General features: G+C 43.7%; 4 protein-coding genes and 1 long non-coding RNA gene across 8 annotated transcripts; 3 read left to right on the forward strand and 2 right to left on the reverse strand.

The window, feature by feature from the left end:
• The first annotated feature begins 4,290 nt into the window (after window positions 1-4,290).
• LOC308676668 (type 1 phosphatidylinositol 4,5-bisphosphate 4-phosphatase-like) lies at window positions 4,291-20,363 on the forward strand. 3 transcript variants are annotated; one of them, XR_014028341.1, is made up of 8 exons: window positions 4,291-4,456; window positions 6,386-6,588; window positions 10,126-10,232; window positions 15,501-15,606; window positions 17,603-17,655; window positions 17,928-18,018; window positions 18,558-19,421; window positions 19,901-20,363. XR_014028341.1 is itself a non-coding variant. In XM_081342656.1 (7 exons), the coding sequence occupies exons 1-7, from the start codon at window positions 4,321-4,323 to the stop codon at window positions 18,699-18,701; spliced, it is 840 nt and encodes a 279-aa protein (XP_081198782.1). In that variant the 5' UTR covers window positions 4,291-4,320; the 3' UTR covers window positions 18,702-20,363. The 3 variants fall into 3 exon arrangements, 1 of the variants encoding a protein (XP_081198782.1); XR_014028342.1 differs by having other exon boundaries at window positions 20,300-20,363; XM_081342656.1 differs by having other exon boundaries at window positions 18,558-20,363.
• On the forward strand, window positions 11,346-14,177 carry LOC308676670. The gene is made up of 3 exons (XR_014028343.1): window positions 11,346-11,740; window positions 12,368-12,407; window positions 13,946-14,177. It is a non-coding gene; the product is annotated as an uncharacterized lncRNA (long non-coding RNA).
• A 1,086-nt stretch (window positions 20,364-21,449) lies between the features above and the next one.
• Window positions 21,450-34,974, reverse strand: LOC308676709 (DNA repair nuclease APEX1-like). The gene is made up of 5 exons (XM_081342702.1): window positions 34,867-34,974; window positions 31,609-31,750; window positions 28,728-28,909; window positions 25,949-26,141; window positions 21,450-23,303 (listed from the first exon to the last, which is right to left on the reverse strand). Exons 2-5 carry the CDS (start codon window positions 31,667-31,669, stop codon window positions 22,789-22,791), a joined length of 951 nt encoding a protein of 316 aa, XP_081198828.1. The 5' UTR covers window positions 31,670-31,750; window positions 34,867-34,974; the 3' UTR covers window positions 21,450-22,788.
• A 2,118-nt stretch (window positions 34,975-37,092) lies between these two features.
• LOC308676753 (tRNA N6-adenosine threonylcarbamoyltransferase) lies at window positions 37,093-55,784 on the forward strand. 2 transcript variants are annotated; one of them, XM_081342771.1, is made up of 12 exons: window positions 37,093-37,235; window positions 37,417-37,531; window positions 38,872-38,991; window positions 39,741-39,916; window positions 42,061-42,156; window positions 43,023-43,072; window positions 46,533-46,611; window positions 48,480-48,545; window positions 49,606-49,696; window positions 51,680-51,755; window positions 52,972-53,070; window positions 55,612-55,784. In XM_081342771.1, exons 2-12 carry the CDS (start codon window positions 37,417-37,419, stop codon window positions 55,649-55,651), a joined length of 1,008 nt encoding a protein of 335 aa, XP_081198897.1. In that variant the 5' UTR covers window positions 37,093-37,235; the 3' UTR covers window positions 55,652-55,784. The 2 variants fall into 2 exon arrangements, with proteins under 2 accessions (XP_081198897.1, XP_081198896.1); XM_081342770.1 differs by having other exon boundaries at window positions 37,093-37,228; window positions 37,411-37,531.
• Window positions 55,785-58,125: 2,341 nt separating this feature from the next.
• LOC308676122 (solute carrier family 12 member 3-like) lies at window positions 58,126-101,269 on the reverse strand (the record flags this gene model as incomplete). Its single annotated transcript, XM_081341858.1, has 26 exons — window positions 58,126-58,385; window positions 60,562-60,629; window positions 61,327-61,462; window positions 64,495-64,581; window positions 65,102-65,213; window positions 67,231-67,332; window positions 68,215-68,268; window positions 68,934-69,016; window positions 69,912-70,018; window positions 71,687-71,809; window positions 72,353-72,464; window positions 75,491-75,590; window positions 76,824-76,979; window positions 79,458-79,559; window positions 81,860-81,983; window positions 83,337-83,444; window positions 83,566-83,726; window positions 83,820-83,904; window positions 87,162-87,292; window positions 88,349-88,460; window positions 90,180-90,290; window positions 90,886-91,025; window positions 95,667-95,762; window positions 97,855-97,930; window positions 99,203-99,346; window positions 100,985-101,269. 26 exons carry the CDS (start codon window positions 101,267-101,269, stop codon window positions 58,244-58,246), a joined length of 3,057 nt encoding a protein of 1,018 aa, XP_081197984.1. The 3' UTR covers window positions 58,126-58,243.
• Between the last annotated feature and the right edge of the window lie 7,862 nt (window positions 101,270-109,131).

Below are 109,131 nucleotides of genomic sequence, written 5' to 3' on the forward strand. Positions count from 1 at the left end.
GTCGATCAGAAGGTCGGCAGTTTGGCGGGTAGAATCCCAAGTGCCGCGTAGCAGAGTGAGCGCCTGTTACTCGTCCCAGCTTCTGCCAACCTAGCAGTTTGAAAGCACGTAAAAAAAATGCAAGTAGAAAAATAGGGACCATTACGGTGGGAAGGTAAACAGCGTTCCGTGCGCCTTTGGCATCTAGTCATGCCGGCCACATGACCACGGAGACGTCCTCGGACAAGCGCTGGCTCTTCGGCTTTGAAACGGAGATGAGCACCGGCCCCTAAATTTGGAAACGACTAGCACGCACATGTGGGGGAACCTTTACCTTTACCTTTACCAGTCCATAGTTTCTCATGTCGTCCCTTGGGAAAATTAACTGCTCACCCCTGATATAATGGATATAACAAAACAATTGTTGAGAAGCAAAATCTACCAGCATCTTCCAAATCTTGCTGGAGGTGGAGAAACAATATGGAAAGAGAACCTGAATTTTATTTATATAAAACAGTTGCCTCATAGAGGTATCTCACATTATTGCTCCCAGAATTCCCAGCAAAGAGACCCCAACTTTTTAATCCAATTTAACTAGAGAGCAACAAAGGTTTAAACCATTTGGCTTCTGTGGCTTCTAAGCTTAATAAATCAAGAATGGCTTTTCGGTACACAGTACAGACAGTACTCCAAAAAGTAGGTAAGGTCAGGGATTTTTTTTTAAAAAAATAAAGATTTAATTTTCATTGAAATCTAATTCAATTTAAATTAAATTAAATTATGCCCAGCTGATATTATTATTCCTGATGAATGTAGTTTTTCTTCCATCATATAAAAAATACAACTTGGCATTTTTTAGATAGGCACCTTTGTGGGGTCATGTGCTCCCTCTTCTCTCTGGAACATAGTTATATAATTAGTTTCCATAAATCTCAAGGCAAAGAACATTTCAAACTGTTCTCTAAACAAGGGGCCTATTTAAGGATTAGAACCATTCCTCCTTCATGACTTACAGGAACTATGCATATACAGTATGACTTGCATTTCCCCAGTAATGTAATTAATGATTTGTGGGGATTATCCCTTTCAAGTCCTTCCCTTGGAGATCTAACTCACAGAAACTGGTGGATTAGCACTGATCCTGACTGCATTTTGCTCACCATTAAGGCAAATGGGTGACATGAGCAAATAGGTCCTTGACTTACAACCACAATTTTAACCCCAAAATTTCTGTGGCTAAGCGAGACATTTGTTAAGTGAGTTTTGCCCCATTTTACCACTTTTCTTGCCATCGTTATTAAATGAATCACGGCAGTTGTCAGGTTAGTAACACAAGTTAGTGAAGTGAATCTGGATTCCTCATTGATTTTGCTTGTCAGTAGGTCGCAAAAAGGGGATCACATGACCCCGAGACACTGCAACCATCATGCATAAGAGCCAGTTGCCCAGCATCTGAATTTTGATTACAATGGTCGTAAGTGTGAAAAAATAGTCATGTCACTTTTTTCAGTGCCGTTGTAACTTTGAATGGTCACTAAGCGAACTTTTAAGTCAAGGACTACCTGTACGACAATTTGTAACAAAAACGTGCGACATTTAATGCATCATGAGCATTCTGCATAGGGCTAATGAGAAATATGGAGAGATAATTTTCTGGGATTATTTGATAAACCTCAAACTGATCCAACATTAGGACTAAGTTTAATGAGTCATACTTACTTCCTCAGCCTGGTTGGGGATGATGGGAACTGTCATCTAGTACATTAAGAGATCACCAGTTATGGATAGTTAGTCTAATCTCTCTTTCCGTGATCAAAGAAAGCCCTTCTCTTAAGTAAAATGTGGGGTTTTCCTTTCCAATCCTTCCGGCATGTTCTGACGAACATTTTAATGTTACAAATTTCTCTCTTGAGGATACATGACACAAATAAACAAGCAAGTCAGAACTGGTGACAGCTTCTCTGCAAATTAGTGTCACATGCTTGTCAATTTATGAATGTGCCATTACTGAATACCACATAATGGAGTAAAGCCTCTGGTATGTGGACAAAGTTTAAGCACAATAGCACCTGCTGAAATACAAAGGGATCGTGCTATTTTCCAATCAATATTACTATGGCTTGGGAAAAACCCTTTCTACCAGAGATAAGAATACAGTACCATTATCTATTACTACACAGTCAGTATAATGGCTGTTAAGAGGTCAACAGATCCAGGCAAACAATCTACTGTACATTGGGTACATATATTTGGGAAAATATTATTTAATTCTTGTTTCTTAGGGGGGGGGGGAAATAAGAGGCAGTGCCTTTTTAAAAATTTGTAATGTGTGAAATTCCGTAAGCCAAAATTAACAAAAATTAGCAGTTATAAAAACTGTTTTCTTCTAGTTTTGCACACTGTCCAAGTCCAGTGGAGTTGGGCCCCTCATCAATTTAAATAAATAAAAGGCTGTTCAGGAGGTGAGAAATACATGGTGTTGCGTTCAAGAACAAATACAAAACTGGAAGTACCTGGCTTAGTCAAGGTACTGGCCAAAAGGAAATGGATGATCTGCAAAACCACAGATTAAGCATGAGCCAGGCTGCAGCAGCCAAAACCATTAACGCAGTCTTGGCCTGCATCAAGAGAAATGCAGCATCAACATCACAGGAAGTGATAGTCCAGCTCTATGCTGTGCTGGTCAGCTCAAACCTATAATACAGGTAGTCCTCAATTTACAACAGTTCATTCATAGGTTCTCCTGCTTTAGCAGGGGCCTGGAGCTCCAAGGTCCTTTCCTGTTCTGTTCTATTCGTTTAGTGACAGTTCAAAGTACAGCACTGAAAAATGTGACTTATGACCATATTTCAGTTATGACCTTTGCAGCATCCCCATGATAAATACTGGGCTCAGTTGTGGTTGTAAATCGAGGACTACCTGTATTGCGGTAGTTTTGATTGCCCCAGTGCAAAAGGATAGATAAGGAAGGAACTAGAAGGCACCCAAAGAAGAGGAGAAAGGATGCTAAAGGGCTTGCAGTTCAACCCTACCCATCTAATTACAATTTAACCAATTTCAGTTCAATCCTATCCATCTAATTAATTGCAATTTCCTTTTTCATCAGGCTGACCTGGACTGATGACAGGGTTTTTAAAAAATGTTTTTTTTTATTTTTAATTGTTTAGTTTAACTGATTTATTGGGGCTGTTTATTTAATTTCTTTTAACTTTTGTATTGTTGTTTTTATTGTTGTTAGCCGCCCTGAGTCCTTCGGGGGATAGGGCGACATATAAGTCCCAAAAATAAATAAATAAATAAAAATAAATTTAACCAACTGCAGTTAAATCCTACCAATCCTCCTTTAACCCCAGTATTTTTTTAAAAAAAACTTGGCCACTTTCAGATGTGTGGGTTTCAATTCCCAGAATTCCCCAGCTATTTCTCCCTCCTTTTCCCCCCAATGGTTGGGGAATTCTGGGAGCCGAAGTCCACACATCTTAAAAAAGTGGCCACGTTTGAAAAGCCCTGGGTTAAAGAAGCTTCGTAGGCTTATCCTGGAGAAGACAAGACACAAAGGGCGGAAGTTTTTTTCCTGGCTTCGTGTTTTTTTTTTTAAACTAAGCCCCGCGTGGCTTCCCACGAAACGGAGCACGTGCCGGTCACGAGCGGACGGCTTCCTCTTCCTTTCTCTTTAATGGAAGTCTAGTGTGGAATCTTCACGGGGACGTCAATCATTGCTCAGGGGGCGGGGCATTCTCTAGAAAAGGCGGGGCGGTCGTAAGAGACGCCATGGGGAACTTCGGCCCCCCCCGCCCCCAGCCAATGGGAGAGCAGTTCTTCCATCACGTAAGGCCCACGGTGGCTCCTAGGAGCGTACTATGGACGCGCTAAGCCAATGAGGATCCGCGGTCCTTTGTCACGTGAGTTAGAACTCTTTTTAAACCCCCCCCCCCGGGGCCACCTTGAGAGGGAATGGCCAATAGCCAAGCAGAGAAGAAACGATGATTCGGGACAACCTGGGAGCCGCCTGAGGGAGGCAGCCAATCAAGAAGCGTAGACGAGAGTCACGAGACGGAGGAAAGGGCACAAGAAGGCGCGCGATTCGCCGTCCAATGGAAGGAAGCGGACGACAGGCCGTCACATACGCTCCTGACCAATCAGGAGCGCAACGTCCGCTATCGCCACCAGTTTCTGGTCACGTGACAGGGAGCTCGCCGCTTGCTCGCAGCCGATAGGAGGAGGAGGCCGTCGGTCATCGTGTGACGAGAGTATCCGGGGTGTTGAGGGGGCGGGGACGTGCGCTACGGAAGCCGAAAGAGAGGCGGGGCGGGGACGGGTGCAGTAGCGGCCGCTGCAGCGATGGCTGCGGATGGTGAGCGCTCCCCGCTGCTGCCAGCCGAGTCTGGCGATGGAGGCGGCCTCGGCTCGCTGGGGCCGGCGAGTCTGGCGTCAGGGTCCGCCTCCATTGCTCCGGGGAAACCGAACCCGCCACAGGGTGAGCCGCATTTCCTCATTTATATTCATGGGAGGCCCCTTGGGAAAGGCAAGTGGGAGGGGGACCCAGAGAGGAGAGGTCGTCAAGTCAGGAGGCGTGGCTTGTGCATGGGGGCGTGGCTCGGTAGGGGGTTAAAATTAGAATGGGTATCCATCATAAGGACAGCCCTTCATCTCTGGTCGTTTTGGGGAGGTTTTTTTTTTTTGCTGTATTACAGTAATAAAATAATAAACAGATTTTATTTTCCTGGGCTCCAAGATCACTGCAGATGGGGACTGTAGCCAGGAAATTAAACGTTGCTTGCTCCTGGGGAGGAAAGCCATGGCAAATCTAGACAGCACACTAAAAAGCAGAGACATCACCCTGCCAACAAAAGTGCATATAGTCAAGGCTATGGTCTTCCCAGTTGCAATGTATGGCAGTGAAAGCTGGACCATAAGAAAGGCTGAGCGCCAAAGAATTGAAGCCTTTGAACTATGGTGCTGGAGAAGACTCCTGCGAGTCCCTTGGACTGCAAGGCGATCAAGTCGGTCAGTCCTAGAGGAGATCAACCCTGACTGCTCTTTAGAAGGCCAGATCCTGAAGCTAAAACTCAAATACTTTGGCCACCTAATGAGAAGGAAGGACTCACTGGAGAAGAGCCTCATGCTGGGAAAGATTGAGGGCAATAGAAGAAGGGGATGACAGAGAATGAGATGGAGTCACTGAAGCAGTAAGTGTGAGCTTAAATGGACTCCAGAAGATGGTAGAGGACAGGAAGGCCTGGAGGAACATTGTCCATAGGGTCGCGATGGGTCGGACACGACTTCGCAACTAACAACCACAACAACAGTAATAAGTTTACTGTAATACAATACAGCAACACGTATTGCCAGTCTGGTTCCAGCAAAATGCTTTTCTCAAAGAAAGCTAATCAGAATTGCTAAGAGCTATCAGTCACGAGATGTAGGTCAAACCAAGAAATCAATTCCACACAAAGACCAAAACTGCTTAAAAATAAAAAAAAAAGATTGTAGTAACAAATCCTAACAAAATAGGAATGTTCTTTATTGGACAAGTGTGATGGGACAGGCAAGTAATTTGTCTCCAGTGCATAAGCTCTCGATGTAAATACAAATAGCAAAGTGATAAGTCATAGATCATAAATCCAAATACAAACAAGTGATAAGTCATGAGATACAATGTGCTAAGCACATTGATTTGTGCTTAGATTGTAAGCCGCCCTGAGTCTTCGGAGAAGGGTGGGATATAAATGGGATTAAAATAAAAATAATAAATAAATACTAATAGGAGAAGATGACGATGAAAAAGGATAATAGCAATAGAGCCCTATTACAGGGATGAATATATTTAGGCATAAGACAGTGCTGTGGAAATTAGGTGTTTAGCAGAGTGATGGCATGGGGGGAAAACTTTGTGTCTAGTTTTGGTATGCAATGACCTATAGCGGCATCCTGAGTGGAGAAGTTGAAACAGTATGTCCAGGATGTGAGGGGCTTTATCGATATTTGTAGATAAAAGTAGATAAGTCTAATTGTGGCTCACCTTCTCACTCTCTTATACTAATGTGAATTATGGAGGTGGCTTCAAATGTTTCCTCCTCTCCTTCTTCATTGTTTGGACTGAAGTAGTTTTTCTCTCTCTTGGTTGCTTTGGTACGGATCTCCCCTCTCTCCATCAAGTCCATCCTCTACTTTCTACAGGGCTTTGCAGGTTGAAGATGAACAACTGTAGAGGCAGGAGCCAAAGGGTGGTGGTGGTGGAGGAGGAGGTGGAGGAGGAGGAGGAGATATTTGAGGAAAATGAAATGTAGGTGAGAGAACAGAAAGAAAGATCAAGTGGGTGGCATGTAAACTTGACAGCAGCACCGCAGAACAGTGGTCGAATGCTCCCTTTTGATCATGATTCTTTCTCCCCTTCCCTTCCCAGGATTTTCCTCCTTCAGCAGTCTCAATGATGGGAGCCAAGCAGCCATACTGCCTGCAGAAGATCCCCCGCCGTATTCCCCGATGGCATCGCCGGAGAGTGGCAGCGCCCCTATGATCACCTGCCGAGTCTGCCAGAGCCCCATCAACGTGGAGGGAAAGATGCATCAGCACGTAGTGAAATGTAGTGTTTGCAATGAGGCCACGGTGAGCACTGTCGGACAGACAAGTGGGACGTGGGAGGCACAGGGGAAAGATGTAAAGGCAGAGAAGACAGCTGGCCGGAATATAAGATATGTATTATCTGCCTTGCCATAGAAGACCTGCATATTGTGCAGGTCAAAAGGAGGGCTGAGAAGATGTCTGCAGACCCCTCCCATCCTGGACATAAATTGTTTCAATTCCTCCCCTTGAGATGGCACTGTAGGGCGTTGTATAGCAAGACAACTCAACACAGGGACATTTTCTTCCCTTGTGCTATCTGCTGAACACCTAATTCTTATGTGTGTGTGTGTGTGTGTGTGTGTGTGTGTGTATGTATGTATGTGTATGTATATGTATGTATATGTATATGTACACACGCACACAGTGTGGCTGCAATATTGTTTATCCCCTTTATTATTTCTTACTTTCCCCTTTTCTTGGTTGTACACTTTAATATTGTTACATCCCACTGTTTTGCAAGTACATTGAGTGCTCCTGAACCAGAGACAAATTCCTTTTGTGTGTCTAACCACACTTCGCCAAATAAAGCACAATTGCATATAAAGGAAGATGAACTGACCCATGAAACAGATAGAAAGTTGGAGACAAGCAGTGCTTCTCAGGGTCACTTCCCTTGCTTGATTATCTTCAGCACAATTCCACAATAGCAAAACTCTGGCGGCTTGCCAGATGCTATGATCATACAATAAAACTAGCCAAGGAGAAAGGGAGGCTTATATTCTCACAGTTCTCACCAGATGTTACAAATATGTAGGTTTTTTTAATTTTTTAATATGAGGATGATTTCCTTAAAAACACACCCTGGATAGCAAAAGAGTAAGCCAAAACTGTAGATCTGCTAAAAATGGACGGAGTACTTGTGTTTCCTTTCAGGCACAATCTTTAGTCCCTTGAGAGCTATTGGGTCTCAAGTCAGCATAGTCAATACTGAGCTAGCTAGATCTGTGGTCTAACTGCACAGGGCCGTTCCTTAAAAGGATTCCTTTTTTTCCCTTTGTTTTTGCTTCCTCCTAAGGATTATATTGGTGTTCACCTTCAGCTCGGATTATGTATTGTAATGTACTGTTTATTGGGTTGATACGGTTGTGGTGAAGATATAGCTCATCTGAACTCATTTGAACTACACTCATATGAAAGTTTTTATGATGCCTTTCTTTACATTAGAAGCTCGTTTGGAAGAGGGTTTTTTTTTTAACCCTGAAATTTGTCCTGTACATTATCTCAGTGAATAATGTATAAGTTCTTGTTTATTTAGCTGAGGAAAAATAACTCTGCTCTTTTTTTCTTTTTTCTTTTTTTTTGCCTTTGCCTTAATTCCACTCCCTGGTTTTATTAAAAGCTGAAGTCTTTCGGTGAAATTGGCAGATAGGGAGATTTTGAAATGGATGTAATGCAGTTTTTGCACCCTGCACAATTAATTTATGCCCCTGGATGGAATATGCTTATTATTTAAATAGTTACAAATAAATACACCAATTGTGAAGGAGGAATTTACCCATGAGGAGAGGTGTATTTGAGGAAGAAGGGCTGGGTAGAGCCAACAATAGGAAGCCAATAGTATCGTTACAGGTTTTTTTTAAAAAAATTCCATTTATATCCCGCCCTTCTCCGAAGACTCAGGGCGGCTTACAAGTTTAGCAGTAGCCTTCATTCTATGTATATGCCTGCTTATTAGGGCTTTCACACACACCCCAAGCGGCATTATTACAAAGCTTAATTGCCCCCAACAATCTGGGTCCTCATTTTACCTACCTCGGAAGGATGGAAGGCTGAGTCAACCTTGAGCCTGGTGGGATGCGAATCTGCACTAATTGCAGGCAGCTGGTATTACTTAAGGAGGCATTAGCCCACTGCTCCACCAAGGCTCTTCCTTGACTTAGAAGTCAAGCCGCAATCAGAATCGGAATCTAGTCACTAAGTGAGGCGGTGGTTATGCAAGTCATGCCCAATTTTACAACTTTTGTTACTGTGGTCATTAAGTGAATCACTTAGTTGTTGAGTGAATCCAGCTTGGACGAACTATGGGGAGATTTTCTATCCTTACGGGTAAAGAAGGATCAAGACTCCTACTACTACCCATGAAGTTGTTAAGGCATCCAGGAGTTACAACACCTTAAAGCAGCACTCTGTTTTGCCTTTCACCGCCCATAGAAGCTTGTTTGGAAGCCTTTTTATCTCTGCCTCTTGGAGTAAGGCGTCATGGACAGATAGAAGCTTAAAAAAATGAATCTCTTTTGGACTTCAAGATGTGGCTTTAGATTTGCTAGGTGTTGAATGAGCAGTTGTCAGTTGTACTTTATCTTTGCCCCAGTCCCATCCCGAGTTATCTTTGGCATAAGGAACTGCTTGTTAAGATTGCAATGAAAATCTACATTTGAGAAGGGCCCTGCCCTTTCCACGTTCCTTGTCTTTCTTCCTTGCTTTTATGTATTGTACTGGAAGCCCTCTGACTGAAGAAAACCTACTTTTTGTCTTGGTGTAAAATAGGTGTCAGAATCCATTTATATCACATTCATAAATGTATGTTTAAAACATTATCCCCCCCCCCCCCCGGATTCTGCCATCTCCCGAGGAAGGAGGAGCAGATGTGGATTCAGCCTGCCTTAGGTTATTTCAAAGACCAAGGGAAACCTTTTGAACTGGGGGAATAAAGGGGAGGGTGAGGGAAGAAGGCATCTGGCCTGTGTCTCCATTTGAATCTGTAAAGGAAGAAGGCAATAACCATAAAGATTCAAAGTTCCCTTTTTCCCAGGAAAGGGATGACACGAAGTAAAATGATGGGGGGCTGACCAAATGGGGTTGAGGGAAGGGGGGGTTGAACCGGGAACTCTTTATAAAGTTTCAGTTTGTAAAACAATACCAAGTCCTGTCTTGTATTTCCACAACCAAGCATGTCCTAGTAAAAATTCCTTTTGGACTAGAACTGACTCCAAGAGTTTTTGTTTTCCTAAGACGTGGATTGGGGTGGGTCCCAACAATAGGTGTCTTCGGAATGCCACATTTTTATTACCCTGTTTTCTGAAATGTACACTTCATACCAGGTTAGATTTATCTAGCCCAGCTTTCCTTATTCAGATTAGCAGTAGCTCAGCTTCTTGAGCGTGATTCTAGTTCAACACTTAATACCTAACTTTAAGCTATGAAAAATGAGGATAACACAAAACCTCCCATGTAGAAAAATACACATTTCTTACTTGCTTGAGATTCAGTTTTGATAGGATGTCCTATGCTTTGTTCAGGGGGAAAAAATCACAAATAAGTTTCTAGACTTTTTCCCAGTTCAGCTAAAAATAAAACCTGTTGTCCATTGTGCCTGTTGGCTGTTTTTTTAAAACATACATATTAATTCAGTTTGAATATTTATAGATACACTGTGACGAATGAGAGTGTTATCAGTAAACTTGGTCCAATGCCTGGCAGAAGGGTTAGATTCTTTGCCCTGTTATGACCTTCTTTCTTCTTAAACCAAGAAACATGTTCAACCTGTTTAACTTTTATATATGTTATTTTGTCCTACAGCCAATTAAAAATGCCCCACCTGGTAAGAAGTATGTGAGATGCCCTTGCAACTGTCTTTTGATCTGCAAAGTGACCTCACAACGCATCGCCTGTCCACGGATATATTGGTAAGGGGTGGGGAAGGGAAATATGTAGTTATGTTCTTCAGGATGTTTTAATATTGGATCAAAAATAGCTTTCTAAACATTCTCTATATAACATTTTATGGGAAAACAGAAGCACGAAAAGGAAAAATAAAATCACAAAAAGAAATGAGATATTTATTTGTATTTGTTAATTCAACATATCTGTATGCTGTCATAATCACAAATTAGCTACAGATAGTTATTAAAATGAAGTAAATGTATTCATATCAACAACAGCCATGACATAAAATATAAGCTAAAATGAAAAATTTACTCTTACCTAATCACTAAGAAATCTATCCTTATTTAACAATCACGACTTAAATGTTAAAAGTTATAAAACCCTAATTTCAGATGTAGAATAAGACCGTGGGTAGAATTATAGTCTAAAAATTATAAGCTGCCAAGAGTCATTGAATACAGAAGAACAGAATTGGAAGGGCCCTTGGAGGTCTTCTAGTCTAACACCCTGTCCTGTCACGAGACCCTATACCCGTGGTGGTGAACCTATGGCATGCGGGCCACAGGTGGCATGCAGAGCCCTCTCTGTGGGCACACGGGCCATCGGCCCTGTCCTAGGCCTTCAGCTGGGTTTTATAAAACCTTTTTGCTTTCGGCCTCTACCGCCGTGTGCAAAAAAAAAAGGTTCAATCAATCAATCAATTTCAACTTCTCGCCGAAAAAAAAAAGATCTCACAAAGTTGGAATTGATTGATTGAACTTTTTAGTCCCACCCAGGCTGCCGTTACGACCACAGCCACACCCAGCCAATGGGCCACACCCACCCAGCACCCGATGATACATACAGTCATGCTCGAAATTGTTGGCACCCCAGAAATTTTTCAAGAAAATCAAGTATTTCTCAGAAAAGTATTGCAGGAACACATGTTTTGCTATACACAGGTTTATTCCCTTTGTGTGTATTGAAACACAACCAAAAAAGGGAGGAAAAAAAGCAAATTGGACATAATGTCAAACAAAACTCCAAAAATTGGCCGGACAAAATTATTGGCACCCTTAACTTAATATTTGGTTGCACACCCTTTGGAAAAAATAACTGAAATCAGTCGCTTCAATAAACTTCTTACACCTCTCACCTGGAATTTTGGACCACTCTTCCTTTGCAAACTGCTCCAGGTCTCTCTTATTGGAAGGGCGCCTTTTCCCAACAGCAATTTTAAGATCTCTCCACAGGTGTTCAATGGGATTCAGATCTGGACTCATTGCTGGCCACTTCAGAACTCTCCAGCGCTTTCTTGCCATCCATTTCTGGGTGCTTTTTGACGTATGTTTGGGGTCATTGTCCTGCTGGAAGACCCAAGATCTCGGACGCAAACCCAGCTTTCTGACACTGGGCTCTACAGTGCGACCCAAAATCCTTTGGTAATCCTCAGATTTCATGATGCCTTGCACACATTCAAGGCACCCAGTGCCAGAGGCAGCAAAACAACCCCAAAACATCATTGAACCTCCACCACATTTCACTGTAGGTACTGTGTTCTTTTCTTTGTAGGCCTCATTTCATTTTTGGTAAACAGTAGAATGATGTGCTTTACCAAAAAGCTCTATCTTGGTCTCATCTGTCCACAAGACGTTTTCCCAGAAGGATTTTGGCTTACTCAAGTACATTTTAGCAAACTGTAATTTTGCTTTTTTATGTCTCTGTGTCAGCAGTGGGGTCCTCCTGGGTCTCCTGCCATAGCGTTTCATTTCATTTAAATGTCGACGGATAGTTTGCGCCGATACTGATGCTCCCTGAGCCTGCAGGACAGCTTGCATTCCTTTGGAACTTGTTTGGGGCTGCTTATCCACTATCCGGACTATCCTGCGTTGCAACCTTTCATCAATTTTTCCCTTCTGTCCACGACCAGGGAGATTCGCTACAGTGCCATGGGTTGCAAACTTCTTGATAATGTTGCGCACTGTGGACAAAGGCAAATCTAGATCTCTGGAGATGGACTTGTAACCTTGAGATTGTTGATATTTGTCCACAATTTTGGTTCTCAAGTCCTCAGACAGTTCTCTTCTCCTCTTTCTGTTGTCCATGCTTAGCGTGGCACACACAGACACACAATGCAAAGACTAAGTGAACTTCTCTCCTTTTTATCTGCTTTCAGGTGTGATTTTTATATTGCCCACACCTGTTACTTGCCCAAGGTGAGTTTAAGGGAGCATCACATGCTTGAAACAATTTTGTTTACCCACAGTTTTGAAAGGGTGCCAATAATTTTGTCCGGCCCATTTTTGGAGTTTTGTTTGACATTATGTCCAATTTGCTTTTTTTCCTCCCTTTTTTGTTGTGTTCCAATACACACAAAGGGAATAAACCTGTGTATAGCAAAACATGTGTTCCTGCAATACTTTTCTGTGAGAAATTCTTGATTTTCTGGAAAAAATTCTGGGGTGCCAACAATTTCGAGCATGACTGTAAGTGGGTTTTGGGTTGCATTTTGGGCACTCGGTCTCTAAAAGGTTCGCCATCACTGCCCTACACCATTTTAGACAAATGTGTGCAGGGCATTGTTTTTCAACCTTGGCAACTTGATGCTGGACTTCTACTCCCAGAATACCCCAGCTGGGATTCTGGGGGTTGAAGTCCACACATCCTCAAGTTGCCAAGGTTGAAAAACACTGCTCCAAGGACTGCAATTGGGCACCTTTAGAATACAGAATAACAGAGCTGAAAGGGACCTTGGAGGTCTTCTAGTCCAGCTCCCTGCTCAAGCACGAGACCATTGAGATGAGCATCCTATAGAAATTGAATAAATACAAATAAATAAATACATGGTTGCCATAGAAAATTGTAAGCTAGATTTATTTTCCAAATGCAAAGTAATTGTGTACATTCTTCTACTGAAGGAATCATACATTACTTTCCAACTTCCAGTGCACAGCATCCTAGCAGGTGTGAGGAGGTATAAAGATAATTTAGGAAATATTGTAAAAATAAGACCTTTAACAATATTCAGTAGAAAGTAGGCAGGTTGGGGAAACACCCCCCCCACCCCACTTTTTGACTTGGTTGTACACCATTGTAAATACGGTAGTTTTGCAAAAACTTTTGGGCTCAACAATCCATGCTGCCAAATATGGAAAAATGATCAGACCTGGGCTTATTTCTTCATGAGTGCAAAACCTAGATGTGTTTGGAGAAAAATAATGTGTGTGTGTGGTGTGTGTGTGTGTGTGTGTTGGTGGTGGTGGGATATTTAGCTCTCTTGAATCCTGAAATCTTTTTAGGACAGTGGGGAGGAATAGCTTGCTTGCTTGCTTGCTTGCTTGCTTATTTTTAACCTACTTTTTTAATGTGTTTTAACTTATTGTAAGAGTTGTGGGCATTTTGTTTAATCTTTTTTAATTTTTGTATTTTGTCTTTTAACATGTACTGCCCTGTTCACCGCCCTGAGTCCTTCGGGAGAAGGGCGGTATACAAATAAAATTAATAAATAATAAATTTATTTATTTATTTATTTATTTATTTATTATTTATTTATTTATTTATTTATTTAATTTAATTTAATTTATTAATGGGATTTATATCCCGCCCTATCTCCCGAGGGACTCAGGGCGGCTAACAACAACAAAACTTAAAGGTCTCTGTACAGTAAATTAAAAATAAAAATTTGAAATAAATTAAAATAAATTAAAGAATAGAGTTAGAATTGTAAATATAATTAAAATCCCTGTCAGTCTAGGTCAGCCAAATGGAAAAGGAGTGTTTTGAGGCCACGGCGAAAGGACGAGATCTTGGGCCATCCGAAGCTCAGGGGGGAGCTGGTTCCACAGGGCTGGCACTCCCACAGAGAAGGCTCTTCCCCTGGGGGTCGCAAGGCGACATTGTCTAGCCGACGGTACCCTGAGGAGGCCTTCTCTGTGTGAGCGTACTGGGCGATGGGAATTCGTTCCCGGCAGCAGATGGTCCTGCAAGTATCCCGGGCCTAAGCCATGTAGGGCTTTAAAGGTAAGAACCAGCACCTTAAATCTCACCCGGAGGGCAGCCGGTAGCCAATGCAGCTCACGCAGGAGGGGTGTAATATGGGAGTATCGGGGTGCTCCCATCACTACCCGTGCAGCTGCACTCTGCACCAGTTGAAGCCTCCGGGTGGTCTTCAAGGGCAGCCCCATGTAGAGAGCATTACAGTAGTCTATACGGGAGGTAACGAGTGCGTGGGTGACTGTACGGAGGGCATCTCGGTCTAGAAAGGGGCGCAACTGGTGTACCAGGCGAATCTGGGCAAATGCCCCCCTAGCCACGACTCCAATATGATCTTCAAAACTGAATCGTGAATCCAGGAGGACGCCCAGGTTGTGTGCTCTATCAACGGGAGGTAATATCTCTCCTCCTATAATCAAAGATGGAACCTCTTGAACTAAACGAGATGTCGGTACGTAAAGCCATTCAGTTTTGGCCGGGTTGAGCCGGAGCCTGTTCTTTCCCATCCAAATCTGTACCGCTTCCAGGCAACGGGACATCACATCGAGGGCATCACTGGGTTGGTTTGGGGTGGAGATGAACAACTGGGTATCATCCGCATATTGGTGATACCTCACCCCAAAACCACGAATGATTTCACCCAGCGGCTTCATATAGATGTTGAACAGGAGGGGCGAGAGCACCGATCCCTGAGGCACCCCACAACTAAGGGGCCTTGGGGTTGACCTCTGCCCTCCTGCCAACACCGTCTGCGAATGGCCTGAGAGGTAGGAGGAGAACCATCGTAGAACGGTGCCTCCCACTCCCAACCCCTCAAGACGACATTGATGGTGTGATCCAATAATGTGGGTGGGTTTCTGTTATTTGAAGAACTAGAAAGCAAAAATATGGATTGGATTAATCAAGCTAAAAATGTGACATTTTTATAGGAAAAAGCGTGCACAGAGAGAGAAGGAAAGGGAGATTCTCCCTCTTGTCTTCATCTTTTGAACCTGTTTTTTTTCCCCTTGAAGAAGGTGTTTATGTTTAGATAATAAAAACAGTGGTTGCCCTGATGAAACCAGAAAGACTAGTTGATAAAACGCAGACGTTGGCATGTTGACTGGCCTTAATTGAATGTGAGAAGTTAGTTGTGCCTGCCAGGTTTGGACCTGAGTTTCGTTTTTGTTTTTTTTTTTTTTAAAAAGGGGAAATATTTAAATCCAAAATCAACTTCATTCCTCCACCCTGGCTTGAAAATAGGAGATGTTTGGTGGGGACAGATGATTGACAAGATAATAACCTAAACCTCTTTTCTTCCTTTGTTTTCTACCCAGTAAAAGGGTCATAAACCTAGGCCCCGTTCACCCTGGTCCTCCGAGTCCCGAGCCTCAGCCCGTGGGTGTGCGTGTCAATTGCGGTCATTGTGAAAATAATTTCCTGGTAAGGGTGCTGGGGAAGAAGGAATTGGGGGAAAAAATGAAGCTTCTTTGTTCCACGCTCAGCTTTGGAGACCTGTTATCGGAAGAAAAATATAAACTTACAAAATCTGATTTGAGTCCAAGCAAGGCAGTCTCGTTGGGAACTGACCTTGGAATGCAAAGTGGATAGAAAAACATATATATATTTTTTTGAATTGGCTGAGGTTGCTTGCGTCTTTTGAAATGGACACAGATTGGGTTCTCACCTGCAAATATCTCCACCTGTGGATTTTATTCATAAATCTGCTACAGGAAGTCCTCGACTTTATTTATTTATTTATTTTTATTTTAATCCCATTTATATCCCGCCCTTCTCCGAAGACTCAGGGCGGCTTACAATCTAAAGCACAATGTGCTTAGCAATAGCCTTCATTCTGTGTATATGCCTGCTTATTAGGGCTTTTGCCCCCCCCCAAGCGGCATTATTACAAAGTCAGCTTATTGCCCCCAACAATCTGACCACAATTGACCCCCCCCCAAAAAAAATTTTTGTTGCGAAGTGAGAAACCCGTTAAGTGAGTTTTGCCCCATTTTGCGACTTTGGTTGTCCCATTTGTTAAGTGACTCACCACAGTTGTTCAATTAGTAACCCTGTTGTAAAGCGAATCTGGCTTCCCCATTGACTCTGCTGGTCACAAGTTCTCAAAAGGTCATCACGTGACGGCGGGACACTGCAACCGTCATAAATACGAACCAGTTGTCAAAGCATCCGGATGTAAGTCACGTGACCATGGTTGAGGCTGCAGTGGTCGCCAGTGTGAAAAACGGTCATTAAGTCACTTTTTTTTCAGCGCCGTTGTATCTCTGAACGGTCACTAAATGAACGGCTGTAAATCGAGGGCTACCTTGGAGGAGCAGCTGAGCGTGACTCCTTAAAAAAAACAAAAAACGAAGAGCCTGTTTGGTCTGCAGCCTTGAAATTGCCCTTGGTTGAGTTGTACTCTGGGCATATTGGGTTTGCAAAGAGTATATAACTGAGGAAGCCGAGGCAGGAGTGTTAAAAAAAAAAAAAGCAGCAGCAGCTCCATGTGCAATATTCCTCTGACATATTTTACACACTTTTTTTTAAAAAAATCCCATTTATATCCCGCCCTTCTCCGAAGACTCAGGGCGGCTTACAATCTAAGAAGCACAAATCAATGTGCTTATAGCAATAGCCTTCATTCTATGTATAGGCCTGCTTATTAGGGCTTTCACGCCCCCCCCCCCCCCCAGCGGCATTTTTACAAAGTCAGCTTATTGCCCCCAACAATCTGGGTCCTCATTTTACCTACCTCGGAAGGATGGAAGGCTGAGTCAACTCTTAACCACGGAGATGATGATTGTCCTTGTATCGTTATCCATCAGCAGTAAGAGTAAAGGAAGTAGGAAGGTTGGAGGGAAAGAGGAGGAGAAGTGGGGAGGAACGGGAGGGCAGTGGCGAGGGAAAGAGGAGAGGAGAGGAAGAAGAGGGAAGTAGGAAAGAAAGGAGAAAGAAAGTAGAGAAGAGGGAAGAGAGAGAGAGAGACGGAGGGTGGATCCAGTGAAAGGGGAAATGGACGAGCAGCACCCAAACTTACGTGTATGTATTTATGTAGGGCGATATATAACACCTACAGCATTACTGATATAACAAATGTTAAATACTTGAAAAAATGTTTACATTTCATTGGGTAGTTTGTGGTATATTAAGGGAACTGTGAAAAAATAAATAAAATAAATTAAAAAAAATAAATAAGAGTAAAGTTGCAAAGTGATATTGGTCAGCAAACAAAGAATTTCTGCTCCATTAAGAAAAAAAGAGCCTATTTGTGGCAGCAAAGTGTGACTTGAGTCAGGTTCTCCTTCTAAGCCCTTCTCTCTCTCTCTCTCTCTCTCTCTCTCTCTCTCTCTCTCCTCTCTCTCTCTCTCTCTCTCTCTCTCTCTCTCTCTCTCCCTCTCTCTCTCTTTCTCTCTCTTTCTTTCTTTTGTCTCTCCAGTGGACAGAATTCACTGATCGCACTTTAGCCCGGTGCCCGCACTGCCGCAAAGTGTGAGTTACTCTGGGGAAGGAATTGGACCTGGGATGCCCTCCAAGTTTGCGTTGAACGTTACCTGATATTAGTAACTGGAGTGGGGGAGGAAACACCCTGTTTGGGGGCTCAGCTTCAAAGAGACCAAAGGAGCAGAGGTCGGCTGCCTGTCTTTGGTAGCCAAGGCCTCTTTCTCTGCCAGAGCTCTGAATTCTGGGCAGACAGGAACATTGTGGGAATGATTCTCAGGTTGCTTGACGTGCTGCTTCCTTGTCCTTGTTTGTACCCCCAGCTCCTCCATCGGGCGCCGCTATCCGAGGAAAAGGTGTTTCTGTTGTCTTCTGCTGGGTGTGCTGATGGCCGTGACAGCAACGGGATTGGCGGTGAGTCTGGAGTGAGGGGCATCTAGCTTGGGGGGGGGGCTCCCAAAAGAGCGAGGTTAAGATGAGATCCTTAAAGATGGTCCTGTCTGGTGGATACCTGGAAATCCCAGGGCTTTGGGTTAGAATGAGAAGATTTAAAAAGTGGACGAACGTAAGAGACAAAACTCCCATCAATTTGGCTGCTGAGAAGCCTACAGGGATGTGTCTTGAAAGCAAGGGAAGTAGTAAAGTTTGGAAGGAACAACTTCTCTCCCTATTCAAAATCCAATTTCAGGAGGCTGAATCTTAAAAACAATCCTTCTCGGTATGGGTCCATTCTGATTTTTTTTTAAAAAGGGGGGGTTATGCATCTAAGATGGAGAGAAACCTCACCACCCCGTCTCCACAACCTTCAGCACTTGGGGTCAAAATTTGAGATGACTGATAGTTCAAAAGGTTTATCGAAGCCAAAGGTTTATCGAACGCACACTTTCAGAGTAAAACCTGTCCAGCTCTTTTGTTGTGAAGCTGATTTCTGATTCTTCTTTTGATTTCTCTAGTTTGGTACCTGGAAACAAGCCCAGCAGTACAGGGGGGTCTATGCTGCCTGGGCGGTGGTGATTTTCCTGGCGCTGGTTTTCCTCGGCCGAGCTATGTACTGGGCTTGCATGAGGGTCAGCCACCCCATCCAGAACTTCTCGTGAGCCTCTCCAAGCTCCTCTTGGTTTCCCACTGCTGCTCCACCACCTCATCTCCAGGGGACCCAGCTCCATCTTCTCCCCTCCGCTTCCATTTGAAGTTGAGTCTGCCGTGCCACCACCTAACTGTGCCCGCTCCCAGTGTCATCATCTGAATAACTGTGGGACAACCCTGATATCTACGAGCCTTCTTCCGTCTCTGTTGCTCTGAGCCAGGATTGGTGGCAAAAAGAAAGTACAGTTGACTCCAAAGGAGCTGAAGCCCAGCTCTGTAGGGTTCTGCCATCGGAGGCAAAAGTTCCTATCGGTCCTCAAGTAGCACAACGCTAATCGTTCCTAAAAGAAACTTGAATGCAGCTGGATGGTTTGGGATCAAACCGGTGGCGGCTGTTCCAGTGACATTTGGAGATGGCCCAGCCCAAAAGAGCGGAATCCCTTGAGATACACTACAGGTCTTCAGCGAGGGCAGTTCAGAAGATGGTGTTTCAAGATTCTGTTCTTGGCTCCCATCGGAGGCCGTTTAAATCTTTCCTGGTCGAGAAGGAGGAGGCAAAAGAGGCGTCGAGGCATCGCTGCTCTATCGATTTGTCCTGTTTTTTGTCATCCCGTGTCCTGTAATGTGGGGTAGCTGAAGCTGCAAGGGTTGAGCCCGTTTCCACAATCCTTACATGTGAATGGAATGAGAGAATGGGCCCTGAGGAATGAGGGAAGGCCCGACCCATAAAGGTTAGTACTAAAAAGGCCCGGGATTGGGAGCTGTCAGATGTTCATTGAACAAATTTCAGCCCCCACCTCCCCCTTTCTGTGATCTACAGTGGTGAGATCCAGAGGTCTCCCACTAAAGTTTAGGTTCGTTCCCTGTGGGACTCATTTTTGTGTTGATTTTTTTCTTTATCTTTGCACATTCCTGTTTCTTCTCCAAAAATCCAAACTCTTCGTTTTCAGGGGGACGAGAGGAGAGCAGCCTTAGAGACCCATCACGTCTCTTAAAGAGCCCTTTCAACCACTGCTATGGTGTTTTTATGTTGTTTTTGTTCTGAAATGTTGAAGGGGGGAACTGCTGGTCAACACCATCTGCAGTTGAGCGATGGGGGCTTCACTTCAACTGTGATTTCTGCCTCCTAGGCAGAGATTCTCCCTCGCAAGGCCTACCTTCTTCCAGAGCCTTCTAAATTAGACTTTCATCCCTTCTTTTGTCTTACTAGTTCATGACATAGACCGAAGGGGGAGGAAATGGTGCATGTACTCTGTTGTACAGAGGAAAGGATGGATGCCCTCAGTCATGCAGCAAACAAGATATTCCGCTTAGGGAAACGTCTCAATTCTGCTACGAACCTGGCTTGACTTTTTCTCAGCGTGACTCCTCTACCCCGTCTTCTCTCGTGGCCTCAGATTTTAATTCTCCCACCTCCACGGCATAAAGCTTATAGCCCCAAGCCTGTCACAGCTTGTATATAAGAAGTAAAATGTACATAGAACTATTTAAGATAACTTTCCTCCATGTTGGCTGCCTTCCTGCCTGCGTGCTTGCACCGTATGTCTGTCTCTTTTTTTTCCAGCCATGATTGAACATGCCCGTTTGTCTTTTTCCTTCTCTTCCACAGGCACAGGAGGAATGAATTGGATGGTTGTAAATAAATAAAAGTAGCTATTCCATATCTGACTTAATTGGACGGGAAGCTGTCGTCTTGTGGTTTTTCAGAATCAGCCACCTTAAGGGGAACGGGGTGATTATTTCCTCCAATTTAAGGAAGGAAATTTCTTCAATTAAGAGTTGATTTCGATTGAATGTCCCTTCAATTAAGGAAGGAAATTCTTTCGATTTAAGAGTTGGTTTGATGGAATGCACTTCAGTTGGAGGAAATTCCTTAAGAGTTGCTTAAAATGGGCCGCCATACAATTCTTTCACATAATTTAATTAGAAAACGGCAAAACGGGTTTCTCTTTGTGACTTAAATCCAATGTTCTGTTCTTGTCTCAGCAAGGCTCATTGACACGAATGACTTGTAGCTCTGATACCCTCTTCTTGATCCACCAGCCTTCCACTAGTCCTTGTTTCACCTTGGATGTACATGCGAGAGTGATTATCTTGCAAAGGGTAATCCCATCCTTGCTGCAAGATATGTCGAAGAGGTTAAAAAGATTGGAAACGAGGCCTGGACAACCCAAATCATTTCGGTTGGCTGGGATGGGGTTGATTTGTTTCACATCTTGTATCCCCGGATTCTTGCTGAAGTTTAAATATTCATTTCAGGTGGGCTTGGGCTACAAAGGACCCTTCGCAGTTTGAAATCTATAAACACCTCTTTTGCCTTCCCTGCCAAAGTGATCCCTAAGAAGACACTTAGTGGGCTTGGGGAGTTTTCAGACAATGAGTGGAAAAAGACTTGGTTAGAAGAGAAGGTAGATCAGCTTAACTTGGAAGGGGGCAACATTTAAGTATAGCCCCGGGTGGTTTGGGAATGCTGTTGGGGCATGTTTTAGAGGTGGCTTCCAACATTTCCAAATTACTCATATGTACAGTGTTGGAACAAATAAGTGCTTTAGCCAAAATTTAGCAAATGGATAAGGAGGCACGATCACTCAGTGGTTGAAGATGCTGAGCTTGTCAGCTGGAAATCCAGTTGGAGACCTGAACACCGCGTGATGGGTTTTGCTCCCGTTCCTTGGCTCCTGCCCACCTAGCAGTTTGAAAGCATGCAAACGTGAGTAGGTAAGTAGGTATCACTTTGGTGGGAAGGTAACAGGGTCCCATGCACCTTTGGTGTACAGCCATGCTGGTCACGTGGCCAACGAAATGATTTGTACTCGGTTTACAATCATGCTGGTTACATGGACCACGGAAACTGTCTTCGGGCAACGCTGGCTTCCCTTGGCTAAGAAATGAGAGATGAGGCCCATCCCCAGAGTTGGACACGACCAGACAGGGGAGACCTTTACCTTCAAGCAAATGGATGCAGAGGAATGTACACTTAGCTTAAGGGGAAATAAATGATCTGCCAACTTTCCATGATTGGAAATAAAAAAGATGGCTGCGCTGTTGTAAAGAGCAAAATATGTAAGTTACCAAAGCCGTTGTGAAAACCAACTTGGGGAGGGAAATTCTTCCGTACCACTTCGAACGTCAAGTTGGGGATAAAGTTGAAGCTTAAAAGGAAGTCGTTGCTTTAAAAGGCCACGCTGAAATTGTCAACGGATAGCATTCGGAATAGAGAATGAGACAAGCTCGATCGATGTATATTTTATGAAAGGGAAGTTTAATGTTTTCTAGGAAATTAAAATATGTCTTGGTGAATTACACCCATCTCAAAGCAGCGAGATAAGAAAAAAGGTGAAGGCAGGCTACGTTTTTAATGAGTAATAGTCAAAATAAGGAGGAAGACGAGCTGACAACTGGAGAACAACAGCAGTGGGGTAGCTTTTTTTTTTTTTTTTGCAAACACTAGAAAACAAAAGACTCCAATATGACCCTTGCTATCTCAGGAATCAATGGCTGCTTTTAACAGCTTGCACCCACTCCGCTACAGTCCCACCTTTTAAGCCAGAGGTGGGGAACTACGGCCCCTTTATGACTTGAGGACTTCAATTGAGTCAAGAATTCTGGGACTTGAAGTTCACAAGTCGTAAAAGGGCCACAGTCCTCAGCCCCACCCCCCATTTTAAGCTATCTTCTCTGGAGAACTTGTCCAGTCAGAGGAGCATCAAAGCAAGACCTTATTTCCAGCTAGCCCCAAAGTGGCCACACGTGCCTTTTGAAAGACAGACCTTTACATTGTGGAACTGTATTAAACAACCTGGGATGGACCTACCTTATGGGGGGGGGGGCGGGGGGAAATATTCAAATCCTGACTCTGGAGCAGTGTTTTATCAACCTTGGTGACTTTATGAAGTGTGGACTTCAACTCCCAGAATTCCCTAGCCAGCCTGGCTGGCTATGGGATTCTGGCAGTTGAAGTCCACAAGTCTGACAGCTGCCACGGTCGAAAAACACTGCTCTAAAAGGGTTGAGTAGTCCTAGACATACACATAATTTTAGCTCCGGTTTTCTTCTCCCGCTCAAGCTACAATAGGCTTGGGCCTTCGTCTGCATGTGTTACACGGCCACATAGAGGGTGATGGGACAGTGATCACTGCCCAAGGCTGTGGAGCGGATCTTGCTGTCACACAGCCCTTCCTGAAGCCCTTTGGAGACCACAAAGTAGTCAAGCCGCCAGCCCACGTTCTTAGCCCGGGCGTTCATCATATAAGTCCAGAAAGTGTAGGCATATTGGGTGTTGGGGTAAAGGTGGCGGAAAGTGTCGACAAAGCCAGCTTCCAGCAGTTGGGTGAAACCAGCCCTCTCTTCTGGAGTGAAGCCAGCATTTTTCTTATTGCCCTTGGGGTTCTTCAGATCAATCTCTTGGTGGGCTACGTTGAGGTCCCCGCACAGGATAAGGGGTTTGCGGGCAGCCAAACCTTTCAGGTAAGAGCGGAAGGCCTCATCCCAACGTTGGCGGTACTCCAGGCGCACCAGTCCCCGACCAGCGTTGGGCACATAAGTGGTCACCAGAAAGTAGGAGGAGAACTCTGCTGTGATCACCCGGCCTTCTTTGTCATGTTCTTCTTCACCTGTGGCAATAAGGGAGAAGACAGGTTTAAGAGCAACGTTGACTTTGAACAAACTTAAGTCAGAGGAGGTCATGTTAGCTTCAGTTCCCTGTCTAGTGTCATTCTACCTGAGAATATCTTGTATAAAGTATGTTTAAACGTGTGTTATGTATGTGCACACTTTGAGAGCAAGCAACTAAATTTCATTTTTAATGTGTGCCATTGTGCCCACAGTAAAAAAATGACAAAGGTTATCTCTCTCTATATATCAGATATGTCAAACTTGTGATGTCATGTGACATCACAACGTATCGGAGCCTTTTTGCCATTGCTGGCAATGGGGTGGGGGCGGCTTCCAGATGATGCGTCCAGCCCACGGGCCGACAGTTTGACACCCCTGGTCTCTATCTATCTATCTATCTATCTATCTATCTATCTATCTATCTATCTATCTATCTATCTATCTATCTATCTATCTATCTATCATCTATCTATCTATCTATCTATCTATCATCTATCTATCTATCTATCTATCTATCTATCTATCTATCTATCTATCTATCTATCTATCTGGATTTCCATTATTCATTTATATGCCACCTTTATTATGTTTACGAAAGAGTCAGGGCAGCGAGCATACAGGTAGTCCTTGACTTACAACAGTCCATTTAATGACCAACATTACAACGGCATTGAAAAAAGCGGCTTATGACCGTTTTTCACACCACCGTTGCAGCATCTTTCATAGTCTCGGGATCAAAATTCAGATGCTTGGCAACTGGTTCATATTTATGACGGTTGCAGTGTCCAGGGAGTCACGTTATCACTTTTTGCGACCCTCTGAGGGCAAAGTCAATGGGAAAGCCAGATTCACTTAACATCCGGTTTATACTAACTTATCAACGGCAATGATATGATTAACAACCGAGGCAAGAAAGGTCATAAAGTGGGGCAAAACTCGCTTAATATCTCACTTAACGAGAGAAATTTGGGGGTGTGTGTGTCAGTTTTGGTCGTAGGTTGAGGACTAACTATTCCATGCACCTTCCTCTTTTCTTCAGAAAGTAACTCTGGCAAGGTGAGTTGGGCTGAAAGAGAGGGACTGGCCCAAAGTCACCCAGCTGGCTTTCATGGCTGAGGTGGAACTTGAACTCACGATTCCCTGCTTTCTATCTTGGTGTCTTAACCATTAGACCAAACTGACTTTCAATATGGCTATTAGATGGGAATTCTGGGAGTTAAGAGTTTAACTGCATTATAGCAAGGAGGACTGCCTGCAGAAGAGTCAAATAGTAGTTGGAGGAAGAACAGACCAAGTTCTTGCATCCTGCAAACATCCAGGAATAGCTGGGCTCATTAATACTGAAGAGTGGACATTACTATATCAACAATATCTTGGGTTGGCCTTAGGACATATTATAACTAAGTCCCAAGAGGAAAGGTCCCCCGTTAGCTGGTGAGGTGAATTTGCACTTTAAGAGAGGAAACCAGGGTTTGTCAGGAGCCCTGGTGGAGCAGTGGTTAAAATGCAGTACTGCAGGCTACTTCTGTCTGCCAGCTGCCAGCAGTTCGATTCTCACCGGCTCAAGGTTGACTCAGCCTTCCACCTTTCCAAGGTCGGTAACATGAGGACCCAGACGGTTGGGGGCAATATGCTGACTCTGTAAACTGCTTAGAGAGGGCTGTAAAGCACTGTGAAGCGGTATATTTATTTATTTATTTATTTATTGATGGGATTTATATCCCGCCCTATCTCCCGAAGGACTCAGGGCGGCTGACAACAAAACATATAATAAGTACATAAATCAAGATAAAATGAAATTGAGAACATCAGTGCAATAAAAAATTAGAGAATTTAAAAAATGAATTAAAAATACTAAATATAAATTAATTTAAAATGCCTGTCAGTCTAGGTCAGCCTGGTGGAACAGGTGTGTTTTGAGGCCGCGGCGAAAGGATTGGAGGTTTTGGGCCATCCGAAGCTCAGGGGGGAGCTGATTCCATAGGGTTGGCGCTCCCACAGAGAAGGCCCTCCCCCTGGGGGTCGCCAGCCGACATTGCCTAGCTGACGGTACCCTGAGGAGGTATATAAGTGTCAATGCTATTGTGATGCTATATGGGAATTGCAGGGGTGGGGCCAAAGATGCTACCTGGGGAACAATCGCGTAAGGAGGGAGGGGGCGAACCGCAGCCACATAAGGGGCAGAGAACGAAACTTAGAAGGATTCTGCCTAATTTGCCACGCTGTTAAAAAAGAGACATTGGGAGATTTACATTTTCAGACATGCAAGATTCTGTTAATGTAGCCTTAGAATTAAAGGTAGAATTAGCTCATCTACCCTGTTTCATTTTCTGGGAAGTCTGATGGCAATTCAACCTTTTGAGAGAACATGGCACAGGCGTTCTTGCAAAAATGGTATCTACGATAGGCCCAGCCACCTACAAAACTCCTTTTATTGGAGACCTTCCTTTTTTCACCCAGACAGGCCTTAAAGAATGCTCACTTCTATCCCAGCTTGCCTCTATTCCCTCCCCCCCGCCCTCCAAGAACAGAGGGATGTATTTCCCAAGGCGACAAGGATTCACTGCTTTTGTTTTTGTAGAGGATAATTCACGAGTCTTAAGTGGAAGTTAAGATCCCAAAATAAGGATGGCGAAGTCCTTACCAATCCCATAGGTGACGTCCAGAGGCTTGTTCTTGGAGAGCAGGGCCACACCGCTGTAACCTTCCTTGTCATTAGAACAGGCCCAAAATTTATGGGGGTATTCGGCCAGATCCCGAATGTCAGCAGGCAGCTGTTTTTCTGCACACTTAGTTTCTTGTAAGCAGAGCACATCCGGGTCCTCTTTATTTACCCACTGGAGAGAATAAAATAAAATAAAAAAAATAAAATTTTGACATCTCTTGTTGACAGCTGTTACCTCTTAGTAAAAATGGGATTTGCAGATTAAAAGGGGTTAACAGAATCTCACAAAGGGTAAGGCTTGACCTACTAACCAATGTTACTAACTAATGTTACTAACTGGACGGAACGTAATGGGAGTGAGCTAATACAGTCACCGAAGTCCTCATTTTACACTTCTTACTATCCCACTGGCAGAGCGATACCGAGTAATAATTTTTAAACTGGCCTCCTTTACAAAGACGTGAGTAACACTGCAATTGTTATGACCCTTTTTTTTTTGCCAGTGCCCTCAAGACAACTTACAATCAAACCAAAGCCACGAAAGTGAAGCCGTACCAGAAGAGAAAAGGGATGGGAGAACCCATTGTGTTTTCAGAGAATCATCCATTCTGACAGTCTGAAATCCTTTTTACGAACGTTCTTCCCAACCTTTGGTTGACTTGGGAAGACTAAAATTCCTTTGCCAAGCCTAAAGACTTTCTAGTCTCAGGACAGATTTATTTATTTATTCGATTTATATACCGCCCTTCTCCCCTAGGACTCAGGGCGGTTCACAAGGTTATTAAAACAATACAACAGGTTAACCTTGAAATAAAAACCCCAATTAAAATACACTTAAAATCCCAATTAATATTCTCAGTCCAGGCCAGAGAGCTCGAAGAGCCAGGACTTCAGGTCCCGGTGGAATGAGCGAAGGTCAGGGGCAGTCCTAAGCTCTACAGGCAGCTGATTCCAAAGGGCAGGCGCACCCACAGAGAAGGCCCTCCCCCTGGGTATTGTCCGCCGGCAATCTTTTACCGGCGGTACCCTGAGAAGACCCTCCCTGTGGGAACGCACAGGACGAAGGGAACTTGATGCCAGCAGCAGGTGTTCCCTCAGATATCCTGGACCCAAGCCATTGGCATATGCAACCGTCATAAATACGAGGATATTAGATGGGTAAAAAAATCATATGCTCCTGGGTTTTCTAGTGAGGAAACATTAACTATGGGCCTCACTCTAAAAGAGGTACATTCTCTTGCTTATTTGAAGGGAAGAGGATATAAAAACAACACTGCCTTGATGCTTCAACCAAGCTGGCTGCTGGTAGCTCCAAGGGGACTGCCTGTTCTCTTCTCCACTGCTTACCATGCCACACTTTTTTTTCTAATTGTTTTTTTAATGGCCCTCCCTGCAACAATGCAGATATTGTTTTTATTCAAGATCCACAATGACTTACAACAGCCTTCCCCAGCACGAGTCCCCTCCAGATGTGTGAAATTCAGCTCCCAGGATCCTGGGATTGCGTGACCACGTGGAGGCCACAATGGTCGTTAAGTGTGAAAAATGGGCATCACTTTTGTTCAGTGCCACTGTTTGAATGGGCACTTAAACGAACTGTTGTTAAGTCAAGGACTACCTGTTTATTATTTCATTAAATAATAGAATTAGATGGCCTTAGGCAAAACTGTGCCATACAGCTTCCATACAGTACTGTTGCCAATATAGGTGGTCCTCGTTTAATTACTACTTGTTCAGTGGTAATTTGAACTTACAATGGTATTGAAAAGAGTGATACTAGCAACCAGTCCTTGAAGTTCCAGCCATTGTGGTGTCCCACGATGACAGGATCACAATTTGTGACATTCCTGCAAGCAAAATCAATGGGGAAGCTGGCAGGAAGTCGGAAATCACAGTCATGGGAGATCCTCACTTAACAACGGCACTCAGAATGGTTATTGCTAAACAGGGTGGGCATGTGGTTTTTTTTCGACTTAACGACCATGGCGCTGAACAGTGTCTTCAGTCCCAGTTAGCGTTATTAACCGAGTACAAGCTATACAATTACATGGAGTTGATCTCAGCTAGACAAATGTTTACAATTCCCCCTCCTAATTTATTCTGCTAGGGATGGTGTCATTCGGATGGTGACATTGTCTGGTGGGTGCTGTTGTTTTTTTTAAAATTTCTTTTCCTTCGAGAGCGGGCATCGGAATTTCATTCATTCATTTATTTATTTATTTTATTACATTTATATACCGCCCTTTCCCGAAGGACTCAGGGCGGTTTACAGGGTGATTAAAAACAAAAATACAAAAGTTAAAAACAATTTTTTTAAAAAAATTATATCCGTCCCTGAATAAATAAAACCCCAGTTAAAATTAAAATTAAAAATTAAAAAATTCTCAGCCTGGGCCAGAGAGCTCGAAGAGCCAGGTCTTCAGGTCCCGGCGGAATGAACGGAGGTTGGGGGCAGTCCTAAGCTCCACTGGCAGCTGGTTCCAGAGGGTAGGCGCACTGAGAAGGCCCTATCCCTGGGTGTCGTCCGCCGGCAATCTCTTACCGGTGCCACTGTGCACGCAGAAAATAAATAAATCAGAATAACGGTTATCTTATCTGATACGTGATGCCTAGATGCAGCCTCTCTTTTTATGACATTCTCCGTCCAACCTTTGGGTGAGGATAGAGGAAAACCACTGCAGGCACACACCCAACGTGGAAGGAACCAGTTACTGGTCACTGTAGGAAAAGAAAAGGCTGGGGTCGTCTTCTGGGTTACCTCCAGGCCCTTCTTTTTGATCCAGGCTCGGACACCATCTACGTTCCAGGAAGTGACCTTCAACGTGTATTTTTCGCCACTGGATGAAGTGAGCTTATCAGGAGGATCTTGGTACAAGATTGGACCGTCGGCCTCTTTCTCTGCTTTTGCTCCACCTTTTTTGGCCCTTTTAGGCTCTGGTTCTGAAGGAAAGAGAAACAAGAGGCAGCATGAAGGGCGGAGGGGGGCGGAAAACAAGTGTTTGCTTGTTTCATGAAAATCGGACTCCACTAGAAACAGTCCCTGACTTACGACAGTTCGTTTAGCGATCGTTCAAAGTTACAACGGCACTGAAAAAAAAGTGACTTATGACCTTTTTTCACAATTAACGATTGTTTTCAGCATCCCGATGGTCACATGATCAAAATTCAGATGCTTGGGCACTGGCTCCTATTTTTTTTGATGGCGGCAGAGTCCCTGGGTCAATGTGCGATCACCTTTTGCCACCTTCTGACAAGCAAAGTCAATGGGGGAGTCCAGATTCACTTAACCATGTGACTAACAGTGATTCATTTAACAACCGTGGCAAGAAAGGCCGTGAAATGGGGAAAAACTCACTCAGCAAATGCCTTACCTAGCAACAGAAAATTTGGGCTCGAATTTTGTGCTCGTAACTCCAGGACTACCTGTAATCAGGCAAGACTGATTTTTAAAATTTGTCTCCTCTTCTGCAGACTTGCACGAATTGGTTAATTCATTTGTAGAATGGGAGTCATGTTCTAACCAAGATTGAGAAAGGGCACTGGTCACATCTAAAAAGAGAGATTTTACAGGTAGCCCTCAATTTATGACCACAGCTGAGCCCAAAATTTATATTCAGCCTTGGTGGAGCAGTGGGCTAATGCCTCCTTAAGTAACACCAGCTGCCTGCAATTAGTGCAGGTTCGCATCCCACCAGGCTCAAGGTTGACTCAGCCTTCCATCCTTCCGAGGTAGGTAAAATGAGGACCCAGATTGTTGGGGGCAATTAAGCTGACTTTGTAATAATGCCGCTTGGGGTTTGTGTGAAAGCCCTAATAAGCAGGCATATACATAGAATGAAGGCTACTGCTAAGCTTGTAAGCCGCCCTGAGTCTTTGGAGAAGGGCGGGATATAAATGGAATTAAAATAAATAAATAAATAAATATTGCTAAGCGAGACAGTTGTTAAATGAGTTTTGCCCCATTTTACAACTTTTTTTGCCACAGTTAAGTGAACCACTGCAGTTGTTAAGCTAGTAACACGGTTGTTAAGTGAATCTGACTTCCCCATCGACTTTGTCAAACAGTCGCAAAAGGGGATCACATGACTCCAGGACACTTGCAACCGTCATAAATATGAGGCAATTGCCAAGCGTCCGAATTTTATTTATTTATTTATTTATTTATTTTATTTTATTTCCATTTATATCCCGCCCTTCTCCGAAGACTCAGGGCGGCTTACAAGCTTAGCAGTAGCCTTCATTCTATGTATATGCCTGCTTATTAGGGCTTTCGCCCCCCCCAAGCGGCATTATTACAAAGTCAGCTTAATTGCCCCCAACAATCTGGGTCCTCATTTTACCTACCTCGGAAGGATGGAAGGCTGAGTCAACCATTTTGATCATATGGCCATGGGGATGCTGCAAAAAGTGTAAAAACCAGTCATAAGTCACTTTTTTCAGTGTCGTTGTAACTTTGAATGGTCACTAAACGAACTGTTGTAAGTCGGGGACTACCTGTATCATCTCCAGTTGTCTGAGCTCTCTCATTCTCATTCCTACTTGCTCTACTCCAGTAGTTCTTACCCTCAGTTGCTTTAAGAGGTGGACTTCAACTCCCAGAATTCCTCTGCTTGCACGCTGGCTGGGGAATTCTGGGACCTGAAGTCCACACATCTTAAAGTGGCCCGGATGAGACAAACTGCTCTACGGTGATCTGCTGGATTTGAGCCCTGAACAAATTTAACTGATATAAACCCCATCCCTATGAAATGTCACAGCTTCCTTGATTCACCAGAGATTCCTTACATTTATTTCTCTCCCTTTCTCTACTCTGAACAGAAAGACAAAAGAAGCCAGCTGGCAGTTCATTGCACAGAGATCAAAAGCTCTAATTTCGTTGCAGCCAAGTGTGACAAACCTCAATGTGGGTCAGAGGAAGAGTGCTGAAGGATACATGGTGTCCCGCCCTGAGTCTTCGGAGAAGGGCGGGATATAAATGGAATTAAAATAAAATAAATAAAATAAATAAATTTAACCAACAAGAAGGACTTGGAAAGTCAAGGAGCACCAAGAAGGACCTCAGGTCAGAAAGACAACATGTGTCAGAATCCATTTATATCACATTTCATAAATGTATGGTTAGAATATTGTGCTTATTCTGGGGATTCTGCCATCTCTCCGAGGGGGTGGGGAGAGGATGGTTATTGAGATTGCAGTAGGCTGTTTTCAAAGACCAGGGAAGCTTTTGATCTGAAGGGAACAGGGGGAGAGAGAGATCTGGGTTGCATCTCCATTTGCAACTGAAAGGAAGAAGCAATAACAATAAACACAAGGAGAGTTCCCTTTCCCACGGAAGGGCCTGACACCTAAGTAAATCATGTGAGCCTGACCAAATGGATGAGGGGAGGGGGCTGAAATGGGAATGCTTTATATAGGATTGAAATGTAACTCCGTTAGATCCCGTCTTGTATTGCCAAAACCAATCTCATCCTAGTAAACTTTTTCCTTTTGGACAGCCCTGGCTCCAAGAGTTCTTATTTCCTAAGATGTGGATGGGGGTGGGTCCTGACAACATGCTACAATGCAGGACAGCATAAAATAAGGGGCACCTCCCTTTCGCAAATCAATCCCAATTCTAGTGCGAGGGCTCAGCTCCATACCTGCTGCCTCCTTCTCCACTGGAAGGACCTCATCTTCTTTCTTCTTTCCTCGTTTTGGCATTGCAGGTCCCCAAGTGGGTCTCGGATGAAGGATCCGCCTGCCTTGCTTTGCCAACGTTAGGCTTCTCAACAATAGCGTCTCCTGGAAAAGATGAACATTGGCATGTAGCAGTAGCAATAGCACTTATACACTTCCTCACAGTGCTTTACAGCGTTCTCTAGGTGGTTTACAGAGTCGGCCTATTGCCCCCCAACAATCCGGGTCCTCATTTTACTGACCTCGGAAGGATGGAAGGCCGAGTCAACCTTGGAGCAGGTCAGGATCGAACTGTTGGCAGTGTGCAGAGTTAGCCTGCAATACAGGTAGTCCTCACCGACCATAACTGAGCCCAAAGTTTGCTAAGTGAAACATTTGTTCAGTGAATTTTGCCCCATTTTACGACCTTTCCTGCCACAGTGGTTAAGTGAATCCTTGCAGTTGTTAAATTAATCACACGGTTGTTAAGTGAGTCTGGCTTTCCCGTTGACTTCGCCTGGCAGGAGGTCCCAAAAGGGGATCACACGAACCCAGGACGCTGCACTGTCATAAATATGTCAAGTAGCTGAATTTTAATCACATGACCCTGGGGATGCTGCAACGGTCGTAAGTTTAAAAAACAATCTCAAGTCACTTTTTTCAGTGCCATTGTAACTTTGAGTGGTCATTAAATGAACTGTTGTAAGTTGAGGGCGACCTGTAGTGCATTCTATCCCCCTATGTACACCCAAACAGGCTTTATTTTCCCTCGGAATGTCCTGAAAGCCGCCTTCTTCCTCCTCCAAATGCATCCACTGTTCCTCTCTCTTTTTTTTTAATCCCATTTATATCCCGCCCTTCTCTGAAGACTCAGGGCGGCTTACAATTTAAAGCACAAACCAATGTGCTTAGCAATAGCCTTCATTCTATGTATATGCCTGCTTATTAGGGCTTTCGGCCCCCCCAAAGCGGCATTATTACAAAGTCAGCTTAATTGCCCCCAACAATCTGGGTCCTCATTTTACCTACCTCGGAAGGATGGAAGGCTGAGTCAACCTTGAGCCTGGTGGGACTCGAACCTGCACTAATTGCAGGCAGCTGGTGTTACTTAAGGAGGCATTAGCCCACTGCTCCACCAAGGCTCTCTCTTCCATCAGCAACCCACCTTCCTGACCCCACAAAAATGACTCATTGGTCATCAATTCTGCCCATTTGCAAAGAATCCCTTCCAAATTAAAACTTCTGTTCTTAGGAAAATAAATTGGGTCTTGGAAGGCTACAGCCATTTAATTGGCCGACATATCACTTGGCCAACAGCAAGCCTACGAAGTCCTTGATGAGAACAAAAGACAAATGATTTGGATCGTTAAGATGCCAAAACACTGCACGAATATCATTTTCCTCAAAGCAAATGATATGATGAAGGCTGTCTTCCAAACACCCTCTCCTTAGCAGGAGAAACAGTGGATGAGCAGAGAGCATTTACTTTCCAAACAGGGTCAAACTACCTCAGCTGATCTAACACTGAACACAAGCCAACAATGCAACGCAGCTACTAAAAATATAATGAATGCTGCTTTATTCTGCAGTGCTAGAAGCACGCTGGGGAAAAAAAGCACATTTTGTACTGATGGGGACCTTTTTAATTGAGAGAGTACCAGCAGACCTCGGCTTACAACCACAATTGGGACCAGAGTTTCTGTCACAAAGAATTGGGACTGTCACAAAGAAGAGGAGGTCAAATTATTCTCCAAAGCACCCATAAGGGCAGGACAAGAAACAACCGATAGAAACTAAGCAAGGAGTGAATCAACCTGGAATTAAGGAGAAACTTTCTAACAGTGAGGACAAATAACCAGTGGAACTACTTTCCCACAGAAGTTGTGCTTGCTTCATCACTGGAGGCTTTTAAGAAAAGGCTAGTCATTTGTCTGAAATGGTATAGGGCAGGGGTAGGCAACCTCGGCTCTATGACTCATGGACTTCAACTCCCAGAATTCCTGAGTCAGCATAGCTGACTCAGGAATTCTGGGAGTTGAAGTCCATGAGTCATAAAAGAGCCAGGGTTGCCTACCCCTGGTATAGGGTCTCCTACTTGAGCAGGGGGTTGGACTAGAAGATCTCCAAGGTCCCTTCCAACTCTTGTTACTCTGCTATAACTTGCAGGATCTAAGCAGCCTAACAAAACCAGGGCGGGCTTCCTGTTGCTTGAATCCTGGTTGTAGGGTGTTCTGCTTGAGCAGGGGGGTCGGACTAGAAGACCTCCAAGGTCCCACCCAGCTCTATTCCGATTGACCGAACCTCTTTTCATTGTATCCTCAACAGCTTTGGCAGTATCAAAAGTTAATCCATCCCTAAAGTATCAGTGGCTGGGGAACATGGGTAGGCAGGATCGCTTTGCATTCGTAGCTTGGCTCAGGGGCATCGTTTCCGATCGGCCCGGCAAGAGGAGGCAGACGTCCTTTCGAAGCTACCCCTGTTGAATTTCTACCTGCCATCCCCCTTAAAAGCACCGGGGAACATGGGTAGGCAGGATCGCTTTGCATTCGTAACTTGGCTCAGGGGCATCGTTTCCGATCGGCCCGGCAAGAGGAGGCAGACGTCCTTTCGAAGCTACCCCTGTTGAATTTCTACCTGCCATCCCCCTTAAAAGCACCGGGGAACATGGGTAGGCAGGATCGCTTTGCATTCGTAACTTGGCTCAGGGGCATCGTTTCCGATCGGCCCGGCAAGAGGAGGCAGACGTCCTTTCGAAGCTACCCCTGTTGAATTTCTACCTGCCATCCCCCTCTTAAAAGCACCGGGGAACATGGGTAGGCAGGATCGCTTTGCATTCGTAACTTGGCTCAGGGGCATCGTTTCCGATCGGCCCGGGAAGAGGAGGCAGACGTCCTTTCGAAGCTACCCCTGTTGAATTTCTACCTGCCATCCCCCTCTTATAAGCACCGGGGAACATGGGTAGGCAGGATCGCTTTGCATTCGTAACTTGGCTCAGGGGCATCGTTTCCGATCGGCCCGGGAAGAGGAGGCAGACGTCCTTTTGAAGCTATCCCTGTTGAATTTCTACCTGCCATCCCCCCTCTTAAAAGCACCGGGAGTGGTGGTGGTGGGGAGGTCGGGTTAAAAAAAATGCAAAGAGGGAAGGCCGGACACCGACCCTTTTTGCTCGTTTGTAGATGAAACGCAATTAGGAAAAGCCGTATTAAAATAAGGATTTTATGTTAAGCCACGTCGGCTCTCACCACGCCGGACCGCGAGGCTTTCCTTCAGGCACCCCAAGGCGGCTGCAAAAATCCGCAGGAATCCCCGAATGGAGAGAGAGAGAGAGAAACACGTGGAGTGGAGACGGTCACGTGACAGAGGCTGTGGCGGGCAAGAGGCGGGGCTTCCTCTTAAAGGGAAAGGAAACGCCGCGGCAGAGGAAGAGATGGAGAAACGGCGCCGTTCGGTTCGGCCAAGAAGAGGTTAAGAAGAAGACTCGGCCAGAAAGCGCCCTCCACGTGCCGAGGGAGGAGGCGGGGTTTAATGACCTAGTGACGTCAGCCGTTCCCTCTCTGACCTTTCCCGGAAACATTGCCTGCAAACCCTGCAAAAGCGTCAACACTTTCGGTTCCCAATCGAACAACCGAGACGCGGGGAGGGGGGGGGTGACGGCGCCGAAGTCAAAGGTTCTGATCTAAAACGTAATGCGGTCTCCTTTCTAAGAAGAAGAAAAAAAAATTACATGCAAATATTTAATAAGTCTTTCTTTTTTTTTCTTTTTTTGCAAAAAAAATACCGAGGTTGGAATTTGCACTTTCTTGTCAATAATCGATATTGATTATTCAATGTGCAGGAACCAATAAAGGAGAATATCTGTAGGCCGGGGTTGAAATTTATTTTCCAAAGCACCAGAAGGCAGGACAAGGAACAATGATTGGAAACTGACCAAAGAGAGAAGCAACCTGGAATTAAAAGAGTGACAAGGGTGGACAATTAACCAATGGAACAGCTTGCCCCAAGAAATCGTTGGGCGCTCCATGACTGGAGATTTTTAAGAAGAGGCTAGAGCAGGGGTAGGCAAGCTCAGCTCTTTTATGACTCATGGACTTCAACTCCCAGAATTCCTGAGCCAGCTTGGCTGGCTCAGGAATTCTGGGAGTTGAAGTCCACGAGTCATAAAAGAGCTGAGGTTGCCTACCCCTGGGCTAGAGAATCACTTGTCTGAGATGGTATAGGTCAGGGGTAGGCAACCTTGGCTCTTTTATGACTCATGGACTTCGACTCCCAGCTGGCTCAGGAATTCTGGGAGTTGAAGTCCACGAGTCATAAAAGAGCCAAGGTTGCCTACCCCTGGTATAGGTTCTCCTGCTTGAGCAGGAGGCTGGACTAGAAGACCTCCAAGGTCCCTTCCAGCTTGATTCTGATTCTGAAATGAGGAGTCCTTGGTGTTTTCTGAGCTTGGTTGTTCTCTTGAAAGACATTTCATTACCCAACTAGATCATATTATCAGTTCTAGAAAGGAGTGGCATTTGCTGTCAATGTATATTCTACACCAGCCACTAGAATATAAATTGAGAGGAAACCCCACTACTTACTAGCACTCATGATGTTTCCTAGTTTGGACGGTTTTTTTATCCCCATGCCATCACTCTGCTAAACAACTACATTCCTACAATACTGTCAAACTGCCTAGTAAGGCTATATTACTATTCTTCTTCTCATCTTTCCTATTGCCTATCTCCTAATCAAATCATGACTAGAGCTTTGTTGCTTGTGTGTTATGATTTATAAGCAGAGTGAGCGCCTGTTACTCGTCCCAGCTTCTGCCAACCTAGCAGTTTGAAAGCACGTAAAAATGCAAGTAGAAAAATAGGGACCACTCCGGTGGGAAGGTAACAGCGTTCCGTGCGCCTTTGGCGTCTAGTCATGCCGGCCACATGACCACGGAGACGTCCTCGGACAAGTGTTGGCTCTTCGGCTTTGAAACGGAGATGAGCACCGGCCCCTAGAGTCGGAAACGACTAGCACGCATGTGCGGGGGAACCTTTACCTTTACCTTTATTTAGTATCTTAGTATGAATTATGTTGATTGCTTATTTAGTATCTTATGACTATCACAAAGTGTTGTACCTTATGATTTATGATGAATGTATTTTTTTACCATGACTATGATCGTGATTTATCACATATTGCTTGTATGTACACTGAGAGCTTATATATACACCGGAGGCAAATTCCTCGTGTGCCCAATCACACTTGGCCAATAAAAAAAAAATTCCATTCTGTAATGAAACGTCTTCTGGAAATTAACCAAGCTCAGAAAGCACCCAAGACCCCTCACACTCTCTAATCCTCACGTGGTGGCTGTCAATTGAAAGCCGCTGGTGTATGCTGTACGGTACACGAGGGTCTTTTGTCTATCTCTAGAGCTTTAAGAAAAGGGAAAGGGCGGGGAGGACTCGATACGATTTAACCCTTTCTTTGCTGCTGGGTTTTTCCTTCCAGGATACTTTTGTTGCACGCGTGGTTTTCTCTTGTGTACTGCTGCTGCGCTGAGCTTTTCGAAATAAAGCAACGTGGGGAAGGCGGACCTGGCAGCAAGAGGGGAAAAAAAACCCGGAGGTAAGACGTAAAAGATTCATTTTCCCCCAAATTTCCTGTTCCTTGTTAGCTAAATTGCTGCCCGGCTATAACAAGGAAATCGTGCTTGGCGATCCGCAGGATCTTCGGATCGCTGCAGATTCCCGGGTGTCCGTGGCTTCTGTTGCAAGAAATCAAATTTCACTTTCTTTCGGGTATTCCAGGAAGAGATGCCCGTAGTGATCGGCTTTGAGGGCAGCGCCAACAAGATCGGAATTGGGATTGTCAGGGATGGGGAAGTGCTGAGCAATCCTCGACGAACATATGTAACCCCTCCAGGACAGGGTAGGTATCTTGATGGACAGTGGTTAATATTTATACGTATTATGTAAGGGTGCAGGTATATACATATATTTATATGTGTGTTATGTGTGTGTACACTTTTGAGAGCAGGTAACAATTTCATTTTTAATGTGTGCCAGGGTGCCCACAGTAAAAAAAAAGAGACAATAAAGGTTATCTTACCTTGTGTTATTTCCTATGAATGGTCTTATCCAGCCTGGTGCTTTCTAGTTGCACGTCAACTCCCAGAATTCCTAGTCAATGTGGTGCCAAGGAAGGGATCGTGGGAGCTGAAGTCATTGGAGATCTCCAGCCTAAAAGGGCTATGAGAGAAGATGGACCGCTTGCTGAAAGAATTCAGCATTTTTCCTGGATTTAAAGAAGTGGAGCCAGATTAATTAAAAGAAAAAAATTAATTCACTCAGTCTTAAGTGTATTTACGTAGATCTGTCCTCATGTCCTCCCCCCCAAAAAAGAGAAAACAGTTTGATTGTCCAAAATAAGGGAACAGGGCCTTTTCTGTGATGGCCCCTCCATTCTGCAATAAAGTAGAATTAGTATTATTGACAGTTATCAATCTAGAATCATTCATTTGGTGACTGAAGTTACAACAGCATTGAAAAAAAGTGACTTATGATGGTTTCTCACGCTTAGGACTGTTGCAGCATCCACATGGTCAAACTTTGGGCATTTGGCAACTGGCATGTACGTATGACAGTTGCACTGTCCTGGGGTCATGTAATCACTATTTGTAACTTTCCAGTCACCTTCCAATGAGCGAAGTCAAAGAAGAGAAGCCAGAGTTGCTTAATAACTACACTATTTATTTAACCACCACAGTGATTCACTTAACAACTTTGGCAAAAAAAAAAACTTTGTAAAATGGGTGTAATACACTTAACTGGCTCCATTGTGGTCGTAAGTCAAGGACTATCTGCACTCATTACAAGCATCTGTCCAAGTTACAAAACAAAACACAATTACAATAGCTTATGTTATAGAAAATTATAAGCTTTAGTATTAGCAGTATTAGTATTAAAGGTGATACTAGCAATTTAGCATGGCTGGCCACTTTTTTTTCTTTTTGAAGTTTAAGAAACCATGTTTTTCCTTTAAACCAAAACCATTTCTTCTGATGTGCAAAAAGTAGGGTTTTTTTTCAGGGACAGTGATGAGAAACACCGAGGCTGTATTCTAAAGAAATTAACTAAAGTTGCAAGTGTTGAGAAAGAAAACATAATTACAAATTGATCCAACAACATTAGCTCGGGCTTAGATAGCACAGAATGTGGGTCCATCTCCTTTCAACCTTGACCTTTTCCCATTTTGGTCCCACTTTGTAGGTTTCCTTCCAGGGGACACAGCACGCCACCACCGTTCTTGCGTTCTTACTGTGTTGCGTGAAGCCCTAGAAGAGGCTGCATTGAAACCTCAGGACATTGATGCAGTGGCTTTCACCAAAGGTGAATCTCTTTTCTTAAGAGACACGTGGATTCTTTAAAGCATGAGGATATCCAACCTTGGCAACTTTTAAAACTTGTGGACATCAACTCCCAGAATTCCCCAGCCACCATGGCTGGCTGCAGTAGTGGGATTCAAATACCAGAACAACTGGTTCTCTTATTGAATGCAGGCCTGGGCCTCTGAGGCCTAGAATGGACTTATGGAAGTGGCATCCACGCACTTCCGGTGGGCCGTTCTAGGCTGGGGAGGCCTTGTCCAGACCTCCAAGGCCTAGAATGGACTTCCGGAAGCAGTGTGCATTCAACCGGTTCTCCGAACTCGGCAAAATTTAGCTACCAATTCCATCGAACCGGTGTGAACCAGTTCAATCCCCACCACTGGATGGCTGGGGAATTCTGGGAGTTGAAATCCACAAGTCTTGAAAGTCGCCAAGGTTGGACTTTTAAGGTATTCTGATTAAGGATCCTTGAAGAACCTATAGCTGTACTTCATCTTCTTGTACCCTTCTTGTTGGCCATGTTGGCTGGACTTGCAGAGAACTGAAGAACCAGCATCTGAAGAACCACAACTTCTCTACTCCTAGACAATCTTCCTAATTTAAGCTTGTTTTATATGCCACAGATTGGTAGAGTAAAATCGGTGAATGGTCTATAAGGCCTACCAAAACAAATAAATCAATGCAAAATAAAATCTGAGAGCTGTGCATCAATGCTATATTGGACTTAATGCATATTTTTCCATCTTTCAGGTCCAGGGATGGGGGCTCCACTGGTGACTGTCGCTGTTGTTGCCAGAACTGTGGCCCAGTTGTGGGGGAAGCCACTTCTGGGAGTAAATCATTGTGTTGGACACATTGAGATGGGGCGGCTTGTGACCGGTGCAAAGAACCCAACAGTGTTGTACGTCAGTGGTGGGAACACTCAGGTACTGAGGAAGAGAAGGGATTTCTGGATTTGCATGTTGTGCTAAACCATGGTTTGATATAAACCATAGTATCCCAAGTTCATACATATCACTTGAAACCCAAAATCATGATTTACAGAGCAGCAGTTGAGTTCATGCCCCACCAAAATAAAAACCAGGAAACCATATCATGGCTTAGTGAAAAGCATTGTCTCAGCTTGAAACTCAATTCACATTCTGTGCTAAATAATCTACAGTTGGTTCGCAGTGGCCAGGTTTACAAGACATATGAGAAACAAAGCAATCTATGTTATAGTTTAGTGCAGGGGTAGCCAACCTTGGCTCTTTTATGCTGGCCACAGTTGCCTTCCCCTGGTTTAGTGCACATAAGCACTTCTGAGCAGGCAGTGTTGTTAAGTTTCTTAATTCTGTCGTGGAAACACCCAATGGAAAAGACAAGAGACAGCAACACAAAACAATAATTCTTACTTTAAGATTCAGAGGTTTGTTTTTCTAATAATTTGGAACATAGCATAATAACATAGCATCACTTACAATTAACAAAACCATTGCAATGAGGACCATATGGCAATAGCAGATTCCGAAGGACAGCTATAGGCCAATGGCGTAAGCCAACATTTTTATAGTTTTCTTCCACTGACCACCCACTCATAACCTTTATTTTGCAAAAGCATTTCCCTGTTCCTTTGTGCTGACCAGCAGTTTCCAAATGCACCCGTTTACATCTGAAACCTCTATACATCTGCTACTTTCACATCCTCTTTTCCCACGGGTACTATACTGGTACAAGGCTGGAAGACACCAGCTGAGAATACCATGAGCGAGGCAAGAATAGAGAGTGGAGAGGACTGGAATTAATTAGGATAGGATAGGATAGGATAGGATAGGATAGAATCCTGCGAATTTACAAGACAGATGGCATAGGGAACAAAAGCTGTTACAGAATTTGGTAGTCCTGCTGGAAATACGTCAAAACGTCCTCCCAGAGGGGAGCAACAAAAACAGACCTTGAAGGGGGTATGTGGGGTCTCTAACAATGCTTCGACTCTAAGCACGAATAAGTGCTTATAAGCAGCATCCTGATAAAACGGGAGCAAGCTTCCTATAATCATCTCACCTGTCCTTCTATCTGAGGCACTGCTGCCACCAAACCAGACAGTGTTGCAGTTCGTTAAAATGCTCTCAATCGTGCAATCTGTAAAAAGTGGCCAGGACAGAAAGAGAAAGATGTGTTCTCCTCATCACACGCAGGAAATGCAGACGCAGGTTTGCACGCTTCCCTAAAGATGATGTATGAAGAAACCAAGTCAGATTTTTAGTCATCTGCACACCCCGACACTTAATACTGTTGACCGCCTCCACAGTTGCAGCCTTGATACAAAGTCCAGCACTGTCAAAAAGCTTGATGTGAAAAGAAGACAGTGTTGTTGTTGTTGTTGTTAGTTGCGAAGTCGTGTCCGACCCATCGCGACCCTATGGACAATGTTCCTCCAGGCCTTCCTGTCCTCTACCATCTTCTGGAGTCCATTTAAGCTCACGCCTACTGCTTCAGTAACTCCATCCAGCCACCTCATTCTCTGTCGTCCCCTTCTTCTCTTGCCCTCAATCTTTCCCAGCATTAGGCTCTTCTCCAGTGAGAAGACTCACTGGAGAAAGAAGACAGTAGTAACCTTGAAACTGCAGGAGACAGGTTTGCTCTGATAGCATCTGTCCAGCCAATAACATCTGGTCCAAACCATCATTTTCCAGTGCTCCTCAGTAGAGCAGGAACTCCAAGTTGGACTTTCTTTGTAGTCACCTGTGTCCTCTGGAACTCCATTCTCCTTGAAGTCCACATGACGCCGTTTCAGAAAGCTTTAAAGACTTGGCTTTTCCAGCAGGCCCTGGGACAGCGTGGCTTAGGACTCCACTTGTTGATTTACGTGTTGTAGTGCACAGTTCATTTTGTGTATTCCCCAGAGATAGGCCTCACCAAACACATTGCTGTTTTGCTTTAATTTATCTTGCCATGCTATTGTTTTGAACCTAATGATTTCCAACTAAGAAGGTGGGGGGAAAAACTTTGGTTGGCCCATCTGGATCTCAGGAACATCAAGTGTAAGTGAAGGGGGTTATAACTGTGTCTGCCTCTTCCTCCCATCCAGGTCATTGCATACTCTGAGCATCGCTATCGTATATTTGGGGAAACTATAGACATTGCTGTGGGAAACTGCCTGGATCGTTTTGCTCGAGTGTTGAAGGTAAATACGGCTCAGCAAAGATGAGAATGCAAGTTGGCTTCGTTAGATGGTATGTATTATGGGACTTTTTTCTGAATGTACACATTTGGAAGAGGTTCAGTAGGGCTGTGTGGTGTACCAGAGATCCTTTGAGGCTGAGAAAATAACTATGGCAGGGGTCTTCAGACCTGGCCCTTTTATGACTTGTGGACTTCAACTCCCAGAATTCCTCAGCCAGCATGCCGGGCCGATGAATTCTGGGAGTTGAAGTCAACAAGTCATAAAAGGATCAGGTTTGAAGACCCCTGAACTATGGGGTCTATTTTCTCCCTGATTATTTCATGAAGACACAGATGAAACTGGAGGAGGAGCATAACCTGGTACATGTCTATGGAGATTCTCAGTCATCCAGGTCGTGGGTGTATAAAAGGTGCTTTTCCTTGAGGAAGATGTTTTGGTTCTCATCCAAGAAGCATCATCTCCAATCAAGATGTGCTGACTTGTAGATCAGAGGAGTTGGACTCTTAACATCCAAAGTCTGCCAAGTTGGGTTATCCTAATACTTTGCAGTTTAGCCTCTGAATATGTACAGGAGAGTAAATTGCATGTACAAGAAGGAAATGTCAGCCAAAACAGTATTACAGATAGTCTTTGAAAGTCTTTGCTTTCTTTTGCTAGAGTCATTCTACTTCTATTTGCAGGTCTATATCTTTTTCTTATTTTATCCATTTTTTTTTGTCTTCTGCTGTCTCCAGGTACTGCAGTGTCCACTGTCCATGGACCTTGTGTCTGTCCTATTGATGATTGTTAAGTCAGGTCATTGATGATTGCCAAGCCAGTTATTATTATTGTCGAAATCTGATTCTTTCATTCACTTCTTGACTTAGATCTCAAATGATCCCAGTCCAGGCTACAACATCGAACAGATGGCCAAGAAGTAAGTCATAACAAGGGGAAAACTCTCACGCAATCATTTTCTTTGTTCTGTTAAATGTATTTTATAGATACTAGACGTGGGTTCCATATCCTTAGTTTGGACCAAAATTAAATAATTTTGACAAATAGACAAAATCTTCAGAAAGGATCTCAGAAGGCCATAGGAAAACGTTAGCAGGATCCATCTCTTTTCCATGGGTGTATTTAGTAGATTATGTTGACATTATCCATTTAATCGTGTCTGACTTGGCAATGCCATGGGCCAGATCTCTCCACATCTTCCAGTCTTGCACTATTCCTTTGAGTTGTTCTATGCTCTGCCTGGTGTCAGCTTTTATAGTGTCCAGCCATTGTGTTCTTTGACAGCCTGGTTTCCTTTTACTGCTAACTCTCCCCAACATGATTGCTTTCTCCAGTGAACTCCCCCACTTGACATGGCCAAAGTAAGCGAGGTGCGATTTTGTGATTCTATTTAGTAAGAAAATTACCCTAACTGGCCTCTTCTGAAGTCTGCATTTTCAACAAATGATGATCCAAATAAGATCCTCACATATTAAACTAAGTCAAGCAAAAGATATTGGTTGCAGTTCCTTTTCTGCTACATGCTGTAAAGATAAACCTGCAGGGCGATGGCATTTAAAGAGAAGGTAATGGTCCTTCTCTCATCTTTTGAGAAATAGAAGCCGGCTACATTGCTCTGTTTCTTGGGGTTTTTTTGCAAGGTGAGGGTTATTTGGGTTCCGCAGAGCTGGGTTTCTCCTCCTTAGCAACGTTAAGCTCTGTGGAGTTCATGGTGCCTGGGGAATTCTGGGAGTTGAAGTCCACACGGCTTGAAGTTGCTAAGGTTGAGAAACAAAGCTCTAGAGCAGTGATGGCAAACCTTTTAGAGACCGAGTGCCCAAACTGCAACCCAAAACCCACTTATGTATCGTCGGGTGCCGGGTGGGCGTGGCCCATTGGGTGGGCGTGGCCCATTGGGTGGGCGTGGCCCATTGGGTGGGCATGGCTGTGGTGGTAATGGCAGACTGGGTGGGACTAAAAACAGTGGCGTAGCGTGGGTTGTCAGCACCCGGGGCAAGGCAAGTAATTTGCGCCCCCTAACCTGTGGATTTTAGCACTCGAGTCTCTTCCACTAGCTCAGGAATTCTGGGAGTTGAAGTCCATGAGTCATAAAAGAGCCAAGGTTGCCTACCCCTGAGTTAGGTTCAAGGCAAAAAAGGGTCTCTGGAGAAGAGGGAAAATGCTAGTTTAAAACTGAAACAAGGCAACTTTAAGGTGCCTCAGCTGTGATTTAGGATGAGACAAAGAGAGGACATGGCGTTGAAAATGGTTAATGGGGCATGTTTGTTCCACTCTTAGTGGACGTCAGGATAAACCCCACGAGAGAATGACCTTACAACAGATGTGAATAGGCTTGGACTACGTTTGTAGATTGAGTGCATACATCACATGGAGCGATGATGGGCTTCATCAAGATTTATGATCCCACAATTGGCTAGTTTTCTCCATCTTGTCCTAAACCCTGGATACCAACCACGGTTTATGGCTTAGCATGTGGCGTGGGGTTGACCCAACATGTTAGGCGACAAACAATGACTTCCAACTTACAATGCCTCAGCTTCCCAAGGTTATTCCAAAGCCAGAAAAGCCAACCAACCCACCCTGCAGCTTTGCCTGCTTAGGCTGAACCCCAGGAATTCATACTTAAAGTTGGGAACTTTAACTGAGTTTCCGAGTGAGGTACTATCAATCCTTCTCTTTGTACCTTTATCCACATCCATAACAATAAGAGAGTTGGAAGGGACCTTGGAGGTCTTCTAGTCCAACCCCCTGCTCAAGCAGGAGACCCTATACAATTTGAGTAGTCTCCTCTTAAAAACTTCCAGTGATGGAGCAGCCACGATTTCTGGTGGCAAGCTGTTCCACTGGTTAATTAATTGTCCTCACTGTCAGGAAGTTTCTCCTTAATTCCAGGATGTTTCTCTCCTTGATTAGTTTCCATCTATTGTTTCTTGTCCTGCCTTCTGGTGCTTTGGATGTATAAGTTCACACACACACACACACACACACACACCATTCTTTGCTGTCATGTCACCCCAGTGATACGTTTGGTTTGCCATTAGGGTGCTGTGTGAATGTGGTCTTTAAATAAACCGCTGTTTATTAAATAAAACAGTTTTTTAAAAAAAAACAACAAACCCCCTTTAAATAAAAGGGAAAGTCTGTAGCTTGGGAGTTTGGAGAGAGAAATGTTTTGACACAGTTAATGTGTGTTTCTGTGACGTTCACGAAGCCCCGGTTGAATGACATGAAACGAATCCCAGTTTATGGCCAATTTGGGGAAGGCGGCATCTGAGCGCTCGTTTTCCCCGCACCGGGTCCGGTCAAATTCACACACTCTTGAGCCAATCGAACGCATCCTTGTCTTTTAATCCTGTTCGCGCTCCAGAAACTGAGATTGAAGGCAGAAGAAGAGTTCAAGCTTTTAATGGGGGGGGGCGAGGGCTGCTTTTCTGCATTCCAGCAGGACAGGATTTATTTATTTATTTATTTTTTATTTTTAAAAAAGCGCCTTTTGCAGAACAGAGACAGCACGGGCGCGCCCACAAACACACACACACACGCACACGCACCCGACCACGTCCTCTCGCCCCCAAAGTCTGCATGCACGGTTGGATCGGCAACCTGCCGACGCAGCTTTCGTTCCAGAGCAGGGACCCCCGGAGAGACGCTGCAGCGATCCTCCCCCCGCGGGAAATCCACCCTCTTTCAAGCCCCGCCGCGCCCCCCCCCGCCTTTGGCAACCCCGGGAGCGCCTTGGGAGAGCCTCCGCAGCGGAGCCCCGGGCTTGCAGGAGGGCCGCGCTCTGTGCACGCTCAGGAGCCGCCTTCTCCTTTGCGGGGGGGGGAGGAGGGAGAGAAGGCTTCCGTCCAGCGCCGGAGCGAAGGCGGAGCGGCCCGAAGGAGGAGTCACGCTGTGTGGTTGTGTGTTTGTGTGTGTGTGTGTGGCGCGCCGTGGGGCGTCAGGCCCTTCCCGGCTGGGGCTCCGGTGCCTCCGCCCTGCCGGATCCCGGCGCCGTCGAGCGCGCCCCCCCAGATGTTGCGCCCGGTGCGGCCGGCCCCCCCTGCACCCCCCACGCTACGCCACTGACTAAAAAGTTCAATCAATCAATTCCAACTTTGCAGGATTTTTTTTCCCCTGCGAAAAGTTGAAATTGATTGATTGATTGAACCTTTTTTTTTTTGCACACGGAGGTGGAGGCCTAAAGCGAAAAGGTTTTATAAAACCCAGCTGAAGGCCTGGGAGTGGGGTGACGGTGCACGTGCCCACAGAGAGGGCTATGCATGCCACCTGTGGCACCCGTGCCATAGGTTCGCCAGCACGACTCTAGAGACACCATATCTTAGATTACAGCTCAATACAGGAGAAGGACATTCAACGCTTCCCCCTTTCTTCTACAGGGGTCAAAGGTTGGTCGAGCTTCCCTATACAGTGAAAGGCATGGACGTGTCGTTCTCTGGGATTCTGTCCCACATAGAGGTAGGATTCTAATCCCACAAAGCAGCAGTTGGAAATTTAGTGGGGAACTTTTCTCTTTTTAAATGCTGTCTTTAAGAACGCAACCAAGTCAACTCCCAGCCAATCCAGTGGGTCTCCAAATTGCTCAGCAGGTTAACCCTTGGATGCAACACCACCAGGAAATGATACATTTGCTAGGAGCTGAGCTCAAATGAAAGGAGCTTGAAATGCTTGTCCTTTCTTCATGGCTGCCTGTTATGGCTATTTATATCTTTGCCCATTGTGGTGTTTTTGGGATGCTGCTATGCTCTTACCTCTGACTTGTGAGTCTCAAAGGGGTATGTGGTTGTCAATAGCAGGAACAGGATAGAGCAGTAGAGCACCTTTAGCCAGATTCAACCTGCCTTCAGGTTGCTCACCTGGCTTGCCCAGCTTGCAAAAATACTTGGTTCTATTTTCCTTCCATTGTTTTCCTCAGTTACGGTGAGCTGCCTAAGATCACCGTCTGAGGTAGGCAGCCCTGTCAGTCTTTAAACAAAATAAACATGACTGCTTCTAAAATAATAATCTTTTAACTAATATGTCCCACCCTCCTGTATAATGAGCCATTCTGGCCCTTAAAGACAAGCAGCTTCATTCTGTACCATTTTCAACACCCCAGAATTATTATAAGAGCTGTGGTGGCCCAGTGGTTAGAATGTAGTATAGCAGTCTAAATTTGCGTTCCCACTGTCAGGAGTTCGATCCTGACTGGCTCAAAGATTTTTATCCCAGAGCTGTAACCGTATTAAATACTACTCTATAGTGCAACATTGAAGTGCAATATTGGGGGCAGTGCAATGGTGAATAGAAGGGAAAGGATGTTTGTATATAAGGTATGTTCTTATTTGTGGTTTTTACTTTTGTGTAGTGTGCACTTTGGACAGCGCTTAATTTCGTTGTGAGATACACAGTGACAATAAAGATTATTCTGTTCTATTCTATTCTATTCTATTCTATTCTATTCTATTCTATTCTATTCTATTCTATTCTATTCTATTCTATCCGATCCGATCCTATCCTATCCTATCCTATCCTATCCTATCCTATCCTATCCTATCCTATCCTATCCTATTCTGTTTATTCTGTTTATTCTATCCTATCCTATCCTATTCTATCCTATTCTATCCTATTCTATCCTATCCAATATTTTTTATTCTATTTATTCTATCCTATCCTATCCTATCCTATCCTATTTATTCTATTCTATCCTGTCCTGTCCTGTCCTGTCCTGTTCTGTTCTATTCTGCCTTTCCATCCTTCCAAAGTTGGTAAAATGAGAACCCAAATTGTTGGGGGCAATATGCTGACTCTGTAAACTGCTTAGAGAGGGTTGTAAAGCACAATGAAGCGGTATATAAATCTACTCAAAGTGATATTGCTATTGTTATTTCCTCACTTTTGGTTCCAAAAATGATTTCTCTGATATACAATCCTTATTCTGAAAAGAGGGATACTCCCTTATTTTGTTAGCAAAATACTACTAAACGTTACCGAATATTATTATATTACTATTTTGTCAGCAAATATTAATATTACTAGGGGAAAAAAACCCCAAATGGTAGCATGTTCATGTCATCAGTACAGGTAGTCCTTGTTTAGTGACTGCCTTGTTAAGTGACCCTCCACATGACAGTGATGAAAAAGCCACTTTATGACCAATCCTCACTTTTATGATCTTCGCAGGTCCACAAGGCAAAAGAAAGCCGAAACAAGATTATAAGCACAGTTGCAGTTTCATTTAGTGTTCACTTAATGGCCAACTTGCTGGTCCCAGTCGTGGTTGCTAAATGAGGACTGTCTGTAATAGATAACAATCAATAACAAGGATTCACGCTGTTCTCTTGTAGGACGTGGCCCACAGAATGCTGTCTGCAGAAGAATGCACTCCAGAGGACCTCTGCTTCTCTCTACAGGTAAGGAACTAATTAGGTCTGGATCGAAGAGCATGTACTGTAGAGCAGGGGTCTCCAACCTTGGCAACTTTAAGACTTGTGGACTTGTGCAAAATCAGCACAATTTTGTACCTTTGCCTAGTATAGTGTTTCTCAACTTTGGCGCCTTGATGATGGGTGGACTACAGCTCCCAGAACTTCTCATTAAATCATGTAATTTTGATGCATCTGATATGACATCTACTGGATTCCCACTGTAGATGATGGGAATGCGATAGATATCATATAACTTTTTTAATAGATGGAAATGCGGTAGATGTAATAACTTTTTTGATAGATAGGAATGTGGTAGATGTAATACTACTTTATTGATAGATGGGAATGTGGTAGATGTAATATAACTTTTTTAATAGAAGGTGGGACCCAGAATTCCCCACCAGCATGCATATGCCGCAGCAGTGGGATTCAGCCGGTTCTCACCACTTCGGTAGAACCGGTAGCTAATTTTTTTTGTTGCCCAGGCCCAGAATGGACTTTCAGAAGCGGCATCCACACAGAGAACCGGTTGATCACATATTTGAATCCCACCACTGATGTGCTATATAGCTTTTGTGACAACTGTCTTGGTTGCTGTCATAATCCAAGACCGTGTAGAGGGCAGAAGGAGGACAGAAGGAAAAACCACCCACCAAGGCAATGATTGGATAACAGGGGATTGAGCCAGGGCCAAGAAAGTAACTTGAGGAAACAGCTCACTCAAGCCCCTCCTCGTTTCGTACAAAATAAGGTAGAAAAATGTCATTCGGTTATTAGCTGTTACACTAAAAATACTACTGATCTACAAGGCATTGGTTTCTTAGTCTGGTCAACCTTGTAGGGCTGACAGATTAAGCCCCCAGAATGGGAGGAATAGGCCTGTAGGTTCCTGTTATCAGCACCTAGAAAATATTTACTTCTTTGACATCAGGTGTAAAGGTTGATTTATATTGCATGCATAGATAGAGGAGGATGGGCACCCCTAGTTGAGAACTGAACAGAAAGCTTCTAAATTCTGATCCTATAATTTCTCCTTCTCCATCAGGAGACGCTCTTTGCAATGCTGGTGGAGATCACCGAACGGGCCATGGCACATACTGGCTCCAGTGAGGCCTTAATTGTGGGCGGCGTTGGCTGTAAGTGATTTGGGTGGATGCTGGATCAGGAATTCTGGGAGTTGAAGTCCATGAGTCATAAAAGAGCCACGGTTGCCTACCCCTGGGCTAGATGGAGAAGTTAAAAAATATCCCAAAGGTCAGAGAAGGCAAGCTGCACTGATGCCAAGCAAACTATCTAGGAAGGTCCATGAAATCCACAGACATGGAGTATCTGTTGAAGGAAAGTTTCTTTTTTTTGTTTGTTGTATAGGAAGCTGTAAAATGGCTAATAGGTAGTCCTTGGTTTGTGTCTACTTCTTCAGCAACCATTCAAAGTTATGGTGATGCTGAAAAAAAGGGATTTTTATAGCCACCTTATAGCAACCTTACAACAATCTGGGCGCACAGATGCCCACTTGCAGTTATGATGAAGCAGCGAGCTGCCTCATGTGATAGCCATTTGCGGGCTTCCCACAAAGCCAATGGGGAAGCCAGCAGGAAAGATTGCAAATCATTCCAGTAAGTAGCTCCTGCTTTTACTCCCGAGAAACCTACTACAGACCCAAGGACCTCGTACTCCATAGCACCCCTGTCGGTCCACACTTTGTAGAGCACATCTGCCTGCAGCAACTCACTCCTGCTCCTCCTAGCCCACCTGCACTGCACAGAACCATTTTTACCCTCGCTAGTCCTTACGCTCCCCAATATCCATCTGAGACCCTTGCTGGCCCACCAGCATTCCCCAGGGCCTGCTGTGAAGCTGCTTCCTTGTTCCACCACAATGTTCTCTCAGGACTGGGAAACTGACTTTGAACGTCTCCAGGCAGTGACGCCTTGAACAGATTTTTGCTCTACTTTTTGAAGATTGCCTTGTTCAGAATCGTGGTTTCTGAACCTTGGTTTCTGAATCGTGGTTTGTGAATGGTGGTTTCCTGCTTTAAGCCCCTTCCAATTCTTCCCTTTCTAGGTCTCTTTCACATTATGAGATTGGCTCCCAAATTTCCTCTCAGATGAACTCCCTTTTTACAACCCTGTAATCTCTTTATTCAGAGTAGAGTCGAGGTACCGGTAACTGAATAGAGCTGAGCGTTTACTGTCTGGATGCCCTTCCTGGCGCCTACGGGGAATTCACAGCAGATATTTTTTTCTTCGTGCCTTAAAAGTGAAACATCTGCCTCTACCTAGGATTGAACTCTTAACCTTCCAAGTGGGAGGGAGTGTCTTCTCCGCTAGGCCACCACGCTGCTCCCTTCTTGCCCTTAGATCATGGCCCACACGCCTGTGGCATCTTTGGGAAAAAGTGTCCCAAATTCCCTAATCCTTTTTATCAATTCCATTTCAAGGGTCAGATGGATTATCCCAGACCAGGGGTAGGCAACCTCGGCTCTTTTATGACTCATGGACTTCAACTCCCAGAATTCCTGAGTCAGCTGTGCTGACTCAGGAATTCTGGGAGTTGAAGTCCATGAGTCATAAAAGAGCCGAGGTTGCCTACCTCTGTCCCAGACTAATTAAGGCAGCTATGATCTCTCTTCTTTTTCTAGTCCATGGGTGGAGCCCAGTTAATGCTGTTTTTTCAGGATTCACTATGGTTTTTATTATTATTTTTTTGTTTTAATTCTTGGCCATCACCTTGACATACAGTTTTCCTGGCAACATTTTCAGAAATAGTTTGCCATTGCCTTGATCTTTCTAGGCCTGAGGGGAAAAAAGTCTGGCTCAAAGCCCCCGAGTGGGCTTTGTGCGTAAGGCTCATGGTCTTCTGGTTTCTGACCTGGTGCATTTAATAACCATTGGACAAACCGACAGAACCCCAAGAAAGATTGGTCTATTAGAGTCTTCTCCGCCTTAGCTACTTTAAGATGTGTAGACTTCAACTCCCAGAATTCCCTAGCCAACAAGGCTGGCTGAAGAATTCTGGGAGTTGAAGTCCACATATCTTAAAGCAGTCCAGATGGAGAAACGTTGATCTACTAGATGGGGTGTTTCTTTCAACAAGGGAGACTGCTCCTTTCTTTGTAGGTAACGAGCGACTTCAAGAGATGATGGGGATCATGTGCAGAGAGAGAGGGGCTCGACTCTTTGCAACTGATGAGAGGTGAGAATCCCCCCACCCTCCATCTTCTTCCCAAGATCCTCCTAGACCTAGACTTAGCTTCCTGGCATCTGTTAGGGGTATGTAAGTCCACCATTTCCTTCAGAGACTCAGTTGTGCATATTAGCAGCAAAAGCAGCCGGACAACTTTATAAAGCATTTGTAAGACCACACTTAGAATACTGCATCCAGTTTCGGCCACTGTATTATAAAAAAGATGTTGAGATTCTGGAAAGACTGCAGAAAAGAGCCACAGAGATGAATAGGAGGCTGGAGGCTAAAACATACAAAGAACAGTTGCAGGAACTCAGTATGGCTAATCTAGTGCAAAGAAGGACTAGGTGTGACATAATAGTAGTGTTCCAATGTCTAAGGCAGACATGTCAAACTCGCGACGTCACGTGATGCCGGGTGATGTTATCGGGACTGTTTTGCCATTGCCGGCAATGGAGTGGGAATGGCTTCCGCATGACGCGTCAGCAGTTTGACACCCCTGATCTAAGGGGCTGCCACAAAGATGGGGGGGAGGGTCAACCTATTCTCCGAAGCACCAGAAGTCAGGACAAGAAGCAATAGATGGAAACTGATCAAGGAGAGAAGCAACCTAGAACTAAGGAGAAACTTCCTAACAGTGAGAACAATTAACCAGTGGAACAACTTGTTTCCAGAATTTGTGGGTGCTCCATCACTGGAGGCTTTTAAGATGAGGCTGGACAGCCCTTTGTCTGAAATGGTATAGGATTTGCTGCTTGAGCAGTGGTTGGACTAGAAGATCTCCAAAGTCTCTTCCAATTCTATTATAACTTGTAGGATCTAAGCAGCCTAACAAAACCAGGGTGGGCCTTCTGTTGCTTGAATCCTGCTATAAGGTCTTCTGCTTCAGCAGAGGGGTTTGACTAGAAGACTTCCCAGGTCCCTTCCCACTCTATTCTGATTGATTGAACCTATTTCCGTTGTATCCTCAATAGTTTTGGCAATATCAAATGTTAGTCCATCCATAAATATCAGTGGCTTGAATCCAATTATTTGCCTGAGTCTCTCTTAGACTCAACTAAGCTGCAAGTAGCAAATTTGGAAAGTGATGCAGTTAACACCATGCTGTTGTAGAGCTTCCTTGAGTTTAGGCTTTGCAAGAGAACAGAAGAGGGCCTGTGCTCAGAAAGGCTCTCCTTTTTTAAAAAAAAATTCTCCAATTCCTCATGACCAATTTCGTACCCAGGTTCTGCATTGACAACGGCGCCATGATCGCACAAGCTGGTTGGGAAATGTTTCAGTCTGGTCAAGTCACAGCACTCGAAGATTCATGGATTACGCAAAGGTGATTGTCCTAATTTCCAATGTTGTTGTTAGTTGTGAAGTCGTGTCCGACCCATCGCGACCCCATGGACAACGTTCCTCCAGGCCTTCCTGTCCTCTACCATCTTCTGGAGTCCATTTAAGCTCACGCCTCCTGCTTCAGTGACTCCATCCAGCCACCTCATTCTCTGTCGTCCCCTTCTTCTCTTGCCCTTAATCTTTCCCAGCATTAGGCTCTTCTCCAGTGAGTCCTTCCTTCTCATTAGGTGGCCAAAGTATTTGAGTTCCGGCTTCAGGATCTGGCCTTCTGAAGAGCAGTCAGGGTTGATCTCCTCTAAGACTGACCGGTTTGATCGCCTTGCAATCCAGGGGACTCGCGGGAGTCTTCTCCAGCACCATAGTTCAAAGGCTTCAATTCTTTGGCACTCAGCCTTTCTTATGGTCCAACTTTCACAGCCATACATTGCAACTGGGAAGACCATAGCCTTGACTATATGTACTTTTGTTGGCAGGGTGATGTCTCTGCTTTTTAGTGTGCTGTCTAGATTTGCCATGGCTTTCCTCCCCAGGAGCGTCTTTTAATTTCTTGGCTGCAGTCCCCATCTGCAGTGATCTTGGAGCCCAGGAAAATAAAATCTGTCACTACCTCCATTTCTTCCCCATCTATTTGTCAGGAATTGAGAGGGCCGGATGCCATGATCTTGGTTTTCTTAATGTTTAGTTTCAACCCAACTTTTGCACTCTCCTTCTTTACTCGCAACAAGAGGCTCTTTAGTTCCTCTTCACTTTCTGCCATTAGAGTGGTATCATCTGCATATCTTAGGTTGTTGATATTTCTCCTGGCAATTTGAATTCCAAGTTTTGATTCATCTAGCCCTGCCTTTCTCATGATGTGCTCTGCATATAAGTTAAACAGGCAGGGTGACAGTATACAGCCTTGCCGGACTTGTACAAGGGAAAATACTGTAATTGTGGAATTAGTGGAAATGGGGCACGGAAGTACCGAGGCATTTAATTTATTTAGATCCTTACTAAATCAGACATCTTTGAAGCTGTGGCTTTACTCGGTCTTTTTAACTCCACCTTTTTAAAACTTCCTGCAATTGTGCACCTCTAAATACAGGGAATCCTCCAGTTAGGACCACAACTGAGCCCAGAATTTATGTGGCTAAGCGAGAAATTGGTTAAGGGAGTTTTGTCCCATTTTACGACTTTTCTTCCCACATTTGGTAAGTGAATCACCATAGTTGTTAAATCAGCAACATGGTGGTTCACTGAATCTGTCTTCCCCATTGACTTTGCTTGTCAGGTCGCAAAAGGGGATCACGGGACCCAGGGACTTTGCAACCGTCATAAATACGAACCAGTTGTCAAGCATCTGAATGTAAATCATACGACCATGGGGATGCTGCAACGTTCCTAAGTGTGAAAAATGGTCATAAGTCACTTTTTTCAATTGCCGTTGTAACTTCGAACGGCTACTAAATGGACTGTTGTAAGTCGAGGACCACCTGTGCAGATGCAGAAAATGCAGTGACTCTCTATGGCTGTGGAGATTCTCAGTCATCCAGGTCATGGTCGTCTCAAGGTCCTTTTTCAGGAGGCAACTGGACTTTCTTGTTTTTCTTTGAAGATGTTTCACTTCTTATCCTAGACGTTTCTTCCGTTCCGACTGGATGGTGGGGAATGGAAGGATTTATATTCCTTGCAGACAGCTGGTCATTTGCACACTTTTAGAGAGTTGTTGAGGCCATTTGGAGGTTTACCTGTATCCTCAGGGTCACCTGAGTAGTGCAAATGTGTGTGGAGCCTTCTTGGCTGCCTCAGTGACTCCCTAAAAGAATGCAAATGACCAGCTGTCTGCAAGGAATATAAATCCTTCCATTCCTCACCATCCAGTCGGAGCTGAAGAAACTTCTTGGATGAGAAGTAAAACGCCTTCAAAAGAAAAACAAGAAAGTCCAGTTGCCTCCTGGAAAAGTACCTTGAGACAGTAAACTCTCTAGTTAAGCAAACAGTTCCCTGCATGTTTGCAATTAAGAGGTTGGGAGTCCAAATTTGAGGGCAAATCAGCCTGATTATGGCTGCAGCTTTGTATCCCTTCCCATCCCCTCCACTTTTAAAGGCCTCTTAAAGCTATTTGATATGTGTTTAAGGTAAAGGTTCCCCCGCACATGCGTGCTAGTCGTTTCCAACTCTAGGGGCCAGTGCTCATCTCCATTTCAAAGCTTGTCCGAGGACGTCTGTGGTCATGTGGCCGCTATGACTAGACGCCAAAGGCGCACGGAATGCTGTTACCTTCCCACCGTAGTGGTCCCTATTTTTCTACTTGCATTTTTACGTGCTTTCGAACTGCTAGGTTGGCAGAAGCTGGGATGAGTAACAGGCGCTCACTCTGTTACGCGGCACTCGGGATTCGACTCGCCAAACTGCCGACCTTCTGATCGACAAGCTCAGCGTCCTTACCCACTGAGCCACTGCGTGTTTACTCAGAGGTAAATTGGATCCTTAGAGGAATGGATACCCACTCAAATGGATGCTTGTGTGCTTTCATTCTTTCCAGGTATCGTACAGACGAAGTGGAGGTAACGTGGCGAGACTAAGGGTTTCTCTTTGCCTGAAAATCTTCTTCAGTTTGGAAGCCGTGAAGAAAAGGCAGCTGCAAGGCTCATTAGATACACCTTTTTTAAAAATGTACTTTTTCACCTAAAATAAATGATTTGATTTTGTAGGAAAGGGCTCTACAGTGTGTCTGTGCTGGATCCGTTAGGATGAAAAGTGGCTTTTGAGAAAAAACAAAGGGCACATTAAGAAGAATGGTCCTAACAGTGAGGACAATTAACCAGTAGAACGGCTTGCCTTCAGAAATCATGGGCACTCCATCATTGGAGGTTTTTAAGAAGAGACTGGACAGTCACTTCTCTGAGATGATACAGGTTCTCCTGCTTGAGTGGGGGGCTGGACTAGAAGACCTCCAAGGTCCCTTCCAGCTCCTATTCTATTCTATTCTATTCTATTCTATTCTATTCTATTCTATTCTATTCTATTCTATTCTATTCTATTCTATTCTATTCTATTCTATTCTATTCTATTCTATTCTATTCTATTCTTATTCTACAATCTGTTTATTCTATTCTATTCTATTCTATTCTATTCTATTCTATTCTATTCTATTCTATTCTATTCTATTCTATTCTATTCTTATTCTATTCTATTCTATTCTATTCTATTCTATTCTATTCTTATTCTATTCTATTCTATTCTATTCTATTCTATTCTATTCTATTCTATTCTCCAATATTTATTCTATTCTATTCTATTCTATTCTATTCTATTCTATTCTATTCTATTCTATTCTATTCTATTCTATTCTTATTCTATTCTATTCTATTCTATTCTATTCTATTCTATTCTATTCTATTCTATTCTATTCTATTCTATTCTTATTCTATTCTATTCTATTCTATTCTCCAATATTTATTCTATTCTATTCTATTCTATTCTATTCTATTCTATTCTATTCTATTCTATTCTATTCTATTCTATTCTTATTCTATTCTATTCTATTCTATTCTATTCTATTCTATTCTATTCTATTCTATTCTATTCTATTCTATTCTATTCTATTCTATTCTTATTCTATTCTATTCTATTCTATTCTATTCTATTCTATTCTATTCTATTCTATTCTATTCTATTCTATTCTATTCTCCAATATTTATTCTATTCTATTCTATTCTATTCTATTCTATTCTATTCTATTCTATTCTATTCTATTCTATTCTATTCTATTCTATTCTATTCTATTCTATTCTATTCTCCAATATTTATTCTATTCTATTCTATTCTATTCTATTCTATTCTATTCTATTCTATTCTATTCTATTCTATTCTATTCTTATTCTATTCTATTCTATTCTATTCTATTCTATTCTATTCTATTCTATTCTATTCTATTCTCCAATATTTATTCTATTCTATTCTATTCTATTCTATTCTATTCTATTCTATTCTATTCTATTCTATTCTATTCTATTCTATTCTATTCTATTCTATTCTATTCTATTCTATTCTATTCTCCAATATTTATTCTATTCTATTCTATTCTATTCTATTCTATTCTATTCTATTCTATTCTATTCTATTCTATTCTATTCTATTCTATTCTATTCTATTCTATTCTATTCTATTCTATTCTATTCTATTCTATTCTATTCTATTCTATTCTATTCTATTCTATTCTTGTGGGTCTTCCTGTCTGCCAATTTCAATTATTTTTTTATTTTTTTTGCCAAAGCCACCTTCTCTTCCTTTTGCTGTGTGGGCAGAACCTTCCATCTCAACCATAATTGTATGCGTCATGAGCTCAGCTGACTGGGGAGGCTGAAATATTTGGGTTTCTTTTAGTTTACTGGGGAGCGAAGGGTTAAGAAGCAAAGTGGCTGTTCTTTTTTAGCAGGTTTTCAGTTGTTTTTAAGGGGTGTAGTGGAGGCCGAGGTAGCTGCAAAGCTCTAATACTGTCTCTGAGGCCCCTCAAAATGAATTCCCAAGTGATCTGAAACTCGGACCTGTCTGGGAATCTGCAAATGAGCTATATGCTGCTCTTAAAGTAGGAGTGGTCAACTATGGCTCTTTATCACCTGTGGACTTCAACTCCCAGAATTCCTGAGCCAACATGGCCGACTGGGACTCCAAGTCCATAGGTTGTAAAGGGGCCATAGCTGCCCACCCTTTTAACTCTGCCTTGTATTTGTCACGCGAGAGTTGCACCCCAGAGTTTGCAACTTGTTGAACTTTGCTGGAAAAGGAACCCCCGTTAGCGGAGGAGGAAGTACGACAGCCCTGGCTAAGAAGAACAAAGTAGGAGACACACCCAGGGTTATTAAATAACAATATTCAAAAAGTATCACTATTTACAGAGCATGGAGACACAAGCACATCCAGAATCAGTCCTTTGCATTCAAATGCAGCAACAAGCAGAGATTTAAAAAAAACCTCAGCAAAATCCCTTTGTTGTGCATGGGTGGTCCAGGCTTCTCGGCGATGCTGACCTGCTCAATGGCAATGTCCTTCTGCTTTCCGTGGGGGTGACTGTCAGACTTTGGAGTCTAGTGCCCCCCCTTGTGGCTGGGCTGGCATAACAGCAGCCCCTTATAGCCTGTTTGCGCAAGGCTTCTTGGTGATCCTGCTGCCCCCTATTGGCAGTAGAGTGTGAGTACATCCTCTTGGTTGCCCCGGATGAAGACCACTGGTGGATATAAGTTTTTGGAGACCATCTCAAGCCAGGCCATGTAGAGGGAGCTGGGGCAGGCTCCTTTTCGTACCACCGGAAGGCTTCTAGAGAATTGAGGAAAGGCAGAGAAGGAATTAGGGATCTGCTCGTAAGGAACTGAGAGACCCCACATTACAAAATCTGTGCGTACCCTACAACAAGGATGGGCATTGTGTACGATAGAAGTGACCTTCCCGAAGAAGACAGGGCAGACAATTTCTGCCATTACCTGATTAACTTGATCTCCTACACTAGATCAATGTTTGAACAAGCTCTGATACAAGGCCATGAGTTCTAAAAATGCTGCTGGCAAGCAAGCAAGCAACAATCTCACAACGAAAATGATAACTTAGAAGGACAGATGAATGGCCCTTCCATTTACTAAGGTTGGACACAGCATCTTCTAAGACTCCTCATTTGCATGGCTCATTGTTGGATCTTTGCACAACAACTCAATACATGGAAATACTTAATTGCTGAAAAATCTCGGTATTAACCTTTAAATCAATTGCCTTTTTCATTTGGTGAGAACTTTTGGGCTGAGTGCAGACTATTTGCATTGTTAACTACTGAATGCCAAGTAATTATTTGATTGCCTCGTCTTAGCCTCAAATATTCCTTAATAAACTCTTGTGTGGGCTGGTTATTAATTATAGTTTCATTTTGGACTGTTTGCTGTTTAACAACCGGTTTTACAACCTATGCTGTTTGCTATTGATAGAAGCAGCACTGGGGGATTGAGCTGTGTTTGGTACAGCCTATTTTTTAAAAAATAAAATTAGCTTGGTTGATTTTGTTTTTCTATAGTGAAAAAGAGCCAGTCTGGTCTAGTGGTTAAAGTACCAAGCTAGAAAGCCGGAGACTATGAGTTCTACTCCTGCCTTTTTTATCCTATTTTTATAAATAACTTAAGGCAGCAAATATATTCAACACACCACACCTTCCTCCTATTTTCCCCATAGCAACAATCCTCTGAGGTAAATTGGGCTGAGAAAAAGTGACCTGGGGCCAGTCACTCTGTCTCAGCCCAATTTACCTCAGAGGATTGCTGTGGGGAAAATAGGAGGAGAGAGGTATGGTGTGTGGAATATATTCGCTGCTTTGAGTTATTTATAAAAATAATAAAGATGAGATATAAATAATTAAAAATAAAACATTTTGCTTATTTTCCCCAAACCTGCTGTCAATTTTTTTGGACAAGATGAGGGGGGAAATTGTTTATTTTCTAGCAGGTGGGGGTATATGTCCAGGGGCAATTGCACAATAGGTATACAATTTCCTAAATAATTAAATTTAAAATGAATTTGGTCTAGTGGTTAAGGTACCAGACTAGAAACCCGGAGGCAGCGAGTTCTACTCGCACCTTAGCCATGGAAGTCAGCTGTCTGATCTTGGGCCAGAGACCCTCCCTCTCAGCCCAAATCACCTCACAGTGTTGTTGTTGTGGGGGAAATAGGAGGAGGAAGGCATATCTTTGCTGCCTTGAGTTATTTTTGTAGAAATAATAAAGGTGGGATAAAAAATAGAATTTATGTCCCACAAAAATTCCCAGAATCAGGTCTGTTTTCATAGCGAGGCATGTAATTTATTTTTGTGCCTAAAGAGCTTTAATTGTCTAGCAAAACAAAAAAGAATAGGACACTTAAGACCCCAAACACCTGTACTTTGGAACTGTTAATGACACACAATGAGCTCCGGAGATTTCCTGTTCCCAAGCTTATGGATGGTGTCCACGGAGATTAAAAGTGTATCCTCAGAAAGCTGCCTTTTCTGAGTCTTGACTTTTCTATCCATTACTCTGTTGTGTAAAACTGGAATGCAGGTGATCTTGTAGCCCAACGTGTGCACACATCTCCTGCCTTTTTACTTCAGGAGCTTATGTATTCCTTCCTCAACTTGTTCCCCCACCACAACCTTGTAAGGTAGGATGAAAGTTAGGAACTGGCCCCAAAGCCCCCCAGGATGCTTCTGGGCCTGAAGATAGAACATAAATCTCTTTCCTCCTTGTCCAGTACCTTAACCACTAAATCCACACTGGCATTCAAATCAGACGGCGTTCCTTTGTGCACACTTTTCAAATTAATAGGGATCAACAAGGCAACGCTTTAATAACTGCAGCCTGGTGACCCATCCACCACCACAAACTTAATTCCAAAAGGAAAGGGTTGCATTGTTGCCCTAAGTAAGAATGCTACTACCATTAGGGAGGCTGACCACTCTGAGAAAGAAGATGCGACTCACATGACAATGAGGGCTGCATTGCGGGAGTGATCTTGTAGAACCTCGTGAAGACGCATGTGCTGCTCAGACTAGACATTGGAGAGGAGAGAAAAAGAAGGTTTTAGTGGGTTCCCTTCCCTTTAACTCTCAAAGCTCAGCTCGAATGGAAATGTCTAGCTGGCCTTGGCGGATCTGGGAAACAAAGCGAGATGTAACATATGGAGGGGAGGCCACAAGGAGATCACAGGGAAGAGATTAAGGGGAAGAGGAACTAATCATCCTGGGGGGAAAACATCTAGGAAATCACCAGCAGCTGATGCTCACTTGAAGGAACTTTTACTTCTGTCACTAGACTTGTTAATGCTCAGGATTATGCTGAGAAGTGACCTCAAAGGCAACTCTTTCAAAAAGGCAACTGGACTGTTTTATTTTATTTTCCCCTGAGGAGGAAGAAGAAGACATTTTGTTTCTCATCTGTTTTGGCAGGATAGTGGGGGCAATGGAAGGATTAGTTCTGACAGGATGGGAGGGGAAGTTGGAAGGATCATATTTCTTTGCAGTCATCTGGTCATTAGTGCTCTCCCTGAGAGTTCTTGGGGCTACTTGGGGTTTTATCTGTGCCCTCAAGGTCACCTGTGTCAAGAATGCAAATGGAGGTGGAAATTTCTTGGAATTGTTGCAAGTGCTGTGTTGTAGACAAAGAGATAGGTGGTGTGGTGTCTTCATTCAAACATTCTCTTCACTTGTCTCTTTGACCTCAAGAAAAACAGACTCAAACATTCTCACCTTTTTCTTATAGATTCTGAGGTCTTCACCGGTGACTTTCCACGGCATCTCCTTCTTCATTCCTTCTATGGTTTCGGCATCCTTTTGGCCTTCGTTGAGCCGAAATGGAGCTATAAGGTCCTCAAATTCTTTGCAACTGCCATGGGGAAGGAAAGAAGAAAAGATGTAGTATGAAAAGGGAGGAAGAGAATAACAGAAAATCTGAAGGACAGAAACCTCACTGTTTAAGGAACGCGGGTTTCGGACAGCCAACGATAAGCGTCACACATCCCTCAAGAAATGATACAGGCAGTCCTTGGCTTAGGATCACAACTGAACCCAAAATTTCCACTGCTAAACAAAAACCTTGCTGTTCAGTGGGGTTTGCCCTATTTTAAGACTTTTCTTCCCCTGGTTGTTAAATGAATCATGCAGTTGTTATTTAACATGGTTGTGAAGTGAACATTGCTTTCCCATTGGTTTTGCTTGTCAGAAGGTCGCAAAAATTGATCACATGATCCAGGACGCTGCAACCATCCTAAATGCATGCCAGTTGCCAAGGGTCCAAATTTTGATCACATGACCCTGGGGATGCTGCAAAGGTCGTAAGTGAAAAACAGTCATAAGATACTTCTCTCAGTGCCACTGTAACTTTGAATGGTCACTAAGCGAATGGTTGTAAATCGAGAATCAACTGTAATTGGCTTCAAACCCATGCCCAATTGCGCCCTTTTTGACAGAAAAGAATTTTGAAGAGGTCAAAAAACATGGAAGGCATGCATGCTTAGCTTACATGAATTAATTCTGCTATTCAATTCAGTAAGTATTCTGTAGGTCCTTAATCCAGTCAAATTTCTCATAAACGTACTAAGCCCAACATTCATTATCATATAATCAGGGGACTGGAGGCTAAAACATACAAAGAACAGTAGCTGGTATTGGGTATGTCTAGTTTAATGAAGAGAAGGACTGGAACCGACATAATAGCAGTGATCCAGTATCTCAGGGGCTGCCACAAAGAAGAGGGAGTCAAGCTATTCTCCAAAGCGCCCGAAGGCAGGACAAGAAGCAACGGTTGGAAACTAATTGAGGAGAGAAGCAACCTAGAACTTAGGAGAAATTTTCCTGACAGTTAGAACAAATAATCAGTGGAACAACCTGCCTCCAGAAATTGTGAATGCTCCAACACTGGAAGTTTTTAAAGAAGAGACTGGCCAGCCTTTTGTCTGAAATGGTTTAGGTTTTTTTGCCTAAATAGGAGATTGGACTAGAAAGACCTCCAAGGTCCCTTCCAATTCTGTTATTCTATTCTAATCTCAGAACAACAGACAACGCGTCTTGATCTTCTCCTATGTGACATTTTTTCAGGTACACTGGTACCTTGGTACTCATCGTTAATTGGCTCCAGAAGGTGTGATGAACACCAAAAACAATGAGTACCAAACAAGTTTCCCCCATAAGGAATAATGTAGGGAGTCACAAGTTCTAACTTGTGTGTTGCGAGTGTGATGAATACTGGATCAAAAATTTCATGTCAAGATGCGTTGGATACCAAATTTGATAAGTTTCAAAGCAGTTGAGTATCAGGGGACCACTGTGTTTGAAGATTGCCTTCACTCCCTCTCCCTCTTCTCTTTTCAAGGCTAAACAGCCATTTCTATCTCTCCTCAGAGGTTTCTCTCCATCCTTCTTTAAATGTAGAACTTGACTCAGTACTTGAGGAGCATCTTGTTAATGTTGAAGAGGGTGAAATGATTCTTCCCACTGAATTGGAAATGACTTCTATGTTTATTCACAAAAAAACCCTGAAAGATTCAGCATTATCCACGATGGTAGAAATGGTTGGTGAAGATGATGTGACTTGCTGAGGTAGCCAAATAGACTTATTTGATCAGAGAAAAGACAATTTCTACATTTATTGCTGACTGGAAACCATTTATAGACTTTAGCATGAAACAGGAAAAAAAATGAGTGATTTATGGTTTGGATGATTGGACAGTATTAATTATAGAAAGAAGAGCCATGGATAAATTTGTAAATGTACTTAAAGCTGCTGTAAAGAAGATCAGAAGTTATGGCTTTGCATGTTTCTTTCTTCACTATTTTTCTTTTATTTTTTTAAAATGGTTTTTTTTACACTTTTAGCTTTTTCTCATATTTTCTTTTTCTTTTACAGGTAGTCCTCGACTTACAACCGTTCATTTAGTGACCATCCAGAGTTACAACAGCACTGAAAAAGTGACTTATGACCATTTTCACATGACTGTTGCAGCATTCCTGTGGTCACGTGATCAAAACTCAAGACGCTTTGTCAACTGGTTCATATTTATGATGGGTCATGTGATCCTCTTTTGCTACCTTCTGACCAGGAAAGTCAATAGGGAAGCCACATTCACTTACTTACTTAACAACTGCAGTGATACACTTGACAACTATGGCAACTGTCCTAAAATGGGGCAAAACTCAACTGTCTCGCTTAGCAACAGAATGTCTGGTCTCAGTCGTGGTCGTAAAATGAGGGCTAGCTGTATTTGTTTGAGACAAAGGAGCTGGGTTAGGAAATAACTGGACAAATCGCAGGAATAATAATAATAATAATAATAATAATAATAATAATAATAATAATAATAATAATAATAATAATAATAATAATAATTAATGATGATGATGATGATGATGAAGTTGGAAGGGACCTTGGAGGTCATCTAGTCCAACCCCCTGCTCAGGCAGAAAACCCTATACCATTTCGGACAAATGGCTGTCCAGTCTCTTCTTAAAAACTTCATGTTGGAGCATTCACTGCTTCTGGAGGTAGGTTGTTCCACTGGTTAATTGTTCTAACTGTCAGGAAGATTCTCCTTAGTTCTAGGTTGCTTCTCTCCTTGACTAGTTTCCATCCATTGCTTCTTGTCCTGCTTTCAGGTGCTTTGGAGAATAGCTTGACTCCCTCTTCTTTGGGGCAGCCCCTGAGATATTGGAACACTGCTATCATGTCACCCCTCACCCTTCTCTTCGTTAAACTACACATACCCAATTCCAGCAACCGTTCCCTATTTTCCTTATTCACTTTTTCACTTTTCCTAATTCACTCTAAAGCTTTCCTTGCGCAGAGCCTTAAATAAAACCCTCGCCCTTCTCTTCATTAAACTACACATACCCAATTCCAGCAACCGTTCCTTGTATGGTTACCTGGTTTCCTCCGGTTTCCACATTTTTTCAGGCAGCACCACAACCTCGCTGAAGCCCAGGCGGAATTTTTCCAACAGAAACTGGATCCTATTGAACAGAAAGTTAGATGAGAAAAATCCATAATCTCCCTGATTATATTGTTAACAGGCCAAATGCTTTGCGTATCTGCTCAGATGAGACATTTTAATGCTCTTTAGGGTTTTAATGGTTTTTATTGTTTTAGAATGGTTTTAAGATTTTAATTGTCATGCAGACTTTTAAAGTGTGACCTGCTCAGAGTTGTTTGCTGAGATGGGAGGCTATAGAAATCAAATCAAATCAATAAAATAAAATACAGGCTCCTCTTCCTGGCACATTCGTGACCGAAGATGACATAAACAAGGAGAATAGGAGAGGCCTTTCAAAGCAAAGTCAACATTTCACCGCAGACTTTGGGAACAATCTAAAGACAAAGTGTGAGTGATATCTTTCGGGACAGCGTGTCTCCCATTTACAACCTCCCTGAGCAAACTCTGGTTAGCTGCCAAGGAAACATCGCCAGCCCCTTCCTGGAACTGTTTAGCTTTGGATTTTAATCTCCCCACCATCCCTGCCCTTTCTCCCTTACTCTTCTCTGTGCTCCTCGGCGTTAGAGATCTGCCCACTGATGAAGACTCGGACTTTGCACTGGCTCCAGCGTTTCCGGCGGGTCAGAAGATAGGGGATGAGGAGGGTCAGGCCTGCAGAGCAAGGAGGCAGGGGGAGAAAAAGTCCAGAGACCAGCTGCACAACATGATGGCACAACCACACTGCCAGAAGTGACATCCTGTCTTACAAGCAGAGTGCTAGCTCTGCTGGGAAGACATCTCTCCCAGCATTTCCTAACCAGCTCAAGTCTCAGTTCAATAGGGCAAACAGGCCCCATTTTCATCTGGTATCAGCCTTCATGGACAAAGGTAAAGGTACTGTAAATGTTTCCCTGTCAATCATGTCCAACTCTAGGGCACAGTGCTCATCTCCCTTTCTTGGCCGAGGGAGCCAGGTGGTCCAAAGACAATTTCCATGGTCATGTGGCCAGCATGGCGGTACACCAAAGGCACACAGAATGCTGTTACCTTCCCACTGAAGTGGTACCTATTAATCTGCTTGCATTTGCATGCTTTCAAATGCTAAGTGTGCAAGGAACAGGAACTCACCATATTGCACAGAACTCGGGTCTTGAACCTGAGCTGTCAGCTTTCCAGCTGACAAGCTTAATGTCATAACCGCTGAGCCATTGTGCCCAGACAGGAAATACAAATAGATGAACTAATTCTACTTTGTTGTAAGGCTGTGTTAATAGAATCTTGCAAGTCTGAAGGTACACACTTCCCACCCTCACTTTTAACCGCATGCTTCATTAGGGTGGGGTGCTTCTAAGTTTCTTCCTCTAACTATTAATTCCTTGGGAGCACCTCCATCTGTTCTCTAATTGTTTCCTGCTTTACCTTACCCACAAGGCCATTCACACATCCCATTATATTTGGAAATAACCATTTTGCACGGATGGAGAGCTTGCCCATGAGAATCAATGAGGAGATGAAAAGAAAAGAATATTACGTCCCAAGTGTGCTCTCTCACAATTGCTGAAGAACGTGTAAAGCTTGGTGAAACAGACATATGGTTCACCATACATATGTGTATATATATATTCAATATAATATATAATAAGCATATTACATGCAATAATGATAAAGTATTTATATATGTATTTGTGTAGGTATGCCTTTATACACACATACATATATACATACAAAGATACACACACTCTATCACTCTATCTATCTATCTACTGTATCTATCTATCTATATCTATAATCTCTCTCCCTCTCTCTAAACATATGTGAGAGGATACAAACACATTTATATGGAATTACAAAGTATTTGTATGTGTGCAAGTCTGCGCTCACAGAGATACAGGTAGTCCTCGACTTACGACTACAATTGAGTCCAACATTTATGTTGCTAAGTGAAACCTTTGTTAAGTATGTTTTGCCACATCTTGCCACAGTTGTTAAGTGAGTCATTGCAGTTGTTAAGTTAGTAACATGGTTGTTAACTGAATCTGGCTTCCCCATTGACTTTGCTTGTCAGAAGGTCACAAAAGAAGATCCCGTGACCCCAGGACATTGCAGCTGTCATAAGTATGAGTCAATTGCCAAAGCATCCGAATTTTGTTCACATGACTATGGAGACTCTGCAATGGTTGTAAGTGTGCTGTTGTAACTTTGAACGGTCACTAGATGAACTGTTGTAAGTCAAGGACTACCTGTAGAAACACAGATAGACACATCTATATATTCATTCATTCATCGGGAGAAGATCTGACATAGTTGACTTTGCACCACCTCGATGGCACATTAACTATTATCTATGAAATAATATATAGTTAAAATTGCATGTGTTAGACATGTATCAGTGTTAATAATATGCATACAATAAAAGGACAATGAATGAGCCATAAAGAACCATGGAAAAAAACCCTGTCTTTATGGCTTTCCCATCTGTGTCTGAGCTTTGCCCTATTCATAGACACGCTCACGTGCTATAAATGTGTCCTTTCAGTTTTGCATTAAAAAGAAAAGTCACAATTTGAGACCATCAAAATGTCATGGTCCCAACTGTATGTCCAGGCTATTAGGGGGTTGGGTTTTTTTTGGCCCAAAACAATAACAACTATCAAAACAAGAATTATTATTTCCAGGCAAATTCACCTACCACCATCATCAAACAACCAATAGATGTCAATATTTTTCTTCTTCTGCTTGCTCTGGAACACTGTCTCCATGCTGGCATCGGCGCCAACTTTAAACGCACCACCTACAATGAAACATAAACATGAAGAGATGTTCCACATAACTCACAATCTCACACTTTCTAGCCTGGTGCCTTAACCACAAGACCAAACTGGCTTTATGAACAGCTACGGAATAGCCTTCATCCAATTATCTCCAAACACCAAAGTTTACCCAGCATTAAGTGCTAACTGGGCTTAGCATTAAAGCACCATGCTAGAAACCAGGAGACTAGTGAGTTCTAGTCCTGTCTTAGGCATGAAGGCCAGCTGGGTCACACTTAGCCCACAACATTAAACCTGGGCAATAAGCTGGTTAGTCACTTCTTGTTGCAACCAAAGCATCAATGCTTGGTTGATTCCCCCCCCCAAAAAAAGCAGACCCTGCACTTGTGGGAAAATAAGGTAAAGGTAAAGGTTCCCCCGCACATGCGTGCTAGTCGTTTCCGACTCTAGGGGCCGGTGCTCATCTCCATTTCAAAGCTGAAGAGCCAGCGCTTGTCCGAGGACGTCTCCGTGGTCATGTGGCCGGCATGACTAGACGCCAAAGGCGCACGGAACGCTGTTACCTTCCCACCGGAGTGGTCCCTATTTTTCTACTTGCATTTTTTACGTGCTTTCGAACTGCTAGGTTGGCAGAAGCTGGGACGAGTAACAGGCGCTCACTCTGCTACACGCTACTCGGGATTCGACCCGCCAAACTGCAGACCTTCCGATCGACAAGCTCAGCGTCCTAACCCACTGAGCCACCGCGTCCCTTGTGGGAAAATACTAGGGAAATAAAAAAAATCCCATAGCACTTTCAAGCTTCCAGTCCTTTTGAAACTCTTTTGATGTGAATTTGGAGAAGTCTGAAAATAGGCAGATCCTGACAGGACCCTTTATTTACTTATTTGAGGCAAACTTACGTTTCTGTTTTTCCTTCCCCAAGGCAGCTTCTGGATCTTCAAAACCCAGGTTCACTGTCCCAGGAAACAGAGAAAAAGCCCATTAATCAAGGCTGCATTTATTTATTTATCAGATAAATATATAGTATATCTATATATCCCCTGCCTTGTACCTAATTCAGTAATACAGGTAGCAAAGAGAAATTGAAATACAAAACACAACATTAAATGCTGGTTCAAAATGTGTACAGGCAGTCCTTGACTTATACCAGTTCATTTAAGTGACCATTCAAAGTTACAATGGCACTGGAAAAAAAGTGACTTCTGACCGTTTTTTCACCCTTACAAACGTTGCAGCATCCCGGTGGTCACATGATCAAAATTAAAATGCTTGGCAACTGACTCATATTTATGACGGTTGCAGTGTCCCAAGGTCACATGATCCCCTTTGGCGAACTTCTGATAAGCAAAGCCACTGGGGAAGCCAGATTCGCTTCACAATCATGTTACTAAGTTAACAGCTGCGGCGATCCACTTAACATCTGTAGCAAGAAAGGTCGTAAAATGGGGCAAGGCTCACTTAAGAAATGTCTTGCTTAGCAACAGAAATTTTGGGCTCAGTTGTGGTCATAATTCAAGGATTACCTATAGTTATTTTTTTTTAAGGAAACCTGTTCTCTTTTCCAGAATTAAAGCAAGACAGATTGTAGCTTCCAAATGCATTTCTTGGATTCACTCACCTTGGGCCTTGATCATCCGTGACATGTCCAGCCCGTCCTTCATCCGAAGCAGGCAGACCCCAGTGCCAAGATCAAAGGAGTCACTGCAAGGGGATGGGGGTGGAAGAGAAAATTCGAATAATGATCAACCAATTTTCATGCATTGTCCCTATCATCCCTTTAGTAGAATGTTCCCTTAAAGAAAAAACAACAGAGCAAGCTAAGAGAGTTTATGTCTATCTATCTATCTATCTATCTATCTATCTATCTATCTATCTATCTATCTATCTATCTATCTATCTATCTATCTATCTATCTATCTATCTATCTATCTATCTATCTATCTCTATCATCTAATTGTTGTGCCTGGCTCCTCATGGACCACAACACGAAAGTCTCCTTTGTCTCCTGGAGTTTGCCCAAATATTTATTTGTATCCTGCCTTACAAATAACTCAAGGCTGTGAATCTATCCAACATACTTTTTCCTTCCTCCAATTTTCCCCACACAACATCAACCCCGTGAGGTGGGTTTTGCTAAGAGAGAGGGACTGGCTGAAAGTCACCCAGCTAGCTTTTCATGGCTAAGGCAGGACTTGAACTCACAATCTCCCACTTTCTAGCCTGGTGCCTTAACCCCTAGATCAAACTGGCTTTACAAACAGCTACGGAATATCCTTCATCCAATTCTCTCCGAACTCCAAAGTTTTCCTGGCATTAAGTGATACTCAAGCTTACCAAACTCAAAAAAAACCCAACACAATATATTTATGGCTTTCAGTGATTTTCCTCTGGAACTGATTTAAACTCTGGCAGTTTTACCAACTAAAAGAATATATAAAGTTTAAAGGGCAAAGGGTCTTCTACAAAGTCTCTATCTTAGGGGAGATCCAAACCCATCCTTTTGTAAACTCTCAGCACCTATGTCCATCCCCTGTTTGCTCCATTCCTAACATCACCCCTTTTTCATTTATTCTTCTTGAGAACATGATATCCTTACTGTATTATGCCCACATAATTCTCCAGGTTTTGAGGAGAATCGATCTGCCAATCATTCTTATAACCAAGAACAACCGTGTTAGGTTTTAGGCGTCCTAGACCTGACACCTGCAAGAAGAAAGTGTGTTTAGTTTCTTATCAAAGGGAAATACTATGCACATTTTGTTAGCACATTACATATTGTGCTAAACATGTGATTTATTTTAATCCAGTCTGTTGAACAATCATGTTGGCGTACTTTACATACATTGACCATAAACTAATATCTGGAAATCATAATGGTTAGGTTCATCCAACTTACTCAGCCAGGAGATAGGTAGTGTCAGAATTGCAGTCCAGGGGTATATGTGTCTTGCTAATTAGAGATCACTATTTCAAAAATATCTTGACAACCAAGTCTGTCTGCCTATCAGTCCATCCATCCATCTATCCATCCATCTACCCATCCATCCATCCATCCATCCATCCATCCATCCATCCATCCATCCATCCAGATGGACTTAGAACCTGAGCAACAAATTTACTTTAAACTTGTTCTTAATGTCAAAACATTCAGTGATGAGGCTATATAAATATAATAAATATAATAAATAAAGATTATTTAGAGCAGAGGTCTCCAACCTTTCTTGACTGGCGGACCGGGGGGAAGGCATTTTATACACGTGCGCACGGACACACAAACGGGCCTGCGAACACGCGCGATGCAAATGGGGGGGGTGTTAGTGCCCGCATGACACTTGCTAGCACCACCCTGTTTTTGTTGTGCGGTGCCCTGGCTTTGCCACTCAGCACCCCATTTGCATAGTGGTGTTGGCGCAAGTGGGGGTGAGTGTGCACTCACACATGTGCACACTGGCCAGCCTGTTCTGCAGCCCAGTGGCCAGCAGGCTATGGCCCTGTAGTGGGCTGTGGTCCACAGACTGGGGACCTCTGATTTAGAGAACTATAGGTAGTTCTCAACTTAAACTATTCGTTTAGAGAGACCATTCGCAGTTACAACACACTGAAAAAGTGACTTGACCAATTTTCACACTTATGACCGTTGCAATATCCCCATAGTCGTGTGATCAAAATTCAGGTGCTTGGCAACTGGTTCATATTTATGATGGTTGCACTGTCATAATCACGGTCATTGATTGCTTTTTATTATTATATTATTGTTTTTATCAACATAATGTGTTTGGAATCGGGCATGTTATAGAAATTATAAAGTGTACACCCACTTTTTCATGTTGGTTCTCTACTACTAAGCTACAACGCCTTTCCAAAAAAACACATAGAAGACTTTGTCCCATTAGCTTGGATAACAGAATGGGATCTCCAGGTAACCGAGCGAGATTTCCAAGCAGTCTTAAAGCTTTGAGGTGAGGATCAACAAAAACAGCTGAGACAGAACATCCAAAACTACAAAGTAGCTTAGAATCAGTGCTATCCTCTTCGGGGTCCTTGGTGTTCTCTGAGTTTGGTGGTTTTCTTGCAGACGTTTCATTACCCAACTAGGTAACATCATCAGTGCATCACCTAGTTGGGTCATGAAACATCTGCAAGAAAACCTCCAGGTTCAGAGAGTACCAAGGACCCCACAGTTCAACCCTGTACAAATATTCTCTCCTGTAGCTGTTGTCTTCATTTGGGACAATACTGGGACCAAAACTGCATATCATTTTTTCAGCTTCAACCCATCTTTCTGTCAGGGTCCCTAATTTTTGCTCCTTTCTCCGGCAATGAATGCAAAGGCATTACACAAGGCCTTCATTCCCAAGACAAATGTGATACCTGCATAAAGGTTCTAGCTCCTGAACGTAAGTCTCCAATGGTGATATAGTTGTAGAACGCATGGATTTTCCGCTTGCCGAGCCATTGGAGTTGCTCATCATAATCCTCAAAGCAGGATGAATCCTGTAGCTGATGGGACGAAACCAAAAGGTTTGGACTTAAAAGGGGCAGCAGCCCTCCCCATCTCTTTATTCCTGCCCCACAGAGTGGAATGGGACAACTCACTGCAGCCAACTTGTCAAGGCCAACTCAGCCGCAGGACAACTCCACACTGCATAATTCAACGTGATAAACCAGGGGTCTTCAAACTTGGCCCTTTTATGACTTGTAGACTTCAACTCCCAGAATTTTCTTAGCCAGCGTGCCTGGCTGAGCAATTCTGGGAGTTGAAGTCCACAAGTCATAAAAGGGCCAGGTTTGAAGACCCCTGTGATAAATGTTATCCACTACTATTTTTTTGATATTATTTCCGTTTTTTGTGCAAGTGGACAAACATGAAAATAATGCAGAAGAAACAGTGGCAATATAACATTTATTGTGTTTGACTTCTCCCATGTGGAATTTGTCATGTGGCGAGTTGTCCTGCAGCAAGTTGGCCCCGACAAGATGGCCTCAACGAATTGTCCTTAGACCCCCAAAGAACTGAACCCTACAAGGGACACTAACCTCAGCCACATTTCCGCATATCATGAGGCTGACGTTTTTGGTGAAGGCTCCAACAAAATCCACCAGGGCTGGTCGGAAGCTGGGAGGACCTGACAGGACCAAACACTGAGGCCTGCAGAAGGGAAAGACAGCAACCACAAGATGGTTAGTAAATGTGTATCACACCAAAAGATGTGTTCTCTGGTTGCCTAGAAGACCTGCATGAAGCAAGGCCAGAGGTGATCATCTGAAGAGCTAAAGTGGACATCCAGCCCCCCATGGTATGGTATGGATTGCTATACCCCCATAGAAGTATTACTTATAATTACATGCATTGTGTATATATGTTTACTTCTCTTCTGTCATGTTCTCATCATACACTAAATCAGAGGTCCCCAATCTTTTGGACACCAGGGACCGGTTCCATGGACAGAGGTTTTTCCACGGACCAGAGGGTGTGTGGTTTTGTGTGCGGCCTGCATCTAGCCGATGGGGCTTTGCTTGTTTGTGCAGCCCATTTGCTGGCATGCCATGGCCCGGTACTGGTCCATGGACCGGAGGGTTGGGGACACCTGCGCTAAATGATAATAAATAACTGCAAGATGAACTGGGCAGCAGGGATGGACAAGCTGTCAAGAGTGAAAAATTGGCAGCTACGTGCCTCTCTGTTTTCAACTTGCCATTAGAGTAAGGGGGGGGGGGAGAAGTGTTACTTTTGAATGGGTTAATTTGAGAAACAAAACCTGTCCACTTCTACGGAAGCTTGCTGAGAGTTGGCAGCATGGAAACCTTTCAAGGACATTCTAGCAGGTGGGAAGAAGATAGCAGACGGGTCCCACAGCAAAGAGAACATGTTTGAATGAGTTACGTGGACATCCAGGGGGTTTGGCTGGGAAAGTCATTGTTACCTGCTACAGTCTGCTGCCTTGGGATTTTAGAGTTAGTTGTACCTTGCCTTTACCAGGCCATGTATTCAATAAACAGTAAGCTTTTCAGAAATAAAAATAATCCTGGACTTTTATTTGGATACCCGCGCTGGAAGTTGACGCAAGCTCCCTTCAACTCAGTTCAGCTGCAAATGTGCTACGTGTGCTTGGTGGATGTGCATTAGGACAGGGGTCCCCAAATCCCGGGCAATGGACTGGCACCCGGCTGCAGCATACCAGAAACCGGGCCGTGCAAACAAGCGAAGCCCCATCCGTGGGATGCAGGCAGCATGCAAAACCACACCCTCTCCGGTTTGTGGAAAAACTCTCTCTCCATGGAACCGGTCCTTGGTGTCCAAAAGGTTGGGAGGCTGCTGTATTAGGTCACTGTCTCTAGGGATATAACTCAATTTGGCAGCTAACATGGAGGGAGCAACTGGTACAACTAGGACATCCCTTCAAACACCGTATGCTATTTCAATTAATTACTGCTCCATAAATTACACATAAGGGACGCGGTGGCTCAGTGGTTTAGGATGCTGAGCTTGTCGATCAGAAAGTCGGCAGTTTGGCGGGTCGAATCCCGAGTGCCGCGTAACAGAGTGAGCGCCTGTTACTCGTCCCAGCTTCTGCCAACCTAGCAGTTCGAAAGCACGTAAAAATGCAAGTAGAAAAATAGGGACCACTATGGTGGGAAGGTAACAGCATTCCGTGCACCTTTGGTGTCTAGTCATGCCGGCCACATGACCACGGAGATGTCCTCGGACAAGTGCTGGCTCTTCGGCTTTGAAACGGAGATGAGCACCGGCCCCTAGAGTCGGAAACGACTAGCACGTATGTGCGGGGGAACCTTTACCTTTACCTTTAAATTACACATCCTGGAGAAAGATTATATAATTGCATAGGTTCACCAACTAAAGGGGTATTCAGAGATGTTTTAGCCTACAAGGCAGGCAAACGGCAAGAATCTTGTCTGCAGTTCTACAAGCACAGAGCGCAATTTAAGCTACAGAGATTGAGGCGACAGTTTGAAAGAACGGCTTGTCGGAGTTAAAATACAGCCCAGAAATTACAAGGAGTAGAGTTTTGTATATAGGTAGCCCTTACGACTTACAACCATTTGTTTAGTGATCGTTCTAAGTTACAACAGTACTGAAAAAAGTGACTTGTGACTATTTTTTTTCTACACTTATGATCACTGCAGCATCCCCATGGTCACATGATCAAAATTCAGACCCTTGGTTCATATTTATGACCGTTGCAGTGTCCCGGGGTCATGTGATCATCATTTGCAGCCTTCTGACAAGCAAAGTCAATGGAGAAGCCAGATTGACTTAACAACTGAGGCACTAACCGAACAACAAGGGCGTAAAATGGGGCAATATTCATTTAACAACTATCTTGTTGAGCAACAGAAATTTGGGGCTCTATCAAAGTCCTAATTTGAGGACTACCTATACTGAATATCGAGATGCACCCTTCAATCCCAGTGCTACACCTGACAGATCAGTAAGAGAAAATATGAAGGAAAATATTAATTCTGAAGTCATCAGTGGCAGAGCAGAACTGCTATTTGGAGATAAATGTTCCCCAGCAGCCATCCAAACACTGAAAACATTACCCAGGTCCACAGATCACCAAATGGTTAGTTCACACATTGCAGTGAGCCATCAGCTGGTTGGCTTGCCTTAGACTTACTCTATTGTGCAAAACCCAGCACAGATTGCCCTACGCTATGGGCTGTTTCACCATAAGCATGGAATAAACCACAACTGCTCTGATTCATGCAATACTGTTGGACAGGGATCCCCAACCCCCGGTCCGGGGACCAGTACCGGGCCGCAGCACACCAGCAACTGGTTCGCACAAACAAGCAAAGCCCCATCTGCAAGATGCAGACAGCACACAAAACCACGCACCTTCCGGTCCATGGAAAACCTATCTCCGCGCAACCAGTCCCTGGTGCCCAAAAGGTTGGGGACCTCTGCTGTTGGTTACAAAGTGCAACTGCTGGGTTCATACAATATGAGTCAAACAAGGCTGATAATGGCTTACCACTGCAGTCAATCAGTTAAAGATGGTGAAAAGAAAACCAGGATTATGCTCAACTTTCATTTGCAAGAAGGAGCTGGAACTGAAGACCACAATCTCAAGCATATTTCCATCCCTTACTCCATTCATGGGGGGGGGACCCTGAGAGCTGAGGACATTTCTCCTTCACTTGACCACTCACCGGAAATTCTTAACATGATCCTCCACGTTGGTCAGGTTCATGGCATTGGAGAGAGCCATGTTGTAGGTCCCAGCCTGCACGGAGGAGCCCCAGTTCACCTCTGTGAGGAACAAGGAGGGAAGGTGGGTTAGGAAGAGAAGAACAAGATCTTTGCCTAGTCATTCCCTACTTTCTATCCAGTGGTTGCCCAAAACTCAAGGAAGACACAGAAATAGGATCCTTGGCCTGCTACAAGCTCTTAGACCAGTGATGGTGAATCTTTTAGAGACCGAGTGCCCAAACTGCAACCCAAAACCCACTTATGTATTGTCAGGTGTCGGGTGGGCGTGGCCCATTGGGTGGGTGTGGCCCAATGGGTGGGTGTGGCTGCAGTGGTAATGGCAGACTGGGTGGGACTAAAAAGTTCAATCAGTCAATTCCAACTTTGCGAGATCTTTTTTTTTCCCCGCAAGAAGTTGAAATTGATTGATTGAACCTTTTTTTTTGCACACAACGGTGGAAGCCTAAAGTGAAAAGATTTTATAAAACCCAGCTGAAGGCCTAGGACTGGGGCAACGGTGTGCGTCCCCACACAGAGGGCTCTGCATTCCACCTGTGGGACACGTGGCATAGGTTCGCCACCATGGTTTTAGATCCTTTCCTGTTAAATATGGGGCTCAACCGGATCACTCTCAAACCATTTACAGGTAGTCTTTGGCTTATGACCACAACTTAGACCAAACTTTCTGTAGTTAAGTGAGACAGTTGTGAAGTGAATTTTGCCTTGTTAAGTGTGAAAATCACTTTTTTCAGTGCTGTTGTAACTTCAAACGGTTACTAAGTGAAACATTGTAAGTCAAGGACTATCTGTACAAGAGGTAGAAACTCTTTTAAGTAGGATATTTATGGATACCCCATCTGTTGGATATTTCACCTCTGCTATCACTTTGCCACGGGACCTTTAAACTATGCCCAATTTGGTGGTCTTAAGACACAAAAAAGCAAACAAACAACCCTGGTCCCTAGGCAGCACGCACAAGTACTCACATACTCAGATACTATTATTCACTACTCATTCTTCTCCAAACGGACTATATTTGGAATGCTATCATTCCACACATCTTGGTGCCAGTTTGGGGGATAAGGGGCACTGGAGACAGATGTAACAATTTCACATCTCTTTGTGCTAGACTGGAGGTGATGAACATTGAATCGCCCTGACTCTACTCGAAATGATGCATGTCTCTTGGTATCAGGTTGGGGATGGTGGGCATTTCAATTATCCCAACTCTGGAGAACATCAAGTGGGGTGGCGGTGCCTACCTTAGGAACTTCAATGTCAAGGTGTTCTCACCTGGTTTCTTGTAGGTGACATATGCCAAGCTCACAATGATGACCCCAACGACAATCAGGGCTGCCCACCAAGTCAGCAGGAACATGATGACCACAGAGACGATGGATCCAAAGAGCGCGGTCCATTTGTTGAAGTAGCGGAAGGAAGGCCTCCAGCCTAGAAAGGGCGAAAGAGAGATGGGAATGTCATTTATCCTCTCCAGAGCCCTCCCACCATTTTAATCTAAAGCAAGCATGTCAAACTGCTGGCCCGCGGGCCGGATGCGTCACGCTGAAACCACACCAACCGCATTGCCGGCAATGGAAAAAAGCCATGATACGTCGCGCAACGTCACGAGTTTGACATGCCTGATCTAAAGCTTTATCTGTGCAAAAAAGATTTAATGTTTTTAATGTTGGCTATGCAAGGCCGGAAACTTAGAAGTCAGCACCCTGAAGATAGCTGCTAGATGGTCATGTACAATAGAAGTACATAATAATCATAATTTTACTATTATATTATAATAGTATATTATGTATACCATTGATGGTATATTATATATCAACACGTATCCTATTATACACTGCATATATGAATATATATATATATATATATATATATATATATATATATATATATATATATGTGTGTGTGTGTGTGTGTGTGTGTGTGTGTGTGTGTGTGCAAATACACAATATTATATTATTAATATATAGCACATTACAACATGCAATGTAACACAATGCAATTTTTTCAGGTTTTAGTAACTTGTATACAGCAGGGCTATTCAACCTTTTCACCCATTGTACCACTTTTAGGATATGGCAACATCCAAGTACCACCAGTCGCCTAGCAAGGTGTCAAAAACTTGATGACCCCCCCAAAAAGGGAAAAAGTGATGAAGTACAGGCAATCCTCGACTTACAACAGTTCGCTTAGTGACTGTTCGAAGTTACACAGGCACTGAAAAAAGTGCCCCCCCCAGCCACAGCCAAGCAAGACACATGCCTGCCTGCCCGGCGGCGCTCTTCCTCCTGTCCGCGGTTTTCATTGTTGTGAGCATTTCTGTTGAGGATTGGCAGCGGAGATGGGATGGGGTGGGGTGTTTGGTTTTTATTCCCCCCGTCTGCTGGGTGGTTGCAGCAGGTTTTGGTCACTTCACATGATCCTGGGACACTGTGACCATCATAAATATGAATCAGTTGCCAAGCATCTGAATGCAAATCACAAGACCCTGGAGATGCTGCAACATTCCAGCTGATCGGCGCTTCTTCTGGGCTCAGCAGAAGCGCCAGGATCAGCACCGAGCTCCAGCTGGAGCCTGGCTCTCATCCTGGTGCTTCTGCTGAGCCCTGACAGCCCTGAGCTCCAGCCGTCTCTTGCTCAGGCTTGTGCGGTGCTGCCACCGGTTCAGCTCATTCTCCTCCCCTGCCACCACTTTTCTCGGATGGTCGCGTACCACCTGCCAGGTGCCAATGTACCACAGGTGGTACCCGTACCACTGGTTGAAAAGCCCTGGTATACAGCATACAGATGTCATGGTATGTCATCTCAGAAGCAGATCAAATAAAGAAACAATGAATGGGAGAGACAGAGAGAGAGAAACAGACAGACAGAGAGAGACAGAGATTTTCACTGTCCAGAATGCAACCCATAAATTAGAGGATTAAGTGTTTTTTCCACACTACCTTCTGAATTCATGCACTCCTGTGACAAAAACGGTTTTACCTCCTCGGCCCTGGTTCACCTACCCAATCAATCAAAATAGAGCTGGAAGGAACCTTGGAGGTCATCTAGTCTAGCCCCCTGCTCAAGCAGGAGACCCTATAGCATTTCAGACAAGTGGCTGGCCAGTCTCTTCTTAAAAACCTCCAGTGATGAAGCACCCACAACTTCTGAAGGCAAGCTCTTCCACTGGTTAATTGTCCTTACTGTTATGAAGTTTCTCCTTAATTCCAGGTTGCTTCTCTCCTTGATTAGCTTCCATCCATTGTTTCTTATCCTGCCTTCTGGTGCTTTGGGAAATAAGTTGACCCCCCTCTTCCTTCTGGCAACCTTTCAAATATTGGAATACTGCTACCACTGTCCCCACTAGCCCTTCTTTTCTCTAGACTGGCCATGCCCAAATCCTGCAACCGTTCTTCATACAGTATGTTTTTAATCATATGAAGGCCTTTAATCATCTCAGTTGCTCTTCCTTGCACTTTTTCCAAAGTCTCAAAGTACCCAGCCCATCAAAGGTCAAAGGTCAAAGAATGCCGACTGGTGGCCCCCAGGGGGAGGGCGTTCTCTGTGGGTGCACCGGATCTATGGAACCATCTTCCGGTCGAGCTCCGGATGGCGCCCGATCTCCGCTCCTTCCGGCGCCATCTTAAAACCCATCTTTTTGAACAAGCTGGCCTGGCCTGATGGGACGGGGTTGGATTTTATAAATGGATCTTAATTTTTAATCTGTATTAATTTATTACGGGCATTGTTTAATTACTTTTTAATAATTTTTAATTTTTGTATCTTGTTTTTATGTATTGCCCTGTTCACCGCCCTGAGTCCTTCGGGAGAAGGGCGGTATACAAATTAAAATAATAATAATAATAATAATAATAATAATAATAATAATAATAATAATAATAATAATAATAATAATAATAATCTTACCTGGGGAGTTGGTAATGGTGGCATGGAAGCAGCTGAAGTTGATCAGGGCATAAGAGCAGAGGAAAAAGTTGGAGATGATGGGGGCAATGGTATTCAGTTCGGCTGCAAAGGAAAAGGGAGGTGAGTGTTGTGATTCAGGGTCAGCCTGTGGGTTCGGCAGTTGGGTCGGATGACTCAGATGAGGGGGAGGAGGGGGGTGTTGAAGAACTTGCTGATGATGGCTTTGAGGCTCCGCAGAGCCCCCAGCCAGGCCCCTCCCACCTGGTGGAGACCCAGCTGTGTGAACCTGACAGCGTGGATGAAGATGACCCACAGCTGGCCCTGTTCAAGGACGCCCGACGCAGGAGGCAGTCAAGTAGGAGCAAACAGAGGAAGGCAATGGGGCTTCTCGGAAGGAGGGAGAGAGAAGCCACGCCCTGAACTCTTTATAAAGGACTTGTGTGGGGAGGGCTGGTTTGCTGAAAGCAACCGCTCAGATAGTGTTTCAAAGCTCCGGTATCTTGGTTCGTGTCTTGTTTGTTTTTGTAATAAATTTGGCAGACGTATTCCAGCCTCTTGCCGTCTGTAAAGGGGTTGCCTTTTCTGCAAGGCCGGTAGCAGGCTGGTACAGAACAGTGAGGAAAACTAAGAAGGCCACTGCAGAACTCAGCAAGGCTTCTCACGTGCCAGGCGCAGGCGGCCCTTGACTTGTGATCGCCATTGAGCCCAAAATCTCTGTTGCTAAGCAAGGCAGTTAAGTGAGTTTCGCCTCATTTTTATGATCTTTCTGGCCACAGTTCTTAAGCAAATCCCTACAGTGGAATCATGCCGTCGCTAAGCGAGTCTGGCTTCCCCCACTGACTTTGCTTGTCGGAAGCCCGTTGGGAAAGTTACACGTGGTGAACACGTGACCCCCCCAGGACACTGCAACTGTCATAAACACATGCCGGTGGCCAGGTGGCCAAATTTTGATCCTGTGACCATGGGCATGCTGCAACCGTTGTGTGAAAATGGTCCTAAGTCGCTTTTTAAGGGTGCTGTTGTAGCTTGGAATGGTCACTAAAGGAATGGCTATAAGCCGAGAACTCCCTGTGACTAATCCTACATCCCAGCAATGGGATTCCTTTCTAACAATTTTAACTGACCTCTCAGCTGAATTCACATCACATGCTAGACCTCAACGAGTTAAGAAAAACCCCATTGTTGTGTCCCCCAAATCTGCTGGCCCCAGGCAAATCAGCTGTGGTTTAACAGAATAAGAGTTGGAAAGGACCTTGGAGGTCTTGTAGTCCAACCCCCTGCTCAAGCAGGAGATCCCATACCATTTCAGACAAATGGCTGTCTAATCTCTTCTCAAAAATCTCCAGTGATGGAGCACCCACAAGTTCTGGAGGCAAGTCATTCCACTGATTAATTGTTCTCATGGTCGGGAAATTTCTCCTTAGTTGGTTCCCTCCTTGATTAGTTTCCATCCATTGCTTCTTATTGTGACTTCAGGTACTTTGGAGAATAGGCTGATCCCCTCTTAAAGGAAACCATGTTGAAAAGAAGGGTTCCTACAACGCCCAGATCCAGAAAGCACCCAATCCATTTAATATAGTTAAAGGGTTGTGTGAATTGTGGTGGCGCAGTGATTAGAATGCAGTACTGCAGGCTAACTCACTGCTCACTCCAGGAGTTCGATTCTGAATGGCTGAAGGTTGACTCAGCCTTCCATCCTTCCAAGGTCAGTAAAATGAGGACCCAGATTGTTGGGGGGCAATAGGCCGACTCTGTAAACCAGGGGTCTTCAAACTTGGCCCTTTTATGACTTGTGGACTTCAACTCCCAGAATTCCTCAGCCAGGCATGCTGGCTGAGGAATTCTGGGAGTTGAAGTCCACAAGTCATAAAAGGGCCAAGTTTGAAGACCCCTGCTGTAAACCATTTAGAGGGATTATATAGAAAAGGCTTATATACTATGAAGTGGTATATAAGTCTTAAGTGCTATTGCTATTCATTCATTCATTCATTCATTCATTCATTCATTCATGCTGTAGTGGCGCAGCGTTTAGACTGCAGTATTGCAGGCTAACTCTGCCCACTGCCAGGAGTTTGATTCTGACAGGCTCAAGGTTGACTCAGCCTTCCATCCTTCCAAGGTCGGTAAAATGAGGACCCAGATTGTTGGGGGGGCAATAGGCCGACTCTGTAAACCGCCTAGAGAAGGCTGTAAAGCCCTGTGAAGCGGTATATAAGTCTAAGCGTTATTGCTATTTGTTCATTACAACTGGCTCCTCAATCCATGGTCAAATTCATCTTCTGCCTCAAAGCATCTCCAACCTATTTATCTCACTTCACCCTTGACTTCAATTCCTTGGCCTTTCATTCACATTTGGGGGATAGAGAAATTCAGATGATCCATTTATAAGCAGCCTCACTTACCAATGAGGATGAAGGCAATGGCCAGGATAAAGGTCAGAGCATAAGCCCTCAGTGGCTCCTTATTCTTTCCATAACCCTTGGCGAAAAAGCCGATCAGAGGATAGAGGTTGTCTTGACAGAGGCACTGGAAGGAAGAGGGACATAAGCTGGAAGCAGGAGTCTCAAAACCCATTGGGGACAATCAAAGCTACTGGTCAGAGGGACGTTTAAAGGCTTCTTGCTACAGCCAGATGCTGGGCAGGTTGGAGCAAGTAATATTTAATTTGGCATTGGTCCCATCTCAGTTCATATGAACATGGGACCCAATTCACAGTTCCCAAGAATTTACCTGTGATAACATCAGCGTCCATGGAAATTCTCAATCAGGTCATAGTTGTCCCAAAGATACTTTTCAAAAGCCCTTGAAAATGTTTCACTTCTCATCCAAGAAGCTTCTTCAGTTCTGGCTAAAGGGTGGGGAAAAGATGGCTTGCAAAGAATACAAATCCTTCTATTCCCCACCATTTGGTCAGAACTGAAGAAGCTTCTTGGGTGAGAAGCGAAATGTTTTCAAGGGGGAAAAGTAAAAGCAAAGTCCAGTTGTGAAAAGCACCTTAGGGACATCTCTGTCTACTGTTCTCTGATAAAGAGCCCCAAAGTGGAAGAGAACAAAAGCAACTTACACAGCTGTTGCAGCTTTTCCATTCTAAACAGTCTCTTACTCTCCCTCACCTGCCAGCTTTAAAACTGTAAAAACAATTTTCAAACTCAGCACATTCAGAAAGAAATCCCCTCACTTGTCAAAGTTCAGCCTGACCAGGTGAGCAAGAACTTGTTCCTTCCTAAAGTTAAACGCTAACCAATGAAATTGACCTGGTTCTAAATTTGGGGAGAGAGAAAACCAAACTCAGGAATTTATGGAGTTTGCTGCAACCCTAAGCTTTCTGCAACCCTAAGCTTCTCCAGATGTGTTGGAACAACCAGAATTCACAGCCAACATCAATTTGAAGGATATTCTTGGGGAAACTCCCCAACTTGGTATCCATATTTCATAGAACCGTTGGGCTGGAAGGGATCTTGGAGGTCTTCTAGTACAAATCCCTGCTCAAGGTAGGAGCCTTATACCATCCCAGTCAAATGGTTGCCCAGTCTATTTCTGAAAACCTCCAGTAACGAGCACCCATAGCTCTGGGGGCATGGTACTCCATTGATCACATCGCACATGTCACAAGCGCTAAGGGGTTTCCGGGTTGAAAGGATTAGCTGGTGACATCGCCATCGCCCTGGGGAACCCCAGTTGGGGACTCCTTTCATGTCCCTGGCAGGAACCAGTGCAAGGATGAAAGCTCACCCCACCCCGTGGCAGCACTCAGGTCCTGAATGCGGACTTGCTGACCTCCAACCCAGTGTCCTAACCATGTGACCCACTGTGCTACTTATCCCATTGATTAATTGATGCTGTTTCTGGCCCTCTGCCTGTAATTTTCCCCCAATTTACCTGGAAGACCTTGGGGGCAGACACAAGGCAAGCCAAAGCAGAGGAGAGAGTAGCAGCGAAGATTCCTGCTGTGATCAGAGGGCTGAATGCTGACGCCATACTCATTGTCTGGAAAAGAGGGGTGGGGGGTCATTTTAAAGCTCCAAGTCACAAAGCCAAAATCTCTGTTTTATTCCCAAAGAGCAAGGGTGTGTGTGTGTGTGTGTGTGTGTGCCTCCAGGAACCCTACCTGGTAATCATTGGCAAGCCCATATGGGCAGGTCCGTGTCGCACTACATTCAGTGAAGTTCCAGCCGTACCCACAGCCCAGGCCAACACAGTCTCCACCAGTGTAGTTGGAAACCAAAGTGTCGTTTAGACTTCCAGAGGCATCACGGATGACGCAAGCTCCTGTAGAACATGGGAAAAAAAAAAGGTCTCATAGGACTGGGAGCCTGGCATAGACGTTGGGAGCCTCTGGTACCATAATGGAATCTTAGTTACCTATGGTGGCGGAAATGACCAAATAACTGATGGTGGTCAGGAAGATGGCCATTAACGTTCCTTGGGGGATGGCCACTGCTGGGTCCTGCAAAAGAAAGACCGTGGTGAGCAAAAATGGTCAAGAAGTTTGGTGCCTCCCATTTTAGGAGAGAAGACACAGGAGAAAGCAAGGGTCCTCCTACATGCATTCAGCCAAGGTCATTGAACAATATGGTTCTTCACTTCCTAGAACTGCCTCCACCTAACTGTCTCTGAGGAGAAGCAAGGCTTCCATCCCTGCTCTCTCTTTCTAGCCCCATCTGCTTGGCAGCTGCATGAAACCACCAGATCTCTCTCAGTTCAGCTGCGATGAAGAACAGTTTTTTTTAATTGAAAAGTTTTACAAAGTTTTAATGACCCCCCCCCTCCCCACCAACCCTCCCCCCTTCCCCCCCCCCCAACTTCCCAAAGCAGAATACAGGGTATTACATATAGCAATCTTAAGCAAACATATGCTAAATATCTAATACAACATTAACAAACCTTCCACCCTTTAACTCCCTTATAACAAAACTAAAATAATTATAATAACACTACTATAATTATTAAAAATTATTCATATGCTATTTGAAACTTTCTAGTCCCATATTTGTTTGTTTTTTTTCCTCCTACAGCGGCCCCACCTAATAGCACTTGAGGGAGGAGAAGCCATAATGAATGATCAAGAAGCCAATTAGCTGCTCTCCTTATGGGCACCATCTGCTGCTCCAACTCAGAGGACTCAACCTTCAGCTCAAGTGGGACCAGGGACAATGTAGTTCTTCTATTGCTAGAACTGCCTCTGCTATATCCAAGGGAGATAGGATGTTTCACCAGCACTGAATATACTTTGGGGCAAGTGCCAGTGACCAGAAGATATGCATAGCATTGCCCCAACCTACAAAGGAATTGTTGCTTGCAACAGTTGTTGCAATATTACTGCAACCAGCCATATGTGCTGAAATTCATTGGCACAGCTCTCTTGCTTACTGTGATGTGTACATTAAATTCAGTGGTGCCCTACGTGGTCTGTTGCATAATTAGAGATCAGCACGGTTACTATGGACATTACTTAGCTAGATATGGTGTCTCAACTTGCTTGTTCCTCTTTCCCAGTCTGTAAGGCCCTCTCACCCATTTACTATGAGGCTGAAAGCTCTAGCACCCAGGTGTGCCCATTCTATGCTTATCTGATCCAGGTAAAGTAATTTCACAGGCAACAGCAATTATTTTGCAAGGAGCAAATAGTTCAACTAACTATTCTATTCCCATTCTATGAATCATAGCAGAAATAACCCATAAATAGGTTACTCTGGGTGGAAGATATAGTTTGAAGTTCTTGATGCTTTCTGAATTTGGTTATTGGCTTGCAGACATTTCATTGCCCAACTAGGTAATATCATCTGTGCTGATCGTACATCATTGCTTATGTTACCTAGTTGGGTAATGAAATATTTGCAAGCCAACAACCAAGCTCAGAGAACAACACCAAGGACTCCGCAGTTCAACCCTGAGCTACAGATATTCTCTTCTGTAAGATAATTCTTTGACTTAGTTCCATTCCAAATCTTATTTTATGGATTGATCTTATTGCTAAACCAGGGCGCTTCCTGAAAAGTTGGATTACAGCTGCACAAGCCAGCTGCACCTGGTAGAATAGTGAAGTATCTTCCAATTTTTTTTTCCTTGCGTGCTCCCTCATCTGATGTGATCCAGGTAAGCAATAAAGAAAAGGGCCTTCTCTGTGTTGTCCCCCCAGTTTGGCAGTTCTTTCCCAAAGGAGGGCCACTTGTCCTTGGTCTTCTTCTCTGAGCATATCTTGAGGCAAGATTCTTGGTCCTGATGTTGGTCCTTGACCGAGGAAGATCTTGAGCCAAGGATCTTGGTCTTGATCTTCTTTTCTGAGCTTCTAACAGATGGTGGTTTGGGAATTGGTCTAAATCTGGTGTTTTTCATACATGGCAACTTTTAAGATGTGTGGACTTCACCTCTCATGCTGGCTATGGAATTCTGGGAGGTGAAGTCCACACATTTTTAAGGTTACCGAGTCTGAAAAACACTGGTCTAAATGATGCTTCTGAAGAAAAGGGGTAATCTTTTAAGCCTGTACCCTCTGATTGTGAGGAGATTTAGTGGGATTCTTCTGTCTTCTGTGGAATGTGGCTTGGCCAGATCTTGCTCACACATGTCTAAAGAGCAATCTGAATGGAAAATTACTCACTCTTTTATCCAACTATGAGATCACCCTTCCTTAATTGATATCACATAGGTAGGCTAGGTCTGTGGTTCCCATAAATCAATTTGAAAGGCACCAGGATGCCAAAGGCCACTTTAGGGAAGTGAGTGTGTGTGTGTGTTAACTCATTGCAGAGGAACCTGAGAAAGGGACGCATACAAGTACAAAGGATATCCTATTTGTTTCCCTCATAAGTCATAAGCTTTGGTTGAAATTATATTGCTGTAAACTCTCATTTCTCATCCTGAACTAAAGGTGAAATGCAAATGTTTGCCTTTGAGTCAGTCTTGACTTTTGGTGATACATTGACAAGTCCATGCAACAGGGTTGTTGTTGTTTTTTTGGAAAGTGGTTCACCTTCTTCCTAGGGCTGAAAGAGAGAGACTGGTTCAAAGTTCAAAGTTCCCCATCTGGCTTTGTCCCTAAGGCAGGTCTAGAAGTAGTCTCCCAGCTTCCCATCCTACATCTCAGGCTTGCTTACGGAAACAGTTCTGCTGGTAGGAAGAGATGTAGACTATTGACTTTCCAGCTGCTCCCATAGGGAGCAGTAATCTTCAAGATTTCCCCCTCCTGGATGGGTCCACAAGCATCCAAAGGTCATCTTGGGTCATTCCTAAGTGCCCATTCAAATCCAGCGGCGGGACTGCCAAAGAACCAGCTCTGGCAGCAAAGGCAGAACATCGTGGGCAGGAGAAGAAATCCTGCCTACTCAGCAGCAGCCATCTTGGGGAGGAGCTCCCCACATCCTACATCTCAAACCAAGCTAGCTCAATAATAGTATATTAAAAAAACAACCTTTAGCCCCCAAAATACTTTCAGTCTTCTCTTTTTCTGGAAATGCAAGTAGAATTTCCTTGGCTGTTGAAACCAAAATGTCATCCTTTTGCTACGTTTTCTCCAAACTCTTGCTTTCAGTGAATCTGCTACCATTTTTTCCCCCTCTACTTTTAAATCCTTTTCTCTGAAAAATGCCCTGCATATATTTTACTGAAAAGGGAATGTGAATCTTTAAGGGAGACAGACGAGCAAGGGACGAAGTCCAACTGAGCTCCATCATGCATTGATGCAACCTGAAGCCAACAGCTTACCTTCAAGTCTCCTGAAATATTGGCCCCGGCTAGGATCCCAGTGGCTGAAGGGAAGAAGATGGAGAACATGCCAAAAAAGCTGCCCGATTCACCTCGCCATTGAGGTTTGATGTTTTCCAAGAAGATGTCACCTTGAAGAAGGAAAGGAATTTTTAAAAAAAAAAAAATCAAGGGAGCACCCCAAAAGCCGCTGAACCTTTTTTTTTAAAGGTGTTTGGCTTTTCAAGAATCCAAACTATAGAGCTGCCTTAGATAAAATCAAGCTATTTGCTTATCGGCTTTAATGCGGTTTGCTTTAATTAGCAACAGCTCCTTAAGTGTCTCATAGATCTGTCTTTATCGTTCCACTCGGTGACTCAGAAGATGAGAACCTGGACCTTCAGTAGGCACAGCAAATGCTTTGATACCTGAGCTCTTTCCCTTGTCAAAAACAAAATAAAGGCTCTAGTCCTCATGAGTCCAAATAAAGGCCACTCAGAAGATGAATATGGGAAGCTGCTTTTCATGGACTGCATCCCCATACTCAGTCTGGTTAACCATAATATACTGCCTGTGTTCACAAACCAAATTATGGCTTATGTGATGGCCTGGTGGAACCCATTACTTAGTGCAATGTGTGAACCCCAGGCAAGGGGCAGACAACTGATCTGTCTTTGGCCACTGATGAACAGTATTGTTTTAGGGAAAATTTGTTCAGCTGGGTCCATAGGAAGTTCCATGGACAGAACCTATGACCTTTGGTTGGCCTGTTGGGCAATTTACTTCTGAAATCCAGTTCTTCTTGAATATGCCATGGTTTGGTGTGCTTTGTTATTGGGTTGCACAACAAGTTCAGAACAATTAGGAAAATATGCTCCTAATTATTGCTAAGCACATTGATTTGTGCTTAGATTGCAAGCCGCCCTGAGTCTTCGGAGAAGGGCGGGATATAAATGGGATTAAAATAAATAAAAAATAAAAATAAAAACTGTAGGGAGTGTGCAGTAGTATCAATGTTGCATCTGTAGGAGTATAAATGTTGTGGCTGCTGCAGCTCTTTAAAGCATCTGTGTCTCAGAAGATACAATTGCTTTAAAGAGTTCCAAGCAGGGCAGTATTTTTATTGCTGCATAAACTGGGTAGCCATGCAAGCCGTATTATACAACTATGATTCTGTCCAGAAGACCAATTATTGCAGAGTCTCTTACTACGATAGCTGAAGTAGCCCTTGGACATTCTCTCTGGTGAAGCAGGGATTAAGGTCCCGACGAAATAGTTGATGAAGGATATCATGATGACAAAGAAGAAGACAACCTGAGCCTGGAAAGAGAAGCAACAAGAGAAGATATAGAGGCTTCATTCCCAGCTGGACCAGTTTCTGATCCTGGAAATAACAACAACAACAGCAACAGAGTTGGAAGGGACCTTAAAGGTTTTCTAGTACAACCCCCTGCTCAGGCAGGACACTCTATATCATTTCAGACAAATGGTTGTCCAGTCTCTTCTTAAAACCTTCCAGTGTTGGAGCATTCACAGTTTCTGGAAGCAGGTTGTTCCACTGATTAATTGTTCTAACTGTCAGGAAGTTTTTCCTTAGTTCTAGGTTGCTTCTCTCCTTGGTTACTTTCCATCCGTTGTTTCTTGTCCTGCCTTTGGGCGCTTTGGAGAATAGCTTGACTCCCTCTTCTTTGTGGCAGCCCCTGAGATATTGGAACAACTGCTATCATGTCCCCCCTCGTCCTTCTCTTCATTAGACTAGACATACCCAATTCTAGCAACCGTTCCTTATATGTTTTACCCTCCAGTCCCCTGATCATCTTTGTTGCTCTTCTCTGCACTCTTTCCAGACTCTCAACATCTTTTTCACGGGAGACTTATTCAATGTATATGGATTTTACCTGTGTTTAATTATCTTCATTTACTGGTTAGATACAGGTAATCCTCGACTTACAATCACAATTGAGCCCAAAATTTATGTTGCTAAATTGAGACATTTGTGAAGTGAGTTTAGCCCCATTTTACGACCTTTCTTGCCACAGTTGTTAAGTGAATCGCTGCAGTTGTTAAAGTTAGCAACCCGGCTGTGAAGTGAATCTGGCTCCCCTATTGTCTTTGCTTGTCAGAAAGTCACAAAAGCAGATCACGTGACTCCCAGACACTGTCACTATCATAAATATGAACCAGCTGCTCTGCATCTGAATTTTGATCACGTGACCGTGGGGATGCTGCAATGGTCATAAGTGTGAAAAACTGTCATAAGTCACTTTTTTCAGTACCGTTGTAACTTTGAACAGTCACTAAATGAACTGTTGTAAGTCGAGGACTACCTATATATTTTTGTGCAATTGAAAGCTACAAGGTTCCCTGAGTGGACAGTGTAACTTTGCAGTATCTAGAACTAAGATTTATCCTAAAGTTCTACTCCCCTTCCTAAACAGTTTGTTTACATCTGTGGAGATCTGACAACCCAAAATTCACTCACCTTTGCATAAGTCAATTAATCTTTTTTTTCTCCCTCCCTTCTACCCTCAAGGTTTTGCCTAACAGTCGTTGGACAATGCTGCTCGGCTCCTTTTTAAGATTTCAACAGCAAAACTTTCGCCAGCTTTTTAACTTCAGTCAGTTGCCGCTACCATCATAATGCTACGATAGAGATCGTGTAATAAGGTGTATTCTACGTCATGAACAGATTATCTACACTACAGATAATCATCGGTAGATCAGGGTTTAATATTCAGAAAAGGGTCTGTCTGGTTTTCCTTCTCATAGTCAGGGCCTTTTTTCTCATAGAACGCTCAGAACGGAGTTCCGGCACCTTTTTTGGATGGAACCTTGCAGGGTAGGCAAGGCGGGTTGTATGACATGTGTGAGTTCCGTCACCTTTTTCTTTTACAAAAAAGGCACTGCTCATAGTCATTTGGCAAACCTTCACAAAGCCGCTCACACGCTTTCCCCAAACATCCTCTCTAACCACTAAGAGCTACTCTGTTCTTTCGACCGGTCACCCATCCCGACATCAGCAAGTCTGTGTTGCCTTACTTTTGCTTCCCATTCCATGCCAGCCAAAGCGATTCCAAGTAGGACGGTGACAGTGATCACGCCCACAATGCGGATGTCATTCACTGGATCAGTCATCACAGCATCGAACTCCTGTTGAAAGAGGGAGGACGGTGAACATTTCCTTCCCATTGTCAGCTTTCTCCTCTAAGCAGTCGCCCCAGATGTGAGCTCACTGCTGCTACGATCCTCAGAGGATTAGATTGACCTGGTTAGCTTAACAATGCTGTCTGTTGGAGCAGCACTGGGGGAAGGGAAGGGAAGGGAAGGGAAGGGAAGGGAAGGGAAGGGAAGGGAAGGGAAGGGAAAGGAAGGAGGGGGAAGGGGAAGGAACAAGGAAAAAGAAAATCTGCTTTCCATACTGTAGAAATATGAGATCTGGAAATTGGAAGGTAAGAACGTCTTCATTAGGAGCTCCAAGGAATCACCCCATAATCTGCACAGATAGCTTGCTACTTAGCACACAACAAATAGCTGCTATTTCTTAATCTTGCCAACTTTAAGATATGTGAACTTCAGCTTCCAGAACTCCTTAGCCAGCATGTATCCATCACTACAGCACGCTTCCCGGGCTAGCTGAGGAATTCTGGGAGCTGAAGTCCACACACCATGAAGACGGTAAAGTTGGGAAACCCTGAGCTATAGGAACAGAGGAAAAAGAGAAGTTTGTTTGTTTTTCCACACGTACCACTAGCAGGTCCTTCACAGTTTCGGAGAAACCCACCACATGCATGGCCACAGCCACAGCATTGGCAAAGGAGAAGAGAAGACCAATGGATCCACCAAGTTCTGGTCCCAAGCTGCGAGAGATCAGGAAGTAGGTTCCTCCTACACCCAACATAAACAAAATTAAGTCAGTTTTATTTTCTCTGTCACTAGACCAGCCCTACCGGTGGAGAAAGTCACTTATTTTAAAGTAATTTAAAATCAGAAGTAGAAGGTTTTGCATACTGGAGAAGCAGCATGTAAAAAAAAAACTTTAACGCAAGTAACATTTATTGTTGAACATTAGCAAGGCTAAAACGAAGAACGGTTGCAGGAATTGGGTACGTCTACTCTAATGGAAAGAAGGACTCGGGCTGACATTATAGCAGTTTTCCAATATTTCAGAGGCTGTCGTCACAAGGAAGAGGGCGGTTAACCTATCCTCCAAAGCACCTGAAGACAAGACAAGAAGCAATGGATGGAAACTAATCAAGGAGAGATCCAATCTCACAATCCAATCTATCTGAAAGGGTATACGGTAGGATCTCCCGTTTGAGCAGAGGGTTGGACTACAAGACCTCTAAGATCCCTTCTAATTTTGTTACTCTATTATTTATTGTGGACAGTTGCTAGAGGCTCAGTGTGTGCAATCTTAGCAATCCTTACAACGCTTCTATAAAGCCAGTCAGTATTTGAGGGGTTGCCACAAAGAAGAGGGTGTCAAACTATTTTCTAAAGCACCAGATGGCAGGAGAAGAAACGATGGTTGGTAACTGACCAAAGAGAAAAGCATCCTGGAATTAAGGAGAGACTTCCTAACAGTGAGGACAGTTAACCAGTGGAACAGCTTGCCTTCAGAAATCATGGGTGCTCCATCACTGGAGGTTTCAAGAGACTAGACAGTCACTTGTCTGAAATGATATAGGTTCTCCTGCTTGAGCAGAGGGCTGGAACTAGAAGACCTCCAAGGTCCCTTCCAGCTTTATTCTATTCTATCGTGATGCCTTGAGCTTGAGATGATAGCAAAGAGACTTTGGCGAAGCAGTTTGCCAAAGGCTGCCTAGTGAATTCATGAGTGAAGTGAAAGTCTTAACGGAGGTCTGCATGACTGTGACTCTTGACATCTTTAGAATGTGTGAGCTGCAGAAGGCAAACTGAACTGAGGCTACAACACACAGTGGACTTTCACCTCTGCTTCAGACCTGAACTGGGAGAGAGGGAGGAGGCAGGATCCCACTATCCCAGAGAAAACTACATCAGCCAAAGCACCAGAAGGCAACAGAAGAAACAACGGATGGATACTAAACAAGGAGAGAAGCAACTTAGAACTAAGGAGAAACTTCCTAACAGTGAGAATAATGAACTAGTGGAATGGCTTGCCTTCAAAAGTTATGGGTGCTCCATCACTGGAGGCTTTTAAGAAGAGATTGGACAGCCATTTATCTGAAATGGCATATAGGGTCTTCTACATGAGCAGGGAGTTGGGTTAGAAGACACCCAAGATCCCTTCCAACTCTGTTATTCTTGTCTGTTTCTTTGTCTGATGCATTTCCATCCTCACCTCCCCATATTATTATGCTGGGCTTTATTTTTAAATAATATATTCGTTTCTTGAGTCCACATTTAATTAAGTCTTTGCCCCTTGGCTCTAAAACTCAACAGGGCTTGGAAGCAACACTTCCAGAGTCTGAAGGCTAGACTGGGAAGTCTAACAAGCGTGTGGGAAGAGATCAAGGTCAAACCAAAGGAACGTGTTCCCAAACTGAGATCCAGCTATCTAGGAAAATCTGGCAGACTCTGGCTGATTTTGAAGAACTACTCAGAGTCGGATATGGTTAATACATGGATGGTAAAAACCGATCTGCCCTACGGTCATAATCTAGACTGGTAAGTCTGTTTCACAAGGAGGTTTGGGGAAAAAAACATGCCAGAGGAAGACAGTGCCCAACCCCTCCCTATGTCTACATGCCTGTGAAGTCATCACAAATCAAGCTGGACCTGAAAAAGACTAAAGATACCTCATCACTGATGCTGCCCAGGAAAAATGAATCAAATCAGTGCTATGAGGTTGAGAAAAAAGTAGCAAGGAAGAAAATGAGGAGGCGGGGGGGGACTAGAATTGGGCCCTAAACAGTAACAAGACATGAGACCGGTCTATCAGGGCAACCTGGTCTACCCCAAATATGGGATAGAGCATACTGCTTCCACGTTCGCCTTTCAGCCCAATCTAGAAGCCTTCACAGGCAGTCACTTCTGTGGCAGACTATTTGTGTGTTAAATTTGAATTGAGCCTTGGTGGAGCAGCGGGCTAATGCCTCCTTAAGTAACACCAGCTGCCTGCAATTAGTGCAGGTTCGAGTCCCACCAGGCTCAAGGTTGACTCAGCCTTCCATCCTTCCGAGGTAGGTAAAATGAGGACCCAGATTGTTGGGGGCAATTAAGCTGACTTTGTAATAATGCCACTTCGGGGGGGCCAAAAGCCCTAATAAGCAGGCATATACATAGAATGAAGGCTATTGCTAAGCACATTGGTTTGTGCTTTAAATTGTAAGCCGCCCTGAGTCTTCAGAGAAGGGCGGGATATAAATGGGATTAAAATTTAAAAAAAAATACCGACAAAGAATTAAAGGGAGACTAGTATAGCCCTGATAGACCGGTCTCACTGGAAAACACTTAATCTCCCCTCTGGTACAGCCAACAAAGCGAGGAGAGCCCGTGGCCTAGAGGTGAATACTTCTGCCCTAACATGCAAGTGGCCCAGGTTCGAATCTCAGAAGGGTACGGCTAGCCGATGAGAGCTAAATAGCTCGAAATAGCTATACTTCAATCGGTAAATTCAAATTTAGTAATGAGACAGAATAACAGAGTTGGAAGCGATCTTGGAGGTCTTTCTAGTCCAAGCAGGAGACCCTATTTCAATTCTGAACAAATGGCTGTCCAAAGTCATCTTAAAAACCTCCAGTGATGGAGCACCGACAACTTCTGAAGGCTAGCCATCTCCCTGATTAATTGCTCTCAGTGTCAGGAAATTTCTCCTTAGTTCTAGGTTTGATCTCTCCTTGATACGCTTCCATCCATTATTTGTTGTCCTGCTCTTAGTGCATGAAGAAGTGCCCATGGTGCTGACCCATGGTCCCTTCCTGTTGTAGCTCCCAGGCTCTTCAGATCTTCTTCCCACAACCATGTTCAGCCATCTTCCTTCCAAATGCAAAGAAAGACCACCCATCCATCCTTCCCTCGCAACCTCGATAGTTTCTTTGTCTGATGTCTGTTTTACCACTCCCTCCTCCTTTTCCCCGCACCAACAACTTTTATAAGTCATCCAGGGAGCGACGAGCAGAAACAGCCATCACTCTTAGGGAAGAAGACTCATACTGGAATGGCGAAGAAGAGTCGAGGGAAGACTTGGAAGCATGGATTTAAGACCCAGGGCAGTCAGTAGAAAACATCGGTTGGACCCCACAGCCTAACTTGATCTGGATTCCTTGGAATGCCCTCCTTGAGAGCAGTGACTCTCCCCAAGTAAAGGTAAAGGTTCCCCTGCACACGCATGCTAGTCGTTTCTGACTCTAGGGGCTGGTGCTCATCTCCGTTTCAAAGCCGAAGAGCCAGCGCTTGTCCGAGGACGTCTCCATGGTCATGTGGCCGGCATGACTAGACACCAAAGGCACACGGAACGCTGTTACCTTCCCACCGTAGTGGTCCCTATTTTTCTACTTGCATTTTTACGTGCTTTCGAACTGCTAGGTTGGCAGAAGCTGGGACGAGTAACAGGCACTCACTCTGTTATGCGGCACTTGGGATTCGACCCGCCAAACTGCCGACCTTCTGATCGACAAGCTCAGCGTCCTAACACACTGAGCCACCGCGTCCCTTTCTCCCCAAGTAGAGCAGGTCAAATAGGATTGAGAGGTGCAAGGATTGGGGAAGGAAGTCTAGTCCAGGGCTCCCCAAACTTGGCAACTTTAAGACTTGTAGACTTCAACTCCCAGAATTCCTCAGCCAGCTGGCTGGGGAATTCAGGGAGCTGAAGTCCACAAGTCTTAAAGTTGCACAGTTTGAAGACCTCTGGTCTAGTCAATTGCTCCCACAATGTGCTCTGCATAGTGTCGGACATGGGGTGGACAACTATGGCAATTTTAGGACCTGTGGCTGACTTAGGAATTCTAGGAGTTGAAGTCCACAGGTCCTAAAGATGCCATAATTGTCCACTCCTGCCATTAGACATGCACCAGCTGTGCTGAAGATGGAGAGTTTAAGTATCTTATAGTAAGCTTTCCTTAGAGGCTAACCCTACGTTAAAAACACTGTCTGTATGATCTTTTTTTTAACTAGCTCCCCTGAACCCTGTTCAGGCCCCTTGAATTGGCTTCTTGGACTCTGATCAGGTCTGCACTTTGACTCTGTCTCTTTTTATGCCTCTTGAACTAGAACTGTGATTACTTGATATATTGCTTGTAGGACAGCTTTTCCTGAACTGCAGAAATCTGAATGACCATTAGAGGGCAGCAAAAAGACAGGCAGGCAGACAGACGGAGTATGCTAGTCCAGGGGTAGGCAACCTTAGCTCTTTCATGACTCATGGACTTCAACTCCCAGAATTCCTGAGCCAGCCATGCTGAGGGGAAAGGGAGAGGTTTTCAAGCTGAGCCATGCTGGCTCAGGAATTCTGGGAGTTGAAGTCCACGAGTCATAAAAGAGCCAAGGTTGCCTACCCCTGTGCTAGGCCAATGGCTGCACCAGGACAAGAGGAAGATAGCTTACCTGCTTTAACCTTGCCGTTAGTGGAAATTGCAGAGATGGAGAGACCAGTAATACTGGTCACCACAGAGGACATGAGGATGATCAACCAGGTTAACCCTGAAGAAACAAGGAACATTGAGTTTGGCACTCTGGAAGCAGGGCTGTCTAACCTCCATGATCTAATGGATGTATTTAACAAGGAGGTGACCAACATCAGCATTATGTCCTTTTTAATAAGAGGTAGTCCTAACTTAACAACTGCCCTGTTTAGCAATCATTCAAAACTATGACACTGCTGAAAAAGTAACGTTACAACTAGTCCTCACATTTGTGCCGGTGCAACATTCCCACGGTTATGTGATTGCCATTTGTGAATTTCACAAAGCTGGCGTGCAGCGTCAGTGGAAAAGTCAGCAGTAAAATTGCTCCAATTGTGGTTGTTAAGCAAGGACTATCTGTACCAGAGTAAGTCTCAGGAACTCTCTGTCCAGTCTTGTAATTATTAAACTGTAATTACTCAGCTAGGACTATCTACTTAGGTTATATTATTTCTGCCTTGCTTTCTCCCAATTTGAATGCAGCTTGATTAGGTTTTTTTAAAAATTACGTTAAACAGTTTGTCTTTCTGTTAAAAGATGTATGGTTATTTTCTGTGAACAAAATGCATTTGAATGTACAAAAACATCATGCAACATTAAAATGTATGTTTTCCCCCCTCCTTGCATGTACAGGTAATCCTTGACTTAACAACCACAACTGAGGCCAAAACTTCAGTTGTTAAGTTAGTTTTGCCTCATTTTCCGACCTTTTTGCCACAGTTGTTAAGTGAACCACTGCAGCTGTTAAGTTAGTAACATGATTACTAAGTGAATCCGGCTTCTCCGTTGACTTGGCTTCTTAGGTCACATGACCCAGGACCCTGCAACTGTCATAAATACATGCCAGTTGCCAACATATAGACAGCATATAGGGCGGAGGTACAAAAACTATCCATATGGTGTAGTAACAACAACTTGCACCTAAACATCGGCAAGACGAAAGAGATGGTGTTAGACTTCCGGAGAAAAAAGGAGGAACCTGCCCCACTTCACATCGGAGAGAACTGTGTAGAGAGAGTTTCCTCCTTTAAATTTCTGGGAGTCTACCTCTGTGAAGATCTGACCTGGAAAGTTAACACAACCCAGGTGGCTAGAAAGGCCCAACAGAGGCTTCACTTTTTTAGGGTCTTGCGGAAGAACAGGGTAGAACAACGGCTAATGACCCTCTTTTACCGGTCTACCATAGAGAGCGTCCTCTCGTATGGTATTGTGGTTTGGTATGCTGGTCTGACAGCCGTGGACAGGAAAGTATTACAGAGGGTAGTGAGCACAGCACAAGACATTGTGGGCTGTTCCCTGACACCACTGGATGACATCGCCAGGGCTCGTTGCCTTGGAAGAGTGAGGAAGATTCTCAGGGATGACTCACACCCTGGACGGTATCTCTTTACTCTCCTACCATCCGGTAGGAGATATAGGAATATAGCCAGCCGTACCAACAGGCTGAAAAATAGCTTTTATCCGTGGGCTGTTAGGCTTTTAAATGGGACATAATCTTATGCAGAATTGACTTGGGAGGCCGGTGTGTGGTGTAGTTGGTTCACATAGTGTGGTGGGATGGAGGGTTTGTTGTCACTGTGTGTTGGGGGGAGAGAGCACGGGGGGGGGAGGCTCAGCTAATCTCAATGTACACATGTTGTACTTTGACAATAAAGGTTTTATTATTAAAGTGCCTGAATTTTGATCACATGAGCACAGGGGATGCTGCAAAGATCCTAAGTGTGAAAAACCATCCTGTTACTTTTTTCCGTGCCACTGTAATTTCGAACGGTCACTAAACAAATGGTTTAAGTCAAGGAGCACCTGTACATCTTATAAAAGTAGTTACAAACCTAAAGGAAGATCCCATCAAGACTGACTATATATTTATTTAGAAAATTTACACTGCCACCTACCTGCACGTGGCGACTGAAGGTGGCTTACAGGACATAAAAGCACAATATAAAAGAAATAAAAATAATAATAATAAAAATAATAAACCACCCCCCCCCCACACACACACACAATCTGGCGACAACACACATTCTTATCAGCCCTTTGGGAACCTGTTTTTCAGTAGGGAGAAGGTGGAATCAGAAATAGTTCCTCTTTACTTCTACAAAGTTTCTTACCTATGCCAGCCTGGGCTGTTATCCAGGGCAAACGGAGATAAAGGATCACACCCCAAATATTCAGCATGCATCGGATCTTGGGAGGAAAAAAAAACACAAAACAAGCAACTGAAAATCCGGAAGTATTCGCAAAGTCTCATTATTTTATTATTATTTGTATTTTTATCCCGCCTTTATTAGTTTTATAACTCACTCAAGATGGCAAATATCCTGCATTCACTTTCCTCTTATTTTCCCCATAACAACAAACCCATCAGGTGGGTTGGACTAAGAGAGAGTGAAGTCACCCTGCCAGCTAAGGCGGGACTAGAACTCAAGAAGCTCCTGGTGATTGGCTGAGAGTCACTCAGCCACCGTACATGCCTTAGGTGGGACTAGAACTTACAGTCTCTTGGCGATTGGCTCAAAGTCATCTAGCTGGCTTTCATTCCTAGTTGTTATTGTTGTTAGTTGCGAAGTCATGTCCGACCCATCGCGACCCCATGGACAACGTTCCTCCAGGCCTTCCTGTCCTCTACCATCTTCTGGAGTCCATTTAAACTCATGCCTACTGCTTCAGTGACTCCATCCAGCCACCTCATTCTCTGTCGCCCCCTTCTTCTCTTGCCCTCAATCTTTCCCAGCATTAGGCTCTTCTCCAGTGAGTCCTTCCTTCTCATTAGGTGGCCAAAGTATTTGAGTTTCAGCTTCAGGATCTGGCCTTCTAAAGAGCAGTCAGGGTTGATCTCCTCTAAGACTGACTGGTTTGATCGCCTTGCAGTCCAAGGGACTCGCAGGAGTCTTCTCCAGCACCGTAGTTCAAAAGATTCAATTTTTTGGCGCTCAGCCTTTCTTATGGTCCAACTTTTACAGCCATACATTGCAGCTGGGAAGACCATAGCCTTGACTATACGCACTTTTGTTGGCAGGATGATTATCTCTGCTTTGTATTGTGCTGTCTAGATTTGCCATGGCTTTCCTCCCCAGGAGCAAGCGTCTTTTAATTTCTTGGCTGCAGTCCCTGTCTGTGGTGATCTTGGAGCCCAGGAAAATAAAATCTGTCACTACCTCCATTTCTCCTCTATCTATTTGCCAGGAATTGAGAGGAATTGATTCCTAAGGCAGGACTAAAACTCAGTCTTCTAGTTTCTAGGATAATGTCTTAACCATTAGACCAAACTGTCTCTCGTGGCATGTACTTTTACTTTAAGTTGTTAAGAAATCACTAAATTAAGGATCCCAATCAACCAGTTGCAGCCCCAGACGTTGTTTCTTCCAAATTATCGTTCCTATCTCCGGTCTCTTGGGATCTCTTACTTCCCACCCATCCCGGGTCAAATTAATTCATGCATTGTCTTGTGAACTTTACCATTACACCCATCACCCAGCCAAATCGAACAGGTTCTGATTCTGGTTTGGGGTCTTCCACGTCCTTTTCCTCCCCATCTTTAGACACAGATTCTATAGTGGGGTCGCCACAGTCTGGGCTCCCAGGATACGTCTGCCCTTTTCCCTATTAAAACAAAGAAAGAAGAGAAAGAAGAAAAGCAGCTGAAATTAGATCCAAAGTGAATCTCCTATAGTTCTACAATTTTTCACATTTTACGGCAGTTCTCTCCAGTACTCTCCAAATATGCTGGATTTGAGCTCCATTATTTCCCCAACATAGGACTTTGTGGGAAAAGACCGATGTTCTTTTTGTAACCCATGGAGATTCAACATACTGTGTGAAGTCCTACTTTCTTTTAATTGTGCAGAAAATAATTGGGCGTCTATACTGTACAGTGTTGAGTCGAGTTGTGATTTAGATTTTTAAAAATCAATCTAGCCTACATGGCTTGTAAAGCCATAGAATATGGTTTGGCACATAGAGAGGAGCTAACAAATTTTTCTTCTGCATTCCAGAACTTAGTGCACTGTATAAAAATAATCTGGTTCACTCATGATCAGAGGCCAAAATGGATAATTTGAAAGCCACAATGATTTGCTTTACACTTTGCACAAAGTCATGGTTATTCTGATCATGATTTACTAAAGGAAATGAAACTACTGGGAGTCTCGCAACAAATTAACCTCTACAACATGATTTATAAACCACAAAGTTAGGATTCAGGCAGCTTGATAAATAGAAACCAACCAACCACATTATGATTTAAATCAACGGATAAACCTGTCTGAAATAATAAAAGAATAACAAGAGTTGGAAGGGACCTTGGAGATCTTCTAGTCCAACCCCCTGCTCAAGCAGGAGACCATTCCAGACAAGTGGCTGTCCAGTCTCTTCTTAATTTGGCAATCTACTCAATAATTTGGCTAATTTTAAACCAGTTTGTAACTTAGCATTTCATGCGAGCCCAGTCAAACTGCAGCTTAGTAAGCCATTATTCAAGAAATCACATTTAGGCGTGATATGTGTGACCTCCCGTTTGGACTACTGCAACGCTCTCTACATGGTGCTGCCCTTGAGGACCACTCGGAGGCTTCAACTGGTGCAGAATGTGGCCGCGCGAGTTGTGATGGGGGTCTCCCGATACTCCCATGTAACACCTCTACTCCGCGAGCTGCATTGGCGTCCGGTTGCCCTCCGGGTGAAATTCAAGGTGCTGGTGATGACCTATAAAGCCCTAAATGGCTTGGGTCCGGGATATCTGAGGGAACACCTGCTGCCGGCATCAAGTTCCCTTCGTCCAGTGCGCTCCCACAGGGAGGGTCTTCTCAGGGTGCCACCGGTAAGAGATTGCCGGCGGGTAACACCCAGGGATAGGGCCTTCTCAGTGGGGGCGCCTGCCCTTTGGAACCAGCTGCCAGTGGAGCTGAGGACTGCCCCCGACCTCCGTTCATTCTGCCGGGGCCTGAAGACCTGGCTCTTCAAGCTCTCTGGCCCAGGCTGAGGATTAATTTATTTTAATTGGGGTTTTATTTATACAGGGATAAATTTAATCTTTTTTAAACTTGGTTTTTTAACTTTTGTATTTTTGGTTTTTAATTACCCTGTAAACCGCCCTGAGTCCTCCGGGAAAGGGCGGTATATAAATGTAATAAAATAATAAATAATAATAATAATATGTAAGAAGCCTCCCTAGCTCATGTTGTCATGGAAAATAAGGCCAACTTCCTTCTCTCTGATCATCATGGAGCAGGACCTTCTTACCGGTTCTGCATTCCTCAGCATGTCCAGCGAGGGCCGGATCTTCCGACGTCCCGGGAGTGCGGAGAGTGCATAAAACTCATAGCGAGGACAGGCGTCAATCGAAGTCTCGTGATCGGGGGGCGCTGAAAGGGATCCGTTTCCTTCTGCTCGTGTGGAAGATGGAAGATCTGCGGAAGGTTTAGGAGTGTGCTTGCCTTGCTCTGAGGTGGGACCATTTTGTAATTTCCGGACTTTGAAACGTCCAAAAGAAAGGACAGTCTTATAGGATGAGGAATTTTCTTCCATGGCTTTCTTAGAATTGTTCCCACCTGCCAGGAAGAGAAATAACAGATATTTATTTACTTCAATCTTTTCTGCAAGGCTGCCTCCTTTGATTTTTATCCCACCTACACAAGCCAGGAGTAGGCAGACATTCACGATTTGATCTATCCTGGTCTCTGTCATTCAAGCCAGCACTTTAACCTTGGTGGAGCAGTGGGCTAATGCCTCCTTAAGTAACACCAGCTGCCTGCAATTAGTGCAGGTTCGCATCCCACCAGGCTCAAGGTTGACTCAGCCTTCCATCCTTCCGAGGTAGGTAAAATGAGGACCCAGATTGTTGGGGGCAATTAAGCTGACTTTGTAATAATGCTGCTTGGGGTGTGTGTGAAAGCCCCAATAAGCAGGCATATACATAGAATGAAGGCTACTGCTAAGCTTGTAAGCCGCCCTGAGTCTTCGGAGAAGGGTGGGATATAAATGTAATAAAAATAAATAAAATAAATAAAATAACCATTACACTGCACTGTCTCTCTTACTGACAGGGCTTTTTTTCTCATAGAACGCTCAGAACGGAGTTCCAGCACCTTTTTTTGGATGGAACCTTGTAGGGTAGGCAAGGCGGGTTGTATGACGTGTGAGTTCCAGCACCTTTTTCTTTTACAAAAAAAGCACTGCTTACTGAACTATTAAGTTTAGACCTGGCTGAACAGTTCCTGGGCCCAGAAATGTATTAACATGATAAGCCTTCATCACCAAATTTTAAACCACACAGGAGAGCCCTGAACAAGATAGAAAATTTATCTTCACAGATGTCCTTGCGCACACATAATGTGTTTGTGCGCAAGGTAAAAGACACCTGCCAGTAACTATGCCGATGCTTCTTATTATAAGTCACCTACCCAATAGCTGAACTTCTCTGGCAAATTAACAATGTGATTTAAAATACTGAAAAGCCTTAACAAGTATTTACTCCATAACATAAGACAGATTAAAATATATAAAAACCATTTTTTACACTTGGTGATTTGGAATTTGGGATCTTGGATAAAGAGATGTATAAAATAAGAACAAACCTACGGAATATTTACAAGAATATTTACAAGGTTCTGTTGGTCCTGAGAAAGGAAAAGTTATATATGGCTCACATTCTTTCTATATATCTGTTCCTGAAAAGTAGAAATGTGTGTTTTCAGATCAAAAGCTGAAGAGTTCTATTCTATTTTGAACGCCCAGTTCAAAATCATTCCTGCATGTCCTTAAGTGATACCAACATGAGTAAGTTTTCAAGATGGTTTTTTTTTCCAGGTTTACTTGAACTATATTCATCACAAAGCCTTCTCTTTTTCTCCTTATTTTTAAAACTGAAAACTGAGACATCACAACTATCGCTTCTAAAGTCTGAATCTCTTGTTTCCCTACAGCCATGAAATACATATTTTTCTAATCCATTAAATAAAGGCAAAGTGCCAATGGATGATCATCCATAATCAATCAAGCTTTATCTAGGTCATTGAACTGCATACATAAAATACTATTACAGGATGGCAATTTGCCACCATCTCAATACAAACTGCCTAGCCAATGTGCAGTGGAAAATGAGCCAAATTATAAAATTACTGCCAGAAACTATAAAGCAACATCACGAGTATAAATAATTAAAACCATTGTGCAATATAGTGCAGTTGAAAATAATGTGATATAATGTTAATATAAAACATAAGGGCCTATGGAAAAAAATAGCAAAAAATGAAAAATACTAACATTGTATCGCTAAAATGTCCTGGTAAAAATAAAATTAGTATCGATATTAAAACTTTATAAACCATGATGAAACGGCAGTAGATAACAGCAGTGTGTACTTTATAAAAAGCAATAGCAGTAAAAATGGTCATGTGAAACAGTTAGAAATAAAACCAATTACACATTAAATCAGTACACAATGGTCTTCATCTAAGCAGGCATATACATAGAATGAAGGCTACTGCTAAGCTTGTAAGCCGCCCTGAGTCTTCGGAGAAGGGCGGGATATAAATGGAATTAAAATAAATAAAATAAATAAAATAAATAAAGTATTTTTCAATATAGCACATTATGCTATCTAATTTCCATCTTGTGAACTTTTCTATGAGAAAGAAATGAAAAGGTGCACTATCTAAGTTGGACTAATTTATTTACCTTTCAGATAGGAACCACAGCAGTTCCCCTAGATAGGTAGGTAAATCCCATTGAATTCAATGGATTTTCTTCTAGGGGAAAAAAAACCTGAAAGAAAACTCCAGTGTTCAAAAGATTTAAGTCTGTTCCTGTTATGTTACAGTAATAGTCCATGGGGAATATACCTCATCAGAAAAAGGTGAAATTAATCCATTCAGGTTAACTAAAGAACAATTAAGATCTTTGTGGCGCTTGAAGGATGAAACTGATTATTGTGATATAACTAGCTCCAAGGCCACAATGTTCACGCTGCAACAAATTTACGATTCCTTGAAGAGACACAAAGATGGTTTTGGTCTGTAAGACTACTGCAATTGTTCTCTTATTTAAGAATCAAAAGTCCCATTTACAGGGGCAATACATTTTCCTAATAATTAAATATATTTACATATATTTTTTATTATTAGGATATTTATACCAACCTTGCTGTCATCCAGCAGTATTTTTTTTCTTCCAAAAGGCTACACTGCAACAAGATACAGGATTTATTTTCCTTAGGGATGGCCAAAAGACCAAATGAATTATATATATATGAAAAGAGAGAGAGAGAGAGGGAGAGAGGGAGGAAGGGAAAGATATTCAGTAAAAAAAATCTGTTTTCTCGCACTCTGTAGTTGAGGTTTTCTAAGCACTGCCCTGAAAATAGACGCCTAAAAGGTTTACATTTGATTTTTCTCCTGGTGAGAAATTTGGCCTTCACTCCTCAAAGTTAAAATGGAAAGAAGCACTCAGCCTAGGTTCAGTGCTGTATTGGATTGTTTAAATGAGCAGGAAAAAAGGCAGAAAGCATGAGATAGCAGGGAGGAGGTGAAGAACAGACCAACTGCAGAGACCCAGGAACCAGGAATGAGCAGAAAGAAGTCCCAGAGACCAGAAGATGAGTTGGACGTTCAGATCCCTGGCTTCATCTCCTCCAGTCTTTCTGTACCTGCTCCTTCGGTGTCTCCACGCCAGCCCTTGATATCTTATCTCTCACCTGCCACAGGTTGACCTGCTATCTCTCTTGACTTATAAAGGCTCCTGATAAACTGTAGGGCCAGCTCTTCTAAACTGGACCGAACAGCTCCTGGCTGCCTTGATCCCTCCTATCCATCATCTGTACTGCCACCCCCTTCTCCAAATAGACAAACTTTCCAAATGCACGAAGGAAAGGGGAGGGGTAGGTGGGTGGGAAGGTTGGGGGGGGTGAAATTGAAAGAACATCCTCCCCCTTTCTTACACACATATACAGAAGTTAAGGGCCCTGTTTGCTCGCCTTATCTCCTCCTGCCCCTGCAGCGTTCTTTCCACTAGCCCATTTGCACAAGGCAATGGAAACTTAGAAAGACAATGGAAGGCAGAAGAAAGTCTGGAGCCTCAGGGATCTGTCTGGATGGGTGGCTGGCTGGCCTGTGGGCAAGGGATGGGCAGCAGGGCAAAAAAGCAGCAGGATGCAAGAATGCAGGCTTCAGACTGAGCCTTGCAGGCAGCTTAAGGGAATGACAGAGTTGGAAGGGGCCTTGGAGGTCTTCTAGTCCAACCCACTACTCAAGCAGGAGACCCTTGCATTTCAGACAAGTGGCTGTCCAGTGATGGAGCACTCACAATTTCTGAAGGCAAGCCGTTCCACTGATTAATTGTTCTCACTGTCAGGAAATTTCTCCTTGGTTCTAGGTTGCTTCTCTCCTTAATTACTTTCCAGCCACTGCTTTTTGTCTTTCCTTCTGGTGCTTTGGAAAATAGGTTAACCCCAGTGGTGGGATTCAAATATGTGAACAACCCGGTTCTCTGTGTGGATGCCACTTCTGGAAGTCCATTCTGGGCCTGGGCAACAAGAAATTAGCTACCAGTTCTGCCGAAGTGGTGCGAATCAGCTGAATCCCACCACTGGTTAAGCCCCTCTTTTTTTGTGTGGCAGGCCCTCAAATATTGGAAGACTGTTATCATGCTGCCCCTAGTTTTTCTTTTCACTAAACTAGACATACCCAATTCCTGCAATCGTTCTTCATATGTTTTAGCTTTCATGCCCCAATCATCTCTGTTGCTCTTCTCTGCACTCTTTCCTGAGTCTCAACATCTTTTTTTTTGTATTGTGCTTCAGGTTAAGACTTGAACCATCTGTTAAGGCATGCAGCAGAGGAGAAGAAGAATGAGGCTAGGGTCTTGCTTAATTGATTTATATTCCAGCTTTGGATCCAAGTAGGACAATCCAGCTTTGGATCCATAAGGCAACTAAGAATGTGGAAGAAGACCTGAATGAGCTGAAATATTGTTAAAAAGAGAGAGAGAGTGATCCTAACGAAGGCATTCTTTTAAAAAAATAAATAAAACAAAACAGGGTGCACGATGTAACAGAGACTTTGAAGTGAATTCAGGAAACTAAAGTGAAGATTCCACATCAACATGTGCAGACATGTTTGCCCTGATCTTACAAAAGTGTTTCTCAACTCATTGTACACAAACCATGGCTGGATATAGAAGCAGCTAAGGTGGGACAGTAAATCCTTGAAACCATGCCTTTTTCAAATTCGCTCCAATTGTTAAATGTAATAACCCAACACTTATAGAAATAAACATATAGAAGATTTTCTCAGAAAGAGGTGTTTTTAGCTTTGAAAGCGGAGCCAGGGCAAGGGAGCCTAAAATCATGGGTGATGTAGATAATGTGGAGGAAGAGAAGATTTATTTTTCCCTCATTGCAGAAAGCAGGCTCACGCATTGAAACTCAAAAGCCACACACAACAGGCACCATATAAATACCACACAGAGAATAGTGCAAAGCACACAATCCACTAGACAGATGTTCCCTGAGGATGGGGCTCTTGCACAAGTCTGAAAACTCGGAAGATTAAACCTCTAGTCCCAGTGACTGACTCAGATTAGATTCTGCAACATTATCCTGGGACACATATATTCACCTTCATACTCACCTTTAAAGGAAGAAGATTGGTGGAAAAACTTGTTTACCTCCTTCATAGTAAAACTATGGTGTTTTTTTTCTGCTAGCACTTGTGTTGGTCTTTTAAAGTTGAGCGGACAAGTTCCTGAAAATTTAGGCTGTTTCTTAACTCCAGCAACTTTTAGGGGGGGGTGTCTCAAAGGTGCCTTTTTTCCCCAAAAGGCAACTTTTAAAAACAAAGAAGTCCAGTTGCCTTTTGGGGGAAAAAAAGAAAGGAAAAAAATGATATTCGAGATAACTACGACCTGGATGACTGAGAATCTCCATAGACATTTTTATTGGGGTGGGATTCAACTCCCAGAATTGATCTGCAAACCTGATTTACAATTGACTTTGCAAATCATGCTAAATTGTAATATGGTTGGGTGAGTCTTAGCTAGAAGGTTGTGCCAACTGAGAGAATATGATTTAACACTCCCCGAAAATGTAATTATTACCAAACCTTGACTTAGCAAATATGCGATCTCAGCCAATCTTTCAGCCCCATTCATCTCAGAGGGTTCTTTGGAAGATAAAATGAGAGGGAGGGATGTTTTGTTTTCAGCCGTGAATACCTGAAGGTGAAAAGTATCTCTTAACAATGGAAGAGACAATTGCCTTGAGAATTCCTTCTCTCCTTATCTGTCTTAATACACTGGGCTCCAGGTATAAGAGATTCAGAATAAATAATCATTAAGCATCATAATTAAGCCTTTGAACTATGGTGCCGGAGAAGACTCCTGCGAGTCCCTTGGACTGCAAGGCGATCAAACCGGTCAGTCCTAGAGGAGATCAATCCTGACTGCTCTTTAGAAGGCCAGATCCTGAAGCTAAAACTCAAATACTTTGGCCACCTAATGAGAAGGAAGGACTCACTGGAGAAGAGCCTCATGCTGGGAAAGATTGAGGGCAAGAGAAGAAGGGGACGACAGAGAATGAGGTGGCTGGATGGAGTCACTGAAGCAGTAGGCATGAGTTTAAATGGACTCCAGAAGATGGTAGAGGACAGGAAGGCCTGGAGGAACATTGTCCATAGGGTCACGATGGGTTGGACACGACTTTGCAACTAACAACAACAACAAAGCATCATAATAGTCTCATGTAAATTCAGGATGTGTCCAAGATAAGGATTTACTAAACAGTTCCTTTCCCCCCCCAAAAAAACATTAAGTTTCAAAAGAAGATAACATTTAAAAAAGAAAAGAAAAGGGGGTGTCAGGTACAAAGCTAAACTGAGAATGCAGGAGAAAAAAAGGGAAGGAAAATATAGAAAAGAATAATTTCCAACCTTCTTTGGTACAGATATAAGAAGAAAATAATTTTTTGCTCTGAAATGAACTACTGCACACTTCTATAATTGTCAACAATTCCAATCACTCAATCTCAGAATTACAAGTCTCATTTCTTTCACCTTCAAGCAAACAGTCCAAAAGTGGTTTCCAAGTAGAAGCACAGCTAGATAAAGTCTTTTCTTTACTCAAAATAATCAGTGCTGTCGTCTCTGCCAACTCTGTGAACTGCGCCATCCATTCTTCACTTGTGGGAAAGTGTGAGTCCTTTCATCTCTATACATATGAAAGTCTTGTGCTATTTGCTTCATTGTTAACACCTCCATTCCTCTCCCTTCCCTGATCTTGCAGGAAGTTGATAAAAACCATTGATTTTTTCATCATTGAGAAGTCAATTTACATTCATCTATTTGGCTTATTCCAATTTAATGGAATAATTCCTGGAAAACAAAATGTCCTGGCCTCCACCTCTGAGTATTTTACAGTCGGCGCAATGAAATGGACATCAAGGTTTGGGGGAGAACTGGGAAGGAAGCGAGAAAGTCCCTACCAAAGATTTTTCTCAAATCTCTTAGCATCTAATAATAATAATAATAAGTTGGAAGAGACCTTGGGGGTCATCTAGTCCAACCCCCTGCTCAGGCAGGGAACCCTATACCATTTCAGGCAAATGGCTGTCCAGTCTCTTCTTAAAAACTTCCAGTGTTGGAGCATTCACCACTTCTGGAGGCAGGTTGTTCCACTGGTTAATTGTTCTATCTGTCAGGAAGTTTCTCCTTAGTTCTAGGTTGCTTCTCTCCTTGACTAGTTTCCGTCATTTGCTTCTTGTCCTGCTTTCAGATGCTTTGGAGAACAGCCTGACTCCCTCTTCTTTGTGGCAGCCCCTGAGATACTGGAACACTGCTATCATGTCACTCCTCAACCTTCTCTTCATTGAATTTCATTAATCTTTCCTTGAAATTTCTCCCAAATTGTTCCATAAGAGCAGACTGTATGGTAGTGGTTCTCAGTTTTGCTTGACTTGGGACCCATTAACTATTCCAAAATCTTTGTCCCACCAAGGCAGAAAGAAGGAGTCCATAAGAACAACAGACGAGTCCTGCTGGATAAGGATAATGGTCACATAGAACAACATTCTGGGTCTATCTATGGCCAGTTGGATGCACAGACCTGGAACAAAAGTCCCTTTTCCCACATTGAAACCCACTCAGAAGATGGTCAACAGTCTGGCAAGTTCAGACACAGTCATTATAAGTAGTTGTGTTAGCCTAAACCAGCATTTCTCAACCTCAGTAACTTTAAAATGGGTGGACTTCAAGTCCCAGAATTCCCCAGCCTGCATGGTTTATGGAATACTCAGCAGGTAATAAAGTTTGCAGAACCATCCCTGGAGGCTTTTAAAAAGAGACTGGGTAGCCGTTTGTCTGAAATGATATAAGGTCTCCTGCTTGAACAGGAGATTGGAC

The sequence above is a fragment of the Vipera berus genome (genome assembly GCF_964194415.1).
Source record: "Vipera berus genome assembly, chromosome: W".
In the NCBI taxonomy this organism is placed as follows: domain Eukaryota; kingdom Metazoa; phylum Chordata; class Lepidosauria; order Squamata; family Viperidae; genus Vipera; species Vipera berus.

Bases quoted from the DNA above. Each gene is read 5' to 3' on its own strand.
- LOC308676753 (XM_081342771.1), top strand. From the start codon at position 37,417: ATGCCCGTAGTGATCGGCTTTGAGGGCAGCGCCAACAAGATCGGAATT. The intron at 43,073-46,532 runs GTAAGTCATAAC...TTTCTTCTACAG, and splicing joins ATCGAACAGATGGCCAAGAA to GGGTCAAAGGTTGGTCGAGC. The intron at 46,612-48,479 runs GTAGGATTCTAA...GTTCTCTTGTAG, and splicing joins GGATTCTGTCCCACATAGAG to GACGTGGCCCACAGAATGCT.
- LOC308676709 (XM_081342702.1), bottom strand. From the start codon at position 31,669: ATGCCAAAACGAGGAAAGAAGAAAGAAGATGAGGTCCTTCCAGTGGAG. The intron at 28,910-31,608 runs GTATGGAGCTGA...TCTTTCCTTCAG, and splicing joins AGTGGAGAAGGAGGCAGCAG to AACCAGAGCCTAAAAGGGCC. The intron at 23,304-25,948 runs GTAAGGACTTCG...TTATTGCCACAG, and splicing joins GGACGTCACCTATGGGATTG to GTGAAGAAGAACATGACAAA.
- LOC308676668 (XM_081342656.1), top strand. From the start codon at position 4,321: ATGGCTGCGGATGGTGAGCGCTCCCCGCTGCTGCCAGCCGAGTCTGGC. The intron at 6,589-10,125 runs GTGAGCACTGTC...TTTGTCCTACAG, and splicing joins GTGTTTGCAATGAGGCCACG to CCAATTAAAAATGCCCCACC. The intron at 15,607-17,602 runs GTAAGGGTGCTG...TTGTCTCTCCAG, and splicing joins ATTGTGAAAATAATTTCCTG to TGGACAGAATTCACTGATCG.